The 144,179-nt window shown below is 44.6% G+C and overlaps 2 protein-coding genes across 3 annotated transcripts; one reads left to right on the top strand and one right to left on the bottom strand.

The window, feature by feature from the left end:
- Positions 1-36,964: 36,964 nt before the first annotated feature.
- IGFBP1 (insulin like growth factor binding protein 1) lies at positions 36,965-49,243 on the top strand. Its single transcript, XM_080976028.1, has 4 exons — positions 36,965-37,364; positions 40,645-40,823; positions 44,256-44,384; positions 45,453-49,243. Exons 1-4 carry the CDS (start codon positions 37,022-37,024, stop codon positions 45,582-45,584), a joined length of 783 nt encoding a protein of 260 aa, XP_080832154.1. The 5' UTR covers positions 36,965-37,021; the 3' UTR covers positions 45,585-49,243.
- A 16,556-nt stretch (positions 49,244-65,799) lies between these two features.
- IGFBP3 (insulin like growth factor binding protein 3) lies at positions 65,800-99,022 on the bottom strand. Of its 2 annotated transcripts, XM_080976024.1 has the most exons (4): positions 98,413-98,830; positions 89,653-89,873; positions 83,257-83,376; positions 65,800-66,720 (listed from the first exon to the last, which is right to left on the bottom strand). In XM_080976024.1, exons 1-4 carry the CDS (start codon positions 98,813-98,815, stop codon positions 66,595-66,597), a joined length of 870 nt encoding a protein of 289 aa, XP_080832150.1. In that variant the 5' UTR covers positions 98,816-98,830; the 3' UTR covers positions 65,800-66,594. The 2 variants fall into 2 exon arrangements, with proteins under 2 accessions (XP_080832150.1, XP_080832151.1); XM_080976025.1 differs by lacking the exon at positions 83,257-83,376 and having other exon boundaries at positions 98,413-99,022.
- Between the last annotated feature and the right edge of the window lie 45,157 nt (positions 99,023-144,179).

The raw sequence follows: 144,179 nt of genomic DNA, 5'->3' as shown, positions 1-144,179 counted from the left end.
CTAAAGCAGAATGAAAGCACTACTAATGCACCTGCCACAGAGACACCACCTGGAACAGCCCTTACTTGTGTGAATGCTTCTCTAACCACAGGAGGACCCCTCCTTCTATGGACTGCTTAAATGTACAAGGCAGTGAAGGCAGAACAAAACTTCTGGCTTTGGCAGGAAGCACCAAAACAGACCTTGTCCTTCAGAACAGAGCTCTGTGAGACCTGACTGCTGCAGATGTCCAGACAAGACAGGACAGAGAACAGCTGGCTCAAAATAAGGACAAAGGGGGAAAGGAAACTTTTTAATTTTGCTGAATTAGTAGTGCTTTTACCTCCACCCCACCCACAGCGAAATGTAAAAGCAGAAATTGCATGCCTTTTTGTATTAGTTGTCGAAGAACTAAAGAGAGCAGAGCAAAGATTGCCATGCCAGTTTCCACAGCCCCACCCACAGGTCCCCACAGTGGGAGAACATTTCCATTTTTTTTCTCTACAGGCAGCAAAAAACTGAGCAGGGTTTTTTTGGGGGGGTGTTGAGGGGTTTACCAGAAAAGCTGTGGTGACCAGGGGGGGCAACTTGAATAAAATACACACCCCGCAGGTAAGCTCCGCCCCACATAATGAATCAGATGACATGGCAAACACACACATTTTGAATAGCAATGCCCATCAGCTTGGGGATGGGGCTCAAATATTTTACTGGGAAGCTGAAGGGAGCTCGGTCCCTAGGAGTCAGCTTCTGTGGTGGTGGCTCTTTCTTTTCTTGATTTCTGCCTTTTCCGCAGCTTCTTCAAGTTGCACAAAACTGCTGTGGGCCTCTAGTATAAGAGCACATCATGACTCAGAGCCACTCAAAGCAAGGCGTTGCTGCAGGGGAGAGGGTGCTCCTCAGGTGAATATTTCACATCACTCCTGAAATACATTGGATTAGGCCATACCCTCCAACATTTCTCAGGTGAGGATAGGGACTTCCTGTTCTGTTAGGAAGCTTCAACTGCATTTGATCTCACTGCATGTATATTCATCATATAAGCATCTACTTGGGTCACCTTGAGCCAATTACAACCTCTCCGCTGAACCTACCTCTCACAAGTTTTGTAAAGAAAACATGTGCAAACGGAGGGATCATGTGCAACACCTTCCACAGATAAATGAAATGAAATGAAATCTTGGTGGTAAGCTGCCTTAAGTCCCTGTCAGGGAAAAGTGTGGGAATGCAGCAACAACAGCAGAGGAAACCGTGAGAATGATCAGGAACATACCAGAGAGTAAATCCTATCAAACTCAGTGATCAAAAATGCTAAGGATTGCAGTGAAAGGCTGACCATTCTGTCCCCAGTTACCTGGGAGTAATTCATTGAATACAATGGCACTTACTTCTGAGTAGACAGTGTAAGACTCCATTTACAATAAAGGAGTAAACACTCCATATATTTCCTAAGAAATGGCTGACTGCTGAAGCATTGCAATGAAAGAATTTAAAGTGGATTGGTGACCTTTTCCTTCAAAATTATAGGAAGGGTTTTGTATGCCAGCTTCACCATTTCCTTCATTTGTTTGGTGCAGGAATTTTATTTTCCGTATAAACAGGATTGTGTTTTTGCACCCAAACCACTTTTAATTGTTCTCCAAGACATGGAGGGGAGGAAAAAGGAAAACCAGGACATTGTGGGATTAAATCAGAAACTGGGATAGCTTCTGTAATTCCAGGACTGTCCCTGGAAAATTGGAACCCTTGGGGTGCATGTTAGGGTCAAGGCTCTCGAGTTTCTTTCTGGTCCTCCTTGTCCTGTAGGTCCTGACCAACCACCTGAAAATGGATGTCTAGAAACAGAAGGAAGTGAAGATTTTTCTAATCTGGAACCAAATGCAGCACCGGTGACATTTCTGAGTATCATGCTGCTGTTAGAGGCAGGTGCAGGACCAGTAAAAAAAATCATCACTCAGTAGTAATTGTGGGATACCCAGCCTCCTTTCACCAACATGCTTAACACTAATTAATACTTGAAGGGATTAAGACCATTGAATAAGCTGTTTTGCCAGGCTTAGTTAGGCTGCTCCTCCTCACCTTGGGAGGAAACTCTTTGTTCTCTCACTCTTCCACCATGTGAACCCAATCAGTAAGGAGGTCTAAGCTGATTGCTCCAAACTTAGACCACATGGCTTTAGCAAACCATCTTTGTGTTTCTCTACAAATGATTTAGAAACACTCACCATTTTGAAACTGCCTGGCTTTTTTCTTGCTGCTGTATAGAAAAGTCCATGAATCTGGCCTTCGAAAAGTTGGTAAGCATGTGGCCTCTTTCTATGCTAATGGAAGTGGGTAATTTTGGAAGCAATTTAGAAGACGATATTTTAAAGTAGCCTATACTTCCATGCTTTATTTTCTTGCATGTTTTGTGATGTTAAATCTCTGCTGGAGCTGTCCCACTAAAGAGTACTTGGCCCAAACCTGGATTTAGGCATCCAGGGAATTCTCCTTTCTGTTTTACCAAATACCTAAAACCAACAATAATCCTGTTCCTAGTGAAAATAAAAGCATAATTTCTACTGATTTTAACAGCAAAATTGTAGCCCTTCAGCATGATACAGACATGCTTAGACATGAGTCCCATCATGCGCACTGAGACTTAGTCATGCCCAGAGTATGCATGCTTAGAACTGCAGCCTGGCAACTCAGTCACATCCTTATTTACTTGGATGTAAATGTTCTGAAGGGCTCATTCACACTCACACTTGTCCCATGCCTAAAAAGCATGGGTCTGAGTGGTTTTCTGTTTGAATTGCACCTTCTCAGCATGGTCCAAGGAGTTTTCCCCTTGCTTCGCCCCTTTGCCAGCTGTAAATTGGAACAAGCTTCAGTCTGGGAAAAATGTTTAATGCTCTGATTGAGCACTAAAAAGCAGGCTCCCCCCTTCCCCCCCGAGAAGCAGTGGATCAGGAGGAAGGGTGGACAAGCCCTAAACTAGAGACAAGACAGGCCTCATGGAGGGGCTGCCTGTAGCAACAGTGGGGAGGATTTAAAAAACAAATTCTATTTTTAGTAGGTGGTAGGAGGAGTGCAAAGGGAAAGATTTGTGGGGAAAGCAGCATGATGTCTCTTTATTTTGTTGCATCCCAGTTTGTACAGGAAACCCATGCTGCAGGATTTCCATTCCATTCCATTGCAACAGCCCCAGTTTGTAATGGTAGATCCAGGATTCACTGAGTTATAACAGTTTGTGCTGGAGATAAAGTGGTGTCATCTGTGGCACTGCCCTCTGCAGAAGTCCAGCACTTCCTCCTGGGTTCATAGAATCATAGAATCATAAAGTTGGAAGAGACCACAAGGGCCATCGAGTCCAACCCCCTGCCAAGCAGGAAACACCATCAGAGCACTCCTGACATATGGTTGTCAAGCCTCTGCTTAAAGACCTCCAAATAAGGAGACTCCACCACACTCCTTGGCAGCAAATTCCACTGTCGAACAGCTCTTACTGTCAGGAAGTTCTTCCTAATGTTTAGGTGGAATCTTCTTTCTTGTAGTTTGGATCCATTGCTCCGTGTCCGCTTCTCTGGAGCAGCAGAAAACAACCTTTCTCCCTCCTCTATGTGACATCCTTTTATATATTTGAACATGGCTATCATATCACCCCTTAACCTCCTCTTCTCCAGGCTAAACATGCCCAGCTCTCTTAGCCGTTCCTCATAAGGCATCGTTTCCAGGCCTTTGACCATTTTGGTTGCCCTCCTCTGGACACGTTCCAGTTTGTCAATGTCCTTCTTGAACTGTGGTGCCCAGAACTGGACACAGTACTCCAGGTGAGGTCTGACCAGAGCAGAATACAGTGGCGCTATTACTTCCCTTGATCTAGATGCTATACTCCTATTGATGCAGCCCAGAATTGCATTGGCTTTTTTAGCTGCCGCGTGACACTGTTGGCTCATGTCAAGTTTGTGGTCAACCAAGACTCCTAGATCCTTTTCACATGTACTGCTCTCAAGCCAGGTGTCACCCATCTTGTATTTGTGCCTCTCATTTTTTTGCCCAAGTGCAATACTTTACATTTCTCCCTGTTCAAATTCATCTTGTTTGTTTTGGCCCAGTTCTCTAATCTGTCAAGGTCGTTTTGAAGTGTGATCCTGTCCACTGGGGTGTTAGCCACCCCTCCCAGTTTGGTGTCATCTGCAAATTTGATCAGGATGCCTTTGAGTCCATCATCCAAGTCGTTGATAAAGATGTTGAATAAGACCGGGCCCAAGACAGAACCCTGTGGCACCCCACTAGTCACTCTTCTCCAGGATGAAGAGGAACCATTGATGAGCACCCTTTGGGTTCGGTCAGTCAGCCAGTTACAAATCCACTGAGTGGTAGCATAGTCAAGACCGCATTTTACCAGCTTCTTTACAAGAATATCATGGGGCACCTTGTCGAATGCCTTGCTGAAATCAAGGTAGGCTACATCCACTGCATTCCCTTCATCTACCAGGCTTGTAATTCTGTCAAAAAACGAGATCAGGTTAGTCTGACATGACTTATTTTTCAGAAATCCATGCTGACTATTGGTGATCACAGCATTCCTTTCTAGGTGCTCACAGACTGTTTGCTTAATGATCTGCTCCAGAATCTTCCCTGGTATTGATGTCAGACTGACTGGGCGGTAATTATTTGGGTCCTCTCTTTCCCCCTTTTTGAAAATAGGGACAACATTTGCCCTCCTCCAGTCAGCCGGGACTTCGCCTGTTCTCCAGGAATTCTCAAAGATGACTGCCAGTGGTTCTGAGATCACATCTGCCAGTTCTTTTAATACTCTTGGATGCAGTTCATCTGGTCCTAGAGACTTGAATACATCTAAACTAGCCAAGTATTCTTGTACTATCTCCTTAGTTATTCTGGGCTGTGTTACCTCTGCTGAATCATTTGCTCCAAATTCTTCAGGTCGGGCATTGTTTTCTTTATCGAAGAAGACTGAGGCAAAGAAGGCATTGAGGAGTTCAGCCCTTTCTGTGTCCCCTGTTTGCATTTCACCATCTTCTCCTCTGAGTGACCCCACTGTTTCTTTGTTCTTCCTTTTGCTACGGACATACCCATAAAAGCCTTTTTTGCTGCTTTTAACCTCTCTAGCAAGCCTGAGTTCATTCTGTGCTTTAGCTTTTCTGACTTTGTGTCTACACGTGCTGGCTATTTGTTTGAATTCCTCTTTGGTGGTTTCCCCCCTATTCCATTTTTTGTACACATCCTTTTTTAATCTTAGTTGCCAGGTACTAGGAGGGCACCGCCATCGTGCTGAAAGTGGTGCATGCTGAGAGAGGATTCCAGAGCATGTTCAGGGGATACCATTGTCCTACTCTGCTCATGCTGTGCATCAGCCAGTTCTTTGGGGCTAACCCAATGTATTGGGGCTCATGGCCACGTATTGCAGAGAAACCTCAGTAGTGGTTGGTTTTTTCCTGCCATTTTTGGGGAACCTAGCCCACTAATACCGTCCTCCATACAGGGGGAGGGGGCCCCTCCTAAGGAGCCCCAGGCTTCTGAAGAACACAAAAGATCATTTTCAAGTTAGGTGGCCAAACACAGGGGGGAAGGTGGCTCTGTGGTAGGTGGCTTGATACAAATGTTGCAACAGCATTTTAAATACATGAATAGCTTTAAATCTTGTCTGCAAACAATACTTCTGACAGGTTCCCCAGACTAATTATATTTTCTCCGTAGGTGGCATTTTGTTACAAGGATGTCTGAAGAAAAATGCATTTCCTTAAATGTCAAGAGACTGCCAAGCAATAGCGCCCCTGCAGAGCTGTCAATGCTGCCTCAGAATTCTACACGAAATTTATTTCCTATGTCCAAGAAGTCATTTGAATTTATACCGTCCTTTGAAGAGTTGCCTTGGCAGCCCCAGACTGCCAAATCCTTGGATTTGCTACAGGGGAGGCTGCCTGTCATGTCTTTTCCCAGCAAAGAACCGGGCAACAGCTCCCAGTTTGCTTTTCTTAGAAGAAGACTCTCCACTATAACTGGTTCAGAGGGGTCCCCTGGAGAACTGGACCAAACTGCCATCCTTCCCACATCAGCAGTCGAAAGAACCAGAGACCCTGAAGAGTTGCCTGACAAAAGCAAGGATGCCACTGCAGAACAAGGATGCAAAGTGCAAGATGCAACACCTTTTAAAAAATCAGCCGTGAAAAGGAGAGGAAAAGGAGCCACTGATAACCGACTTGTGGTAAATACCTTTCTCAGACCCTGGGTTTGGGGGGCTGGTTGGTCAGTTGGGTTTGAATCTCTATACAGTGCTTAGAAATGTCAAGCTAGTCAAGTGATAGGCAATAATATCGGCTAACTTAATAACTTTCATAGAGAATATTTGACTTCTGGAATGCCTGCATTACAATTATTCCACATTATGAGTGGGTTATTATGACATAGATCCTACGCAACCTAAAGGAAGGGAAGACTCATCACCACCCAGCAATCTGAGCTACAAGGAGCTGAAACTGGTGGGGAAAGAGTCATGGAGAGGGCAGAAAGTGCAGCTTCCAGGATCCTGCTCTGATCAGTTGATCTGGGAGACACTCTGTAGGTATCTTCAGATGTTACCAGAAGCAGCAACCGTCAGATCCACAAGGCATTGCCATTTGAGTGGTAAAAAAACTGACAGCTTTGGCTGATTGGCTAAATGTTGTCAACTAGCAGTCAAGTATAAAGCATCAATTATTTGTTTAAAGAAATATGAAAGGGAAATTACCGTAATTTAAAAAACAACAACCAAAAAAAAAAACCCTACCAAGAGATCCCAGAAGCTTGGCAGACCACTGTGCCAGGCCACTTTGGTGGCCGATACTTTCACAAATGGGATTAGTTGCAAAACCACAACAAAAATGGCTATGATCAAAATCATGCAGTCATGGCAGATGACCCTCCCCTGCCCCTGCCCCTGCCATGAAGACCTGCTGGAAGAGCTAGGTACCCAATTGTCACAAAAAACTCCTTAGTCAATCATATTATATCCACACATTTTACCAGTGAGGTAGGTTGGACTGAGACAGAATCATAGAATCATAGAGTTGGAAGAGACCACAAGGGCCATCGAGTCCAACCCCCTGCCAAGCAGGAAACACCATCAGAGTACTCCTGACATATGGTTGTCAAGCCTCTGCTTAAAGACCTCCAAAGAAGGAGACTCCACCACACTCCTTGGCAGCAAATTCCACTGTCGAACAGATAAAGTGTGTGGTCCAGGGTGACCCAGGGAGCGTCATGGCAGACTGCGGTTTCAGAGCTTGGATCTCCCCACGCAAACCAAGGCACAACATTAGCTCCCCAGCACCCCTTTCCGTGCAGGTTGAAGTGTCCCCCACAGAGTGCTTTCCTGTGGGATCTGAAATCTTGGTCCTTGCCCTCAGCTAGGACAGCCATGTCCCCACAGACAATCCCTTAGGTCCAGAGTAGCCCTTCCATGTGGAGGAGGGTTCCTTCCCTCCTCAGAAAGAGCTGCCATCTAGTGGAGACCCCTGCTTGTGGGAGCAGCGATGGTTTTCCCCAGCTTTCTCCCCCAGCACCCTGTGCCCCTGCCCCTGTGGTTCTGGAGCCAACCCTCTAAAGCAGAGTTTCAGGGGTCCTTATAGGCTGAAGGGGGAATCCTGGTGGGACTCTCCTCCCCCTTCTGATTTTGGGATCTCTGGACCCGCCTCAGGATGCATGGGCAGTTTGGAGGCTTCTCAACCACATTGGAAAGAGTGAACAGGCTCTGGCAGCTTTTTAGCAGCAGCCTAAACATTAAAGGGACGCAAGTGGCGCTGTGGGTTAAACCACAGAGCCTAGGACTTGCCGATCAAAAGGTCAGTGGTTCGAATCCCTGTGATGGGGTGAGCTCCCGTTGCTTGGTCCCTGCTTTTACCAACCTAGCAGTTCGAAAGCACGTCAAAGTGCAAGTAGATAAATAGGTTACCTTCTCTGGCGGGAAGGTAAACAGTATTTCCATGCGCTGCTCTGGTTCGCCAGAAGCGGCTTAGTCACGCTGGCCACATGACCAGGAAGCTGTATGCCGGCTCCCTTGGCCAATAAAGCGAGATGAGCGCTGCAACCCCAGAGTCGGTCACGACTGGACCTAATGGTCAGGGGTCCCTTAAACATTAAAAGCCCTGATCTCTTGAGTGTAATTTGTCTGAATGGATTTTAATATTGCTTTTTTAAAAAATAGTTGGAACCTGCCCCTGGGCCTCATAGTGAAGGGCAGGTAAGAAATCTAATTAATAGATTACAATAAGAGCAGCAGCAGCAACAATGATACTGGTTGATAGGATCTCTGCCCCAACCCCCAAAAGAGTCTTTTTGGTTTTTTATGAGATGTAACCCCTCCTTTTATCCATTCCTCAAAATGTTTTTTCCCTGAGAGATGTGTTTCCTTAAAAGGTTTGCTGCATATGACCTTTTCTTGCCTAATGCTTGCATGCTGACCCCAAACCCTTTGCACATTTATTTATTTATTTATGAAATTATGGGGAAAAAACCTTCCCTCTCAATTTCAGGAAAATAGAGTAAGAGAGTGGGAATTACGTCAGCTAAAAAACATTGAAGAAGCAACTACCCATGAATTTACGATTGAAGATATTTGAACCTATTACCAGCAACTTCTACAAATGATAGGTGGGAGGGGCCGTGTAACAAGACGATGACAAGATTCACGCATCCTGATTCTGCATGATACTGTAGCCTGTGCATGCAGATAAATGATGAGCCACTGAGTGTCTACCCGCAATGCACTTCACTTGCAGAATCATCAACGGCTGTGACAATTAATGCAAATCCATTGGGCTGCTTGCAAAATAACCTCTCTTGACAAAAATATCTTTATCTATAGAGTAATCACAAATGATGCAATGGGGAATGTTTTTGCTGTTAGCATGGGGAAAGAGCAAGAGGCACCAACAACAGGACAACCTTTGGTGGATTACTAATTAATTGCCTTGTTTGGCTATTGGGTTGTTTTCCATTGAACTTGCCCTGTTTTAAACTTCCTGTCTCCCCATACCTCCCAGTTTGGTGGCTTTCATATATCTACAGTGTGTGACCTTGCAGAGTTACTGGCGACACTGTTTTGACTAAGAGGTGCAGCCTTAGGATCCGTGAGGCCTCGTGACAAGAAGGCAGACATCTGTGTGCCGTAATCTGACCTGGCTAAGGTTCTTCAATATCTTGTTGACTTATAGGAGAAGGAGGTTGTGGAGTCCAAGGTCATAGATCCGAGGGCTTGGGTTGCAGATGTCCCTTGGTGACCAGCTGCCTGGTGGATCTCTGAGGGGACCTAGGAGTTTATAGCTGCACATTAGGATGGATACCCCTAGCCTAGACCATAAGCAAAGCTTATACGACCAAGACAACCATGGCCACTGAACCTCACCTAAAGCAACATTTTGAGATTCCTGCTTGGGATGAACATGTAAGGAATTTGGGGAAGGGAAACAGAAATTTGGGGAAGTGCAAATAGAAATTTATTAAGACTAGCAAATTTTCTCAAGGCGGTTCCACACATCTCTCTTTGGGATACATCCTGTCCTGGGCTAGGTTGGGGTAATATGCTAGAATTTAAAAAGTTTCTGGTGGGATTTCAGAAAAAGTACTTCTGGGAAGCACAGTGATAATTGTGGGAAACTCATGACATGGGGTGAAATGATTCTGTCGTATTTCCTCTCGGTGTTTATCACCACACAAGTGGTGTGGATCAGCAGTCAGATGTGTTCATACATATTTAAGGCTCAGTCTTTTAGTGCCCACAAAATTCTGGCTGGTATTTTCATTAACAAAGCTCAAAGGTCAGTGATTTCATTGCCTCGGGACCATGTGAAAATTGTACTCTTTGGCCCCATGTTTCCATGTTGCAAGATTTCCTGACATATGGTCTGAGCATAATCTTTATTTTAACAAGTTCTTGCTTCACACCCCTGTACTGGTTTATTGAACATGAATTTCTTTTCTGTGGTTCAAAACAGTTCTCCTGGGGGTGAGTCCACTTCATTGCACAGCTTTTCCATTCCATAAGTTAAATGGTGACCTTGACCCAAGTATTATATTTCAGTACATTTTGTAAGCAATCTAAACTGCTAATAGCGACTTAAGCTGTGATTCTGGAGTGAAGATGACTGTGCTTTTTGAGACATAGAGGTGAATTAATTGAAAACAAATAATACCTTCTAAATCTCACGTTAGGATACTGAATAATGGCACACTAAAAATAATGGCACAACTTTCATAAATTTGGAACCCTGTAACATGTGTTTGGGTTTCTTTTGGTGGAGAATGTTATTAAATGGACTTAAGAAGCAATTTAGTAAAATACTGTAGGGCACAATCTGTCCTCCTCCTTGCAAAGCTCTGCCAGTGTGAGGGGGGATTCTCTCTCTCTCTCTCTCTCTCTCTCTCTCTCTCTCTCTCTCTCACACACACACACACACACACACACACACACACATGTCTCTCTTTTTTAGCTGCTCTGGCACTAGGGGAACCTCAGGAGACGCAGTTTCCATTGAATGCAAAAATGGATTGAATTTTCCAGTGGAGCAGCTGTGAAAACAAGAACACCAATAGTGTCCTGTCAGTCCTTATGTTCAGGTCTGACTGGCTGTTACTTCATGGCCCAGTGTGGCCTCTGTGGTTGGGCTTCAGAGTATGAAGAGTTTTTATCCCATTGGTCTCTTCTCCTTTATGTGGACAATACCCCCTTCAGGGATGTGTCTCATGTAGGGCTGTGAGGACCCTTTTGTGGAGGGGCTGGGGAACAACGACCCTGCTTCCCCATAACAGGCACCCCTTGTGGGCCGACAGTTCATGTTTACGGGTTGTGTAGCCCGCGAATTCTGGCCTGGGGCTGCTGCTGGGCCATCCCCTCCACACCCAGTCCAGGACCCGGAAGATGACCCTATCTTTCTTGGAATGGTATGCAACTTCTTGTGCCTCAATGGGGCGGTCGGGAAGCAGCTCCAGGCTCATAACCTCTTGTGCAGGTGCTGGGTCAGGGCCTGTTTCCGGTAGTGGTAGCCTGCTGAGGGCGTCCGTGTGGCCCATCGCCTTCCCAGGGTGGTGAATCAGTGCATACTGGTAGCTGGCAAGGAAAATTGACCACCTGAGGACGCGAGGAGACAGCACTTGGGGGGGGTCTGCTTTTCGGAGGCAAACAAGCCAAGCAACGGCTTGTGGTCAGTCACCACGGTGAAGAGCTGTCCGTACAAGAAATCATGGAATTTTTTTACTCCCTTCATGATTGCCAGACTCTCCTTGTCGATTTGCGAGTAGTTCCGCTCGGTTGCGTTGAGTGTCTGGGAAAAGTATGCCACCGGCACCTCTCTTCCATCCGGGAGTTGGTGTCCCAGGACAGCGCCGATGCCATAGGGCGAGGCATCGCAAGCTAGCACCACCGGCAGCCTCTCGTCGAAGTGTGCCAAGACCAAGTTTGAGACAAGCAAATCCTTGACTGCCTGGAATGCGGCCTCCTGGCGCTGGCCCCACACCCAAGGGGCCCGCTTGTCCAGGAGTCTGTGTAGGGGCTCCGCTACCGCCGCCTTGTGGGGAAGGAAGGAATGGTAAAAGTTCAATAGTCCCAAGAAGGCCTGAAGTTCAGTCTTGCTCTTGGGCGCTGGGGCATCACAAATGGCCTGTACCTTGTCCCCGGTCGGGTGGACCCCTTCTGCGTCCACCATAAATCCCGGAAAGTCCACCTGAGCCACTCCTAGTAGACATTTTTCCCGCTTCACCTTGAGACCCGCCGTCTGGAAATGGTGCAGAACGGTGTGGAGGCAGTCCTCAAACTCCTCTGGTGTGGGCCCAGCAATCAACACATCATCAAAGAAGGGAGTGACGCCAGGAATCCCTTTAAGGAGGGAGTCCATTAGATTCTGGAATATGCCTGGTGCCACGCTGACACCAAATTTCAGCCGCTTTACCCAGAACGCTCCTCTGTGCGTCACAATCGTCTGTGCCTCTGCTGTGGCCTCATCCACCGGCAGCTGTTGATATGCTTGGGCCAAGTCCAGCTTGCCAAAAAATTTTGACCCAGCCAGGGTGGCAAGGACATGGCTCACCACTGGCACTGGGTATGCGTGGGCTGTGAGGGCCTTGTTTATGGTACATTTGTAGTCTGCACAGAAGCGGACCGAACCATTAGGCTTGATGGGTGTGACGATTCGGGTTTCCCAGGGGGCATTAGGCACTGGCTCCAGCACTCCTTGCTCCACGAGCCGGTCCAATTCCTTGTCTATACAGGGTTTCAGAGCGAACGGGACCTGGCGGGCCTTGAGCCTGACAGGTCGTACTGCGGGGTCAAGCTGTAGAGCAATGGGGGGGGGCGTATACTGTCCCAATTTCCCATCGAAAACCCCCGGAAATTCCTTGCATATGGCGTCCACGTCCACTTGTAAGCTAGTGTGGTTCACCCCGGTGACGGCTAGCCCTAGTGGTCCAGTTGCCGCGTCCGCCTTTGATATTGCACCCTGAAGGTCCCCACCCCCTACACCTTACGTTTCTGGAAGTCCCAGAGGGTGAATGGGGCCAGCCTGAGTTTGGGACCCCCAGTAGGACACAGTTCCCTTAAGGTCCTTGCCGAGATTATGGATAGAGTTGAACCCGTGTCAAGCTCCATGTGGCATGGGGGCCCCTCTATCTGTACCTCTACATGAATTTTCTCTACGTTGGGGTGGGGCAACTGGTATACCTGGAAGTCTGTGAGCTCCATCGAGTTGCCTTGGTGCGTTGGGCCCTGGGACCTGGGGCTCTTGGATCGGTCATCTGATGCCTGGCGTCGGGTGGGCCGAGCCCGACACACCCGGGCGATGTGTCCCAATTTTCCGCACTGCCTGCACTCTGCGTTGCGGAAATGGCAGGTCCTCCTCTCGTGACTCCCCCCACAGCTTGCGCAGTTCCCTCCTTCTCGTTGTGGCAGCTGTGGTCTGTGCGCTGCTTGAGTGCGCTGCTGTACTCAGTGCACCTCCTCCGTGTCAGATCCTGAGTCGTCAATGAGGTCTTCGTGGTGGACCCTCGGTTGGGACAGCAGGCTCAGCCATGCGTCGACCTCTCGGCAGCTTCTGTTGCCAGGGCCTCCTCCAGAGCAACCTGGAACGTTAGGTCCTTCTTAGCGTAGAGGTGTCGTTGCAGCTTCTCATCCTTCAGGCCACTGACGAGGCGGTCACGAAGCATGTTCTCCAATTCTGAGAAGTTGCAGAACCGGGCGGCTTGGCAGAGAGAGGTCACCAACCCAGTTATGGTTTCCCCAGGGGCTTGCCGCTTTGCGTAGAAGGCATTTCGACGAGCCACCACTGAGGGCTGCGGTGAAAAGTGCCCCTTCAGCCGTTCCATTATTGTTTTGTATGGAACAGTAGCGACGTCTTCAGGCGCAAGGAGAGCCCAGGCGATTTCAAACGTCTCTTCTCCGCAGACGCTGAAGAATATCGCCCTCCTCGTGGTGTCTACTTCGTCGGTGACCCCTTTGGCTTCTAGGAGGAAGGTGAAATGGGAGGCATACGCTTCCCAGTCTCCAGATGCTGGGTTGAATGGCGAGAAGCTGCTGTTGGCTGCCATTCTGAGTTCCTTGGGTCCCGGAGCTGAAGCCTGGATACACGGTGCGAGGCAGCGGTGCGGCAGGTGGCGGTGCTGCGGTGCTGTGTGTGGCAGTCAGCTCAGCGGGATCCCACCTTCGTCACCAGTGAAATATACTCAGAGTCGAGAGTAGATTTCATGCTCTTTATTCAGCTCATAGTGGTGAGGAGGGAATGAAAGTCCCCTCAAAGTATCTGCTTTATATACATTATTTACACAATGGGCCGCACGTGATTGGCTAATTCTGGAATTCTCCTGTAAGCCAATCAGGTTGTGGATTCACTTCTATCTGGAGCTGGATTGGGTGGCTCCTGCCGACCAATCATACTGCTGCATTGTTCTAGGACCAATCAGACTGCTGCAGTTTGAATCCTATTCAACTCAGTACGTAACAGAAACTCAAAGTGATATATAAAAGCAAACATTAAAAACCAGGATAAAAACCAGGTTAAGCAACCAAAAATGCACAATTAATATATGTAAAAACAGATCAGACTCCACCTCCAAAGGACTGGGTGAATTAAGATTATTTTTGCCTGTCACCTAAAAATAGATAGTAATGGCAGCAGACAGGCAGGCAGGCAAATCTCCCTAGGAAGAGCATGGCATAAATGTGGAGCCACCAGTGAGAAGGCCCTGCTTCTGTCATCACCTTCTCTCCCCCCTCTCAGGGAGCACATGGATGCAGGATCACGGAGCATGGAGGCAAAGACTTACTAAAATATTCCTAATGATTAATCTTTTGCCACCCAAGCAGATGTTGAAGCTGGTGCATCTTTCCTCAGGATTAAGCAGACTCTCAGGAAGGGTCAAGGCCTATGAATGGGCTCCAATTTACAAAATATCTCTGTCATCACAAGTAAATGATTGTTTTAAATATCTAGCCACAGGAGACAAGAGAGATTTATCTTAGTGTGTTCAAAATCCCGAACTTTCTTATAATATAAAGTACAACACTGTTCAGAAAATCTAACCCTGCTGACATGCTTAAAATTAATTGATAATTCAGTTACTTAAAAATGTTCTCCAAACATGAAAGTACAGTCTAAATCTTCAAATTCTACACATTTCGGTATGGGAGGTTGGACAGTCATTTCAGACCACATATATATGACTATTCTTAAAATGTGCCTCATTCAAGAAGTGCCCTTTAGCAATTACTGATAATTGAATAATCGTTTTTCAGTGCTGATGCCATCTAGAAAGAGTTGTTCATAGCTGTTAACTCTGAGATTTACAGGGACATTGATCATATCATGTCAGGAACATTTAAGAAAAGTGGTATATAAATATTGTAAACAAATAAATAGATGTATCCTTCTAAATATTAATGACACAGTGCATTTATAGATTTCCCCGCTATTCATCTGGCTGTTCTTATTTTGTTGGAAACTAAAACAAAACAAAACAAAAACACAACTAAACTGGAAGTCTTCAGGCACTTTGAGCCCATAGCTCCAAATTAAGCAAAAGAATGTGGAAATTATAGCCCCTAACTCATACATTATGATGAAGCAAATAGCAGTTTCGGACCTTGACCTGTAAACACACCTTAAAAAAACACCACAGAAAGGTAGTGATAGAAAGTAGATCTGTGACACATTAATTGGGTTTCACTCAATGGGCTAAAAGGAGGGAACCATTGTGTGTCGGTGAATGGGAATGACCACTAGACAGATAGACTTACATAAATCTGGGTTGTGTTGCTGAGGTGCTTTGCTTGCATTTATCATGCAGGATTTCAATCAGCAGCCTTCAACCACATTTGGCTGAATGGTGCATAAGATGCAATTGCCCAGTAGTAAGGGCAGCGGAGTGGGGAGCATATGGCCGCCCTGGGTAGGAAGAAAGGGGGAGCTCTGTGTATCCACGTCTAATCTTGCCCCTTTCTAACATTTATTTACTGGGTGCGTGTTTTTCTTTTTGTAAATCCACCAAAGAATAAAATAAAATTGGGATTAAGGGGTTTCCTCAGGATGGTGGAGGGCGTGTGTGCTGGGTCCTGTTGGTGTGGTGGTGGGGCACTCACCCCCTTCTGATAGGAGATGCTCTATGGGGGAGGGGCAAAAAGGGGTTCGAGGAGGGTCATTTGGGGGGAGTGAGAAATGTTCCTATTTTCATCTGAGGAATGTTGGAGGGTGTGAAGTTCTCCACATTGTGCAGAGTTAAACTGTGGAACTCCCTCCCGCAGGAGACAGCAATGGCCACCAACTTGGATGGCTTTAGAAGAAGACTAGACAAATTTGTGGAGGGGAGGGCGATCACTGGCTCCTAGCCAAGATGGCTCTGTTCTGCCATCACAGTTGAACACCAGTTGCTGGAAAGCCTGGGAGGGGAGTGCTGCTCTTGTACTCATGTTTTGTTTGCTGGTTTCCACAAGCACCTGGTTGGCCACTGTGAGTAGAGGATGCTGGACCAGGTGGGCCATTGGCCTGATCCAGGAGGCAATTCTTCTGTTCCTATGGAAATGGAACAGGGAGCCCTGAGACGCCAAGAGCGGTGGAGAGGGAGCATCATTTGAGGGGAAATGAGCAGCTGCAGCAAACAGCTGGCAGGTGGCAGGAGGGAGAAAGGGATCACTGTAACTGAGCGCTTGGAACAGGCCCAGTCAAATGGCCGGCAGCCAAAGAGAGAGAAAGACCTGGATCTTGACTCTCAAGACAGCAAAGTGTGAGAGCAGGATTGGTTGCACAGACCATTCACATTAAAAAATAAAAAATCAACAGCAGTGGCATCCATAGAAATACCAGAGTAACCGGGTGCTCCAGGGAATGGACTCCCCGGGCCTCTAGCAGGGTTGCAATGACATCTTCTAGATCAGTAGAAATAACATCCTGACCTAGAGTTGGTCACCCTCTATCTTTCAAAAGAATCTCACACAGATCGCCATGGGCTCAGAAAGTGATAACCTATAAAGTAAATGTTCGTGCGAGGAAAGATATTGGCAAAGGAAGGAATAAGAGGGACCTCACTATAGTCATTTTTGGCAGTTATCTTTGTCGCACCATCTCAGTAAAACCTCTCAGCTCCAGATTGTAGAAGGTGAAAGCAATGTCTCTCGGATGGGACAGGACATGAACGGCGGAGATCGCAGGGACACCCACTCAGCAGATGGGAGTGGGAGGCTAAAGAAGGTCCACAAAACAACTTTTAAAGATGGAGTCAAATCTAAATGGATGTCCTCCTAAACCGAGGGTGCCCAGGAGGGATGATTTGTCTACTTTTGTCCTCATTACAGTTACGACTCTCAAGGGAACTGGGCTGGTTATTGCTAAAATGTGAGGAAGTGGAGAGAGAGCATCACAACGGTAGAGCCATGTGCCAGTTTTGACAGGAAGATCTTTGCCGATCACCTGTCATTTATGATCTAGTTGAGATTCCTGCATTGCAGAGGACAGAACTAGCAATGTGCTACAATATTGGTGAGAGCGGTTGTCTGGGACCAGGAAGCCACTGGGCAGAAGGACCAGCAGGAAGCAATGAACCTAATGAGAGACAGGGAGAGAAACCATCAGCAGAACTATGGTTGTGTGCAACTGGCTGGGAAGTTTGGAAGATGATGGGAAAGTTGTCAAGGTTACAGGTGTGATGCCACAGGAAAATGGTGGATTTTGCACCAGGCTTAGAATGACTGAGGCCCATGGGGAGGAGCGGCATTTGGTTCTGGGAGGAAGGAGGACGAGTTGGGGAGAACACCAGACAGGGGCTGGAGGGCAGCAGAAGGGATGGGGCTTAGGATGGCTTTGTCTGCAAAGATGAGCTGCTGTGGAGAATAATCTGCTTTTTAGATGTCAATGCAATGAGATCTTCACCCCCTTTATCTAAACTCAGGTGCAAATATGTGCAATTAAACCATATATGGTAAAGACACTACATCCTCCGCTTCTCAATGGAGACACAACCCTGGGTGAGTGCCTGGAACCATCTGCAATTCTGTGCCCCCCTCAGCAAAGATGAGGGGGGTGCGCAATCATTGTAACTATGCCTGATCAGCAAACAGGGAGCCCCTGCAAAAAAGACCCACTCTCCTGTTGCTGCCCCACAGACCTCTCATGCTCTAAGACATGTGCTGTAAGCTAGGGAGCAAGGTTACACAGGTTCACCTTGAAGGATTACATGATGCCAGAAGGAGGGAAGGAAGGAAGGAAGGGGAAAGGCTTCACTTCCTCCCTCTCCAGAGCAGGGGTGCTGACTTGCCCCCCACATTGAGGGGGTGTGACCACATGACACGCCTGCTCGTTCCAGCCCCTGCCCAGCTCCTGGGCTCCTACGCTCCCAGGCAGAGGCTGGGATGAGCAAAGATTCCCCTCGCTCTTTGCAGATCCTGCCCAGCTCCGGCTGCTGAGCAGAGACTGGAGCTGGGGCACATGGAGGGCATCTGGTGGCAGCAGGGGTGGTGGCCCCCTCAATATGGGGTGCACAACCCCTTGCCCTGAAATATGGGGGGCTAGCACCCCTTGCACCCCATATACCCAGCACCCCTGCTCCAGAGGAGAGAGGGCATGACCTAGCTGAGTCTATCTAGCAACACAACTCTATGTTCCTTTACCCCTTCTGCTTGCTAGTTGTATTTGACTGCAATCTCCCACAAGATGGAATCTCTATATGACAGCAGCTCCTCTCCCCAACCCTCAAGTCTGGCTTGATGCTGCACCGAGGACCCAGGTGGGCACAACTCCACCCTGCTCACCCACCCAGGTCTCAGTGATGCAGGCCAGATCAGGCTCTTTATCCACAATCAGGGCATGGATGAGGGAGGTCTTACTCTGAGCCGACCTGGAAAAACCAGGGAAGCTGAAAAGTGGCAATATATGGCAGGTGAGCTGCTTCAAGGTAGGCAGATCACAAGCTTTCATTCTGTGTAATGAACTTAGGAAGCTGCTTTCTGCTGAGACAGATCATCGGTCCATCTCGCTTGGTGTTGTCTGCACTGCCTGGAAGCGACTCTTCGGGGTTTTCTCCAGTCCTCTCTGTAGCTGATGGGGATGAAGCCTTGAGCCAAGGATGTGCTCCACCAGTGAGCTGTGGCCCTTCCCCTGGACTGGCAGGCAGCAAGAAGAAGGACTGGGCCAGTTTTTAGATCCTGTCTATGGAACTCCATCTCCTAAGGAGACTGACCAGGATGGCTCCTTTCAGCTATTTGTCAAGTCATAGGGCAGTAAAAAAAAAAGTCATTCTACACATCTGAAGATTGTTAAAGCATGTTTGTGGTGTATTTCCTGTTTTGATAGTGGCTGCTGCAGACCCTCCAAGTGTCCCTATTTTCCAGGGACATTCCTGATTTAGAGAAGCTGTCCCGGTTGTTGTTTTTTATTTGATCCCAGAATGTCACGCTTTTCCTTAGGACGTCCCTATTTTCATTGGAGAAATGTTGGAGGATATGGAGTTATCCAACCCCTGAATTGTCTGAATACACTCCTGTATAAGGAAGTTTTTTGAATGTTGAATGTTTTATTATGTTTTTACAGTGGTACCTCAGCTTACAGACGCTTCATTTACAGATGCTTCAGGTTACAGACTCCACTGACCCAGAAATAGTACCTCAGGTTAAGAACTTTGCTTCAGAATGAGAACAGAAATTGTGCTGCCCCGTTAGCTAAAGTGGTACCTCAGGTTAAGAACAGTTTCAGGTTAAGAACGGACCTCCAGAACGAATTAAGTTCTTAACCCTAGGTTCTTAACCCACTGTATATATGTTGGAAGTCACCCAGAGTATACCGTATTTTTCGTTCTATAGGGCGCACCGGCCCATAGGACGCACCTCGTTTTTTGGGGGGGGAAATGAATAAAAAAAATTATTCCCCCCCCGCCGCGGCTGCCGCCCCAAGCCTCGCGTGCTTCGGGCTGCAGGCTACCGCCCCAAGCCTCACGCGCTCGGCGGGACCTCCTGCCAGGCGCGCAAGGCTTGCAGACACTCGCCCGAAGCCTCGCGCGCTCGGCGGGACCTCCTGCCGGGCGCGCAAGGCTTGCAGACACTCCCCCGAAGCACGGGGAGCCCTCCGGAGGGCTCCCCGTGCTTCGGGCGACAGGCTGCTGCCCCAAGCCTCGCGCGCTCGGCGGGACCTCCTGCCGGGCGCGCAAGGCTTGCGGACACTCGCCGGGGCTGCAGGCTGCTGCCTGCAAGCCTTGTCAGCCCGCGGGAACTCCCACAGGGCTTGCAAGGCTTGCGGATAGCTTCCTGAAGCCTGGAGAGCGAGAGGGGTCGGTGCACACCGATGCCTCTCACTCTCCAGGCTTCAGCGAAAGCCTGCATTCGCTCCATAGGACGCACACACATTTCCCCTTCATTTTTGGAGGGGGAAAAGTGTGTCCTATGGAGCGAAAAATACGGTAAATAGTAAAATTATGAAATGGGATATCCCTATTTTCATTGGAGAAATGTTGGAGGATTTGCTGCTGTTGCCATTATTGTTTAATTATATGTACTGTAGGGCCGGGCCGTCCTTAAGGCGGATTGAGGCAGCCATCTTGGGCAGTGGAGTCCAAGGGGTGGAAAAGCGAGAAAGAGCGGTAGTGGCTTACAGGTTCCTGCAAGATCTCACTCAGCAATGATGAGATCTTGCTGGAGCTTGAAAGTCACATGACCCACCCTGGTAAGCAAGGCTTTGGCGGGATGGGGGGGAGGATGGGGGGCAGCTTCCCATGTTGTCTCAGGTGGTGAAACAAGGTAGGCCACCTCAATATACTGTGCTGCATTATATTATATCTTATATAGTGTGTTTCATGTATATTTGAGACTATATTGAGAGAGCCCTGATAAGGGTGAAAAGGCAGAATATAAACTGAAAAGGGAACTCTTAAAACCTGTATCATCCTATAGTACATATTGAAGGAGTAAGCGAAAGGTTGGGCTATGGAAGTCAAAACCAACATATCACTTAGAGCAGTCAAAATGTAGCAGGAGCATCTGCCCAACAGACTGTAGAAATATTAGTGCTAGCAAGCGAGCTGGTTGTGCACAGTTTCTACATTTAGCAAATCCATTTCATTAATGTGTAATGAAAAGTGGGAGGAAGCAAAAGGTCAAGATAGGAATTTGGAGGGATGTTGTTCAAGATGAAAGCAGATGCCGAAGGCTTACAAACAGCTTGTTTTTCAATACCTGATCCCTCTCTCTTTTGATGATCAAATCAAGGTCGAAAATTCTTGTTATTGGAGAATAACAGTTTTCTGGGCCTGAACATCCCACTGTGATAGCTCAGTCAGTAGAGCGTGAGGCTCTTAATCTGAGAGCCATAGGTTCAAACCCCACGTTGGGCAAAAAGATTCCTGCTTTGCTGTGGGTTGGACTAGGTGACCCTCAGAGTCGCTTCCATCTCTACGATTCTATGATCCACTAACAGGTTTGGAACATTTAACTGTTCAGCATTCTCTGCACTCAAGTAGGTCCCAGCCAAGCTTCAAACCACATTTATTCAGAAGCAGATCTCACTGAGTTCAATGAAACTCACTCCTTTGTAAGTGTGTGTTGTGCTGGAATCCTAGAAGCCAAGACCCAAGTTTGGGGCAAACATCACATAAAGCATGCATCAAATAAAAGTGGAAGTATAGACTATAAATACTTTAAAGTGTTAAAAACTTTAATTTGCAGGGCGCCTCACAGTTACCATCTTCCCAAAGTAAAATAACTGACTTTTTTGTTACATCTTCTGTCTTTAACAGAGAGTCTGCCCCCCCCTCCGTTTTGACTGTTAAAAGAACAACATAGAAGTCCCCAGCTAGCAGTCCTAAGTTGGAACATTGCTGGCTGGAAAAGGAAAAGATTAGATCCCGAATTTCTGTCCTATATAAACTCTTTCCAGATAATCCTTTTGCAAGAAACATGGGAAGAAGATAAAATAGATATAAATGGCTTTGAACTGATATCACTTCCAGCTATCCCCTCCCAGAAAGGTGGCCGGTCCAGAGGCGGTCTTGCAATCGCCATATCGCTTAAAATGAGAGCTAAACTCTCGCTAGTTTATACCTTTCCTCCTTTTGCTTTTACTGGTCTGATTTCAAGTGAAAAATTCTCACTATTAATCACCAATGTTTATCTTCCTCCAGGTGGTCTGATAGCAGACCTTCATTATAGATGGGATTCTCTGGAAGATCATTTATTGGCATGCTATGTTAAGTACCCTAATATTCCATCGATAATGGGTGGTGACTTCAATGCACGTACAGCTGCCAACTGGAATGGGATAATTAAGGCCAAGTGGTGGGTATCTCCCCCCTACCCAAAATCTGATTTAATCTCTTTCACATCAAGAAGATCTAAGGACAACAGAGTGAATGAGGTGGGAGTCCTTCTTTATCAATTGGCCATTCGTATGAATTTGAACATTCTAAATGGCAACTGCCCTCCGGACGTGCCAGGTGAATTCACTCATTTGGGCACAACATCAAATAGTGTCCTAGATTATCTTCTAGTCTCAGAAGACCTATTTTCAAACTTCTTTTATCTCAAAGTAGATAATGTACAATCCAGTGATCACCTACCTCTAGCAGCCAAGCTAACGCTTGACTGGCACCCGGTTAGCGGAACACACCCAATTCATGTAGGTTTAAATGCCACAGCTCAAGTAAGAGGCATTAAATGGTCCATGAAACAGGCCCAAAAATATGCAGAATTCTTCCAGACGAATAGCTCCGAATCCCTTATTGTTTCATTGGCGGAGCTGTCTGAACCAAATAGGATACTGGAGTGGTTCTTCCACTTCTCTGCAGATTTAACTAGCTTCTTTACGATGCCGGCTCACCTGGCTAACCGAGATCAACCCAGGTTCGGTGCACCTTGGTTTGATGCCAAATGTAAGCAAGCTAGACTCTCTCTCTGTTGTATCTACAACAGATATAAAGCCTCTGGAGCTGAAACTCTCCCCCCAGAGTACTTGCAGGCCAAAATTGCTTACAAACAGGCACAGAAGTCAGCCAAGCACGAGTGGCAGCTAAGACGTTGGCAAGCGCTGATTGCTGCCTCTAAGCTTCGCAGCTCTCGCAGTTTTGGGAATTTAATCAACAAAAGATCGAGGAAATACCCATTGACGGTTATCCCAGCCCCGACATGGGAACAATTTCTAAGAAAATATTTCTCCCAGACAGACATCTCTAACATCCAATCTGATACTCTCTCAAGTCACTTGCCCATATGGCCAGATACTGACCCGGAGGAAATAGTAGATTTAATTGCTAAATTGAAAACTGATAAAGCCCCAGGGCCCGATCTGATCCCGGCGGAAGCTATTAAACAACACCCAATATGGTGGGCTAAAATTCTTGCTTCACTGCAACAATGCACACAGATAGGTGAGTGCACAGAGTTTTGGTGGGATGCTGTCTGTGTGGAGCACTGGCATGGGCAAGTGTTCTGAGTTGCTACTATTTGGCCACAAACACATTTGTCTGGGTTTGGGCCTCCTTCTCCTTACACTTGAAGTCCCCAGATTTTTCTCACCCTACTTCTCTCAGAAGGCAAGTCAATAAAATCATGATAGAAGTTTTACTATCTCTATAAAACCGTCTCTATCCCAAAACTAAATGTGTTTTGAGGGACATCTCGAGGGCTGGCCTTTGGATCCTGTGCCCTGATTCTTTGGCACTGTGCTCTGAGTGGACCTGGGTACCTCACACCAGATGAACGGCATGAGCGAGGAGAGATCCAGATGCCAGGCAGGGAGCCAGCCCAGGCAAGAGGAATGACGAGCTCTGAGAGAGGAGGCTGGTGAGATGGAAAAGGAGGTGGTTTGGTGAGGTGTCAAGGGAGAGAAAGAGGGGGCAATGAGGCAACAGGCAGGGCTATTGTTTGTAAAACAAACAATAAAACAACAATTTCTACATATTGTTATGGGTTTGCAAGGGCAACGATCCCCTAAAACTCCTGGGCACCAGGTTCTCCCCATAATGTCTGAAATCAGTATATGTAGGGTTTAAAGTCAAGCCAGCCTCCTCAGGAGCAAAGGCAAGTGATAGCAGAATCATTACCCTGGAATTTTGTTACCACTGGGCAGAGAAAAATAACACAACCCCAGAATCATAGAACTATAGAGTTGGAAGGAAGGAATTAAAAAATCAAGGAGTTTGGGGATAAGGTGCCATCAGTCCAGCACTGGAGAACACTCAGCTCTCTTTCTACATAACATCTGAATCATTTCGTTTCACTTTTAATTTGTAACCTGCGTTTCTATATTACTATACACAAGGTGGATTACAGCAACAACATTTGCAACAAAGAACACACACCTTATAGTAATCTGATCCAATACAAAAAGTCATATTAAAACATCTTTAAAATGGAATGGCTTATATCAAATAAAGAAATATTCAGTAATCTATTAGAATATAATAGTACACAATAAAATTAACTCTCAAACCACCAGCAAATAATAATTAAACAGAAATTCACTCTTAACAATTACAATAATTACTAAACCATGATCAATAAAAATAACTGCAGACTTCCGGGTTAGCGCCTCCGGCAATGGCGGATTTCCTCTGATCGGGAGGAATCCGCTTCATGAGAATTAGGGTCTGGACCGCCACGGCAAGGCGGAGACCCACCAAAAACCACAGGCGGGAGAAGCCTGTGGACGTGGGATTCGGCTGGCACCTTTTGCACCTCCCCTACTCGACGTGGGGTGAATGGCGCGGTGCTTCGAATCAACTGCTCTTTTCACGGAGTGAAGCCGCATTGCTGTTGCCGGAGAGCGCTGACTTTTTCCTGTGGACAATTGGATTTTAAACAACTGCCCGTGAGTAGAACGGAAAATTGGACTATGAAACTTCTTAATTTGGCACCAAAGCGGGCAGGTCTAAACAGGAAGTCCGCCTTCCGCTTTTGTAAATAGATTGAAGCAAAGACATTGCAAACTAGAGTCTGGAAAGTCGTTTGTAAAGGACTAAATTTCCATCAGTTAAAATTACCAAACCCCCCTTGGAAGCAGGAGAAGAGGGGGAAAATCTTAGACTGTTTAAACCTGCAGAAGAGAGAGTAAAGAAAGATAAATTTCCACCATCTTTTTTTTTTAAAATGATATTTATTAAAATTTCAGAGAATACAAGAATTACACAAAAACCAAAAATAAAAATACAAGAAAATACAAAATACAGAAGAAAGAATAAAAGACACTTAAAAAGAAAAAATTTCCACCGTCTTGAACCTGGGAGCGGGGTGTCAGAGACAGACGCTTTGGGGAAGTTCATTGACTTTGGATAAAACGTTTTTTGACAGATAGTTAAAAAAGAGAAACATATTGATTCCAATGTTCCCTTTTGCACTTAAAAGGAACAAAATATCTGAAAAACGAAACGAATTTTGTTGCTGGATCTGCTTTTAAAAAGACGGATACAAACAGAAATTGTTTCCTCTAGAGGGAGCTTGTGAAACTGTTTCTGGAGTCGATCGGGGGAATTCTACAGCTGTAGAGATTAAAGATCGTGAGACCAGACATTGACCTTGAACAAGAATGTGCCCAGAAGAAGCTTTAGTGCTTGCTTTTTGCAAGACAAGCGCTTTACTGGAACAGCTACATGAGAAGATGGATTTGATGACTGTTGCAGTTGGCAATTTTGGACAAACAGTGAATACCTATATAGAAACCACTCAGGAACCAACCCAGGAATGTGCTTTGACAGGGCAAGTTGTGAAGAAGATAAAGGAGGAGGTTGTTGCTGAACCTCAAGTAATAGAAATGGAGAGAGCTGCGGCCTTGCAGGAACATAAGTTGTTGTTTCTGACGACTGAACCTGGAGAAAGTCAGATTTGGAGAGATGGAGTACTGTTTGGTCTGGAGATGGGAAGTTGGATAGATGAAGGGATGTTCTGACTTTTCGGATCTGGTTTTGGGCCAGGGGGAGTTTGGAGTTGTGGGGCCCCTTAACCTTGGAGGGACTTTGAAACATGCTGTCAGGGGTTCAGGAGCAGAGGCAAGGGCAAGGGAGGAAACAGAGAGCGAGGGAGAGGAAGGGCGCCAGGGATCAAGCGCTGGCAGCTCACAACAGGGGGGAGGGCACGAGTCAGGAGTGGCCACACCTCCATCGGGGAGCGAAGAAACGGTCAGACGGAAGGTGGAAGGTTGGGCGCGCGTGCCAAGTTCAAATGCACAGGAAGGTGGCGCAGTAGGCAGCCCGGAAAGGGAGCCAGGTCCTAAAGCCCGCCGAAAGGAGGGAGAAGAGTCAGGGGGGTCAGCGTCAGCGTCAGAGGAATCCCGGAAGGAAGAGACCCCGGGGGGCAGAGGGACCCAGAGAAGAACAGTCAGGCGGAAAAGGTGGAGCAAGGCTAGGATATTAAGTTGGTGTACAAGGGGCGGAGACTCAGATGGAGCTTCGCCGATCTAACCATGAGACGTAGAGTTGCACGCAGCAGCTTGAGAATGGAAACTGTAACTCAATAAAGACTTTTATTTAATGATCGCTGGCTAGCGTGATCCTCTGTGAGCTAGGATCTGGAAGCAGCTCTGACAGTAAGCTCCATCTCATAATTGTGGGCATCTACGTCCTCGCGGAGAGGAGAGAAAGCGGGTGCCTACTAGCGAGCTCACGAACGGCAGACAACATGACGGCCGAACAGCAGATAGCGGAACTCAGAGAAGCAGTGACACGACTGAATGCCGAGGCTCTTGCATCCAGGAAGAGAGAGGAGGACGCAGCTGCCGCCTACAGGGATCTCCAGGTCAGGTTGGAAGTGCTTACGAAGCAAGGGCAACTGACACCCAAACCGGAGGGGATTGGGTTGGGGAGACGAACAGGCGGTCTGGTCTCTCACTTCGATGGGAATTTGCAACAGTACCCCAACTTTAGAGCAGATGTAATGTGTGCACTGCAACTGCTGAACAAAGACTTTAGAGATGAGCAAGAGAAGGTGGGATTCATCATGTCCCATTTGCATGGAGATGCTAAAGCATGGCTGCGCAATTTGTGGAGAGATAAGGATCCGGCGCTCCAAAATGCGGATGCCTTTATTAAAGCGATGGATGGGTGCTTTTTATCAAGCATTGACGTGGATCTTGCTCGGCAGCAGATACATGGACTGAAGCAAGGGAGGGCCAGCGTAAGGCAGTACCATGCCCGCTTTTTCGCTTTGGTCAGTGCCCTGGAATGGGACAGAGATTCGGCTCCTGTAAGAGACCTGTTTTGGGAGGGATTGCACGGCTCGGTTAAAGATGAAATTGCGAGGGGGGAGAGACCCCGGACCACGCAGGAGATCGTTCAGAGGGCGCTGGCGGTGGGGGTGCGGCTGGAAGGACGTCCGTGGAGCAGGGACGAAGGGCGTGGAGGGCGCGAACCAGCCAGGGGCTCCTCCTTCCTTCCCAGAGAAGCAGCGCGTGCGCAATCCACGCCTCCGCCAGGAGGAGGAGCGGAACCTATGGAGGTTGGAGGTGCAAGGGCTCAGTCAGCAGCCAGAGCCCTAGCACCGGCAGCAGTGAAAGCGAAGCCTCCTAGAGGGAACAGGAAGTGTTACATCTGCGATGATCCACAGCATATGGCGAAAGAGTGTCCCCAGAGGCTCCACAAGCACACTGCAGCCTCAGCAATGGTAACTGCAGCAACGCAGCAAGGACAACCACAGCAGGGAAACGACGGAGTCTGGTTGGAGGAAGAGGCACTGGGGCCCAGCCAGACGTGTCAGTGAAGCAGTCCCCAGAGATTTTACAGCCCATGGACCCCCTCCCGCCCAAACCGGTAGTGAGGCTCACCGCGTCGCTCCAGCTGCCCAATGGAATCACCATGGACGTGCCAATCACCATTGACTCCGGAAGCAATGCAGACTTTATAGGGCAGGACTTTGTCGACCGGCACGCTATACAGTTGCTACCTGCCACGCTGCCCCTGCAGGTTGTCACGGTGGATGGCAGGGAGCTGCTAGGGGGGCAAGTGGTGAAGCAGACGCCACCAATGGTGATGCGACTTGGGAATCACAGGGAAATCATCAGCTTCAATGTCACTCAACTATCGGACACGCCCATTGTATTGGGCATGAGTTGGCTGGACAAGCACAGCCCGACGCTGGCTTGGTACCAGAGGCAGCTGACCTTCGGCTCTTCCTTTTGCGCTGAACACTGCATCGTGCCCAGGCAGGAAGGAGGGGAAGAGGAGTCACAGCTGCAGCTAGGCACGCTGCAAGCGGTTCCCCACAAGTACGCAGAATTTTTGGAGGTTTTCTGCGAGAAGGAGGCAGACAGGCTACCCCCCCACAGACCATATGACTGCAAAATTGACCTGCTGCCGGGGGCGGCGCTGCCCAAAGGGAAGCTGTATTCCATGTCTGAGGACGAACTGCAGGAACTCAAAGAGTTCATAGATCATAATTTGGAGCGCGGTTTCATCCGAGAGTCCAAGGCAGCGGGGGGCAGTCCGGTATTCTTTGTTAAGAAGCGGGACACGCCCCAAAAAAGACTTGTAGTGGACTTTCGCATCTTGAACAGTGTGACCAAGCCATCGGACTTCCCCATGCCCCGAATCGACAACCTCCTCACAAAGGTACGGAAGGGCAGAGTGTTCACCAAGTTGGACCTGCGAGGGGCATACAACCTCATTCGCATGCGGGAGGGAGATGAGTGGAAGACAGCCATGTTCACGCCCCTGGGCACCTACGAATATAGAGTTATGCCTTTTGGATTGCAAAATGGCTCCCACGTTTTTCAAGCTTTCATGCATCACGTGTTGGCGGGGCTCCTCTACAAGACGTGCGTCTGTTTCTTGGATGACATCCTGATCTTTTCGGAATCGCAGCAGGAGCATGACAGACACGTCAAGGAAGTGCTGAGCAGGCTACAGCAACATAGGCTTTACGCCAAGCTGGAGAAGTGCCAATTCGACGTGACGGAGGTGGATTTCCTGGGCTACAAGTTGTCTGATAAAGGGCTCGCCATGGACAGCGCCAAGGTCCGAGCAGTGTTGGATTGGAAAAGCCCACGCAACCGGAAGGAGGTCCAACGGTTTGTCGGCTTCGCGAACTTCTATCGCAAGTTTCTCAAAGGCTTTGCGATGCAGACAGCGGCCATCACGGACACGCTCAGCTCCAAGAAAAAGAAGTTCATCTGGACAGAGCAGGCGGAGCAGTCCTTTCAGGCACTCAAGCGTCTCTTCGCGTCGGAAGAGCAGCTGCTTCATGTCAACCCCAGCAGGCCGATGAGGGTGGAGACAGACGCTTCGGACAGAGCCGTGGGAGCAGTCCTGCTGCAGAAAGACCCGCAGGGGGTTTGGAGGCCGGGAGCGTTTTACTCAAGGAAGCTCAGCAAGTCCGAACAGAACTACACCATCTGGGACAGGGAGTTGCTGGCCATTCATGCAGCGTTCAAAGCGTGGAGGCACTTCCTGATCGGCGCCAAGCACACGGTGCAGGTCTGCACGGACCACAAGAATCTAGAGCACTGGCGCACGGCACAGTTCCTGAACCAGAGGCAGATACGTTGGGCTGAGTTCTTTGCGAATTTCGACTTCCGAATAGAGTATGTCCCGGGGGACACCAACATCATGGCGGATGCTCTCTCCCGTAAGCCACAGTATCTGGAGGAGGCAACGCCAGCGGCCGCCATGCACATCTTCGCACCGACAGTGTGGGCGTGCGCGGCGGCAACAGTTGACCTGGATGCGGTGCGACGAGCGTTGCAGGATGACTCCTTCGCGCAAGCAAAGATGGCAGAGGTGCACAGGGGCACGGCAGCGACCGACGAGTTCCAGCTGCGAGATGGTTTGCTCATCCGTAAAGGGGCCATCTACGTGCCGGGAGACGAACTTCGCGCCAAGGTACTGCAGCAGCTGCACGACGCGCCCACTGCCGGGCACTTTGGCAAGGAGAAGACGGTGGAATTAGTAGCCAGAGACTTCTGGTGGCCCGGAATGAGAGGGGAAGTCGCGGACTACGTGGCGAGGTGTGACACCTGCCAGAGGTCCAAACCAGTGCACAGACCGCCGGCCGGACTGCTGGAACCGCTGCAAACTCCGTTCGAGCCATGGGAGAGAGTGGCCCTGGACTTTGTCACGGATCTGCCCAGCTCGAGGGGCAAGACGGCTGTGCTGGTGGTGGTGGATTTGTTCTCCAAGATGGCACATTTCATTCCGTGTGCGAAGGTGGCCACGGCGGAGCAAACCGCCAAACTGTTCATAGACCACGTGTTCAAGGTTCACGGTCTGCCGCGGTCTATTCTGTCCGACCGAGGGCGACAGTTCATCTCAAACTTCTGGCAGAGGCTGATGGGCTTCCTGAACGTCAAGATCAACCTGGCGTCGGCTAGACACCCGCAGACCAACGGGCAAGCGGAGCGGGTCAATGCCATCATGCAGCAGTACCTGAGATGTTATGCGAATCAACAGCCTGCGACGTGGGTGGATTACCTGCCTCTCGCCGAGTTCGCCTACAACAACACGAAGCACGTGTCCACGGGGGTCACGCCGTTCTTCGCCAACAACGGGAGGCACCCTAGAACCTTCCCGGGACTGGAAAGAATGGGGGAGGGGGAGCCGCAGACAGCAGATGCGTTCGCGTCGGAGTTGCAGGAGGTCCACGATCAGCTGCGGCGGCACCTGGAGCTGGCTAAACACGCATACAAGGTACAAGCGGACAAACACAGAAGGGTTGGCGAAGAGATCCATGTGGGAGACTGGGTCTGGTTAGCAGCCCACGCAGTGCCGGCCAGGTCGTTGGCGAAGAAGAAACTAGGGCATAAACAACTGGGGCCCTACCAAGTCGACGAACAGGTCAACCCGGTGGCTTTCAGGCTGGCTCTTCCGGAGGGTTCCAGAATGCATCCGGTGTTCCACAGATCGGTGCTCACTCCCTACAAGGCACCTCACAGGTTTCAGGAACCAGGAACGGCACCGGGTCCGCTCCGAGAGAGAACCGGGCAAGGGGGAGTGGCACAGGAGGAGCGCATCAACGAAGTCACGGAGATTTTGGACTCCAGATGGGGGGAAGAGGGGGTAGAATACCTTCTCGCCAAGGAGGGCACCCCGGCCAGTGCCAACAGCTGGGTGCCGGGCTACGCTTTAGACGAACCTCTGCTCAAAGAAGAGTTTCATGCCCTCTTCCCACATAGGCCAATGCCAGCAGACTTTTTCGACGACTGGCTTTTCACGCCCACGCTTTCAGCCAGCACGTTCCGGGGGTTCGACTCGGACGAGGAACCGACACGAGACGCCCGTTCCCCGGAGGGGTCACCCTCGGGATCTGCTTCAGAACCCTCGTATTGGTGGGATGATCGACCAGAGGAGCAGTTCCGCAGAAGGTGGCTGGAGGGTCCAGGACGAGCAACGTCTCCAGAAGGCAACGAGGGAGAGACGGACATGGACGTTTTCGGGGACGACCCGGGTTTCGAGCACGGCGGCACAGAGATGGAAGCGGAGGTGACCGTCGTCAACGAGAGCAGGGAGGAAGAACCGGAAGACTTCGGATGGCGGCCCGCCACGGGAAGCGAACTGTATCCGACATTCGTCCCCCTGACACGGCAGCACCCAGATCCCGCACCGGAAGGAGGGGAGGGGGGAAGAGGGGGCTTCGAGGGGGGGATGGATGTCAGGGGTTCAGGAGCAGAGGCAAGGGCAAGGGAGGAAACAGAGAGCGAGGGAGAGGAGGCAGAAGAAAAGATGAGTGATGACGACGACCCGAGATCTCCGAGTCTTTCCAGTGAATCAGAAGATTCACAGAAAGGAGCACCAGTGGCCAGGGCAAGGGGGGAGCCTAGGGGGACACCCCAGGAAGATAGAGCCAGAGGGGAATCAGAGGGGAGCAGTTGGAAATCAGGACCAGCGTCACCGCCAGAGAGCAGGGAAGAGGAAGGGCGCCAGGGATCAAGCGCTGGCAGCTCACAACAGGGGGGAGGGCACGAGTCAGGAGTGGCCACACCTCCATCGGGGAGCGAAGAAACGGTCAGACGGAAGGTGGAAGGTTGGGCGCGCGTGCCAAGTTCAAATGCACAGGAAGGTGGCGCAGTAGGCAGCCCGGAAAGGGAGCCAGGTCCTAAAGCCCGCCGAAAGGAGGGAGAAGAGTCAGGGGGGTCAGCGTCAGCGTCAGAGGAATCCCGGAAGGAAGAGACCCCGGGGGGCAGAGGGACCCAGAGAAGAACAGTCAGGCGGAAAAGGTGGAGCAAGGCTAGGATATTAAGTTGGTGTACAAGGGGCGGAGACTCAGATGGAGCTTCGCCGATCTAACCATGAGACGTAGAGTTGCACGCAGCAGCTTGAGAATGGAAACTGTAACTCAATAAAGACTTTTATTTAATGATCGCTGGCTAGCGTGATCCTCTGTGAGCTAGGATCTGGAAGCAGCTCTGACACATGCCTTCAAATATCTTTTGGATTTCAGTGCTGACTATGGAGAATGGGCTGACTTGTTGAGAAGGGATAAAGATATTGTCAAGTTGGAGTGTCCCCGAGAGAAAGGAAGGAAATTAAGAATAAGATCAGCAGAAGATAAAGTAAAGTGCAGGTATAAACATGAAGAAGACCTGCAGAAGGGACATGGAAAAGACTTAAGAGCCTCGGATAGAAGGTCACCAGGTTGAAAGACTAGATGGAAGGGATAGATAGGACTGATAAAACCCGAGACCAGGAAGAAGAGATGATGGATGAAGATTGGAAGAAAGTTTTAAAAATTCATTTAGAAAATCATTGTAAAATTAATGAGTATTAGAAAAATGTTGGAATGAAACTATTTGGCTTTAGTAGAAATGTTAAAAGGAATTATGTATAAATAAGTTTTAAGTTTTAAGCTTTAGGGCTTTTCATGGTAAGATAAGGTTAAAATAAATAAAGGTAATTTAATGACAGAATATAGTGAAAGATGGAAAGGATTTGCTGAGATAATTAATAACTAGAATACAAAAAAGGGAGGTGTGAGGAGGTCGATGAAACAAGTTAACGAAAGATAAAGATTTGGGAATATTGGATTTGTTTTTAATTTTTTTGTTTATTTTTGTTTTTGGTTTTGATGTATTGTGTGTTTTGTTTTGTTTTTTGTTTTTATTGACTTGTATTGTTTAATTTCTCTTTTTGTTTACCTTTTTTCCTTTTCCTTTTTTTTCCTCTGTAATTTTAAATTCTCAATAAATATCATTTTAAAAAATAAAATAAAAATAACTGCAAGTCACAATGCATAAAATACCACAATATATACAAAACCATGTAAAGGCTTTTGAGAAACAAAGACACACAACTTATAAAACTATTCCCCCCCTCCCAGTTCCTCTTCTTCCTTCCCAGCTGCTTCTGCTGTTCTTACAGTCCTGCTCTGGGGGAGGCTACTTGCTCAGCTGGGCTTGGCTGGCAGGGGGTGGGCTCTTTCCTCCTTTTTTCACTTCCTCGTGGAGGAATCAGACTTCTGATGAATTTCTTTAGTGTCTTTCTGTAGGTTTTCTTGTGGGGCGACTTTGCCAAGCAACTTCCAACCAGGAGCCCTGTGGACAGCAGCTTTGAGTTCCTTTCCTCTTTTGGTGAGACAGTTCCTTGTGAAGAATTTGGTGAAGCTAGAGCTGGCGATGCCTCCCAGCTGTTAACCCTTTGCCACAGAGCTAGTCTGAAGATGGGATGTTGGGGTCTCAGCATGAAGATCCTTAATCATCAATCAGGGGAGGTCATACAGTTCCAGAGCCATCTCTTGGGTCAGTGGTGGAAGGGAGGAGGAAAACAAGCTGAGCTTGAATCCTGCCCAGACCTGGTGGGTGACTGTAGGTTAGCAGCCTACCCTGGATGGGGTTGCTTTCCCCCTGAAGGAGCAGGGTCACAGTTGGAGGGCAGGGGGCTTCTGGATCCAGCTCTGTCCCTGGAGGCTCAGGAGGCTCAGTGGCTACAGGGCCTTCAACCAACAGTGTCTGGTTTGATAGCCATGGCCATTCCTGGACCGGGAAAGCCTGGCCACAGTCATTCATGTGGTGGTTACTTCAAGGCTGCAGTACTGCAATGTGCTCTAAGTGGGACTTCCCTCATGCCTGATCCAGAAGCTGCAATTAGTGCAGGATGCTGCAGCACGATTGCTGACAGGAGTGAGCCCTTGACAGCGGATCACACCTGTGCTCAGAGATCTCACACTCTCCAACATTTGGAAGCCAAAAACTGGGATGTGCATCTTCCCAGCCATGCTCCCGTGTGAGTCATGTGACCCATGCGAGAGCATGGAACTCAGAAACATGCACTTTTGAGCTCTTTGATTCCATGTGAGATCGATCTCATGCATGTTTGGGCACCGTGCTGAGAGCATGGAGCCCCAAAACAGGATGTCCTGATTTAATCTCTCAAGACAGATGGCTGCCAACCACAGATTGGGACTAGTTTACCCAGAAGATCACCTTAGCCAATAGACACCCACTAGATCGCTTTCATCAGTCCCATTTTAAGCCATTAATATTAGGAAGCAGCCTTCACTGTAGTCTTTTCAGGGCCTGCTAGAAAACTTTCTTATTTAGACAAGATAAGCCTACCCAGATGCTTAGAAAGTCGATGCACATTTTCATCTGTTTCTAATCTATTGCTATTTTGACTGTTTAAAAGTTTTAAATTATTGTTCTTAATTTTTCTGTCAGGGAACTGCCATCAGCTCAGAGGCGAGAGGTGGAAGGGCAGTTGTGTTATAGGGAACCTCCAAAAATCTTGTGAAGCAGTTCCTCCTCCAGCGAGGAGGAAAGCCTCGCCTCCAGTGGAAAGGAGGTGCAGGGAGCAGGGAATGCCAGGGAGAGCCTCAACACTGAGCCTGAGCAAACAGGAGAGGAGGGAAGTGCCCCTTTGCCAGCACCCATTCTGCGCAGTAGGTTTTAGCGCAGGGAGGGGAGGAGAAGGATGGGGGTCACGTGACTGTTATGCTGGGGGAGGTACAAAGACTGACCACGCCCAGATTCTGCTAGCGATTGAGCCAGACATGAACTTATGACGCTCTTCACTGTAAATAGCTTGCACTAAGAATAAAGCCTGGAAAAGACAGGTCAGAGTCTTGCCTGTTTGCTCTCGAGCAACCACACCAGCATCTGACATTTTCATATAATTTTTGAAAACCACTTTGGGTTTTTTATAATCAAGTGGTGTGTAATTTTTATGAAATAAATAAATAAATCACATGCAGCCAGGCCTTCAAGGAAGACGGTTGCTATCTCATATGGAGTTAAGCATTTTTCACTGGAAATGTAGAACCAAGTTATTTTTAAGTAAACTCTTGAAAATGCAAAGTATCGGATTGTGTTCAATTCAAAGCAAAGCAGCATTAGGAAAGTGACACTAGGACAAATGTTTGTGTAAGTTATTCGGGGCGCTGCCATGGCGTTCCCTCTCACTCGTCAGCCTCGCCATTGCTTTAACAAACAAAAACAGTGTAAATCAGGGCCACTGGGTCAAAATGGTCACAGTGTAAAATGTTCTGACCGGGTAACAGCTGGTTTTCCTAACTGCTATCGACTTCTCTGAGTCATCACAGAACAGCACATGAATCACAGCCGCTGTGCTGTTACTTTTATAAGCCCTCGTTCCCACAGGCTCATGAGCTAAGTTTTCATTCCAGCCTCCGTTTGGGGTTTACAATGACGTCTAATGTTTAGAAGATGTCACTGAAATGGTCCTCGAGGGGCCAGGCTGTGTGCTGGTTACGCACATTTCAAACTCATTGCACCACCTTTCTTGAACTCTATTTAGGTTCAAGTGCTCAGTGATTCCCATTAAGTTCTATGGGACAAAGAACTTTCACGTTATTGATTTAAATGGTCCTAAGTTTGCCTGCTTATTCCCCCCTTTCCTATTCATAGTTCTCCCTTTGCTTTCCTGTTTTCTGCAAACTTGTCAGTCTCAAGTTTGTGATTCCCCAATGTTGATGTATCTTTTTTTATAAAAAAAAATAATGGAGCATTTCTTGCAATGTTTTCTTGGGAGCTTGTGCACATTTGAGCATTATTTAACTGTTCACTTTTTCCTCATTCAGATTAGGATGGAGTAGTTCACACCTGCATGTTTCTGAATCTGTATCTAGGGGGCGACTTCAGCCTTTCCTGGACATACCAGTAGACTTTCCTTGTGGTGTTTGTCCCTGCCTTCTGGTTTCTGGATTATATTATGTACCTGTAGGACAGATAGCTGCTCATGCCCCTTAAAAGGGGGGTGGGGGTGGAAGCCCTGCCCACACAAAAAGTGTGCAATTGAAAATTCCTCCACCAGAAATAGTTAAGAGTGCAGCCAGAAAAGATGTGAAAGCCTTGAAGAAAGGGGAACAGTCGAAAGTGACCATTGATCCACACAGCCCTAAACCCTGAAGCAAATGGTCTGTGCCCCCAAGTGGGATGGTTTGGAACCTAAGTTCCTCAAACTTATTAGCTCTTCACTGTAGCAGGCAGACCCGAATTTAAAGGGGGAAAGCACTGAGAATGGTGGTGTTTGAGGATAGCATCATGCGGAGTATGATGGGGATTAAGTGGGAATAAAAGCAGCCGCATAGAGGCAAACTATATGCTAACAGCTGTTAATGCAGCCAGGTGTCTTTTTAAAAATGTTTCATAATGTTATTCATAGTTAATGCTATCTGGGTTTTTTGCTGTTTTAATGCTTTGAATAGGTTTTGGATTGTTTTATTATTTGCACAATGCCCTCAGGTGTCTTGCAGCCCCTTGACCTCCTTCCCTCCCTTTTACAGAAATCCTACAGAGATGGATTCCAGCCTGGTCAGATTCATGTTTCCATGGAAGGAAATCCCACTTGCTTCCATGGGATTTACTCCCACTTAAGCATGCATAAGATACACCCTTGGTTTATGCTAAACTGTATGCAAGGACAGTCTGCGTTATTCTTAAAGCAGCCCGTAAGGGAGCAGCTGTGCGATGGAGCCTTTGATAAGCACGTAGCCCAGCCTCTTACCCACTGATGCCAGGGACTCACATCTGAGCTCTGCTAAAGCACAAGTGTATCCACAGGAAACCGTCCCAAATAATCCTTTGCAAACACACTGTTGACATTAGCTCCTACGTGCTGCTGCGTTCAGGAGTTACCGGATCTCAGGGGCTTTGATTACCCTCTGGGGGCCTCTCTGGGTATGTCATTGTCCTAATAACCTCCAGCCACATGACAAAAATTAAACAAGAGGCCTTTGAATCTGTTGCTGTGGAAGTATGAAGTCAGCTACGGAGGTTTCAAGGCGTTCGTCTCTCCTCCGTCTTTCTCAACAATAATTTAAATACCAGTAATTGAATTGTCCAAAGTAGCAGGACTTCTGATAAAGAGGGAAAAAAAGAGTTCCCTTTCTGTAGACATATTTAGAACCGTCCTGGAAAGGCTAAGAATGAGTAGAATAGTGATGCATTATTTCATCATTTAAAAAAATAGAGTGGGAGGGGCACAAACTACCAATGAAATGATGCTTTTCTGTCCCTCCTGCTCAGACAATAGTTAACTTGGGGTTAAAGATTAACAGACTGACAAGGAACTGTATAAATGCCCTGTGGTTGGAACACAGGGCTAGCTGAACGTGAGGAAGCGAACGGGTGCTCCTCTCCAGACTCAGCTGCTTTGCTGACTGGTCTCCTTCGCCATGTGTTCCACAGGCCTTCGCGGTGAGCTGCTGCTCCTGCTCCTCTGCCCTGGCCTCATCCTCGGGGCTGCTCTCCAACCCATGCACTGTGCCCCATGCACTGAAGAGGAGCTTGTGCTGTGCCCGCCGGTGCCTGCCAGCTGCCCTGAAACTGCTCATCCGCCAGGCTGTGGCTGCTGCCATACCTGTGCCCTCCAGCTGGGGGAGCCCTGTGGAGTATACACAGCCCGCTGTGGCCGGGGGCTCAGGTGCTCTGTGCCCCCAGAGGAACCCCGGCCCCTGCACGCCCTCCTCCATGGGCAGGGCACCTGCCTTTCCGCCTCTGACACGGCAGAGGCTGCAGGTAAATAATGTGCCTTTCTGTTTTGCATACTGCTTTGCATGTCTAGCAATTAGCGCATGGTTAACTTACTTATTTTATTACATTTATATGCTGCCTTATTCTTCCAAGGAGCTCAAGGTTCTCCTCCTCCCCATTTCATTCTCACAACAGCTTTGTGAGGTAGGTTAGGCAGTGATTGGTCCAAGGTCACCCAGGGAGCTTCATGGCTGAGTGGGGATTTGAACTCCGCTCTCCCAGGTCCTAGCCTGGCACTCTAACCATTACACCACACTGGCTGTGGCAGAATGCCAAGAGTATGTGGCTTTGGCATTAGATCTTCTCCACAGCAAGCAGCCAGTGGCCAAAAAAATGTGGGAAATGTTCCTGCGTGTCAGAAAGCTGAGCTGTAGAAGCCCAGGCTGGGCCCAGTGCCAGGGCAAAGGCTTTGTCCACTGAACATTCCAGGTTTGATCCTGAGCACCGAGGCAGCAAAGGTGGAGCTGAGCTCTGCCTGAGACCTTGGAGATCTGTCCCATAGGAGTCAGATCCACAGTGTGACTCCTGAAGGCACACCTTCACTAAGGGACGTTTTACTTATGGAGAAAGTTGGGGTCTGAGTGCAAAGCCAGGGGTATGTTGCTAAACTCTCAGTCAGAGGAAGAAACCCCCCAAGGGGCCTGCCCCCCCCCTTCACCTGTGGCAGCCATGTTGATGATGTTAATGTGTGTGTGTTGTGGAAGAAAAGGAAGGAAGGAAAATATTTGTTGCCTCTTTTCTGTCCTGCTCCTGTGCCTATTTCTGCTCCTGTGTTTTTGCAGACACCTGACAAGCAATAATTCTCTCTCATTCACATCCACACCATTTAATTTCTACTTCTCAGCCTGTTGTTAAAGGCATAGAGGTTATGGGTAGTTTTAATAGAAATCATAGAATCATAGAATCTTAGAGTTGGAAGGGACCCGAGGGTCATCTAGTCCAGCCCCCTGCAATGCAGGAATCTCAGCTAAAGCATCCAGGACAGATGGCCACCCGACATCTGCTTAAAAACCTCCAAAGAAGGAGAGGAAGGAATCTATTGAAAATAGATTCAATAAATGCTGTTGAAAATAGAATCTCTGCACCACAGTCCCCATCACTGGGATATGCTTTAAATTAATCAGCTCTGGAATACCGTTTCAGATGTCAGTGAAAATATTTATTATCTTTCACAGGACTAGACCTGTCACTACAGCTAGGAGCAAAGCATGTTGTGATCACCTGGGAGCAACCACAGACTCCCATCTGCCTTTAAACTCTCCTGTGCCCAGTTTAGCTTCTGTGGTGCCAATATTTCAGCTGTTGAAAATTACATTAATCAAACAATAGGAAACTTTGTAGAACTGTGGCTTGATCATGAATGGATAGAATTTTGCTTTCCATTAGGATTCAGCCAAGGATTTACAAAATACTTGTGAATTCCTGAACATGTCTCTCCTGCCCCCCATTTTGCTTGTAGTTCAAGAGTCCCTAGTACCGGTAATTCCCATGGCTCAATTTGGACATAAGGATTGCTTAAATGGAAACTGACACTTTGACACTAGCCAAAGTGTTATGATTTGAAGTGTAATGAAAAAAGACTTTTGCCTGCTGCCTCTCCCCCACCCCCCGGCCACATAGTTAGATCCAAGAGGTTTCCATCAAAGTCTTAGATTTCACTGCCACAGTCCCTTATTTATAAATCTCTCTACACCCCACCCTCACAAGGCTTCTATTTGTTACCCCTTCTGTTGCCTCCTTTTTGCTCACCTACAAACTTTTTTGCACATTCAATTAGTACTTTTTATTTGAAAATTGCTTCAAGTGCTCTTCCCACATTGCACATGGGCAAACCTGGGGTTGCCATTTTCAAAAGGAAGCAACTTGCATGATGCAAATGTTTGCAAACGTGTATTTGCCACAGTCAGGCAATATTTTTTCAATGTACATTGTAACCAAAAGCCATAATGGTTCATTTGCTCGTGGTCTTTAATAGTAACACTCTAGCATGATGGAAGTAATTGTTCTAGGAGCAATGTTCAAAGACATCCTGTTTTCATGCTTCAACACACATTAAAGCCACACTAGAGCTTGCTCTAAATGCAATATTGGTAGTCCTGCATTTTGTCTTTCTGACCAGCTGAATGCTTGCTGTCTCCTCTGGACACCTATGAGCAATGTCACACCATTAACAGAAAGAAGCAAAGGGCTGTTGTTTACAGCAGAAGAAGAGTTTGGATTTGATATCCCGCCTTTCACTCCCTTTAAGGAATCTCAAAGCGGCTCACATTCTCCTTTCCCTTCCTCCCCCACAACAAACACTCTGTGAGGTGAGTGGGGCTGAGAGACTTCAAAGAAGTGTGACTGGCCCAAGGTCACCCAGCAGCTGCAGGTGGAGGAGCGGAGACGCGAACCCGGTTCACCAGATTACGAGTCCACCGCTCTGAACCACAACACCACACTGGCTCTTATAACCAGTGCTGGCTTCTGGATCTTTATACTCTGCACTAGAATCATCAAAATTCTGTATCTGTCTAACTCACATTTGTGATGAGAAAAGCAGAATCCTGAAATAAACAAAAATTACTTTTACGTGTACTTGTGATAGTTTTATTCCTCCTTCCTCTAAGAAATGCAGATGACACAAACAGTTCTCACCCCTTGCTCCTTTTTATCCTTACAGCCTTGTGAGGAATCATGGGCTGAGAAAGAGAGATGGGTTCAAAGTTGTCCAGGGAGCTTCATTTGTGGAGCAGAGATTTGAACTTGGGTCTCTCCAGTCTTTGTTCAACACTGCCAGATAGATTCATTCTAAGATGAGATTCATCTTAATTGGCATTATTCTTGTTTTGCATGATTCTACCACTATTAAAAAAAAATCCCATAATTTATACAGCTTCTGTTAGTCACGAAGAAGGAAAAGGTGTTACATAGGTTACTATTGGAAAGCTGCATCTTCTGCCCTTTGAAAATCATAGCAACTCATCTGCACTCTCCCTTGGCACTGCCCTACACTGATTTCACAGCTATATGGGCTAGATATTTTCTTTTACTTTATTTAAGAGATCCAAGATTCTCGGGAAGTTGAATTATTATAGACAATACGGTGTTTTCAAGTTTTCATATAAACCATGGCACACACAGAAGACTCCATATAAATGTCTGTTTTTCCTTGAGGGATGGAGGTTCCAGCCAGGATGTCGTAGCTCTGCTCTTCTAGAGCTGCCATTCATTTCCGCGGAGCTTGTGTGGAGTCATGTTTCCATTTGTGCTTCTCCCCTGCTAGAGTCCCTGGAAGCAGAAGACATGCCCCATGAAGACCGTGACATGACAGCTGATCAGCAGGACAACACCCAGCTGACGTTTGCTGCTGGCCAAGATAAGCCTGTCCCTTGGAATTCGGTCGCTGCCCACGAAAGAGTGAAAGCCAGGAGACTGAATGAACTTAAGAAGTTAAAGAAACAAGTGAGTTCTCTAACATCCATTTTCTGTTGTATCTGCACACTAAATTGAAGCAAAGCAGGCCATCAGTAGAAACATAATTTAGAATGCCATGAAATTAATTCCTTAAGCCATGACAAATTATATGATTCTAATGTGGTATAAATAGCAAGTGTTCTGGGCTTGGCCATGGGGAACTCCAGTTCATATTCCCACCCACTCACCAAACTCGCCACATGGATTTAGGCAAGTTGCCATTTCATAGCCACGAGGCTAAAATGCCACACACGAACTAGTTGGAAAAACAGTGCTGGGATACGTGTCTAGGGTAGGGCCAGTTCAAGACATTTTGCCACTTAGGGCAAATCAGAAAACTCCTCTTCCCTCCCCCCCCCCCAACCACCTGAGGCGACGAGAGGCAGCCTGGGGAAACCACAGCATGCGGAAGCAGCAGGGGATCACAAGGAGGCCGGAGAGGAAATAGGCAGTGGCAGTGATGGAGGGGCAACTCAGGGGGCAACTGGGGTGGTAGCGGCAACTCCTATCTGCAGGGAAGGAGAGAATCCGTTGCACTGCTGAAAGTTCTTCCAGAATCTCCTTTCCTTGTAATGAAGCCATGGGTTCGGGTCCTGCTCTCTGGAGCAGGAGAAAACAAGCTTGCTCCCTCTTCCATGTGACAGCCCTTGAGATATTTGAAGATGGCTATCGGGGAAGAAATGGAGGCAGTGAGAGATTTTACTTTCTTGGGCTCCATGATCACTGCAGATGGTGACAGCAGCCATGAAATTAAAAGACGCCTGCTTCTTGGGAGAAAAGCAATGACAAACCTAGACAGCATCTTAAAAAGTAGAGACATCACCTTGCCAACAAAGCTCCGTATAGTTAAAGCTATGGTTTTCCCAGTAGTGATGTATGGAAGTGAGAGCTGGACCATAAAGAAGGCTGATCACCAAAGAATTGATGCTTTTGAATCATGGTGCTGGAGGAGACTCTTGAGAGTCCCATGGACTGCAAGAAGATCAAACCTATCCATTCTTAAGGAAATCAGCCTTGAGTGCTCACTGGAAGGACAGATCGTGAAGCTGAGGCTCCAATACTTTGGCCACCTCATGAGAAGAGAAGACTCTCTGGAAAAGACCTTGATGTTGAGAAAGATGGAAGGCACAAGGAGAAGGGGACAACAGAGGATGAGATGGTTGGATAGTGTTCTCGAAGCTACCAGCATGAGTTTGACCAAACTGCGGGAGGCAGTGGAAGACAGGAGTGCCTGGCGTGCTCTGGTCCATGGGGTCACAAAGAGTCGGACACGACTAAACGACTAAACAACAACAACAAATCATGTCTCTTCTCAGTTTCCTCTTTTCCAGGCTAAACATACCCAGCTCTCTCCACCATTCCTCATAAGGCTTGGATTACAAACCCTTGATCATCTTGGTTCCCTCTTCTGCACGCATTCCAGCTTGTCAATTTCCTTCTTAAATTGTGGTGCACAGAACTGGACACAGTACTTATGTGGTCTGACCAAGGCAGAATAGAGTGATACAGTGGTACCTCAGGTTAAGTACTTAATTCGTTCCAGAGGTCCGTTCTTAACCTGAAACTGTTCTTAACCTGAAGCACCACTTTAGCTAATGGGGCCTCCCGCTGCTGCCGTGCCGCTGGAGCACGATTTCTGTTCTCATCCTGAAGCAAAGTTCTTAACCTGAAGCACTATTTCTGGGTTAGTGGAGTCTGTAACCTGAAGCGTATGTAATCTGAGGTACTACTGTACTATGGCTTCCCTTGATTGGGACACTATACTTCTGTTGATGCAGCCTAGAATAGCATTAGCTTTTTTTAGCTGCTGCATCACATTGTGGACTCATGTTAAGCTAGATCCTTTTCACATGTACTGCTAGTAAACCAGGTATCCCCCATCCTATATTTGTGTATCTGGTTCTTCCTGCCTAAGTGCAGAACCTGACACTTGTCCCTATTGAATTTTATTCTGTTAGTTTTTGCCCCTTTCTCAAATCTGTTAAGGTAATCTTGTATCCCGATTCTGTATTTTGTGGCATTAGCAACCCCTCCCATTTGTTTTGTTTTTTCAAAAAAAATATATTGGTTTTCTCTTATAACACACAGACAAAAACACAATAGAAAACATTACATTTGACACAACATAAAAACTTAAGAACAATAAAAACACACAAAATAAAATAAGAATTTTTTCTTCTTGTTCCCTGGTGTATTTACATTGCTAAAAGACTTCCTCGACACCCTCCAATCTGTATTTCATCATATCACATATTTAGCAGTTCCCAGTTACATGCAACCCCTTCCATTTGGTGTCTTCTGCAAATTAGATGAGCATCCCCTCAATACCTTCATCCAAGTCATTAGAAGCATCAGAGCCATCACGTACATTACACCCCACAGAGGAAAACAAGGACAAGAAATGTAGGTTCTAGCCTACTCTGAAGTTAGGATACTGGATTTCAGCAGTTTACAGCTGGAAAATACTCCCAGACACTAGGCCCAGCCAGCTGATCTTTCACCATGTTCCATATTTATCCTATGTTCAATGCTCACATATAACAATATACTCACATAGCACTGTAATGCCAATAAACATTTGCATTTGGTATCTCAATTACAAAGTTACTTGTTGTAGGATTATAATACTCTTACAAAGCTGTTGTGAAAGGAATGTAATCAAAACTCTGAAAACTGTAAGGAACTATATTTACTACTGTATTTATTTACTAATAAATAAAGTAATAAGCAGAGAAGCAGTCATAGCAGCAATGTTATGAATTAGGATGGGAGGGTTTGCTGAGTGTCCTGTACCTACAAAGAAGTGCCACTTGAGAGCACCAAAGAACAGAAAGTGAGCTGCTTAAGCGGAACAGCATGGCGTGATGGAGCTCAGTCCATGTGGTTTGTCATAGAATCATAGAGCTGGAAGAGACCATGAGGGTCATGGAGGCCAACCCCCTGGAACGTAGGCATCTTCCACCAATGGGGGCTCAAACCCATTGGCCCTTGATTAAAAGTCTCCTGCTGGCTGAGCTGCCACAGACTTAAGAGCATGAGTATTATGAATACCTTTGACAATGACCCTTGGATGCAGTAGATTCTCTTATTTGTCTGAAACAACAACTTGTGTTGTTAGATAGCAAGAGTCATATAAACATCGTCTGGTTATATAATGCCAAGGTTTCGGGTTCAATCCCCGCATGGGACAGCTGCCTATTCCTGCATTGCAGGGGGTTGGACTAGACAATCCTCAGGGTCCCTTCTAACTCTGTGATTTTGTGCTATCCAGCCACGAGTAAGGCCCTTTGGGTTCAAGGACTACAGACTTTAAAATGCATTAATAAGTAGTTTGCTCCAGATTTCATTATAAAAAGTTGTTTATATATCAGTTCTTATATGTTATTATTTAACACTTCAATATTTACAATATTCTTTCAGGCACCATGTAAAAAAGAGCTCTACAAGGCGCTGGAGAAGTTAACCAAAGATCAACAAAGAACTGGAGGAGAGATATACAGATTCTATTTGCCCAACTGTAATCGGAATGGATTTTACCACAGCAAGCAGGTAATCTTGTTTTGGGGGTAGGGATGGATAACTGCTGGTTTCTCTCAGATACACATTTTTTCTTTCTTTAATTCAGTTTGCATCAGTTTGTGGTTTATTAAATAATTTTAGGGTCCTCATGAGAATCCAGCAATATTTTATTGTGTCTATCTCCTGAGGCATACATGTTGATATTTTCATGCACACTTTTATCTCATGCACACATTTTTGTTACCATGTTGCGGTTGGAGAACAGCATCACAAAATATGGAGAAAGGCCAGTTTTGAAGGATAGCTATGTTTCTGTTCATATGTTGTTTTGAGAAGTGCAAATTAGGTACATTTGCATCCAAACATGAAACAAATTTCTTCCACATCCCTGGAGTCAATAGCTAGAGTCAATTATTCCCATGTCTTTGGAAGAAGGCCTCTGTCTGCAACAAGACAGTTGCACAGCAACTTCCTATGGTAGAAAATGGTTTTCAGTTGTACAGGCTTAGAATAAAAAAGGAAGAGGGGGAGAAAGTGCTTTGGAATTAGCTCTATGCAGACTCCTCATTTTGAGTACAAGTGTGAAGATCCCACTCCATCACAACATTGATATCCATGTGAAAGATATGTATGGGACCTACAGACGCAGCTACTATGGGGGTGATCTGTATGCTGTGCAGTTCATGCCTTCTGCACATTTGGAGGATCAGTCCATGTACAAACGTTCTTCCGTAGGCATGGATATTGGGTGCAGAGAGTGGGAGGCCTTGCTCCCACAACAGCAAATCATTCCATTACATTGTCTGAACAATCTGAAATGTAGGTCCCCAGTCTCCACACATTTTAGTAATATTGCCTCAAAAGAGACACTCCATATCCAACATTATGCATATATAATTGATTGAGCAATGCAAACATATGGCTGAGTGACAATTGCTGTTTGCTTGAATTACTAATTTTATTTCTACCCACATTGAGTAGCCAGCGTCCCTCTGATGTGTTTCAAAATTGAATGACTCCCTCAAATAACCTCATCTCATGAAGCATCTACCCCATTTCAATTACTTTGAAATAAACTTAGTCATTTACCCCAACTAGTGTGAAACTTCACTTGATCGAAGTCCTGCAAAATGCTGGTGTGTCTATCCAAAAGATGGGAGCAGAATTCCTGGATCCATCGAAGTGACCGGCAACCCTGAATGTGAACAGTATTTTGACTCACAAGAATAAGAGCAAATATACAACAAAGTTTATGCAAGTAGACTCCAATTTTTCCACAGTCAAGGAAACCCTCAGGCAGCAGGTCTTTCAGCACAGACTGGTCACACAGCCAAGTCCTAGGCATGATTTCTCAGATGCAAAGCCCCCATGATCCCAGGATGCACTGCCTGTCAGTGCATATAGGACTGTGACCTAGTGTTGCAGGGGAAGTCCCCAATATTGTCTCATCTTGTAATCTTAAAGAATATTGGACAGTGGAGATGCTGGACCTTCACACCTTCAAATGTAGAAATAACAGTAACAGGACTACTTTTGTAGCCTGATCATATTTCATGATTCATAAACAGTGCTGGATTATTTATTTTAAATTTTTTATATATTTTATTTGTCTGCATTATTAACTTATAAATCTGTATTCTTCAACACTTTGATACTTAATATATGATACTTTTAATATTGTTTCTCTGAAAATATGCACTTTTTCTGTTTTCAAAGAGCACTGTAGATCAGTTAATAGAGTGCAAAAATTATGGAGAAAATAGTTTTGTCAATGATTACTTTTGTATCATGTATTTATGCCATTTGAAAGTGTAGTGTAGATATGAGAACGACACCGAGTACAGTTCTAGTATTTATTTAAAAGCCTATTCCATTTTCTTTCTTTCTTTCTTTTTATTATGCTTTATTATAAACACCACCAAAAATCAAAAAGAAAAACCATACATCTATGCCAATTGTTACACCAAATACAAAATAAACAAAAGAATAAAACCATATATTCTGACAGTAGATCTTCTTCAAGTACATCTAACTTCCCGTCTTCTCCATACTTCATTTAATATTTACAAACTTATTGCATAAACCTGTCTGTTCATTTTATAATAAAGTATTATTCTCTTATGATCTTGTTTCTTATTTCGTACAACTGCAGAAGTTATTCAAAGGCAGCGACCTAGTTCATACTGCAACAATTCTTCTTAAGATGTGTTTCGAAAACCTCCCACTTTGCAATAAATACTTGTTTTGACTTATCTTTCATTTTTTTTGACAATTGGGCTAACTCTCCATATTCGGCTACTTTTTGTAACCATTCTGACCTGGAAGGGATTTTATCCCTTTTCCAATTAGTCACTATTAAGATTCTCACTGCGACTGTAGCGTATAAAAAAAACTTATTTTACATTCCTAGGAATGTCTGGCCCTGTTATTCCGAGTTGAAAAGCTTCTGTTTTTTTTAAAAATGAAACCCTAAACATTTTTTTAAGTTCTACATAGATGATGTCCCAGAAGATCTTAATTTTTTTAACATAGCCACCACATGTGGAACATAGTGCCAGTTTCTACACCGCATCTCCAACAAGTACTAGATACATTTTTTTACATTTTGGAAAGCTTCCATGGCGTCAAGTACCAACAATATTGCATTTTTTAGAAGTTTTCCCTCAAAGTATAACACGCTGGCCTTGGCCAATAAAGCGAGATGAGCGCCGCAACCCCAGAGTCGGCCATGACTAGACCTAATGGTTAGGGGTCCCTTTACCTTTACCTTTAAAACATGCTGTGAATTTCCAATTAACTTTCCATAAATTTTCCCATTCTTTCATTTCTATGTTATACCCAAAATCCTGGGCCCATTTAATCATGACAGCTCTCACCTCCTCCTCCTTGACTTCCCAGTCAAGGAGGAGGTGGTACACCTTTGAAAGAGTTTTTATTTTTGAATTAACCAAATCCGCTTCCAATCTGGATATTTCTGGTGCAAACCTGCTTTTTTAATCTGTTTTAAATGTTTCAAACAATTGATAATAATGAAACCAGTCTGCTATTTGCTCTCTTATATCTTCAAAGCTTTTCAGCTTTAGATCATTGATTTCTTCCCTTAATAAAGTTTTATATATTGGCCAATGTCCACCCGTATTTTTCCTCTTTACTGCAGCTGCTTCAGTTGGTGATATCTACCAAGGTGTTTTGGGCTCTAAAAGATCTTTATATTTCTCCCAGACTGTGTATAGGGATTTTCTGACAATGTGATTCAAAAAGTTCTTGTGAATTTTAACTTTCCTGTACCACAGGTACACATGCCACATGTGCCACTGTTGTCGTACCCCTCTAAATCTAACAAGCCTGGGTCCTGAAACGTGCACCACTCTTTTAGCCAGGTGAGGCAGGCGACCTCATTTTAGGTCAGGTTGGGAAAAGCCTCCTCTTTCTTTAATGTCAATTAGGATTTGATGTTTAATTCTAGGTCTCCTCCCCTGCCATATCAATTTCGAGATGTCTTTTTGCCAGGTTTTGAGGCAGCCTGTCCCACCTAGTATCAGGATTGTTTGAAACAGAAAAAGTAATTTAGGAAGCATGGTCATTTTGATGATGGAAATGTTTCCTAAAAATGAGGTTTACCCTGTTCCATATCTCGATGTTTCTTTTTGTTTCATTCCAGACTTTCGTATAGTTATCTTGAAACAAATTTATATTTTGGGTGGTAATCCAAATACCTAGGTATTTTACTTTATTACTAATCTCTAGGCCAGATGTTTTTTCCAAATCTTCCATTTCTTGCACTGTTACATTTTTTACCAACAATTTCGTCTTAGAGGGATTCAATTTAAAGCCTGCTGCTTCTCCAAAAATTTTAATTTACTTGAATGCTCTTATCAAGCTTTCTTTTGGATTTTTGGTCATGCTGAGTAGGTCATCAGCGAATGCTTTAAGTTTGTATGCCTTGTATGCCTTGTCTCCTAGTGTTATTCCTTTGATGCCTTGATCTTCTCGTATTAGATTATTCAGAACTTCCAACACTAAAATGAAGATCAGTGGAGATAATGGACATCCTTGCCGGGTACCTTTACTTATTAAACATTCTTCTGTGATGTTTCCATTTCCATTGATAATTATTTTGGCTCTTTGTTCGGAATAGATGGCATTAATCCCTTTGTAAAATTGTTCACCGAGCCCTATTTTCTACACCAGCTTTTTCATGAATTTCCATGATATGTTATCACTGAGCACAGTTCTAAAGGTAAAGGTACCCCTGCCCATTCGGGCCAGTCTTGCCAGACTCTAGGGTTGTGCGCTCATCTCACTCTATAGGCTGGGAGCCAGCGCTGTCCGCAGACACTTCCGGGTCACGTGGCCAGTGTGACAAGCTGCATCTGGCGAGCCAGCGCAGCACACATTCCATTTTCATAGCATGCTGACATCACTCCTCCATTTCCATGTTCAATTCCATGGAGCAGCTCATCCCCTGGGCATTTGTCCCATGATTCCTAGGCATGGGGCCAAGAGGTCTGTCTTTTATCCCACTGCTTTCCCCAGGAAAACCCACTGATTACCACTGAACTGGAACAACCAGATGGTTCTGATTCAGCAGTAAACAGTGGTTTTCCCCAGGGAAAGCAGTAACTTTCACACATAGACCCTGTAGTTGCTGCTGTCACAGGAAAAGCCTCCCACCCATGTGGCCTGGCAGGGTGGAAGCACAGCTCAACAAAGACAGTTCCTCCTAACTGGGCATCAGTGTGAAGGTCGCCACGCAAGAAAGAACGTCCTCCTGTTATAGTGTCATAAATGAATAAGACTACAATGTATAACATTTAGCATATGTAAAATCTCACAAGTTGACCTTGTGTTATTTAAGATGAATTATGAAATAAACTATTTTCTTTTGACACTCTCTCTTTTGCTTTCATCAAAGTGCTGGCTTGAACACTGAGCTGCAACAAGCACGAATGTTGTTATGAGCCACTAATGGCCAGATATAGCAGGTGGGGAGATACATTTGCACCTGTATTTCAAGATGGATGGGAGTTCATCGTGCATCGCCAGCCACCCCATGGCATGTGGCTGGGTTTGCAGTATTGGAGGGTTTCCACTTGGCAGTGCATCACAATGCAAATGCATATCAAGATATATATCCACCTCCTCTCTTCATGCACAGCTCCCATCTGAACAGGACATCTCCCTTGCTACACTGAAACAACCAGCACTCTTTTAGCCTAAAGTCTGCAGCTTCTCTGTCCTATAGGCTCATTTTGTCACATCAGTCGTGAAGCCCACTGGGTAACCTTGAACCTACCATCACACACAGGTACTCCTGTCAAAGCTTATTATATGAAAAATTCACTCACTATCCACATCAAAACAGCCAGACCTGTGTGTAGTACTCTAAACAAATAAGCGGCCAGGGCTGTCTTAATCATAGGCACCAGGGGTGCAGGGCACCTGGCACTGGGCTCTCAGGGGTGCCAGGCCAAGACTCCGGGGCCCGAGAGTTGGAGTCCGGGGAAGAGCCTGCCGGCTGGTTGGAGTGCTGTGGTGGGCTCTTCTGCTGCGGGCGGCTCTGTGCTGCGAGTTCGGGGGGCAAGTGAGCCAACAAGGCACTGAGGCGGCCAGCCGGCTCTGCCCTCCTGCATGCCTGGGATTGGCGTAGGGCCGTGGAGAGGCCTGCCCAGCACACTCTGCTTACACCATGCAGCAACCGGCTTTGCTCAGTCGCTGACACCGACGCGTGTGGGGGATGGGGAGAAGAGGGAATGAACAAAGGAACGGTTTTACACAGAGGGCTAGAGAAATGCAAGAAAACAGCAAAGTAGCTTGAGGGTGTGTGTGTTCTCTATAAGGAGGGATTCAAAAATAACCTTGAAAGTGAGGAGTATCTTTAGTGTTTCTTTCTCCTTCTACCCCTCCCCACTCTTCTTCTCCACCTCTCCCCCCAGGCAACCCCCTCCTCCTTAACAGTCACCCAGCTTTATGGGGACAGGGAGAATGTTGCAGGTCTGCATGTGTGCCCTGTTTCTCACTTTCCTTCCCTGTAATAACAAAATATTTCTGCTTCTGATCTTAATCTTGTTTTGCCCTCCCCACACTCTCACCCATGTGCACACTAATTTCGGGAAAGGCAGGCTGGAGCTGCCATGTGGAGAGCATCAGCCCAGCAGTGGTATTGCTTAGGCTCCCATTGACAAATGTGCTCCCACTTACATACATGCCAAAAATAGCACAGAAAATGAGCGGGGTGGAAGCAGAATGGGGAAGATCCCACTTAGGGTAAGGAGTCCCCAGTGAAAGTGACTCCCACAGGGGAGCTGCAGAAAGAATGTGGCTGGTCAAGGGAGCCTTGGAGTCAAAAACCACTGCTCTAGTGTTTTGCCTGCACTGAGCAAAGTCCCCTATAACTGTTCTCCTACAAAAAAAACAACAACTACACAGCATGCCCCTGCAAGGATCTCTTGGAGGCAGCAGTGTCTTTGAAGACTTGCTGAGGGAAAAGTGATTTGGGTGAAACAAAAGCCAATGATTTGCAGAAGTGGGTGGGACAGGAGCAGGCCAGTGGGCACACAATGCCTTTCCCCGACAGCCATAGATCTCTTCCCAGTGCACAGACAGCCTGTTCCAAATAGCTCTCCATAAACACGTCCTTTAAGTATTAAGCTCTTGCCATCTAGCAAAATTGCTCAGCACTTTTCATACTTTAAATATAATTTGAATGGCTAATACAGGAATCTCTGTGGAGCCATCCATGGTTACTCAGTTTAAAAAAGGAAAAGGAAAAGTGTGAGCAGAGATACCAAAAATGATTTCCCAAAAGGTTTATAAAAACCATTACTTAATTTTAGGGCTCGGGTCAATAAGGGATTATGCTATGCTAATGTTTCTATGGAATTTAGTCATAAAAAGTTCAGCCTGTACTAAAAACTAATTAATTCTGAGGTTTTGGTATGCATTGAAACTTCCTTCTCCTCATGCACAAATAGCAAACATTGTGCCCTCTGGGCTGTGCTTGCCAGGGAGGTGGAATGTGATATTCCAAGCTCCAAAGACTATTGCACTGTATGCCAGGGGGAAAGGACATTTTCTGAGGGAGCTTGAGAGATAATAGATCTGCTTACAGGCGATGCTAATTTCATTTTCTGTCACTTATGTGGGGATTTATTCAGGTTATTTATTACTCTCCTTAACATACTGACCCAAATATGTAGAGCAACCCAGCAGGCCTCAAGAAAGTTCTTTGGCTGCTTGTGGGGAACTGCCAAGGGGGCAGGGCAAGCACTCGGAGGCTGCAGGGCATTCAGCGCTGGCCCGCCCATGAGGCAAGGTGAGACAGCCACCTTGGGCAGCAGGATCCACAGGGGCAGCAGATCCAAGGAACACATGACTTGCTGCTGCCGCCACCATGCTGGCAGGGCATCTGTGGCATACTCCTGGGAGCGGGAATCGGCTGTCTCTTGGGTAGCCCATCCCAGGCTGCCTCTACAGAGACCCCTTGGCCAAAGTGAGGCACTGCTGGTCTCGCCTCACTGCCTCGGTGCCAAAATGTCTTGGGCTGGCCCTGAATGCCTTGGTGGTCTGCACTGGACCAGCACATTTACCAGCTTTGCAGAATTGGAGCAGAGAAATGCCTGTGATGACAACAGTGCGTCTGGAGGAAAAGCCTGCCTGTCCTCAGGTTCCTAGAAGGGACTGAAGATGCCACACAGTCTGCACACGGAAACACATTTAGTGCCTTGGAGGCAAGGCAGGGCTCTGTTGTGGGGTCTGTTCTTATATTCAATTTAATAATATATATATATATATATATATATATATATATATATATATATCCTGTCCATCTGGCTGGGTTTCCCCAGCCACTCTCCATGGCTTCCAACAAAAGATTAAAAATACATTAAAACATCAGTCATTAAAAACTTCCTTCAACAGGGCTGCCGTCAGATAGTTATTTCCTTGACATCTGGTGGGAGGGCGTTCTATAGGATGGGTGCCACTACTGAGAAGGCCCTCTGCCTGGTTCCCTGTTACCTCACTTCTCGCAGTGATGGACCCGCCAGAAGACCCTTGGAGCTGGACCTCAGTGTCTGGGTTGAACGATGGGGGTGGAGATGCTCCTTCAGGTATATTGCATAATATAAAGGTCAAGGTGACGTGGCAGCTAAAAAAGCCAATGCAATTCTGGGCTGCATCAATAGGAGTATAGCATCTAGATCAAGGGAAGTAATAGTGCCACTTCCGGTCAGCGCCATTAGCTAACGGAGGATTCCCTTTGATCTCAGAGGGAATCGGCTCCGCGAAAATCGGGTCCTGAGCGCTGCGGCGGAGCGGGGACCCTCAGAAATCGCAGGCGGTGAAGCCTGCGAACGTGGGGACTCGGCGGGCACCCTTCAGCGCCCCCCCCAACTCGCGAGGAAGCCTTTTTTTGAGGCTTCGGAGCGGAACGGGGGAGAGGCGCGGTGCTGTGAGTCGACTGCTGCTTTCACGGAGCGAAGCCGCGTTGCCGTTGCTAGAGAGCGCTGATTTCTATCCTGGAACATTCGGATTCAAAGGACTACCCGTGAGTAGGCGGAATTGGACTGCTAAAAGATTGTGAATTGGACTTAACTTTCAAAAAAAAAAAAAAAAAAAGACTGATTGAATTGGAAAGGAAAAATAAGGACTGAATTGGCCACCGCGGCGGGAGGTATATCCAGGAAGCCTGCTTCCCGTCTTGTAGATAGTGTAAAGCATAGAGACTCTGAGCTAAAACGTTGAAATTTAAACTTGAAAAGAGCTGTTTTCCGACCTGAGAACTTTTTCTGAATCTACCCTTCTGAAAGCAGGCAAGGAAGGGGTTTGTTTTGGACTGTGTAAAGCTGTTCAAAGAAAGGGGGAATGATCTGCCAGTGAGACGTCTCAGCTGTCAAAAGCTGTCAAAAGAGATCTGCTGACAGTAAGGTGGATACATTGTGGCCAGCTTTGTCGGAAAAATAACTGGAAGGCAATTTAATTGGAACTGTTTCTTTTTCTCTGACTACAGTTTGTTTTTTGTTACTCTAAGAAGGAAAGTGACTTCTTTGGACTGTTGTAACAGTGTCCACCTAGGGGGACTTTTTGAAATTGCAACAAGGGAATTTTCCACTGGTAAACAGGAATAGCATATCTGAGAGTGATCTTGGTTCTTACATTGTTATGGCAGATGGCAAAGAAAAACTAGACGCGTCAGTTTTGAGGTCTGGGAAAGCCTGGGGGCATCGAAGGCAATCATCTGCTGGTTTGCCTACGACAGCAACACAAGTTAAGTCCAGTGGAATGGCAGAAGAAGTTCTAGCCAATGCTCTGGCCAGGATTAATGAAACTTTATTACAACTTAGTACAAAGGTTGATGAGATGAATAAAAAGGTTGAAGAAACGAATAAGAAAGTTGATACTGCAAATAAAAAAAATTGATTTAAATACAGAAACTTGGGGGAAAAGGTGAACAGCAATACAGAATCCATTCAGAAACTATTGCAGGAGTCGAAGTCAACACAGGAAAAAACGGCTGCTGTGGAATTTAAAGTAGAGCAGCTGGAAACCGAGAAGGTCCCTGGCCTACAGAAGGAAATTGCAGATCATAAGTTGACGCTGTCTATGATCGAATTGAGAGAGAAACAGACCAATCTAAGAATTAGAGCTATTCCTGAGCTGGAGACGGGCACCTTGACAGATTTTCTGACACAAGAATTTGCAGAATTTTGGAAATCGGATTTGAAACAAGAAGATTTCAAGATCGTGAGGGCCTTCAGATTGGGAAAAGGAGGAAAAAAGATTAAAATAAGGGATTGTTTGATTACCCTCCGATCTAAAGAAGAGAGGGATAAAATTTTGGGTTTGCACTACCAGAAACCTTTGATAATTCTGCAATCAAAAGTGGAAATTTTTAAAGACATACCGAAACATCTTTTGGATTTAAGACAAGACTTTGGAGATTTGGTGACCCTGTTGAGAAAAAGTAAGATCCTTTTTAGGTGGGAATTCCCTCAAGGCCTATCTTTTAGCTTCAAAGGAAGAAAGATAAAGATAAGATCAGTGGAGGAAAAAAATAAGTTTCTGAGCACATACGAAGAAGACCTACAGAAAGGACTGGGAAAAGAGCCTGCCGTACTGGACAAGAGTCTACAAAAAAAAGGGAAATCAACGCCACCGACAGATATAGATAAACTTTTGGGGGCTGCTGGGGGAGAAGGAGAGTAAGTACACTATGACACTGCAAGTATTAAGCTGGAATATTAATGGACTGAACTCCCAGGAAAAAAGGGGGAGAGTATTTCATATATTAAAAAAAGAACATTTGGACTTGATTTGTTTACAAGAAATGCATGTGACAAGGCTACATCGGAAAATTTTGATCAACAAAAGACTAGGAGAAGAATTTATTTCATCAGACAATGTGAAAAAAAGAGGAGTAGTACTCTATGCAAAGGAAAGCCTGTCACCAAAATTTTTATTTAAAGATGACCAAGGAAGATTTATTGCAATTGAAATTCAGCTTCATGGCCAGAAGTTTTTGACATTAGGTATTTATGCGCCAAATGAGGGAAAATCAGAATTCTTCAAGAAACTGCATGAAATCCTATTGGACTATCTGGATTACAATATAATTTTGATGGGAGATATGAATGGAGTAGTGTCTACAAACATGGATAAAGCCCAAAGACAAACGGTGACGAAAGATGGCAGACTACCAAAGACATTTTTTGAAATGACTGACAATATGGATCTTATAGATATTTGGAGAACAAAGAACCCCTTGGAAAGAGAAGGAACCTTCTTCTCTGAAGCTAAAATGACATGGACAAGAATAGACCAAATTTGGATAACTAGGGGACTGGCCCCGAAGATAAAAAAAAGTGGTAATTTGTCCTAAAATTTGCTCTGATCATAATCCAGTGAAGATGGAAATGACACTAACGCCAATTGGAGCTTTCAGATGGAGGATGAATGACTCCTTGCTTAGGAATGAGGAAACTATCAAAAAGGCCCAGAAAAACTTGAGAGACTACTTTGAGATAAACATGAACACTACGACCGAGAAAAGAGTGATTTGGGATGCAAGTAAAGCAGTTATGAGAGGGTTCCTGATACAACAAAATGCAATCAGGAAAAGAGTCCAAAATGAGAAGAGGGAAAAAATCTTGGAGAAAATAAAGGATGGAGAAAAGAGACTGAGGACAAAACCGAATTCACAGGAGATTTTAAAAGAGATAAAGTTATATCAAGTACAATATATGAAACTGACGAATCAGGAAATAGAATGGAAGATCAAACAGATGAGACAAAGGACATTTGAATCAGCGAATAAGTGTGGGAAATTGTTGGCATGGCAAATGAAAAAAAGACAAAAGCTTAATACTATTACGAACTTGGTAGTAGAAGGAAAGAGTATACAGAACCCTGTGGAGATTAGAAAGTGTTTTCAGAAGTACTTTAAACAGTTATACATGCAGGAGACTCAGAAAGAAATAGACATTGATCGGTTTTTGAGAACAAATGGATTACAAAAAATCTCTCAAGAGAGTAAATCGATGCTAAACTCTATAATAACTGACCAAGAGGTGGAAGGAGCCATTCAGGACATGAAATTGGGCAAATCTCCAGGGCCAGATGGTTTGACTGCAAAGTATTATAAATCTTTGAAAGAATGGTTAATGCAGCCTCTGAAAGAAGTTTGCAATGAAATATTAGGGGGGGGAAAGGCACCCGAGTCGTGGAAAGAAGCTTATATTACACTCATACCGAAAACAGAAGCGGAAAAGACACAGCTTAAGAACTACCGTCCCATATCCCTACTTAATGTCGATTACAAAATTTTTGCAGAAATTATGGCTAAAAGATTAAAAAACGTATTGGTGAAAGAAATCCATAAGGACCAAGTGGGCTTTCTCCCGGGGAGGCATTTATCAGATAACATGAGGAATATAATTAAGATTTTAGAAAAACTACAAGTTAATATTAATACTAAAGCAGTTCTAATATTTGTGGATGCGGAGAAAGCCTTTGATAATATTTCTTGGAGTTTTATGAAGAAAAATTTACAGGGAATGGGGGTAGGCCAAAGTTTTGAAAACGGTATAGGTGCAATTTATTCGGAACAAAAAGCCAAGTTGATTGTAAAGAATGTAGTTACAGAAGAGTTTAAGATTGAGAAAGGAACAAGACAGGGTTGCCCAATCTCCCCATTGCTTTTTATATCGGTCCTGGAGGTTCTGCTTAATATGATCAGGAAAGACCAATTGGTTAAAGGTATACAACTCGGAGCCAAACAGTATAAATTGAAAGCTTTTGCTGATGATCTGGTTTTGACATTACAGGAGCCAGAATCCAGCACTAAAAGAGTATTGCAATTAATTCAAGAATTTGGGCAAGTAGCAGGATTTAAATTGAATAAGGTGAAAACCAAGGTGTTAGAGAAAAATCTTACAGAGATTGAGAAAGAGAGGTTTCAGAAGGAGACAGGATTAACATTGGTTAAGAAAGTGAAATATCTAGGGGTTCACATGACTGCTAAAAATGTGAATTTATTTAAAGATAATTATGAAAAATGTTGGATGGAAGTGAAAAAGGATTTGGAAATATGGTCAAAATTGAAGTTATCATTGTTGGGCCGAATTGCTGTGATAAAGATGAATGTATTGCCTAGGATGTTGTTTTTGTTTCAAACATTGCAGATTTTGGACAAGATGGACTGTTTCAAGAAATGGCAGAGAGATATTTCGAGATTTGTCTGGCAGGGCAAGAAGCCAAGAATAAAATTTAAGATTTTAACTGATGCTAAAGAAAGAGGTGGATTTGCCCTGCCAGATCTTAAACTTTATTATGAATCAGCCGCATTTTGCTGGCTGAAAGAGTGGCTGCTTCTTGAAAACACGGACATTTTGGACTTAGAAGGTTTTAACAATGTCTTTGGATGGCATGCATACTTATGGTATGACAAGGTTAAAGCACATAAGGCCTTTAAGAACCATATTGTCAGGAAAGCATTGTTTAATGTCTGGGTGAGATATAAGGATTTGTTGGAAAGTAAAACACCAAGGTGGTTGTCACCAATGGAGGCTAAGGCTCTGAAAAAAACTAATATGGAGACAAACTGGCCAAAATACTGTGAAATTTTAGAACAAGATGGAGATAGACTAAAGCTGCAGAGCTTTGACAAATTAAAAACTAAAGTTCGAGACTGGCTTCATTATTATCAAATAAGGGAGGCTTATAATTTAGATAAGAAGATTGGTTTCCAGAAGGAAAAATCAAAATTGGAAACAGAATTGTTAGATCCTAAAACTAAGAATTTATCAAGAATGTATAACTTGCTGTTGAAATGGAATACACAGGATGAAACGGTCAAATCTGTTATGATTAAATGGGCACAAGATTTTGGACATAACATTATGTTTGCTGACTGGGAACAGTTATGGACCACAGGTATGAAATTTACGGCTTGTAATGCCTTAAGAGAAAATATAATGAAAATGATTTACAGGTGGTACTTAACCCCAGTCAAGCTAGCAAAAATCTATCATTTGCCAGATAGTAAATGTTGGAAATGTAAAGAGACGGAGGGTACATTTTTTCACCTTTGGTGGACATGCCCAAGGATTAAGGCTTTCTGGGAAATGATATATAATGAACTGAAAAAGGTATTTAAATATACCTTTCTGAAGAAACCAGAGGCCTTTCTTTTGGGCATGGTCGGCCAGTTGGTGCGAAGGGAGGATAGAACTTTCTTTATGTATGCTACAACAGCAGCAAGAATACTCATCGGGAAGTACTGGAAGACACAAGAATTGCCTACCCGAGAAGAATGGCAGATGAAAGTGATGGACTACATGGAACTGGCTGAGATGACCGGCAGAATTCGAGACCAGGGAGAAGGGTCGATGGAAGAAGATTGGAAAAAATTCAAAATATATCTTCAAAAGTATTGCAATATAAAAGAATGTTAGAAGGAGGTTGGAAAAAGAATATTAGGTCGTTCTGGTAGATATGATATAATGGAATAAGCAAAAATGAGTTGATGAAATTGATGAAATAGAGGAGGTTTAATTACATTATCTGAATTTTAAAATACGTAAATGAAAATAAGGTTAGAAGGATTTCCTGGAAACACGATCTGAACTAGAATACAAAATTGGGAGGTGAGAGGAGGTCATGGAAATAAGTAAAGGGAAAAGGTTATGTAAAGGTTTAATCTGCTTTTGTTTAATTTCAACTTAATGTATTTTTATATTTTTTGTTAAGTTTTCTTTTTTATTCTATCTTATTGTTCTTTTTACTTGTTTATCTTTTGCTCTGTTATGGCTAAAGTTTTCTTTGTATTTTGTATGGTTTTTCTTTTTCTTTTTTGTAACTTTAAATTTGGAATAAATATCATTTAAAAAAAAAAATGGTGCCACTGTATTCTGCTCTGGTCAGACCTCACCTGGAGTACTGTGTCCAGTTCTGGGCACCACAGTTCAAGAAGGACACTGACAAACTGGAACGTGTCCAGAGGAGGGCAACCAAAATGGTCAAAGGCCTGGAAACGATGCCTTATGAGGAACGGCTAAGGGAGCTGGGCATGTTAAGCCTGGAGAAGAGGAGGTTAAGGGGTGATATGATAGCCATGTTCAAATATATAAAAGGATGTCACATAGAGGAGGGAGAAAGGTTGTTTTCTACTGCTCCAGAGAAGCGGACACGGAGCAATGGATCCAAACTACAAGAAAGAAGATTCCACCTAAACATTAGGAAGAACTTCCTGACAGTAAGAGCTGTTGGACAGTGGAATTTGCTGCCAAGGAGTGTGGTGGAGTCTCCTTCTTTGGAGGTCTTTAAGCAGAGGCTTGACAACCATATGTCAGGAGTGCTCTGGTGGTGTTTCCTGCTTGGCAGGGGGTTGGACTCGATGGCCCTTGTGGTCTCTTCCAACTCTATGATTCTATGATTCTATGATTCTAAGGTAAAGGTACCCCTGACTGTTAGGTCCAGTCGTGGACAACTCTTTTTTTTTATTTAAATGATATTTATTAAAATTTCAGAGAAAAAAAGAATTACACAGAAACAAAAAGTAAAAATACAAGAAAAATACAAAATACAGAATAAAAGAATAAAAAACACTTAAAAAGAAAAAAAGAAAAATGGATCAATCTTTCCATAGCTTACATTCATATCCTTGTTTCCCTGACCTCCTCATACCTCCCTTTTTTGTATTCCAGTTCAATTAGTTAAGTCAGCAATTTCTTTCCCTCTTTGTTTTCTCATGATCCTTTAACTTAATATACTATAACTTTAAATTTTCATCTGTTATCATATCTGCAGTCGTGGACAACTCTGGGGTTGCGGCGCTCATCTCGCTCTATAGGCCGAGGGAGCCGGTGTTTGTCCACAGACAGCTTCTGGGTCATGTGGCCAGCATGACTAAGCCGCTTCTGGCGAACCAGAGCAGCGCACAGAAACGCCATTTACTTTCCTACCTATTTATCTACTTGCACTTGACGTGCTTTCGAACTGCTAGATGGGCAGGAGCTGGGACCAAGCAATGGGTGCTCACCCCATCACAGGGATTCAAACAACCAACATTCTGATCAGCAAGCCCTAGGCTCAGTGGTTTAGACCACAGTGCCACCCACGTCCCTAGAAGTGAATAATATAGGAAAGAGCAAAAAGGTAAGTTCTCAGATCCAATGAGTGTGGGGGTTATAACTGACCCCAGCAGTGATGTGCAGTCGGTGGACTAGGGGTACTAGGCTAGTCTCCTAAATGTTCCTGGTGAATTAGAGTATTAAAGCCTGTTGCCAAAGCTCAAAAGGCTCCTGCCCGGCTTAGAGAGGTGCAAAGTTCCCCTATGAAAAATTTCAGCACACACTACAGGTCCCCAGCAATGTCCCTGTCAGGGTGAGAGTCAAGGTTTGCTCCGTCTAAACCGTCTTGGGACTCAAACGTCTTGGGATTCAATCTATTTGCTTTCCTTCTATAGAATTCAATGGGATCTGAACATCTCTTAGAATACCCCAGTCCTGTTTGTTAGGCCTGGCCTGCTATCCTGGCTTTCTGCTTGCAGAGACTTAGGTTTTTAAAAAACGTACACAGTCACTGGGTAAGTATGGAAAGAAGCATTTGGCAATGTGATTCCCAGTGCTATTTTTCTAGAAAAAGAGCTGCCAGAACTCACCACAAACGCCTTCCTTGTACTCTTATCATGGCAGCGGCTGAGAGGCGCTGAAACTAAGTTCTGGCAAGTTCTGACTGAAGAAAGCCCTGCTGATTCCACCATTTTCTTAAGCCACATGTTCCAAAATGACAGCTGTATCTCACAAAGAGACAAGGGCACAACATGGTGCACCCCCCAATCATGCGCTGTGTGTTTGTGAGGGCACCCTTTGCAGATTCCACAGCAGCTACTGGCAGGCTGAAGGGTCAGGCTGGTGAGCCCTGTTTTAGTCTACCTGCCTTCACCACCTTGTTCTGTGTACATGTGTCTCACATCCAGGCCATGTGATGTGAAAAATGCTACATGCAGATTTGTATGCCCTTTGTTCTTAACATATGCTTTCCATGGTTTATGTGAAAGTGATTAGCAATAATCAGGTGTAATACTGAAGTTTGTTTTATTGTGTTTTCATTGGGATCCTAAATTACAAGTGAAGTGTTTGCTTATTAAAATATTGAGCTGAGAACTGAATTTTTAAAAAAGACCAATGAAAGCACAAAAAGAGGCATTAATTCACTTTTACACCATTCAGTTCTGTGTGGGCCAAAAATAACAGAGCTAATTCCACACATGTTACTGAATTATGCCCCACACTAATTACAGCTGGCACCTAGGAGGACTAGGTTTTTAACTTTTTGGGTGGCATGAAAAACTTCCCTAAGCTCATCTTGATCATCCTATATGTATACAGTGGTACCTCTAGATGCGAACGGGATGTGTTCCGGAGCCCCGTTCACATCTAGAAGCAAACATAACCAGCGACGGCATGTCTGCGCACGCGCACGCCGCTTTTCGCCACTTCTGTGCATGCGCATGATGTAATTTTGAGCATCTGCGCATGCGCAAGCATCGAAACCCGGAAGTAACACACTGTATTTGCGTTGCCTGACCTTGTCCACATTGTTGGAAGTCAGATGGATCCCACAAATATTTCAGGTATAAACTGGAAAATCATTAGGCAGTTTGGCTTCTGAACAGGATTTCTGGGGACAGGGTGGGGGGATATTGGATGCTCATGTCATGTCTTTTTGAAAATTAAATACTTGCCTTAATTTAAAACACTGTAATTTAAAACACTGTAACATATTGAAGTAGAAAATATGGAGAAAATTCTGTGACCTTAACTTTGTGATAGCAAAGTTATACTGTAGATATACTGTATTCCGACCCAATGCCATTTGATAGGCTATCTGCTTTTTAAGGCAATGACTGTTTTTCTGCTTGCTCTGTCCACATAGAGCAGGCTTGCGGAGCAGCTCCATTAGAACCTTCATTAGGCCACATTAGGAATCCTACAATTTAAACCAATGCTAATCCTCACCTGAAAACAGAGTGAGACTTCGGCCCAGCTTTTCTGGACTGCTCTCCTCTGAAAGAGGTGTGTTCTGCACATCACTAAGAGAGGAGCAGAGACTTTGCCATGAAAGTGAATTATTGATCCCATTTTATAAACAAACAAACAAACAAACAAACAAACAAACAAACAAACAAACAAACACAGTGGTATATTTATTGAATCTCTCAAAGCAGTTTTCATAAAGGACTCCTTAAGTTCTGTGTGATTCTGGAGTCTCCTTTCATGAATCAGGAAGCATGTTCTGAGTCATTCAAGAACTTTGCCAACACTGGAAAAGTAGCTCAGAGCACTTAAGCTCAGGGAGATCAACGAGTTTTAAAGTGCCCAACTTAACTTCTTGCTCATGGCCCCAAGATTCAGGAGCAGGAATCTATCACCCTTTGTAGAAATCAAAAGATACTTTCTTCTTGGAGAACCATCGTGTTTTATTTATATTTTTTATATATTTTTATTGCTGTCCCCCACAAACCTTCAAATAATGACAAGCCAACTAGAAACATTGCTCCAGGCTGTGAGGCCTTTCAGAACATTTTTCCTAGGACAGAGGCAGAATGTTGCTGGCTTCTGCCTGCAATCTCCTCTCTTGATCATTGCCTAGTCCACATCTTCAGCAGATCAGAAATAAGGGCCAATATGCATGGCAACATGGTGCTCTTCCCTGTGCGAGGGCCCTCAGCCCCTTGTTCAACATCTTTATAAGTGGCTTGGACAAAGGAATTGAGGGGATGCTCATCAGATGAGCAGATTTTTGCAAAAATAAGATAGGTGGTGTACAAAAAGTTGTCATCCTTTTTCTTTGGCTATGTGCTTCCCTGGGGTCAAATGTTTTAATAATAGGCTCTACAACTTGAGAGTTACAGGCTGTGTCCAGTGGCAGCCTTGTCTCACAAACAGTAATCAAATCAGCTCTCTTCACACTGTTTATTCAGACCTCTCAAAGAGTCTCCTGTAGTAATGGAGAGATCTGGAAGAGAGACACACTTGCCTCTTATTTGCTCTTCTCCTGGAGACACCTAGTTTGGCTGTCCTAGGGGATTTTAACATCCATGCTGACACGACCTTACAAGGAGCCGCTCAGGACTTCATGGAAAGCATGGCCTCCATGGGCTGTCCCTAAATAAGTCGGGCCCAACTCATAGCCGCAGACATGCCTTGGACCTGCTGTTCACCTCTATGGATGTTGGTAAGCTGACACTAAGCAAAAGTGAAACTAAACAAGTGCCATGGTCAGATCACTTCCTGGTGCAACTGGACTTCTCCATGACCCTTCCCCTCTGCAGAGAGGTGGGACCTATTCGGATGGTCCACCCCTGCCACTTAATGGATCCAAATGGTTTCCAGAGAGTGGTAGGGGATGCCATGTTGATGGCCATTCAGCTGATTCCCTGGTGGCCCGCTGGAATGTTGAGTTAACCAGGGCTATTGGCTGTTTGGCACCAAAGCGCCCTCTCCGATTGCATGGAGCCTGGACAGCCCCGTGGTTCTCCATGGATCTGAGGGCAATGAAACAATCGCTGAGACGGCTAGAGAGCTGGTGGCGAATAACTCATTCTGAATCTGACCGGACACAGGTTAGAGCTCAATGTCGAGCCTTACCAAGTGGTGATAGCGACAGCGAAGAAAACCTTCTTCACCGCCTCTATTGCATCTGCAGAAAACAGCAGCAGGAGACTCTTTCAGGTGGTTTGCAATTTAGCAGAACCACCTGCTCCACCGGGGTCCAGTATGGACCAAATGATCTCCTGCAATGATTTTGCAAAGTTTTTTGCAGATAAAGTCACTCAGATTCGGGAAGAGGTAGACTCCACCGTGGGAGCAGGGCTGGGGCGGGAGAGTGCTAGAGTCCTGTCCTGTTGTGTGGGATCAATTCCAATCTGTTACCCCCGAGGATGTGGACAGGCTGCTTGGACGAGTGCAACCAACCACTTGTCTCCTTGATCCTTGCCCATCCTGGCTTATAAACGCTAGCCGGGAAGGACTGGGCAATGGGCTTCGTGGGATGGTGAATGCTTCTCTCTGTAAGGGAGCCTTCCCAGACCCGCTGAAAGAGGCGGTTATTAAACCGCTTCTTAAAAAACCATCTTTAGATGCAGCCACGATGGTCAACTATCGCCCAGTCTCAAATCTTCCATCCTTTGGCAAGGTGATTGAGCGAGTGGTTGCTGAACAACTCCAGGCACGCCTGGGAGAAGCGGACTATTTGGATCCCTTCCAGTCGGGATTCATGCCTCATCATGGGACTGAAACTGCCTTGGTCGCACTGGTTGATGATCTCCGGCAGGCTAGGGACAAAGGTGAGAGCTGTTTCCTAGTTCTGCTCGATATCTCAGCGGCGTTCGATACCATTGACCATAACATCCTTCTGGACCGTCTTGAGGGGCTGGGAGCTGGGGGCACTGTCATACAGTGGTTCCACTCCTTCCTCCTGGGCCGTGTTCAGAAAGTGGTGGGGAGGGAGGGATGAGTGTTCAGACCCCTGGGCTCTCACTTGTGGGGTGCCTCAGGGTTCTGTCCTCTCCCCCATGCTTTTCAACATTTACATGCAGCCGCTGGGAGAGATCATCACGGGGTTTGGGCTGGGTGTTCATCAGTATGCGGATGATACCCATCAGAACCAGTGAAGGCGGTGAAGGTCCTGTGTGAGTGTCTGGAGGCGGTTGGAGGATGGATGGTGGCTAACAGGTTGAGGTTGAATCCTGACAAGAAAGACGTACTGCTTTTGGGGGGACAGGAGGTGGGTGAGTCTGGAGGACTCCCTGGTCTGGAATGGGGTAACTGTGTCCCTGAAGGACCAGGTGCGCAGCCTGGGAGTCATTTTGGACTCACAGCTGTCCATGAAGGTGCAGGTCAATTCTGTGTCCAGGGCAGCTGTCTACCAGCTCCATCTGGCACACCAGCTGAGAACCTACCTGCCCATAGACTGTCTCGCCAGAGTGGTGCATGCTCTGGTTATCTCCTGCTTGGACTACTGCAATGCGCTCTACGTGGGGCTACCTTTGAAGGTGACCTGGAAACTAGAACTAATCCAGAACTCAGCAGCTAGACTGGTGACTAGGAACGGCCACCGAGACCTACACTGGCTCTCAGTACGTTTCCAAGCACAATTCAAAGTGTTGGTGTTGACCTTTAAAGCCCTAAACGGCCTTGGCCCAGTATAGCTGAAGGAGCGTCTCCACCCCCATCGTTCTGCCTGGACACTGAGGTCCAGCATCAAGGGCCTTCTGGCGGTTCCCTCATTGCGAGAAGCAGAGTTACAGGGAACCACACAGAGGGCCTTCTCAGTAGTGGCACCCGCCCTGTGGAACGCCCTCCCACCAGTTGTCAAAGAGAAAAACTACCAGACTTTTAGAAGACATCTGAAGGCAGCCCTGTTTGAGGAAGCTTTTGATCTTTAATAGACTATTGTATTTTAATATTCTGTTGGAAGCCGCCCAGTAAAGCAAGATGAGCGCCGCAACTCCAGAGTCGTCCACGACTGGACATAACTGTCAGGGGGCCCTTTACCTTTTTACATGTATTTTCATCTCTGTCTCTGAGGTAACTAAAATCCTCCTTTTTCAATCCGCCTAGTTAATGGCTTAATCAATCTTATAAACTCTTTGGATAGAGCTGATCAGACTAGCCCAGATAAGGTTAATTTAGGAGTGAACACCTTTCCTGAACTGTAGTTAGACATATAGAGCACTTAATGCAAAATAATATTCTTAGTATGGCAAATATAACTCTCATCTTAAAATAAGCTTCCCTGCTTGCTTTTCAAAACCCCTGCCATTTTTTGCTCCATGGACTTATGACATATCGAAACGGTGAATACTACACTTATCTTGGAGATATAGATGCAGGCTTTGGAAAGTATTCTGGGGAAGAGAATTTGAAAGCATATGCTATAATGATTGTATAACATTTATGTTATATTTAAATAGTTTATTAAAAAAACAATTATATTAAATACAGACTAACAGAATATTCATAATACAGCATATTTTACAGAAAAAATAGCCAAGTAGAAACATGTTTCTTTAAAAAAAAGTTCGAGCTTTCTTTTTAATAAAATATTTTACCCGTGAAGATAAAAGTTTCTCGTCAGACCTGTATAAAGACAAAATAAAAATGCTTTTACTTTGAAACCTTGGGTGTGCTCCACTCCACACTATATTACTTATAAGTAATTTCACTGGAATAAAAATGAGCTCATGCTTAACTCCCCAACTGAAATCCAGGCAACTTAAAAAGTGCTTAGCTTGGATTGGGTCTTATCCAGTATGTTTAATATCTTTACAAAGCTTACAGTCTATAAATTCTTCAACACAGAAGGAGAGTTATCTTTCGGGATCAAATTGGTCACAGGCTGTTAATTAAAAAACACACAAAAAAACACAAAGTCAGTGGAGACTCCCTGAATCCATTCTGAAGTGCCTTTTAGCCCTCTAAATTTTTTCTGGGTATCCATAGTGCAGATTTAGTTGGGATTTCAGAACTCTTTGTGTGGCAAGATGGAAAGCCAGAAGTGTGTCAGTGGCAGGCTGCAGCTGCAGAGACCACAGAGACTGACTCCCTGCAGTATAAGAAGGGACAAAACTCTGAGCTCCCAAGTCTAGCGCAGTCTATGCTGCAGCCCAGTCATTCCAAGGCTTCTGATAGTTAAAATGCCACACGCAGATTCCACAGAAGGTGGTGGATATCCCTCATTTGCTTTCTAGATTGTAGCAATGGACATCTCCTTTCCCCTTCCCATCATATCCAGGGAGTCGCTGCCCATATTTATCCACACACCAGCAGTATCCTCTTTTTCGGCCTCTGGATGGACGACACTGCAAGACAAAAGATGAGATTTGATTAGTGGCAACAATCAAGCCAAATGTTTTTGGTGGCATTATGCCTGACGTATAGCATGGAAGGCAGATTGAGAGTACATGGATCAAAACTGTAGGAGGGAAACAGCAGTGACCTTACTGTGGGAGTCTGCCATAGATCGCCAAGCCAGACTGCAGACTTGGATGATGCCTTCCGAGAGCAGATTACCAAACATTCAAAAGGGAGGCTTCAACTTCCCTGATCTGTTGAAACTCAAACTCTGCCAAGAATGTAAGGTCCAACAAATTCATCCATTGCCTCACTTCATTTCCCAGAAGGTGGAAGAACCAAGAAGTCCTCAACAATGGGGGGGGGGGGGACTGAAAGATGAAGCGGAAGTACCTGGAAACTTGGGATGAAGTTTCATGATACAGAGGCAAGGGAAAGCTGAGATTAGTCAGACATGCACTCTGGACTTTAAGGCGGCCAATTTCAAAAAGCTGAAGCAGTTACTGGGTGAGGGGCACCTTGGGCTCCTACCCAAGCTCTGCTTTTCCCCAGTTCAGTTAACCCACACACAAAAACCTTGAAAAACTCTTTGGTGTTTTCCCTAAGTCAGAAAAATGTGCATGCATCTGGAGGGCATCAGCAATATCTAACTACTTCCAGCACTCTTTCCTTCACTCTTAAGCATAGCTGTCAACTTTTCCATTTTCTTGTGAGGAATCCTATTTGGAATAAGGGAATTTCCCTTAAAAAAACGGGAAATGTTGGCAGCTATGCTCTTAAGACTTGTCCCACTTGCAAAATCTGCTCATAAAGCAGGATGTACAGAGAACTGTTAGTGGTGTGCTGGCATAAACACATTTCCCATAAGAGGAGCCATTTATCTGGGCACCTTAATGATGAAGGCACAATTCAGACAAGTCTATGCACTTTTAAATCCCACTGATCTCTGTAGGAAAGGTCTGTGATAGTCATCAATGCTCCATTTGAATTCAGCAAAACTTAAATGTGTTATAACTTTGGGTGGATATTGCCCTGAGGACATTGCATGAGGATGAAGGATCCCTGGGGCCACAGGCACAGTCAGGCATTTTAAGACTGAGCTGTAGGGTTTGAATCCTCAAGCTCAAAGGAAGTCAGAGAATTTCCCCTGAGCATGTGGTTTGAGACTCAAAGCCTGTGTTGTACACTGTCATCTTATCAGCACTGCCAGTGCTGGGAATTAGTGGAATTTTGATGATCCACATAGAAGGCATACAATCAAAGTTTACTTCCAATGCCAAATGACTGTTAAGGTTCTAATTATCGCACCATAAAAGCTATTCATAGCAGCCCCAAAATGTGAAGAAGCCTTATAAATCACATTAGTGTGTAACATTACACACTACAGCTGTCCACTGCCATGGAGCTGCATCAACCTTTAATGAGTCTATGGTAACCTCATGAGTAAGGGAGTTGCATATAGACCCTTTATTTGGGAAAGAAAGGCACTCGATTTTTTTATAGGCCACAAAGGGAGCACATGCCTGGCCAAGACACTGTGGCAACAGAAGCCACTCTAGTTGCATCTGCTTGCCAGAGGAATTCCAGGCTTGCAGCTGACATTTATGAGCAGATACATAATCCCCTGCAACTGAGCTATCACTTCATATTGAAGGCCTACATGCCTCTTTCCTAATATACAGGGCTGTCTTTGTAAATAAATAAAAATAATTTCTAGAGAAAGCATTATTCCCTGACATGATTTATCCAAACAGCAAAAGCAGAGGATTGCTCAGAAATAATAATTTAGTAAAGATGGTGGGCAAGAAAGACTATTTTCCTGAACTCTCCTTTACAAGTTAAAAATAGCAAAGGTTATGTTTGGAGCACACATATTAGGAAGCATCTCAGGTGGGGATAGAAAGCTCTCTCTTTAATATCTGTGAACTGTCATATCGTGTGTTGCTTGGCAAACCTCCTTCTGCCAAATTGTAGAAGTTGTTGTCCACATGTTAACTGATTATTATCATTATTATTGTTTTATTTATACCCTGCCCATCTGGCTGTGTTGAATGTTGATAAGGTTTTATGGCATAGGATTCAGAGAGCACCTTACTGCCAAAAAAAATTTTTTTTTAGCATTGACATAGTTAGTTTGTTCAGGAGCGTTATATTTAGAGAGCATGGCATGAATTTTGCCAGTCTTCACCTGGGAACACAGGAAGCTGCATTAGATGACGTTAGACCACCGGTCCCCCTTATTCCACACTGGGGAACGCTGACGGACTCTGACAGGCCAGCCTAAAGTGGACATCTTCGGCCTGCGCTACCTGCCCTCTGGCAGACACGTTGCACTAGAAGGAAGCTGCCCTTGAGGGAACAGAAGCCACAGGACCTAACAATCCTCTCTCTTTTTCTCTTCTAAAGAAAACAAAAAGGAAGGAAATAATGGAAGAAAAAATAATGGATTATCTAGGACAAAATTATTCTTTTAGGCAACTTTAATGGAGTTACCCAACCGGATTAGGACAGAAGAAAAAAAAAAACCATAGCAAACGAAATAAATTACCAAACACTTTCTTCCAATTAATAGATTTAATTTGTCTGAATGATGCATGGAAGTTTAAACACCCAATGGAAAAGGAGTTCACCCACTTTTCTGATCCTAACAACTCAGCAGGAAGAACTGATGGAATCTGGATTACTAAGAACATGTTGAGTGAAGTCAAAAAAAGCTGAAATTCATCCCAGAACCATCTCAGATCACAGTTTGGTGGAAATTTTGTTAAAAGGAAAAGAGAGGAAATTAAGGAGGTGGCGCATGAATGAAAAGCTTATTAAAAGATGAAAAGATTTTACAGAAAGCCAAGCAAACATCAAAAGAGTATTTTGAAATGAATTTAAGGAACCGATCAAGGAACCAATGTGAAAATTGTCTGGGAAGCAAGCAAAGCAGTGTTTAGGGGTTTTTTCATCCAACAGAATGCATACAAAAGAAAAATGAAGGAAAAAAACCTGAAGTATGGGAGAAACTGAAGAAAAAAGAAAGAGAATTATTTAAGCATCAAGATGATGAAAATATCAGACAAAATATCAAAATTCTTCAAACCCAATTCTCAATGCTGATAAATGAAGAGCTAGAATGGAAAATTAAATGGTTGAATCACAAACATTTCGAATTTGGGAATAAGTCTGGAAAACTTTTGGTTTGGCAGCTAGAGAAAGAATAATCAACAAAATCAAAATAGAAGACAAATGGATAGACGACCAAAATGAAATTAATAATAAATTTGTTAAATATTATAAAGAATTATACAAAGAAGGTCTAGAAGGAATAGATAAAATTAAAAATTACCTAGAAGAAAGCAAATTATCATTGATCCCAGAGGATAAAATTACTTCATTGAATTCACCAATCATGTCCCTAGAGGTTCAACAAGCAATACAAAGATCAAAAATAGGGGAAACTCCTGACCCAGATAGGCTCCCAGCAATTTATTATAAAAAAATGGAATAAATTTTATTCCTTCCCCTAAAATATTTAATGAATGATATATTGATGAATGGAACTTTCCCAAACACGTGGAAGAAAGTTAAAGGTAAAGCTAAAGGGACCCCTGACCATTAGGTCCAGTCGTGACCGACTCTGGGGTTGCGGTGCTCATCTCGCTTTATTGGCCGAGGGAGCTGGCGTACAGCTTCCAGGTCATGTGGCCAGCATGACTAAGCCGCTTCTGGCAAACCAGAGCAGCACACAGAAACGCCATTTACCTTCCCGCCGGAGCGGTACCTATTTATCTACTTGCACTTTCGAACTGCTAGGTTGGCAGGAGCTCGGACCGAGGAATGGGAGCTCACCCTGTCGCAGGGATTCGAACCGCCGACCTTCTGATCGGCAAGTCCTAGGCTCTGTGGTTTAACCCACAGCACCACCCGCGTCCCTGGAAGAAAGTTACATTATGCTTATACCAAAACAAGTTGATTTAACAAACATAGCTAATTATAGACCGATCATATTGCACTTCTAAACAATGACTACAAAATGTTTGCAGACGTCTTAGCCTCCAGGGTCAAAACAACTCTCCAAGAATTGATACTTAGAGATCAGACTGGATTTCTACCTGGACGTCACATGCAGGGAAATCTTAGATGTGTTATTCATGTGTTGGGATACTTGGACTTTAAAATAGATAAACCTTCTGTGATTATGTTAGTTGATGCTGAAAAAGTGTTTGATAATATCTCGTGGAAATTCATGAAAGAATTATTGAAAGAAATGAGGTTTGGAGAATTTTTTTGTAGAGGAACAAGTGCTATATATGCTGAACAGTGAGCTAAAATAATCATTAATGGCAATATCATGAAGGAATGCCAAATTAACAAAGGTACATGCCAAGGCTGCCCTTTATCTCCTCTAATATTTATTTTGGTATTGGAAATCTTAAATAAAAAAATATAAGAAGTCAAATTAAAGGGATAACCTTAGGGAACCGGGCTTATAAAATAAAGGCTTTCACTGATGACTTGCTCAAAATGACGGAAAATCCAAAAGAGAGTCTATCAAAAATAATTGAAATAATACAAGAATTTGGTGAAGTAGCAGGCTTTAAATTGAACAAAACAAAAACAAAATTATTGGTTAAAAATATATCAGTTCAAGAAAAAGAAGAATTGGAAAAAACATTTGGCCTGAAAATTTGCCAAAAAGCAAAGTGCCTGGGTATTTGGCTAACCCCAAAGAAGAGCAACCTGTTTCAGGATAATTATGTAAAAACTTGGGAGGAGATCAAAAGAAACTTGGATATTTGGACTCAAGTTATCTTTTACAGGAAGAATTTCAGTTATAAAAGTGAGTGTACTACCTAAATTACTTTTTCTATTTCAATCGATTCCTGTGCTGGGTGGGACGGGCTGCCTCAAGGAATGGCAAATATCTATTTCAAGGTTCATCTGGCAGGGGAAGAGGCCCAGAATCAAATATCAGATTTTAATTGACATTAAAGATAGAGGGGGCCTTTCCCTGCCAGATTTAAGACTGTATTACGAGGCGGACTGTCTTACGTGGCTAAAAGAATGGTGTACACTCAAAAATCCAGAACTGCTTGATTTAGAGGGATACAACAATAGGTACGGCTGGCACGCATACCTAGCATATGAGAAAGTAAAAGTACACCAAAACTTCCTGAATCACATTATTAGGAAATCACTGTACAAGATCTGGGAAAAATATAAAGATCTCTTAGAACTTAAAGTGCCTTGGTGGATATCTCCAACTGAGGTACTAGCAGTAAAAAGAAAAAATACAGAGGGAAATTGGCTGACATACCAAGTTCTATTGAAAGAAGAGGAGAACCAGTTAAAATTGAAGAAATTTGAAGAAGTGAGAGAATACATTGCTGACTGGTTCCAATATTTCCAATTATTTGAGAGATTTAAAGTTGACAAAGGAAAAGGCTTCGCTGTAGAAAACTCAAGATTTGAAATACATTTAATCAAGACCAAAACCAAAGTTCTCTCGAAAACATGCCGACTCCTCCTTGACTGGGAAGTCAAGGAGAAGGAGGTTAAACCAACTATGATTAGATGGGCCCAAGATTTTGGCCACAATATAGAGATACCACAAGGGAAAACCTCCAAAAGATGTTCTATCGCTGGCATATGACACCTTGCAAACTAGCTAAGATGTATAAAAACCTTGGAAACAATTGCTGGAGATGTGGAGAGCCTGATGGAACTACATTGCATTATGTGGTAGACATGCAAAAAGATTAAACCATTCTGGAATGATATTTATCTTGAACTTAAAAGAATATTGAAAGTGAATATCCCGAAAAAACCAGAATCATTTTTACTGGGCATTACTGGTTTGGAAATTCCAAAAAAGATATTATTAATAATAATAATTATTATTATTATTATTTATACTCCGCCCTCCCCAGCCCAGCCCAGGCTCAGGGCAGCTAACACTGAATATAAATACAGTAAAAAAATATATATAAAAAACAAAAAACAAAAAAAACACAGTTGATTAAAGTATAAGTTAGAAAAAGGAAAATCTTTTTGTATGCTGCCACGGCTGCGAGGGTTATAATATCTACACCTCGGAAAAGTGGATACATGCCCACCAGATTTGACTGGACATTGAAACTGACAGAATATGTGAAGTTAGATTATTTATCAGAAAGAATTAAATATAAATCCAAGCAGGAGTTTGTTTCAAATTGGAAATGTTTTAAGGAATATTTAAAAAGTAGTTGCTCCAATCTGAAAACAGTAGCGGCCTTTGAGTAATTTCTGTAGATAATAAATATCAAAAGGAAAACACATAGAAACAGCAATATCTTAAATAATAAGAAAATAGATAAATATAGGCAATAAGTTTACTAGCACAAAATGGAAAGGGACGGGAAGTCATTTATTTATGAATAATATGATTTTAAAAATTGCATCTTTCCTTCTTTTTATGCGTGTGTATGTAACATTTGATGATTTAGGGTTAGAACCATAGAATCATAGAGCTGGAAGAGACCACAAGGGCCATCGAGTCCAACCCCCTGCCAAGCAAGGAAACACCATCAGAGCACTCCTGACATATGGTTGTCAAGCCTCTGCTTAAAGACCTCCAAAGAAGGAGACTCCACCACATTCCTTGGCAGCAAATTCCACTGTCGAACAGCTCTTACTGTCAGGAAGTTCTTCCTAATGTTTAGGTGGAATCTTCTTTCTTGTAGTTTGGATCCATTGCTCCGTGTCCGCTTCTCTGGAGCAGCAGAAAACAACCTTTCTCCCTCCTCTATGTGACATCCTTTTATATATTTGAACATGGCTATCATATCACCCCTTAACCTCCTCTTCTCCAGGCTAAACATGCCCAGCTCCCTTAGCCGTTCCTCATAAGGCATCGTTTCCAGGCCTTTGACCATTTTGGTTGCCCTCCTCTGGACACGTTCCAGTTTGTCAGTGTCCTTCTTGAACTGTGGTGCCCAGAACTGGACACAGTACTCCAGGTGAGGTCTGACCAGAGCAGAATACAGTGGCACTATTACTTCCCTTGATCTAGATGCTATACTCCTATTGATGCAGCCCAGAATTGCATTGGCTTTTTTAGCTGCCGCGTCACACTGTTGGCTCATGTCAAGTTTGTGGTCAACCAAGACTCCTAGATCCTTTTCACATGTACTGCTCTCAAGCCAGGTGTCCCCCATCTTGTATTTGTGCCTCTCATTTTTTTTGCCCAAGTGCAATACTTTACATTTCTCCCTGTTAAAATTCATCTTGTTTGTTTTTGCCCAGTTCTCTAATCTGTCAAGGTCGTTTTGAAGTGTGATCCTGTCCTCTGGGGTGTTAGCCATTGATGATAATAATGAATATAAATATACTTTGGAAACAGATGTAAAGTTATGGTGTAAAGATACAATTGTGAGCAATAAAGCAGAAAAGATTTTTAAAAATTAAAGAAATAAAAATGAAGAAAACAAAAAGGTGTTTGCAAAGAAGGATTATCTTAAGAAAAAGAAAACCTATCCATCACCAAGGACTATGGCTTCCGCCAAGCCCACCATGATGGTCGTTGAGAGCCAGATGAGATGTTCCAGTTTTTGCATGTCTCCTATTGGCCCTCTACAGGTGCACAGGAATCTGAAGCCGAGTGTCTGCTCAGAGCCTCCCTTTCTTCCTCACAGATGTCAGTCACACTTTCAGCGCTGGCAGTCAAGGGGTAGGTAAACCAACCATTTCGCCAGTTGTATTACGGTGCCTGGGAAGAAGCAAGGAGGTAGGCCGTCTCTTGCTCAGGGGCCCCGCTAGGTGCTTAAAGGACTCGGGATGGAGGTTCATGACACAAATTTGCACAGCCTAATTTATCTGTAGAGATACCTCTAGGCAAGGCAAGTGTTGGGGTCTTACCAGCAGTGCACTTTAAGCCAAGTGACTACATGTACTTTTCTAAAAAAGGGAAGGAAAAGGTCCACGCAGAAATCCAATGAGGCCACAGATGGAGCATAGTGAGGAAAGTCCCTGGGTGTCTCCTAGCAACTGAATGACAAGGAGACCAAACTAACTGATGCTTTTAAAAATATGCTGGTGTCCCAAATTAGTGATGCATTTCACAAATGAGACCAGCTTCCCTGCAGGGACTGCTGCCCTGCCCCCCCCCCCCGAGTTGTGAGGCAAGACTCAAGCATCATCCACATGAACTATGACAACTGCAAGAAGTCCTGAAGATACTCACAAAACAAGAGGTTTATTTGCATGCTGAGCTCTTTGGGCTATTTAACCCCTACTTTCTGCTAGGTCTACAATCCCTCAGCGAGGACAGTTTGGGAACAGCGGGTCCCTCTTTCCCTTCTCTGGCTGCAGCCTCCTGTCATGGAGCCAGCATTACCCACAACCTTCCAAGGTTTGTGTTCATCAAAAAGCTGCACATTGTGCTGGGCAGACTCCTCTGCCTCCCAAATGTTTGCTTTATCCATGTTTATATCATTACAGTATATGAACTAACACAGCTTTATTCTAGCAGAAAAATAAAGGGTGTATTCTCTTAAACCTTCAGGCAGGAAAAGCAAACATCATGCCACATGCTAGAATAGCACAATGCTGGCTGTCCTACAGAGAGATCCTCAAGGGGTTGGCCGGCTGGCACTCTGTGCATGCAACAATCCTATGTGCTGAAATGGAGCCCTGCCCCAGAACGAGAGGAAAACCTGTGGCAGAGTTAACAATTGGCTGAGTGCCGGTGGGGAGAAGATGTCACCATTTTTCTTCATTTGTCCCTTTGCTACATAGGTGAATTTTGGATCAAGTGGGTTTAAATACAACTTCTTCAATAACTCTTGTCATTTGTGAGTGTTTTGTGAGGGGTGTGTGGGAGCAACTGATATCCTAATGGACCATAGTGGATCACTGGCATGCAAAGCCACTACATGGCACCAAAATAAGGACAGGGACATTGTCAGGGTGGGACAGAGCAGTGGCGTAGCGTGGGGGGTGCAGGGGGGGCCGGCCGCACCGGGCGCAACATCGGGGGGACGCTCGCACTCGCAGCTCTCTGCCCCTACTAAAATCCACGGGTTAGGGGGCGCAAATTACTTGCCTTGCCCCGGGTGCTGACAACCCACGCTACGCCACTGGGACAGAGCACAGAAGAAACCACTTGCGTACATCAGCTCAAAAGGCTTTCTGCAATCTTCCAGCCACCTACATATAATCACAATATTATGTTGCTGTGGATGTGCATCTCATAGGGCAACACAGCAGAAAGGAAACTATGTGATCTCGAAGAGCAAACTAGAGAGCCTGTTTTTCTGCCACCAGAGAATGAGTAGCTAGGGCAGAGGGTTAGGGCAGAGAGTGTCTAAAGCAAGCAAGATTAACAAGTATTCATTGCTTGAATACTTAAATTTTCGGCAGATTCACCAACAAAGAATCACAAAACTGTAGAGCTGGAAGGGACCCCTGCAATGCAAGAATCTCCACTAAGGCATCCATGACAGATGGCCATCCAACCTCTGCTTAAAAACCTCCAAGGAAGGAGAGTTTGCAACCTCCCAAGGGAGACCTTTCCACTGCAAAACAGCTCTTCCTCTCAGAAAGTTCTTCCTGATGTTTAGTCGGAATCTCCTCTCTTTCAGAGTCTCCTCAAACTGCAACGGTGCCTCTTGCTCGCCTGGGAGATGTGCCTATAGAAACCTCTGACTGCTGTGTGGCTGCCCTGAAGGCCAGTGTCCTGCTGCTCACACTCCAAGCTCAAGTGGCGACCGACTCCAGGGGGTTGTTCCCTTGGAACGTAGCTCAGCGGAGCCAGTGGTGTCTTTAGGGTATGTGGTTTTCTTTGCACCTTTTTAGCACTTCAGTGGGTCTTGCTTCTCCATTAGATTTCTAGGGAAGCCCCCAATTCAGCTTTGTGTCCAGCACAGAGCAAGTCATGTCCCTTGGTCTTTGACTTCCAGCATTAACCAAAACTCCTTGGCTCATTGCTCCCCATCCTAGAGGGACCTGGCATCTAGCCAGGTGAAGGGTGGGCCGGTGAGGAAATGCCTACCTCCTTCTGGGAGAGCAGCATCCCTTCGTTGCCACGACAGCCACACGGCTCACTCTGGGAGATGCTGATGAGAACACTGAAGGGGCCAAGCAAGGCCAGTCAATGCCTTATAAAGAAGCCAGCCAACTGGTTCAGCATCCTCACACAGATTCTCACAATCCTACATTCACAGGTTCCCTGGTCTGGAAGGGACCCCCAAGCCTGTAACAATATAATTCAACTTCCTGCACACAGGAAACTAGCATGTCAGGGAGAAGGGTTCTACCTTTGCCCTTTACCTGACAGTTTTTGTCATGTGAAGTGTTGGCGGGAGATGAAGGAATGTAAGCATACAAATCCCTACTTGCAGTCTGAAGTGGGACATCCCAGGAACAGGTTGAGCGAGAACAAAGCCTTCTAAGCTGGTTTGCTTTACATGCTGCATCATTTTCCTACCTGCCGCTTTTTCCCCACAGCTCACCTTTTGAAATGCTTTTCTACCCCTGACTTTGGCAGAGCTACAGATGTACACTCCCCCCTGACATGAAGCAACACACAGTACAACGCTTGCTCCAGAGGAATTATGAACTGAAATTGGGGGGAGGGGTGGCCAAGCTGGCAGTGGAGAGGACTGTGCAAAAAAAAATTAAAATGCTCTGTGTCTGACAGGACAGAGCCCCAAGGGGACATCTGAACATATCCATAGTGCTGGAGTGCAAACAGTCCTCCTGGAGCAGCACAGCTGCTGGAATTTCAATGCCCACCCCCATGAAATAAATCCAAGGTTCAAACTAATAAGGAGCGAGGCATCAGCTGCTGCTGCATGGAGCCTGCGTCTGAAGTTACTGCAAACGATAGCTGTGAGAGACAGCGAGCACCAATTTCCAGGAACATGTACTCAGTTATTGTTCTTGGTAATAAATCAGGCAACAGCCCAAAGTGGCAAAAGCTATGCTTACTGTTGATTAATTTGATCAACTTTTCTTAATTTATTATGCCTTGGTTGTGGCAGTGGGCAAAAAGATTGTTAATAATGCTGTTATCTTTTAGGAGGTTGTATTTTAGAGGGTGAGAAGTGTAGACAGCATAGAGGCCAGGAATACCATCTGATATATATGCACTTTAAACACACTGAACTCACTTCTGAGTAGACGCAGATGAACTTACTGTTTCTTAAAAGAAACATGCATAGGATTGCACTGTAAAGAGTGTATCTGCCTCTTTTTGAAAGGACTTTCCCTGGAAAAATATGTTTTGCAATGCAACAATTGTCACCCTGATCTCCATTTTCTGCCTTGCTTTCCAGTCTCCTGCCCATGCTTTAAGGGGACGAGGGAAGGTGGATGGGTGTCACCCTCTGGGTGTCAGTCAGTCAGTCAGCACCTGGGCACCTGGGGCTCCTACTGCATCTGGACACAGCTCGTAGCCCATGAGCTTTACCATCAACAGGTAACTGCATGCCTGCATAGTGTTAAGTTGTTGTATCTGGCCACCAATCCAGAAATATTTCTTGGGTGGCTTACAAACAAGACCAAAGCAATATTAAAAATATAATGTATAAAAATTTAAAAACTATTTTTTAAACAAAAATTTCCTAGCAACCACATAAACTGCATAGTTTACAGCCCAGATTAAAATTATAACAGTCAAATGTTAGTTTAAAATGCAACTAAAAAGGTCTCTGCTTGTGAGCTGTGGAAGCTCTTCCGCAGCATCAGTTACCACTGCAGAAAAGGGCCCGTTTGCTTGGTAAGCCCCCACCTCCCATCCCTTGGCAAAGAATCTGGAGCATCTTCAAGTTCACTTGCATGTGGCTTCGAAAGCTCCTTGCCAACCTCTCCAGTCCCCTCTGCCCCGAAGAGAGCGAGCCCCTTGCCTATCTAGCAGGAATCCCATCCCTGCTTCTTCATTTCTGGATAAAAAGAAGCTAAATGCACAATTCCAAACTGCTAAAAGCCAGAAAGAAGACCCTGCAAAATGATATCATGACCATTGTAAAGAATTAGAAGACAATGTGGACTATCTGAAAATATGGTTCTAATTTCTTACATCTGGTCCATGGGGTCACAAAGAGTCGGACATGACTAAACGACTAAACAGCAACAACAAATTTTTTACAAGGACCAACAAAAATTCACAAAGTAGCACAAACACTTTTAATTTAAAGAAAACTCTTCTTCAGGATGGACATGAAACAAAAAAAAGGGAGGGGGGAGATTAAGATGTTTTAAGTGGAAGCCCAGACTTCTCTTCCCAGAGTGATTAAGGCAGATTGTGCCTGGTAATAAAGACTGCTTTCTCAGAAAATCTAAAAGTCAGCAGTTATTAGAATCCGTTTCTGGCCCTAATATTGGTCTACTGTAAGAAGATAGCAGAGCTAGGGGAGAACATGGTTACTGTAAAAGGAACAAGATATAGATTAAGTACTTGAAACCTGAACTACAGCCCCAAATATAAATGGAGGAAAATCCTCAGCTGTTCAAGATAAGCTGTAGGGGTAAATATAAAGCAAGTGTTGAACTCCTTCTACTTGGACAATGAAGAAAAGTGAAATCAAGGCCCCACAAATGCATTTATGCCTTGGGCGATTGAAACTGCCTTTAAAGATGTCACACACAGAGAGAAAGTCAATACAGAGCCATATGAGCAACATATGGGGAAGCAGTTCTTTAACATAGAAGTCTGTGTACTCTTTGGAAGGTACAGAAGGTTGGCTGGTCGCTTGATGTTGACTTTCTTCATTTCCAACTCCCAAACCACATAAAAGGCCAACTAAAACATACAGAGAATGCTTTACTAATAATATTTTCTAATGAAAGCACAGCAGACATCGCACATTTGCATCATTGCTGCAAAATGGCAACTGGAAGCAGGAGGTGTGGCCTGGGAAACCATTCATGGGAAAGACGGCGGTTCATGTGGCAAAACTATCTTTTAAAATGCAATGCGTCATGCAAAATAGCAAGGAAGCCTCGTGCAATATCAGCTTTAAGCACTTACATTTCTAAAAACAGGAGGTATTAGGAATCACCTGTCATGAAGCCATGTCTCCTAACTTGGAAATCATGATATAAAATTCTCATTCTCTAATGGTTGCCTGACACATTTCAGAACTGACCTTGACACTGAAAACAGGTTAGGGATTTGGGACATCACTGTGTCACACATCACAAAGTACCATATTTTTCCATCTATAAGATGCCCCCTATTTTGGGGGACTCAGATTTAAGAAAATGGGGGGAGATGGCCCCATGTATAAGACGCCCCCTAATTTTTGACATTATTTTTTAGGGGAAAGACCTAGTCTGCTGGAGAAGAATAGCTTGACCACAATGGTCCAAGCATTGGTAACTTCAAGACTGAATTACTGCAACCCTTCAGCTTGGTCCAGAATGCTGCAGCACGACAACAGGGGAACACCTGGTACTGGGGATAATGGTTTCACTGATGTACCGGAAACTGAGATCATCCTACAGAAACCTGCAGAAAACCACAAGAAGCTAGCAGTTGGAGGGAATAACTTGTGCTTTCAGTTATTTCTATACTAATGCACAGTGTAAAGGAAACAAGCAGGACAAATTTGAGCTCTTAATACAGGATGATGAATATGACCTAATAGGCATTACTGAAATCTGGTATGAGAGTCATGACTGGAATGTAGAAATTGAGTGGTTTAACCTATTCAAAAAGGATTTACCAAACAGGAAGGAAGGAGTAGCATTATATACAAATGATGTATACAACTTGTGAAGAGATCTATGACTTGGAGCATGGAAGACAGATTGAGAGTATCTGGGTAAAAAACTATAGGAAAGGGAAACAACAGTGACCTTACTGTGTGTGCCTGCCATAGACCTTGAAGCCAGACTGAAAACTTGGACGATGTCTTCCTAGATCAGATCATCAAACATTCAAATAGGAGAGATATATTAGTCATGACAGACTTCAGCTGTTCCAATATTTAAAGGGTACTAAAGGAGCTTGCGGATATAATCTCAGAGCTTCTGTCTAATATTTGAGAATTCTTGGAGAACAGGTGAGGTCCCTGTGGAATGAAGGTGGGCAAATGTTGTCTCCATCTCCAAATCCGGGTGGGGGGGGGAGAGACCTAGACTGGTCAGCTTGATATCAATACCAGAAAAGGGCAGATTATTAAACGAAAGCGCCTACAAAAGGATGCTGTGATTACCAAGACCCAGCATGGGTTTCTCAAAAATAAATCAAGCCACGTGAACCTCTTTTCTTTTTTTGAAGGATTTACAAGCTTGATGGATCAGGAGCAGGCAGTGGATGTAGTGTATTTTATTTCAGTAAGGCTTTTGACAAAGTTCCCCATGATGCACTTTCAGAGAAGTTGGTAACGTGAGCTGGAAGAGATAACCATTAGGTGGATTTGCAGCTGGCTGGCAGACCAAACCCAAAGAGTGCTTACTAATGTTTCCTCACCATCCTGGAAAAAAGTGACAAGTGGAGTGCTGAAGGGTTATGTCCATAGCTGCTCAACATCTTTATAAATGACTTGGATGAAGAAATTGAGAAGGTGCTCATCCAATTTGCAAACGACACCAAACTGGGAGGGGTAGCTTAATGCCACAGAAAACAAAATTGAGATTGAAGATACTTTAACAGATTGAACAAAATGAATTTTAATAGGGATAAATTTAAGGTTCTACACTTAGGAAGGAATAACCAGTTGCACAGATATAAGATTGGGGACAACTAGGCTACAGCAACAGAAGTCTTGTATCCAGATTGAGGGAAATCACAGTCCTGCTATATTCTGCCTTGATCAGACCACACCTGGAATACTGTGTCCAGTTCTGGGCACCACTATTTAAGAAGGTTATTGGCAAGCTGGAACATGTGCAAAGGAAGGGTGACCAAGATGATCAAGGGTCTAGAAACTAAGTCTTATGAGGAATGGTTAAGGGAGTTGGGTATGTTTAGCATGGAAGAGGAGACTGAGAGGAGATAGTATAGCCATTTTCAAATATCTTAAGGGCTATCACATGGAAGAGGGAGCATGCTTGTTTTCTCCTGCTCTGGATAGTAGGATGCAATTTACAAGAAAAGAGATTTCTACTAAACATTTGGGAAAACTTTCTGACAGTAAGAGCTGTTCGGCAGTGGAACAAACTCCCATGAGAGGTGGTAGATTCTCCTTCCTTGGATGTTTGTAAGCAGAGGTTTGATGGCCACCTGTCATGGATATTTTAGCTGAGATTCATACATTGCAGGGGGTTGGACTGGATGACCCCCAATGCGGATTTAATGATTCTGTGATTGCCGACAGAATTAAAATTCAGTATATTACACTCCTCCTCAAAGATCCTCAATAGCTTCAGTTTGTTATTGGGTCAAATTCAAGGTACAGTGGTACCTCGGGTTACATACGCTTCAGATTACAGACGCTTCAGGTTACAGACTCCGCTAACCCAGAAATAGTACCTCGGATTAAGAACTTTGCTTCAGGATGAGAACAGAAATTGTGCAGCAGCGGCGCAGGAGGCCCCATTAGCAAAAGTGGTGCTTCAGGTTAAGAACCGTTTCAGGTTAAGAATGGACCTCCAGAATGAATTCAGTTCTTAAACCAAGGTACCACTGTAAAACCCTCAATAGTTTGGTGCCAGTATAAATGAAGGGTAGCTTTACTCTGTGTGCAGTCACTCAAGCACTTCAATCTGCAGAAGTCAAGAGAGCCTCTCAGGCGGATCTTAACAAATAGGTATGTTAATACGGGACAAAAAGCACCTGCAAGTATTGCAACACAGTTCTGATTAAATGAAAATTCTGCACTATCCTAATTCAAGTAAGTGAGGGTCAGCATGCATACAGAGAAAAAGAGGCAAAAGTGCAAAACTGAAAGAGAAAACAAGACACAAAGTCTGCAAGGTGGGCTCTTTGGTGGTGCATGTTTATGTCTGAACTAACCAAGGTGTGGGTAGGTCTGGTGGTCTGCAACTGCCAAGAAAGGTCATAATCTCATGAGGCAGGTGCCCAAAATCCAGACTGCCTGAGATGCCAGCATTACTTAGAAGTAAATGTTCTGAGTGCATATCACTTTCTTGATCACATGACCTAGATTTTGGAAGCAATCCTCAGCAGCATGTAAAGGATACATATGTAAAGCTGCTCAGGTTGTTGTCTGTAACATGACCCAACTCAATTTTTCTAGGAACCCTCAAGCAGCTAATTACTATTCAAAGCATTGATCTATTACAGCCATATGCTCATTTTGCTGTCCATCCCCTTCTTTTTCAGAGAGCTGCTTCTTTTTTTCAACGAAAGGTACTGGAAACTAGGGCCAGCGTCAAGCTCATCTGTGACTTGGCAGAGGTTTCTCCAATTTGATCTGTTGTTATTGACATCAATTGCATCTGACAAGAAGCATTGGAGTCATGCCAGCAGGTGCCCCAAACTGCTGTATTTGATAAAAATGGCATGGGTTGAAGATTAATTATTTGTTGTTCAGTGATATTTTACTGGAATTACTGACTATAACAGATGAAGGAAGGAAAAACATAAATGGCTGAGAAATTTCACTCACCTGTTTTTTCTTGTAGAATCCCTTCTTGTCACAATTCGGAATATGCAATCCTCTCGGGCTTAAGACATTCAGAATCTTTAGGTTGTTTAATGTGTCTTCCATTTCTCTGCGACAAGGACCCTGACAATTATAATGATCGCTTATTTATTCTTACAAATCAGAAAATCCTTATATGCCAATACTCTTAGCGTTCTATTTGACACTATGGTAAACACTGGTATTAAGTGTTGTATTAAGATGGAGAATGAAATTTTGACTAAAATAGCAAAAGAACACTAAAGGGTTAAGGAAGGACATTTCCTTAGCCCTGGGTGAAGCCTCCAGAGGGGTGTCACTGTGGGTTTTTGACCCGGGTGAAATAAAGCCTAGTTCCACTCCATCTTAGCTGAAGGTTTCTAGAATATTAGAGAGCCAACTTTGTCTTCGCATAAAGGCAGCTGGACTCACACATCTGCCTATCAAGAATTTGGCTGCTTTAACTACTATTTTACACAGCAGATTGTAATTAGGCTTGTATTAAAAAAAATTTTAAATGCTCCCAAGCTAACTGTACCCACATAGAGAACTGCGTTTAGGGATCAAATAAACTGCCACTTTACTGTGAAGACATTTAGTGGGGAGAAGGGGACATCTAAATCCAGCTTCCGCCCCCTTCAGAGTAGCTGATTAAAACCTGATCCACTCTCACCTATTGCACCACACCACACTACACCTAAACTGAACAAATGTTCTACACATTTAGGGCAATTGCTTGGATCCTAAGATTACCATATTTTTCACTCTATAAGCTGCACTTTCCCCCTCCTAAAAAGTAAGGGGAAATGTGTGTGCATCTTATGGAGCGGATGCAGGCAGGAGGCTCTGCTCAGCGCTCCCTTTAAAGAGCCGCATGGAGCGTGGGGCTTTTTCCCGAGGAGGGAGAAGGGCCGCACACTCCACGCGCTCTTTAAAGGGAGTGCGGCTCTTGGGGGAGCCTTAGCCGCAGGCAGCCTCTCCCAGGCAGGGGGATGAAGGCTCCCCTTGCCCAGGAGAGGCTGCGAGTGGCTATCCCATAATGCACACAAAAGCTTAGTTGGTCTCTAGGGTGCTACTGGACAATTTTTTAATTTGGGGCTGTTATTCACTTTTTGGTGTTTCTTTTTTATTTTACATGTGTTTATTGTTTTATCATACACAACTGCAAATATTTTAAAGATGTTTAGCATGATTCTAATTGCAGTGTAATATATGTTTGCCTATTGCCAGGCTGCCAGAAAAGCCCTTCCGTCTGTAAGCAGAAACAGGCATGGCTTCACAGTACAGTGGTACCTCAGTTTTCGAACGTCTCCGTTGACAAATATTTCGGTTTTTGCATGCCATAAACCCAGAAGTAAATGCTTCGGTTTTCGAACATGCCTCAGAAATCAAACACGCCACGCGGCTTCCGTATTGAGTTTTCGGTTTTTGAACGTTTCAGAACTCAAACGGTATTCCAGAACTGATTACATTTGAAAACCGAGGTACCACTGTAATTAACTTTTTTGCCCAGTAACCAAGGAGACACAGCACATCCATCAGCTAAGCAAGTCAGTTGCAGAAGCTAAAGTTCCGTCCTCTCTTCCCCCTTATTTATACCTCCCTCCGTGCTTCTTCACTGTGACTCGGTTTTCTTAATTGTTCTAAACTTTTCTTGACTCTTCTTTCCTGCACTGAGAATGGGGAGGAGAAGGAGCTGAATCAGGACTGTATTGCAGGCAGGAGAAACCTCCCCTGCTCCTTCTCTTTCAGTGTCTGTGGCTCCCTCAAGCCTCTCCCCTTCCTCCTCCCTCTATTCCTCCCTGGCTCAAAGTCCCCTTCCCCTCAGGTGCCTCCTGGACCACCGGCTGCCACCCAGCCAGTCCCTGACACCCATTAAGTTCACTGAGCCAAGATTCAAAATACCACATCATGGTTGAAACTTAAGATCAAGTTGCCCTGGGATTTTGCAGCGCGGTTTCACCGCATGCTAGTTTAACAACACACAAAAGGCATCTTCTTTTTTCTTTAGTGGGGGCACAAAAACACCTTTGTTTGCTCTTTGGGGCTTCTTCATTTTAGGAAAAATATTTGTGTAAAATGCAGATTAAACACAGATTATTTCCAGTGCCTTTGGATGTGCATAGGGCTTCAGATACATTGTCTCAATGATCGTTATATCAACCCTGCAAAATCCCCTGGGAGGTAGATCTCCTGCAGGCGGGCTCTGTGTGTGCTGAGCTTAAGGCTGCCTCATGAGCTCGAGGCTGACAGATCTGAACAAGAGACTATCTGGTTCAGAACTACAACTATAACTTCATCCAGAACTACAACTTTAACTTCATCCAGGTTGATAGACTTTTCTGAACAAGGAATACATGCTCAGGTGAAAACTTTCTCACTTTGGTATAGTGTTACATGGAAGCAGGCCAAACTACGGCTTAGTGAGGATAAGCAAGTGCACAGGTACCTGGAGGCAAAATCTCAGCTGCTTCACTCTCCCATCCTGTTGCTGCCACACTCCCAAGAGCTAAGCCGTGATGGAGCAGAGGGTCATGTAGGAACCTGGGGCTGTGGTCGTCTCACTCCCAACAAACCACAAGCTGCTGTGAGTCTGTTCTTCATTAACAGCTCACTGCTTGTTCAGGGGAGAAAAAGCCCAACCCTGGACTCAGACACAACACTAAACCAAACCAAACCAAACCAAACCAAACCAAACCAAACCAAACCAAACCACACCACAGCTTCACTTTGGGCAGCGCAGAGGAAGAAGAAGAGGAGGAGGAGGAGTTTGGACTTGATATCCCGCTTTATCACTCCCCTTAAAGAGTCTCAAAGCGGCTCACAATCTCCTTTCCCTTCCTCCCCCACAACAAACACTCTGTGAGGTGAGTGGGGCTGAGAGACTTCACAGAAGTGTGACTAGCCCAAGGTCACCCAGCAGCTGCAGGTGGAGGAGCGGAGATGCGAATCCAGTTCACCAGATTACGAGTCCACTGCTCTTAACCACTACACCACACTGGCTCTCAAGGACTGGAAGACGAGCAAAGAGGCTCTCAGATTTGCTCTAGGCACCACGTTGTGGGCAAAGGAGACCACTGGCTTTGAAAGAAATCACTGCTCCCTCCCCCTTTATTGTAGCCATGTTTGAATAAAAAAGAATGGCAGGCACAAACCCTCTGCCTCTCTCCCAAGCCCTGTATCTTGCCACTCCTGAAGCAGTTGGGGAAAGGTAACAAAGGAGGCAAAACTGCAAGAGACTCCTGGATTTTCACACTTTCTCCACCCTGCAGCACAAGCCAAGCCCTGGTCTCTTATGGAAGCCTCTGAACATGCTGCAAGGAGTGGTGGGAGTGGTGGCAAGGAGAGCCACATTGATATTTGCAACCCGCAGATAGCTCTAACCTCCAGAGCAGCTTTAGGAGATTATGAGACAGAATCCCTTTTTAAGCTAAGGTGAGCAGGCAGGGCTTGGGCTATGACTATCAATTAAACAGCTATACTGGGAGACCAAAGAGAACATCTCCCAAGGAATCCAATGCTTCTGGCTATATTCCAAAAAATTACAGCAAGCCTGCAACTTACACGGGGTCAGTGACAGAACTTGGGGTCTCAACCCCAAGGAGATGGGGCCCCCCATCTCCTACCCGAGTCAGCACGCTTGCCAGAACTCCAAGCACATCTGAGGCTATTTAGCAGCATATTTAGGGTCCTTCTGACCAGGACACCCCCTCAACTATGTGGGACCTGCAACAGCCTAGTTGTCTCATGCCACGGAGAAGATAATATCAAATGCCTGAGTTTTGTAGGAAGTGTTCCCAATGGGACCGTTTCCCAGGAATGGGGAACTCATGGCTCTCCAGAGGCTGCCCGACTCCAACTGCCATCAGCCCCAGGCAACACAGCAAAAGGTCGACTATCACAAAGCCATAGGCCAACAACATCAGGAGGATCCCAGGTTCTACACCCTGACTTACAGCATCATCCTAGTTCCTGCCCTGCTAGGATGAGGTCAGAAAGGGCCCCTATTCACAAAAGATCCATTGTGGAGCAATAAGATTGCTAAAAAGTTGTGACATACTTCGTTAGTACATTTTGTAGCACAGTGCAGTAAACTTTCAATGAAGATTTTCTCATTAATGCTCAGGAGAAGTAGTGAAATGATGGCAAAGCAGTTGCCAGCAGAAAGCGCATTGAGAGGTTCGTGCTCCAGCAGATCTCACTTGGGCTTTCACTTGGCAGCTTAACGGATCAATCAACTGATCAATCAACTCTTTTAACATTTCTCACAAATTAGCCTCCAAGAGGCAATTGGCCCAACTTTGAATGTTTTTAAAATTCTTTACATCATCTATTCCTTACAAATAAAGAATTCAGGGGCATTGACTGTAGGTCACATTACAAGCTGTTTACAGGTAACTTGTTTCTGAGGTAAAATGCATGAAAAAATTATTTTTAAATGGTCAAAATTAGTTGCTTTATTAATTAAATATTCCAATTTCTCAATTAATCTGAATTTAACCACATAGTAAGGCACAGGAGTTTCTAAATCTTCAAGCCCTTTTCCTTCTGGTCACATAGCTGGACTGCAGAGCTGTACAGCAGACAGCAGGAGCTGTTACTGGGAAGCAGCCATCACAAATGAGATCTTGCTTTTGTAATCACCACTTTCCTCTTTTCTCACCCACTGTCTGGATGGACTATATCCTACTGGCCAAGTTTTTGAAATCCTGGCTGTCATCTCTCAATGAAACCAGGTCTGTTCATTGACATACTGTCAACAATATTTCTGCTGCTTCCACTATTGCTGTTTCCCTTTTTATTTTAAAGAAAAATGCTCAGAAGATGGCCTTTGTGCCGTTTGCACTCAGAATAGATTGCAAAATTAAATCAGCATCTCTAAATATGAGTTATTGCAATGTCAGAACTTGAAGTTCCCCAGTTTCAGAATTGGTCAGAAGGGGATAGCATGGAAATAAAGTCAACCTGTCTATTACCCTGTGAACACAAACCTTTGTGTTTCCTTCCTCCTTGTGGAAGAGAAGCAGCGCTCTCCGAAAAGCCAGGCACCCTTGGGCTCCCACTGGAACATTTCTACATTTTGTGACAAATGAACCAGGCAAGGCCACTTTTCACTTTCATCAGACTCTCTACATTTTCCATTTATGTAGGTTTTTGGAGTGGTCCCTCTCTATTTTTTTTTCCTTTTCAACAGCACAAAGTTGTGTCTGGATCAGCCATGAGTGTTTTGATGCACAGCCAAGAAAAACACAGCAACATTTTGTGTGCTGTTGGCATGGGGATCTGCCGCTTGCCTGCCAAGAGCAGTACATGAACCAGAGTATTCTCTGCTCCCGTTTCCTCCAGTCCGGCAGGTCTGCAGACTTTGTTCATATCCTACACATAAGGAACAAGAAACAGTGACCACTTCATCCTCCATGTGTGGGTTTTTTTCACCCAGAGGCATTTTCAGCATGGCAGAGCAATCACTAGCAAAGCTAGACCCTGCTTTGTGTGCAGAAGAAAACTTCTGATAGCCAGCCAAAAGTTGATACTGAGTCCTGCATTCACAGCACTTGCTATGACTGGCTGCTTGGGATTATAGGCTCGCAGACATAGACAGAAAAGCAAGGAATTTTTATTTATTAGCCAATCTGTTGTGTATGTAAGGGGAACAGGACATTGCCACCATAAAATCTTGTCCAGCCAGGCAGCTTAAGTATGGAGTGGTGTGGAGAATCCTCTTTGAAATGTCACTTGTCTTCCTCAAACTTTTCCTTCCTTCAGGATGACTCAGATGTTTCGGCTAATCACAAACCTCATTTACCTTAATGTTTTGTGTTAGGAATGAGACAAGCCATGATTTACACCAGCTTTGCTTACTGGGCAGAGATATCCTCCGCCAGCCGTGGCTTCCCAACAGAACCCTCAGCTGCTGATGAGAGAGATGGAGGAAGATCCTCAGCATCACATGACTAACAACCTCCAGGAATATTTGTTGTGGGATATTTAGAACTCCCTTGGGAAACCAACCAATGAAATTCACTTTTCTGCTCTCAAAATCCCTCTGATATTTCTCTCAAACAAGAAGCTTCCACATCTGCCTCAAAATTTCATTCGAGGCAAAACCTGATGTCACCTCTGGTTCGGAGCTGTATGCAATGATCAAAAGAGGCACAGGGACTCTAAGCTGCCTGTGAAGTGACTGCTGGTTGACAGATTAAATGTGATTGCAATGGTTCTGTATAATTCAGAAATCTTGCAGCTGTCAGGATCAGTTCTAGTAATTCTGGCAACAACACAAGCTCAGACAACTAACAATATCTAGAGTCTGCATCCATTTAAAGTGATATTTACGGAACACATGTATGTTGCTTTTTCTGTTAAATAAAAATTACTTACATATTCAGTCTCCTGCTTGGACTCAGAAGAGAAATTCAGTGTGTCTGTGCTTTGTGAATCGTATTTGTAGCGTTGGGTATTTTTGGCGTGCTCTTTCCTAATGACATCTATTTTGGTGTGGTGAGCATGTGACTTGGGTTCCAACAGTCTCTGTGTGTTGGAGACAGACTGATTCTCTGTGCTGCTGATGTTCTGGTCTTCTTCCGAATTGCTGGCATTCCCTTTAAACAAAAACAAATGTTCAAAAGTTAGCCCATCGTTTATTAATTGTAGCGGAAGAACTTCCACATGATAATGTCTCTGAAGGTTATTATCACGGTACATTAGGATGGTGCACGGAGCATTCAGGATAGCAAAAATAAGAAACTGCAACCTACTTTTTTACAATGGGGGAGACAAAACAGGGGAGGGCAAACAATAGGAAAAAGGGGGTGAAAGTGAACGGACGAAGCTGCGCTTATGGAGGCTTTCATAAACATAAAAAGGTTTCAGCTACTCAGGCCACAATGCTTAAAAACCAGGCACTTATCCAGGAGGGCTCCACTGAAGTCAGTGGAGCTATTTTGGAGTAAGTGGTTTGAAGACAGCAGCCTCAATATCATAGAGACGGCAGAATCTATTTCCTGAACAGAAAGAGTTCAGTATTTTCATGACTGAAGGAACCTAGTGACTTTGCAACCAATCATGCCAATGTTATTATTGGGCTGCAGGAGTTGTGTGTCTTTCATTTATATTTAGATGTTTGAAACCTGTCCTATAAGCTCTAAATTGATTTGTTTTCACAGTCATAATTTTTAAACCACTAACATCTAGCAAATCACCTTGCCTGAATTTGAAGCATTTCCACTTCTTACCAGGAGAGGGCGTATTTTGTCATGACTTGATCATTTCTTAAGTCTGGACCCCAATGAGAAGTTTGTCAGCAACTTACGCCCCTGCAAGGCATGCAAATATCTATACAGGTAATTTGTCAAATTTGCATGCCTTGCAGGCATATATTCATGGTGCATAAAATGCACTGTGAGAGTGCTTATATTTATGATTAACATGAAAAACAATGTGTTTTCCTCTGAATGAGGAGGAAACTAATAACGAAAGGTGACCCACCATCTATGACAAATGGGTTGTGTCAGGGAACTGACATCGGAGCTAGAGGCGGAGGGAAGGCTCCCAAATGATGCTGGAGAAGGGCCCAGCAGGGAGAGAGGCAGCTCCGCAGATGGGGAAGCAAATCAGCGCAACACCAAGGATAAAGGGGGGCTGATGGGGGAATCGGCGAGAGGGCTCCAGGACTCTTCACTGGACACCAGCGGGGAGAGCACGGGTCCTCCTCTACCCACGCCCTCCCTGCGCAGAAGACTTCCGCGCAGAGAGAGTAGGAGGAGACTGGGTGTCAAACAACTTTTATGTTGGAAGACATTTAAGAAACGCCTACTGACGGATTCTGCTAGCGACTGAGGCAGCCACGAAGTGAAGGGCTGCCCAGACTGAAAGGTTTAGCAAGGCAACAAAGCCAGGAGAGGCGGCAACATACGCACGAGCAACCCATACTCATTACAGGTTGATATTTATTTAAATGGATATTCTGACCAATTGCTTATACAGCTGCTGTCATTGGGCTTTATTCCATGTTCTAAATTATTTCATATTTAATTCTCTTTAAATAAATCTAGAATCTACAGTGGTACCTTGGGTTAAGAACTTAATTCGTTCCGGAGGTCCGTTCTTAACCTGAAACTGTTCTTAACCTGAGGTACCACTTTAACTAATAGGGCCTCCTGCTGCTGCCGCACGATTTCTGTTCTCATCCTGAAACAAAGTTCTTAACATGAGGTACTATTTCTGGGTTAGTGGAGTCTGTAACCTGAAGCGTCTGTAACCTGGAGCATCTGTAACCCGAGGTACCACTGTATTTGAAAGCTGTGAACATTGTTCTGCTATGATCCTTAGACATTATGCTGATTTGGCTTTTGCTAAGCATTACAAAGAATTGCTTTCAAATATGGGACAGACACAATGCTTCCAGGTCTGCACAATATTTCGTCTTTGTGTGACTGCAGCGGGTTGCATTTGGTCTTGGATGTTTTTAAAGGGAGCATCTCTCAAGCTTGCTTCAGGCTTCCATTTCAGCTGTCACCTGTGGCAATTACACTGAGAATGCACAACTATTAAATGAAGAGCAGAGAACTGCCTGGCTTTAGAATTGACCACAGCAAATGTGTACTGACATCTTTATTCAAAATGACACAAGGCAAGAAGTTCTGCAGTGGAGCTGAAGGCCTGAGCAGCAGAAAATGTGGCCGGTTGGCAAAAGGGGGGCCAAGGCATCACCTTCTGGCAGGTGGTTTTGGCACAGCTACTACTGACACTCGGCACACACAAAACATAAACGTTTAAGAAACCGGATTTGAGGAAACAGAGTATTCTGTTTTCTATGGGTTTTATTCAAAGCCTCAGCAATGTTTAAACTTCACACTGGGGTTTGTTAATTTGGGTATTTTGCACAATTCAATTTAAAACATACACACAGAAAGTATGTTAATAAAGTCTGCACAAATTTTCTGTTGAAAAACCTTATTTTTGTTTTTAGATTTTTTTTCAAGCATTCCATGTTACTTTATCATTTCCCATCTGCATATATATATATATATATATATATATATATCTTTAGAAAATAGTTTGCATATCTATTACCGGATCATGACTAACTTATTTATGTGATCTGGCAATGAACTATTCATAAAAATAGCAACCTGATTTCCCCTCCCCCTTTGAACTTTGAGCATAGTTAGAAATAATTATGTCCCACTGCCCAGGCATATATAGGCCTTTCCAAAGTTTGGAAGAGACTGAATGAGAAAAGACCCTGTTATTTTACACAACGGTTGCCAAGTTAGCTTCATCTCCTTTTATAGTTGCCTCAAAATCACTCTGGAAAGGAAAAATGGGGTTGTCTAAGCAACGTAGCCTTTTATTTGGGGGTGGGGTGGAGATGTTTCGCCCTGTCTTTGGAATCTCTGAATGCCAGAAGGCTCTGGCCAAGGCAATGGAAGAGGGCAATTGTGCCACCTACATCATTTCCAAAATATGAATACGTCACACAGCAAGCAGGTCTGTGAATAATAATAATAATAATAATAATAATTTATTTTTTGTACCCCGCCCATCTGGCTGGGTTTCCCCAGCCACTCTGGGAGGCTTCCAACAAAGATTAAAAATACATTAAAAGGTCACTTCCCTAAACAGGGCTGCCTTCAGATGACTATCTTGCTTTGCTAAACATCCACCCATGAAACCCCCAGTTGTGATGGAGGAATGCTTCCCCTTCGACAGGCACAACACTGGTCTGTAGTTTTTTGCTGAGCATGTTACCATACAATCCTAGAACTGCAGAGCTGGAAGGGACCCCCTGCAATGCTGGACTCTCAACTGAAGCCCCCACGGCAGATGGCCCTCAGAAGAGGAGAGCCCCCCCCCCCCGGAGGGAGCCAGGCTTTCCTTTTTGGACTCCTGGCTCCCTTGAGATGGAAGCTCCGCTAGGGACTTGCCGAGGGGCTGAGCTGATTGGTTTGCCCAGGTTCTCCCATAGCAAATCCCCCAAAAATATATCCATATATTTATACAATGATTTATTTGCTTTTTGGAGTTTGGACGGATGGTTTTGCTGTTTTGGAGTTAGTTAAATAGATCTGATGGTTCTTAGAGCTTGTGTTTTGTTTTGTTTATACTCTGTACTCTGCTTCAGGGGGTTTATGCTGTGAAGCCATCTCTAAATTTGTTTAATTTTTATGCTTCCTCTCTCCCCACTCGTCTCTAGAAAAGGAGGATGCAGCTTTCTTGTCCTAGTGCAGCCGTTTCAAACTTCCTGCTTTCAGGGAATGGTCTGTCAAAGACCCCCAGCAGCAGGGATGGGCTGTCCTGTGGGGCCACCTGAGGTGAAATAATAACGTGCAGCCCCACTTCTGCCACTGGTGGAATGCACCACCATGTGCCAAATTAGGAGAGGGGGCAGTGTCCTGCCAGGCTGTGCCACTTACCAGAATGCCAGCCTTGCAGAAAGTCGGTCAGAGGAGGGTGCTCTGGCAGCCAAAGCGGTGGGGTGGGCAGGGGGCCCCCTCTTGCACTTCTGCCACCTGAGGCAAATGCTACCCCCCCACCTCACTAGCCAGCTCTGCCCAGCATATGCCAGCATGTGTCAAAGAGTCTGCAGCACATTCCAAGCTGCGCACAGTTTATGTGGCACAAGGGCAAGTCTTGCGGAGCCACACCGCTGCCCCATGCTACTAGCCAGTGTGACCCAAGACAACAATGGTACATGAGCTCCATTTGGGGAGTCCACATGTCTGTTAAGAACACGTACACTGTGAAATCCACATTGTGATGGAAGACAATAAAAGAAGCCCCCACCACACACTCTTTAAAAAAATAAGCAAACAGCATCTAGCACAATGCATTGCAAACTGAAAACAGTATTAAAGTGATCCACCCAGACCCTCTATGCTTTTCAAGTGCTCTGGGGGGTGGGGGAGTTTAGGAACCCCAGACCTAGAAGATAATGCATACTCTCTTAAGCTGAACATTGCAGTGGGAAATTGGCACCGTGAGAGACCTGCCTGTCATTATGGATCCTTTACAGGGAGGAAGCTCTGAGAAGCTTCCAAGGAACCCCAGGGGTTCTGGAACAGTGAGGGTCCTATTTACTTTAGGCAAATCTCAGCTTGATTGCTGATTTTTTAATTTAAAAAAATGGTTCAGTGCTGCATTTTTCTTTCATTTCAGTAAGTATTTTCATTTCTTAGTATTTTATTACAAAGATATCTCATAGCAGTTCAAAAAGATAAAACCATTTTTTTAAAAGTCATACATATTGCAGCACACATAGGCCAGAACAACTCAGCGACAGGGGTTCAGGAAAGTCCAAGCAAACAGGTAAGTTTTCGCTAAGTATCAGAAACCACCCCCCTTTGCTTAGTGCTTCCTGAATAAAGGGGGGGGGATTCCATTCCTGAGAGTCAGTCTGCTTCTGCAGGGACCACCATGGCAGCCCCCAATAAGCCCCATTGAGAAGGAAGGCTGCACATCACATCAGCTGCACTTATTGAGCTGAATCTTTCCACTCGCTTCTGGCCACTGAAACTGCAATCCCACATATATGAAGTCCCATGTCTGTAGCACTGCACTGTGAGAGTCCTCTATGCCCCACTGCAGAGAGACGGGGTCTTGCTTTTATTCACCGTTAGGGAAATCAAAGGGGAAAGAATCAGGGCAAGTAGTATCCCTAACGTGGAAAAAGGAGCCAGCCCGGCCTGCTCATTCCCACGGCTGATATATGAGGCCACAAAAGCCACCTTTTCCTCTTCTTAACCGACAAATAGGCTCAGGTTTGATTTGTACATCTGATTAAATAATAGCTGCCTATTATTCTGAGTGGACTCCAAGAAATGAAAGAAACTGATGTAGCGCAATGCTGTTTACAAGCGTGGCATATTTAAAGATTTTCCTCATTCAATTGTCACAAGGTGAGAGTCAGAAATGTGCAATTGTTAATGGGTCATGTTGAATTCCAAAATCCACATTGGAGTGATACCTTCCTCAGGCCCAATCAGAACGCATGGCCTGCTTTAGAGTTCTCCAGAACTCTTCATATCAGGTGAGATGTTCAAAAGGACGAGCAAGGGGGATGGAAGTAGAGTACAAAAACTGGGCTGATACTTGTAAGCCATGAGGTTTGCTTGTAAGTTCAGTTCCAGGGTAGATATTGCAAGCTAAACAAATCCGTGGCAGGTGCTAGAGGCATCAGGTTACACACCTAGATCCTGGGATAAAGAAGCAATTTCTACTCATCATCTGTGAGAAATTAAAGTCTGGTAGTAATCCAAATCTTAAATAACAACAACAATAATTTATGGTATTATTTATACTCTGCCCATCTGGCTGGGTTTCCCCAGCCCCTCTGAGCAGCTTACAACAAAATTTTAAAAGCACAACAAAACGTCAAACATTAAAAAAATCCCTAAACAGGGCTGCCTTCAGATGTCTTCTAAAAGTCAAATAGACACAGGTTCCTGGGAGTTGAAGTAAAGAGAAGCATGACAGTCTTTATTTATTTCTTTATTTATTAAATAAACGAATTTGCATGTCATCCTTGCACAGGGGCCATGCTAATCTTCTCTGTATCGTTCCAATTTTAGTATATGTGCTGCCAAAGCGAGCACATGACAGTCTTTATTTGAGGAAAGGCAGGAATGAACGTTGGGTGGCATACCAAGTTTTAAAAAGTCAATCGAAACAACTGATTGGAAGATATATAACCCTCAAAGTGCAACGCCCATCTCTGGATGGTGAAAAATTATCTTTCTCGGTTGTAGATTCTGCCTTGAATGGGTTGTTTTGGATAAGAAGCAGCCACTGATTCTTTATCCCAGAATCCTAGATATGTAATCTCTGCTGCACTTGGGAATGCTGTCATCTCAACCTTGGAACTGAGGATACAAGATGACCTCTTGGCTGTTAACACCCACTCTAATTTTTGTTTATTTTTGTTAATTTTTCCTGACCCCATCCCTTGCTTTGTGTAACATCTCACCTGATGAAGGGCTCTAAAGCTTGCCACACTTTCATGATATTTTGGCCCAGCTGTGGACTCGGGATTTTTTTTTCTAATGGACTTTTGTTTTTATGGCCCAGTCTGCAATGTGATGCTTAGCCAAACCGTGAACCATGACAATACCACAAATGGGCAGGTATGCACAGTAAAATTAATATATATATATATATATATATATATATATATATATTTTAATGGCCACTTTGCTCCTCCCTGGTCATCCTGCTGTCACCCTACCCAGAGCTAAACCATGTGATGTCCAAACCCAGCCTTGTGGTTTTCCTCTCCCAGACAAACCATATGCAGTAAGCCAAGAATGAGCCTTGGCTAGGTCTTCGGGTTTGAAAGGCCACCTGTGGATGCAACACAAAGGCCTTAACTCCAAGTAGGGCAGCCCCACAGGAGCAAAGCAGCCTTGATTTCTATAGTGAGTGCCCACACATTCCCACTTAGCTATGGTTTGGCCTAAAGTCCTTCCTTGCATGCAAGGCTAAGACACTCTGGGGACTTAGTCAACTCAAGTGTAGACAGAAAAACAGCTTCTTAATTTAGGAAAGGTCAGCCAAAAACGATCTGCTATCAAGCAACAAATCCTCAAATGATCTTCATCATCAGCAAACCAGTCTCTTATAATGCTTTTTTTTTTTAAGCCTATGCAACTTTTCCAATCCTGAATTCCAACCTTGTGTTCTGAGAAAAACTGTGTATGACTTGACCACCTGTGCTCAGTTATAGGCACCACTGTAATTGGAGTCACTGGTTTTCTTCTGCAAGTTTTTCTGGCAATTTACAGCTGTTTTGTTAAAAAACAAAACAACTGTAAATTGAGAATCCTCCTTTTTTGACCCCTTAGGAAGTCACTGGAAGCCCCCAAATTTAGTTTGAAAATGACAATTTACACCATCATTTGTATCATACATTATTACTATAGCAAATCCGAAACCCGCTGAGAGTATGTCTCACTGAAAACAATGGAACTTATTTCTGACAGGAAACACGTAGGACTGAACTGAAGAGTTGCAATTCTAGGCAAACTCACAAGGGCACAAGTCTCTGTTGAGCATTAAGCTGCACTTCCAAGTGAATATGAACAGGGTTGCACAGCACAGTTTTTGCTCCAGGCAGCGCTTCCCTCCTCCCCTCCACTTTCTAGGAAGGCTGCAAATAAGACACTTGACTATGCTTGTTTTAGTCTCCTGAGGTTGATGAGACTGACCATTCATTCGTTCATTTGGGAATTGGGAAGGCTCTTATGCAGTCCATCAGTGTCCCCTCCCTCCATCTTTTGCGTGTGCAAAGAATGGTTTTGAGACATAGATAACTTTTTAAAAAGATAGATATATATATATATATATATATTACTGAACTGAGCCAGAGCTGACACATTTTTGCAACAGAATACAGTCACAATTGTGACCAGAATATAGAGCAATTCAACACCTAAACTTTTTTCTCATTTGGGAGCTAAGTGTTCGCAAAGGAAAAAATGTGTCAAGTGAGAAGGTCAAAGGTCATATTACATCATCATGCCCTTTTCTGTCTTAAAGTCAAGCATTTTGGTCACAGGTGATACATCAGAAACTGAGCTGTTGTGGACACAAGCACAAATCAAACGCCAGGGGGCGATACAGCAAAGCAAACTTCACTTGCTCTCCCAACAGCCGAGCCGAAATTGCGCAGAAAATGGTCCGCACAAAATTCGCCCAGCCAAGCGCCAACTCCGCTCCCAGCGAGCAGTTTCCGCACCCGGAGCGGGGCAGGCCGGACGCCGGGGCATTTCAAAATGCGACTGAAGGAGAGCGGGCTTGATTTATAGTATTTGTATGCCACCCGGTAACATGAAGGTCTCCGGCTGGCTTACAATGAATAAGGAAAGGTCGTTTACAGCCCAAGACCAGACGCGAAGTCCGAAGCGCCAGAAAGAGCGCTGGAAACCAGCAGAATCTGAGAAGGCAGATTTCTAAGGAAATGACCCGCGGCGAGAAGCTGCGCACAGCCCGAACTGACGGCACGAGGAGGGACCGGAGCGGCGCACGGGACCTTCCATTCCTGCGCCGCGGGAAGCTGCCCCGGGGGAAGCGCCCGCCCGTCCCGCCAGCCGCGCTGAGGGCGGGCTGGCGGGCGGCTCCTCCCTCCCTCCTTCGCTCGCTCACCTGGCCCGCGGGTCCCTCGCAGCAGCAAGGCTCGCACTTCGCCGCCGCCGGCTCCGGGCGCGGGCTCCGGGGGGGCGCCGCTGACGTTGGTGCAGAGCCCCTTGCCGTCGAGCAGCGCGTGGAGGGGCTTCTGCTCGCCCCGGCGCGGCCGGCAGCGCAGCCCGGCGCCGCACAGCTCCGTGTAGACGCCGCACGGGCGGCCCTCGGGCAGCGCGCACGTCTGGCAGCAGCCGCAGCCCGGCTCGGGCACCAGCTCGGCGCACGGCGCCGCCGGCGCCTGGCACTGCGCCCGCGCCCGGGAGTCGCACGGCTCGCAGCGCACCACCGGGCCCGGAGGAGCCCCCGACGCCGCCGCCAGAGCCCACAGCGGCGCCCACAGCAGCGCGCACAGGCGGCGCACCATCGCCGTCCCACGGACCGCGGGACCCGGCGCGGCGGGCGGGCGGAGGACGCGGGGAGCGAGGCTCTCCGGCGCCCGGGCCCCGCAAGGCTCCCTCTCGGGCGGCCCACCCGTCAGGCGCGGCCGGAGCTGGACGGAAGGAGCGCCGAGGCAGCGCGAGAGGCAGCCAGGCGCGCCCGGAGAGAGCTCCCTGCCGCCGGACTGCGCGGCTCGTCCATCTGCCGCCCGCCCGCCTCCGGCGCCGCCTATATAGCGCCCTCGCGGGACCCGCCCGCCCGCCCGCCAGCCCGAGGGGCGGGGCTGGGGGCAGCGCGGCGGCCGAGGAAGCGCCCGCTCGCCGGACCCTTTGGGATTGCCCCCGGCTTCCTATTCAGCACCCGCCGTAACTTAATCAAAAATAAGTATACTTTTTTGGGGGGGGGGGAGTTGCTAACCTGTACAGTATTCTTAAATCTAGCAATGTGTGTTGTCTGCCTTATGGAAAGATACCCACCTGCTTGGGCAGAGCTTTCATTAAGGCGTTATTCGCAGTCTTGCCGTCTATATCCATAATGCAGTTGCACCGAAACTATTATTCAGGAAGCAAGTGTATTATCCTATTAATATGCAACAAGACTCCCGTTTCAATCACTTGAATGGCAGTGCCGTTCAAACTGCGGGCAAGCGCCGCGTCTCGTCATCAATTATGCGGGGCGGGGCTTACCTGTGCCCCCCCCCCCCAATATTTTATTTAGGTTGATACCTCTGTATCTCAGAATCCCAAGCAAAATTGAGATCTAATATCATCATATATCATCATCATATAAAAGAACAGGGCAAGGAGGCTTCCGTTTATTGAAGCTTTAAGCGATGGGAAATTATTTGTCTCTGTGTTTTAATCATCTGATGTCTCTCCCTTCCCTTTCTTTGTCTCTCCCTTCATCCTAAAAACACACCAGCAGAGGTCGCTGGGTGCCCAGTATTGAGTTGAGGGATTGAATAAATGAGCAGATTTGCAAAGAAGGGACTGGGTACTGACTCCAAATGGAGAAAGAAAGTTTTCTGTTCTGTTTTAAAACCCTCATAGCCTTTTTGGGGTCTGAAAAGCTTTGGGATGATTATGTAGATTGTGTCCAGGATCCAATGGCAAAATAAAGAGCATTTGAGCCATTGATGTCTGCATCTTCCTTCCATTGTAACTGGGACTGATTTTTATTGCACCTTTTCTGTTCCATTGCAAAATAAGGAGTTCATCATTTTTTTAAATTTGCAAGTGCCAAGTTTACACCCAGTTAAATAAATATTTAAGTTCTACCACAATCCCATGTAAGCCACCAATCTGCGTATTCAATCTAGCTCTCTCTAGTATAGATTGCCATATGCCACTCATTTGAAAGTACACTTTGAGTAAGAGCCATACAGTGGATCTTCTCCTTCCCTCTGAACCTCTCAGCCAGACTTCTCTGTGACCCTTCCCCTCCACTGGAGGTGGGACCAGTTTGCTTTGGCCCAACAATAGCTGTCCAGGTATCAGCTGCCTTGGGGCAACAGGCAGCCCTCATGCCTGCTGGGCGTTGACACGCTTCTCCACTCTTGGCCTCTTGTAGTTGGGCTTGGCTGCCATAAACAAGTCTTTGCGCTCACCATTGTTATGGAGATCCTTTTGATATTTTAAAAGCTGCTACTATGGTTGCCCTTAGTATGTTTTCTATACAAACTCGTTCAGTCCTCCATACCAGATATGTATCTTGGTTGCTCTCTTTAGAACCCTCACCAGTTAGATTTCACTGATAGTAAGTGGAAGACAGAAGTGCCTGGCGTGCTCTGGTCCATGGGGTCACGAAGAGTCGGACATGACTAGACGACTAAACAACAACAAAGGCAGTCAAAAGCACACCATACCCTAGAGAAGGCACATCCTGTTGAGAGTGTACATCCGGGCTTTGTAAACCAGCTGGGCTTCCAATATCAAGATCCGATACACGAGGGGAATTTGTGGTTCTCCTTGTCAGTGATGGTCAGGGTTGCTGAGAGCTGCAAGTCAGCAACATCTAGAAGACCATAGATTTCCCATCCCTGCTATACTTAGACCACTTACTTTGCCCCTTAGTGCAGGTGAGATTCATCCTAGGCCTCTAAATATCTCTGAGTACTTCTGACAATACTTCTGGTAATACAATCTTATGCAGGATTGTTGTTGTTTGTTGTTGTTTTATTAAAATTATTTAGTTTTTCAGATTTTAAAATTTTACATTCAATTATCCAACCACCATCATAAAAACAAGATTTTAAAGAACCTCCTGAACTTCCCTCCTCCCCTTTGTGGGTCCTTTTGTTAATCATTTCCTCCTGCATCTTTTATATTGATCCAAATCTTTAACATCTCCATTATATCCAAAATTCCAACATTAAACTACAAGTGTTATTCCAATCCTGCTAATGATTTTAGTTGTTTACAATGCTTTTTAAGGTAAATTATGTATTTCCCCCATTCTTTATTAACATTTTGGTCTTCCTGATTTCTAATTCTTCTGGTCATTTTTGCCATTTCAGCATAATCCATCAACTTCATCTGCCATTCTTCTCTGGTAGAGACTTTGTCTTCTTTCCATCTCTGGACCATTAACATCTGGGCAGCTGTGGTTGCATACATAAATAGTCTTTTCTGCTCTGTTGGGATTTTGGCACCTAGAATTCCTAAAAGAAAAGCTTCAGGTTTTTTAGAAAAGGCAACCGTATTTTAAACATTATTTTTTTCTAATTCATTGTATATCAATCTTATACAGGATTATTGACTCATCTTCAGATTTTGCTCCAGGGTTGTAAACTCCTTCACATAATATTTTATGTTTCAGCTAACATTATTTAACCTCAATTAACATTAAACTATTTGTTTATTAATTGCCTCAATCTTCCCTACAAAAATAACCAAGAAGCATGCCACAGGCAGTTTAAATGCTTTCTTTTTATTGGATTTTAAAAGATGTGACCTGTGTAACAGTTTTACAATCTCAAGAACTTATCTGTAAGTTGGATAAGTGCTTCCTCTAAAAGTATGAATCAATTTTTCCATCTATGGCAATGTACATAAAGAGCCTATGTTTCATGGGCAAGTGTCAAACTTACAGCAATGTTTAATTTGGAACTCTGCAAAAAAAAATTCTGGCCAATGAACCATTAATGGTTCTGTCAGTCAACCAGCTACAAATCCACCTAACAGTTACTGTTGAAGTCAGAGTAGCAAAATTGCAGCAAAAAGCTCAAATCATATATAGGACTGACGCCCTTCTTTGGAAATTAAATCAATGTCCAGACTTTAACATTCAAAAACTTTACTCACAGAAACTTATAGACGAATTAAAACGCAATATTTATCGCCACATGCTTATAGATGCATGGGCTTGCAGTGTCCTATTATATTTTCCTCTCTTTCCAGAGCTCAGCACTCAGCCTTCTGTGTCTCCATTAGGCCATGCCTTGCAGCTGCTAGGAGAGATTTCCACTTTCACCTTTTCCTGCAGCTTTGCTCTTTCTTTCAAGCAGAGAAAAGCACTCCAAAACTCTATTCAACCTTGCAGTGTTCACAGTGGATTCACACAACCATCTTGCTTACATAAGATGGAGTCTCAGCTTCACTAGATACCTCCCATATGACCAAAGTTAGCCAATCACATGAGAACCACTAGAGAACTCTATAGAATCCAGTTACCAACCAATCATATTTAAATACATAGTGATGCATACAAGCATTTATAATTTCAGTGAATTAAATTACTATACTTAACATTTACCTCACTTAGCCAATATTTTACTAGCCTCCTTACAATAATATCATGGGGGATTTTGTCAAAAGCCTTACTGAAATCAATATATGGTATGTCCACGGTATTCCCCTGATTCATCAAGCTTGTACTTTACTCCATCCGGGAAAAAATTGAAATTTGTCTGGCATGACTTATTTTTGAGGAACCCATGCTGGGTCTTAGTAATCATAGCATCCTTTTCTAAGTGCTCACAGACCAACTGTTGAATTCTCTGTTCTAGCACCTTTCCTGAAATTGATGTCCAGTTCACCTGTTGGCAGTTACCTGGGTCTTAGCCCCCCCCCCCTTTTGAAGATGGGGACAACATTTGCCCACCTCCGCTCTGCAGGGATCTCACCTGTTCTCCAAGAATTCACAAAGAGCAGAGACAGAGGTTCTGAGGTTACATCTGCAAACTCCTTTAGTACCCTTGGATGCAGCTCACCAGACCCTGGAGATTTGAATTCATTTCAAGTAGCCAGGTGTTCCCTTACTACCTCTTTTTATATCTTGGGCTTCAGCTCCCTCCTTACATCATTTATTCTGTTATAACCAGGTTGGGCATCACTTTCCTTATGGGTGAAGACAGAGGCAAAGTAGGTGTTGAGCAGTTCTGCCTTTTCTCTGTAACCCAATAGCATTTCTCTGTCCATCTTCTCCATGCAGAGGACCAGCCACTTGCTTTTTCTTCTTGTTGTTTTGAACATTGCCAAATAAACATTTATTATTATTTTTAGGCTCTCTTGCAAGCCTGAGCTCATTCTGAGCTTTGAGCTGCCTGACATTCTCCTTGCAACTGTTGGCTACTCATGTATACTCCTTCTTTGGCATTTCCCATTTCTTCCATTTCTTATAAATGCCCTTCTTACATCTCAGCTCATCTGTAAGCTCCTTATGCAGCCACACCGGTTTCCCTAGATGCCTTCCACTTTTCTTTGTGCTGGAATTGTGTGCATTTGGGCCTTCAATATTCCACCTTCAAGAAACTCCCATCCATCTTGGGTTCCATGAGAATGCAACCGGAATGCATGTCCAACTACAGTCCACTTTCCCTTGCCTCTGTATCATGAAACAACAACAAGAACCCCCACATCAGTCTAAAGGTCATCAATATTATTTTTAAAGTGCACATTTTATATGCACAAAATAAAATGGGATGGGTGGAGGATGGTGGCAGCACCAGGTTTAGGGCGGTGCAGGCAGCTCCCCGCACAGGACACTAACCCAAGGGGACACAAAATAATAATTATAAAATAATAAGGAATAAATAAGGAATTATTGTAAAAATAAGAAATGGGGGCGGGGGCAGATTTTGTCCTCTCTGAGGGCTGCACATTACCAAAATCCATCCCTGATAGTGGCAAGACTCCCAGGTCAAAGGGAATTTGTCACAGCAGCAAGCTCACCCTACCTGGGTTCCTTTGCACCCTGGGAAGGGGGTGTATCTGCCGCCACTCCAAATATCACTTGACTGCAATGGCTGCTTTAGAAATTGTTACGTTTCACATGTCCCACATACTCAAAACACTGTCAAGCTTCATAGACTGGAGCAGAGGCTGGGTCCTTTGCTAAATGAACTATTTTGGGGTGCAGTTTGTTTATTTTTAAAAAGCAAATGTTCCAGTGAGTGTCAGTCCAAAATGCTTGCACAGTAACAGCCCTTGCACACCCCATTCGAGATATTGGGCATGTTGTTGCTATACATATGAGGTAAAGGCAAGAGAAGGGAGGGGACTGTGCTGCCAGGAGGGGGCTCCCTGTGCCCCTTGGCTCCTCACGGGAGCTGCTCCCTGCTGGCTCTTGGGCAAGGCGCTTCCTGGTCCCCTTGGCAGGCATTACCCCCAGAGTGGGGAGCACAAGCCCTTCTAGGAAGCTGCCATTTACTGAGTCAGGGCTTGGGTCCATCTAGCTCACCATTGTCGGCACTGACCAGCAGCAAAGGAGCCTCTCCCAGCTCTGCCTGGAGATGCTGCCAGTGGGGACTGAACCAGAGACCTTCTGCTGGCCAGGCAGACACACCACTGCTGTACTTGCTCAAGCCTTTGCAGAGCAACATTAGCAGCAAAAGACAAAGTCAAGGGAGAGAGGAAAAGAAAGGAAATGCACAAATGTATGTACAACTGACTACAGGAAGAACGTGGGTGGCAGCAAGGAGAACAGCTGGCAAAACTCATGAACTTACTCAGATGTTGGCCATGAGAAGACACAAATGGAGTGAGGCAAGAGCTGCAGAGGGTGTCCACAGACCAACACTGTTTTGCTGGCAGGTTTCAAGTGTATATTGGAAATCTGGGCTTATGCAATGAAAGTGGCTTAGAATTCTGTTGCGCTGGCACAACAAATACACTTTTTAAAAAGTTTTATGCGGTTAGAAAAGTGGCAGGGAAATGACTGAGAAGGGTACAGGCATGGCCAAACTTTGCCCTCCAGCTGTTTTGGGACTAGAACTCCCATCATCCCTAGCTAACTGGACCAGTGGTCAGGGATGGTGGGAATTGTAGTTCCAAAACAGCTGGAGGGCCAAGTTTGACCATGCCTGGGTCACTAACAGGAAGAGGTATAAAACCACAGAAACAAATCAGGAGGGATTCAGAATGAATGCTCATTGTAGAATAATCACCCCATAAAGAAACCAAAACGAATGTGCCTTAAAGACAGGACATAGTCTAACCACTGCATAAGCTCTGTGCAATTGGCATGCATAAGGATGAATGCTCAATAAAGTGGTCTCAATGAGCATTTCCTTACAGGACTTTGGAATGTTCTACATTTCCCAGATGTGTGAGAAATGGCCTGAAACCAGAAATGTGATATTGGATAGTCAGACCTCAAGCTGAAGTGCTAAAAGTTTTATATATTGAGGTAAAAAGGTAAAGGATGCAGCAAGTTTATTTAGTATTGTGAACTGAATGGCAAAATGCACAAAAGTTAATCATGCAGATAATTTCATAAGGCTAAAACAACAACAACAACTAGTGCCCTATTTACACCAGCTTGTGTATGGGGATAACAGACCACATATGTAGAGGGAATCTCAGATAGTGCTCTTATGGAAGCCATATAAGCCTCCTTCTTTACACATGGGCTCATATCACCCCATTTCATTGAATAACTTTGATGCCAAGTTGTTTACCTTTGCTTTTGCTAAAAGACTAAACATCTTTATTGGAATGTCAGAAATTCAGGGTTCATTGCCAGAAGACATATTTCTGACTCCATTATTATATTTCATGCTATTACATGGTATTTCAAACATATGTTACCTTAGGTCTCTCTTATCAATAAAGAGACTTGAGAAGGCTGCCAGGGTGTTTGTGCATCCTTGCAAATTTGTCAGGATGTTACAGGGGGGGAAAACACCACTTTTAAGCAAGATAATGCAATGACCTTGGTGTTTCAGGTAAAACTGTACTCACCTGGAGTGACCCAAATAGTGCCTGTCAAACAAGTTTTGGAGAGAATGGAAACCCTTTAACCACACCATCTCTCTCTCATAAACAGCAAAATTACAGAGCAATGAAGAAATAAAACTGGGAGGAAGGACATGTCAGAGAGATATTGTCAGGCTTCAGTGTGGGGAAAAAAACCACCTCTGAGGTCTCACGGGTACCCTTGACCTATATTGTTCTTGGGAAAACTAGAAGACTCTGAGAAAGGGAGTTTTGTCCCAAGGTGAAGAAAGAGTTCCCAGAGAACAAACAGAGATTGTAAGAGGAGTCACATTAAAACTGCAGCACGAAAGCCACAGCAAAAGTGCAATTTCCTTCCATGCGACAATGAATTCACTTTTCTCTCAATTGAATGAAGGCGAGTTGTGTATCCCACTGGGTCCAGAACCAAAAGTTGCACTACAAAATTTAAGATGCAAACATGAGAGGGAGCAAATATGTTAATTTCCATTTTGTTTACATGTAGATTTTTCATTTGGAAAAACTCTAGTCATGTTCCATATGAACCTGGGTTATTTAGCTCAGTGCTGACAGCAGCTCTAAAAAGACAGGTAGAGAGATGGGCCTGCTTCTGAAAGCCATTTAATTGGATTTGCCAAAGACTAGACTGCATATTGTTGTTTAGATCTGGAGGGTAGGCTAGAATATTATTTATCATTCCTCTTACTTGTGTGAGTTTAACATTTAGTTAGCAGAATTTAAAATTGCCATCCCTTTGCAGCATAAAGTGTGGAAACATCTGCAACAAGGTTTCTTAACCTGATTAAGAAATCCAGGATGCTTTAGCCAATTGGATCTTCTTGTTTCTTTTATCCTTCTAAACAAAGGAACCACACTGAAGTATGTAATGTAACAATAAAAATTGTAATATAACAAGACCAGATTATACCAGAAAGCAGCAGTGAAAATAAGATGGTGAGAATCTACTTTTAGATTACAAAATCTTATATTTTTAGATTACAAAAGTCATCTGAAACACAAACCTAAACACTTACAAGATTACAGCAAAGAGAAAGAAGACACTTGACACCTCCAGAGGTGAGACATTTCACTGGGATTCTGAAGCGAAGTCACCTTCATGAGTGTGGACATCTGCTTTTATACTTTTCTAAACTGTCTTAGGCCAGCCCCCCATTCACAATGCCCATCTTTTAGGGATCATGACTGGGCATCCAGTCCATCTAAAACAGCCACCAAATAGGCTGACTGAAACTCACAACCCTCTGATTAGATTCTACACACAAGCAAAGTTGTTACTGGCCTTGGCAAGTTTCCAGACTCAGCACTTCCTCATGTCTTATGAACATCTGCAATTACCTCATACTGTTAAGAGTACTTCTGAAATGTTAGCTCATAATAGTCTCGGTACTCTTCCACCATTGAGGCTGATGCCCTGTCACCTAGTTATATCATCAGGCAGTACCAAGATTGACTCATCCCAGTTTGTTGATCCTCAGGAAACATCTGGTTTCATTTCTGTTGGCAATTCAGCCTGTTTGCAACTTCTAAGCAGCTTGATGGTAAAATTAATCTTTTCCTTTGCAACAACTTAAAGCTGTAAGCATTTGAAGTAATCTAACAATCCTTAAATAGTCATTGGTCAAATTCCCCCCTCTTTGTGACTCCCCCAGGTATGTGGTATATAATGTCTTCTACCACCTCTGTAAGCCGGCTATCCTGCATGCTGGGCACAACAGATCCATGTCTGCCCAAGGATGCCGCATTCCTCCTACAAGACCCAGCAATAGTCCTGGATTCCAAGCTGTCCCGAAAGGCTCAAGGATGAGGCATGCGTATTTCTAGCTGCAACTGGTATTGGGCTAATATATCGTAGCTGCAATTATCCATGCCCTGAGGGTCCATAATACTTAACACAGCAGTGAGATTGATATACAGGTTTCTGAGACTGAAAAATGGAATCATGCTTCTGCCTATACACTAGAAGGGCCAAGTTAAAAATTATTACTGTATATAAAGCCCTCAACAGCTCAGCCTCTCTCCAATATGCCTCTCAACCCATGCTATGAGCTCAGCAGAAGAGGCGAGTGAGCAACATTCCACAGCTGTGCAGGAAAGGGTCTTCGCTTTAGTGGTGCCCTGACTATGGAATGTCGTATTCTGACAGTTATTATTTCTAGTATATATTTATTTATACAGTACTCTGCCTTTTCCCCTGATGGTGACTCAAGACAGCTTACTGTCTGTTCATTCACACACACACACACACACACACACACACACACACACACAATGACTTTTAAAGTGACTTTTATCAAAAGCGGATTTAGGGGAACATGGCCGGCTTGGTCGCTCTGGGTGAGGAACCATAGAGACACTGCGGGAGGCGCCACAACTATTAAGTAGGATGGATTGAGAGAGGCTGGGGAAGCCCCAAATTTTGGTGTTGCACAGGGTGCCACTGAAATTGGAGACCCCAAGATCTGCCGCTGCTTTTATCCACACAGCTTTGGGGCAGAGCTGACAATGGGAGGTTTGCTTGATATTGTCCCTGAGGCCTTCTGCTGTGTATGTCATTTTAATATTAGTTTTAGATTTTGTTGCTATTCAGTTTATTTTTATTCTGATTGGATGAAGGGCAGGATAGGAAAAATAATACCAAAAAATAGATAAAACAAATGCTGGGAACTCTTTAAGAAATGCTGCACACCAAGATTCTGTTACCAGGCTTATTTCTAGCCAAGGAGTCTTTGTTGTGTCAGAAGGCATGATGCCTCTCTGCTCCAAAGAATACTACTTTGGGATGGAAAAGAGAAGCCAGTTGCCTCATTCCAAAGAACAGGGAGGCTGTAAGGACATTGGCATTTGCAGCAGGATATTCCTTGTGGGGCCAGCTGGCTCAACAAGTTCCTGCTGTGGCAAGGCAGGATGTCCGATGTGGTGACATCAGGCTTGGAGGTTTGCCCAGGTTACATGTGTGGCTGTTAGGCTGCACAGATTCTGGGAAGCGGCAACACATACTATGCCGAGAGAATGATGGAGAAGGATTGTGAGAGAAGGCGGTGCTCCTTTTTCCTTGTTCGCTTAAGTCAGGGCTTCCCAAAAGGTGCGGTGTGCCCCCCCCCCCCCGGTGGGGCAGGAGAGGGTGGCAAGTGTAGCGGGAAGATTCAAGAGCAAACATTTGAACATTTCAGTGCAGTATAGTATAGTATTGGGTTTTTTGTAATTTGCAGATTATTAATAGATATTCTCTTTTCAAAATGAGAGCCAGAGCATCAAGTGATACTGAGAACAATCCTGGTTGTGATTCAGAATCACCATTCAAACAGAGCACTGGCTTTTCTTCTATAGTTCCCCTTGACTTCTTGTTGTGAATGGGGATTGTCTACTCTGACAAATGTGAAAGATCATCAAAGAGAAAGGACTCAGCTATACAGCTACAAATAAATGTTTTAAGTGTGTTGTAAAGTGCAATATACAAATGTGACACTAGATGGTGATGTTGAGCTATGGTAAATTCAATATATTTTTCAAAACTTTTTTTAAAAAGCATTTTCACAGCTTTTTTTTATACGTATGTAAATTCCACCAAAGTCTTATTTGTGTTCACGAGGAAATGAGAGTTTGTTTGCCTCAGATTAGACCTAATAATTGGCAAAAGCAAGCTCACACCTCTCACTGAGTTTGTATACATCCTTAAGGTACATATGTAAGAGGCTCATTTATAATTATATTTTGGGAATGAATCATGTTCTTATGTAGCTGAATTATTTTATACTTTCTAGATACCCCACGATCATATTATAAAATACAGTGGTACCTTGGGTTACAGACGCTTCAGGTTTTAGACTCCGCTTACCCAGAAATAGTACCTCGGGTTAAGAACTTTGCTTCAGGATGAGAACAGAAATCGTGCAGCAGCAGTGCAGCGGCAGCAGGAGGCCCCATTAGCTAAAGTTAAGGTTAAGAACAGTTTCAGGTTAAGAACAGTTTCAGGTTAAGAATGGACCTCCAGAACAAATTAAGTTCTTAACCCGAGGTACCACTGTAGTCGTGTTTTGTGTTATAAATCAAGCACTGCTGGGAGTTTTTTCTTTTTGTTTTCCAGCATATTTCTTATCAATAAAAATTTTAGTGTGGCACAGGAAAAATTTTATTCTGAAAGTGTGGCCCAGAGAAAAAAGTTTGAGAACCGTTGCTTTAACACCACAATGGTCAATGATTCTCTTTCTGGCCCTTTTTTTTCAGTCAGATATTTGTACATTCGTACCTTGGAAGTCAAACAGCTTAGTTTCTGAACATTTTGACTCCCAAACCTGGAAGTGACTCTTCCAATTTGCAAACTATTTTTGGAAGCTGAATGTCCGACGGGGCTTCCAATTGGCTGTAAGAGCTTCCTGCAGTCAAGCCATGCTTTGGTTTTCAAACATTCTGGAAGTTGAACGGACTTCCGGAATGGATTCCGTTCAACTTCCAAGGTATGACTGTATTTGAATTGCACCTCTGTGTGCAGACAATCACATGTTCAGATCGGTGGGGCTTGGGTGCTACTGCCATGTTCCTTCACATCTACAGCACATATCAACTGGTTTGCATCAGGCTTCCTTTCTGTGCTGCAAGGCTTTCTGTTGTGTTTGCATGGTGGATTCTGCATCAGCTGCGACCATGGACCTCCCGTTTCAACCAGGTCCAGTGCCAATGCAGAGGGGCCAGTTTGTTCAACTGGTGCTTCCATACTGATGGTGAAAATGTTCTGGAAGGCCTGCAAACACAATCTTGGTAGTCAATATAACCCTGGGACTAATTGTTACTTGCTGCAATAATGAGTTCATATATGCATATCTGCTGGCTTTGGAGTTTTGAAGCCTTAGTTTTGGTTTAGCTAGTTGGGAAAGGGGAGGTTTCTCATGGTGACGTCTCCAACTGTGGGGCAAACCTCCTGCTTACCTGAGCGCTTCCATGCCTTAGTTGTAAATGGGGAAGAGCTCTGACCTGAAGCTCATAACTGTCACAATGTTAGGTAGCTTCTCTGCTGGCCCTGAGAGCTTCCAGGAAGATAAGAAGCTTTGGGTAGCTGGTATTTTGGGATCACTGGCCTTACTTGCTTGGCTGGTCTGAGTCTGACGAGGCATATCTGGGATTTAAAGATACGATTCTCTGTGAGATCTTCACTGAATTTAGTTGTGCTTCCTATGAAGGGGGCTGTCATACCATAGCAAAACTGTCATTGAACACTGCTTGTCATACAGCAAAAATATCAGAAGTTTCAGTTTTCAGATACCATGAACACCTATTGTATTCTACTTTGCACTGAAAATTCAGATTTTGACCAAAAACCTGAGAAAAGGAAATATTTTTGTTATTAATCAGCTAATCAGGGAAAACAATTCCCTAACAATTCTGGAGGAAGAATAGAGGGAATTTGGTCCACCAAAGATCTACTAGGTGAAGTGAAGAAAGCTGAAATTCTTCCTAGAACAATTGCAGATCATAATCCAGTGGAAGTCTGGTTAGAAAAAAAAGAGAAAAAATCCTGTAGATGGCGTATGAAAGAGAGTTTGTTGAAGCATGAAAAGATTATACAAAAGGCAAAACAGATGCTGTAAGACTACTTCGAATTGAATCTGAATCAAGGAACAGACATAAAGATGGTTTGGGAAGCAAGCAAAGCTGTACTCGGAGGGTTTTTTTAATAAAAGAAAATGCTTATCAAAGGAAAATGAAAGAAAGGGGGTGATGGAAATATGGGAGGAAATATGAAGGCATGAAAAAGAATTATTTAACAAACCAGATCATGAAAATATTAAACAAAATATTAAAATCCTTCAAACACAATACTCAGTGGTAATAAATGAAGATCTTTCCTATTTTTGCTCTCTGAATTGCTTGTTGTACCTCAGCAAGGCTTACTGAGCATGGGCCGGATCACTCCCGCGGAGAACCTCCATGGGCCGGGCTGGCTCAGTGTGATGCTGGAAAGCACGTCTGCGCATGTCCGCGGTGCCGGAAATTGCTTCTGTGCATGCCCAGATGCTGAAAATTGCACCTGCACAAAAGTGATTTTCGGCATCTGGGCATGCGCAGACGTGATTTCCAGCATCGTGCTGCGCCAGTCCAACCCATATGCATAGAGCTCAAAATAATGTTAAATGCAACCTTTCTAAAAAACATCATCCCCAAAATCATTTCTATTGGGTATTACAGGTTCAGATAATGGTAGAAAAGAAAAGTTTTTCTGTGTGATAAAATACCCACTAGATCAGAATGGTTATTAAAGCTGGTAGAATATGCGGAATTAGACAGTCTCTTGGAAAAGATAAAAGGCAAAACAGGAGTTTATTTCAAACTGGGAACCTCTAAGGAGGTATATAAAGAATAACTGTTGCAATCTGAATTCGGTTGCAGCCCTTGAGTAATCTCTGTGAATAATCGAGGTTAAAGGGGATATATACATATGAATATTATTGTTTTATTGTTTTATTATATAGTGATAAGTTGAGACACCCCTTCATGGATCACTGCCTTGCTGTGGTGAAGGGGCTTGAATAACTCAGAGAAGCTATGAACTATGCCAAGCAGGGCACCCAAGATGAACAGGTCATAGTGGAGAGTTTTGACCAAATGTGATCCACCTGGGGGAGGAACCGGCAAGCCACTCCAGTATCCTTGCCAATAAAACTCCATGGACAAAGACAACAGGCATATAAAAGTTATGACGCTGGAAGATGAGCCCCTCAGGTCGGAAGGCATCCAACATGCTACTGGGGAAGAGCAGAGGACAAGTACAAGTAGATTCAGAGCTGATGAAGCAGCTGGGCCAAAGCCGAAAGGACGCTCAGTTGCGGATATGCCTGGAAGCGAACGGAAAGTCCAATGCTGTAAAGAAAAATATTGCATAGGAACCTGGAATGTAAGAACCATGAACCTTGGTAAATTGGATGTGGTAAAAAATGAGATGGCAAGAATAAATATTGACATCCTTGGCATCAGTGAACTAAAATGGACAGGAATGGGCAAATTCAGTTCGGATGACCATCATATCTACTACTGTGGGCAAGAATCCCGTAAAAGAAATGGAGTGGCCCTCATAGTCAACAAAAGAGTGGCGAGAGCTGTACTGGGATGCAATCTCAAAAATGATAGAATGATCTCAATACGAATCCAGGGCAGACCTTTTAACATCACAGTAATCCAAGTTTATGCACCAACTACTGGTGCTGAAAAAACTGAAATTGACCAATTCTATGAAGACTTACAACACCTTATAGAAGTGACACCAAAGAAGGATGCTCTTTTCATCATAGGGGATTGGAATGCTAAAGTAGGGAATCAAGAGATAAAAGGAACAACTGGCAAGTTTGGCCTTGGAGATCAAAACGAAGCAGGGCAAAGGCTAATAGAGTTCTGTCAAGAGAACAAGCTGGTCATCACAAACACTCTTTTCCAACAACACAAGAAACGACTCTACACATGGACATCACCAGATGGGCAGCATCAAAATCAGATTGATTATATTCTCTGCAGCCAAAAATGGAGAAGCTCTATACAGTCAGCAAAAACAAGACCTGGAGCTGACTGTGGCTCAGATCATCAGCATCTTATAGCAAAATTCAGGCTTAAACTGAAGAAAGTACGAAAAACCACTGGGCCGGTAAGATACAATCTAAATCAAATCCCTTATGAATACACAGTGGAAGTGAGGAACAGGTTTAAGGATTTAGATTTGCTGGACAGAGTGCCTGAAGATGGAGGCTCGCAACATTATACAGGAGGCAGCAATGAAAACCATCCCAATGAAAAGGAAATGCAAGAAAGCAAAGTGGCTGTCCAACGAGGCCTTACAAAAAGGGGGGGAGAGAAGGCAAGAAAAATGCAAGATGGTGAAAGATACAGGAAATTGAATGCAGATTTCCAAAAAAAGCAAGGAGAGACAAAAAGGCCTTCTTAAACGAGCAATGCAAAGAAATAGAGGAAAACAACAGAATGGGAAGAACCAGAGATCTGTTCAAGAAAATTGGAGATATGAAAGGAACATTTCGTACAAAGATTACCATAATAAAGGACAAAAGTGGTTAGGACCTAACAGAAGCAGAAGACATCAAGAAGAGGTGGCAAGAATACACAGAGGAATTATACCAGAAAGATATGGATGGGTCGTGGTTGCTGACCTTGAGCCAGACATCCTGGAGAGTGAAGTCAAATGGGCCTTAGAAAGCACTGCAAATAACAAGGCCAGTGGAAGTGATGGTATTCCAGCTGAACTATTTAAAATTTCAAAAGATGATGCTGTTAAGATGCTACACTCAATATACCAGCAAGTTTGGAAAACTCAGCAGTGGCCAGAGGATTGGATAAGATCAATCTACGTCCCAATCCCAAAGAAGGGCAGTACCAAAGAATGCTCCAACTACCGCACAATTGCACTCATTTCACATGCTAGCAAGGTTATGCTTAAAATTCTACAAGGCAGGCTTAAGCAGTATGTGGACCGAGAACTCTCAGAAGTGCAAGCTGGTTTTCGAAGGGGCAGAGGAACCAGAGACCAAATTGCAAACATGCGCTGGATTATGGAGAAAGCTAGAGAGTTCCAGAAAGACATCTACTTCTGCTTCATTGACTATGCAAAAGCCTTTGACTGTGTCGACCACAGCAAACTATGGCAAGTTCTTAAAGAAATGGGAGTGCCTGATCACTTCATCTGTCTCCTGAGAAAGCTCTATGTGGGACAAGAAGCTACAGTTAGTATTGGATATGGAACAACTGATTGGTTCAAAATTGGGAAAGGAGTACGACAAGGCTGTATATTGTCTCCCTGCTTATTTAACTTATATGCAGAATTCATCATGCGAAAGGCTGGGCTGGATGAATCCCAAGCCGGAATTAAAATTGCCGGAAGAAATATCAACAACCTCAGATATGCAGATGGCACAACCTTGATGGCAGAAAGTGAGAAGGAATTAAAGAACCTTTTAATGAGGGTGAAAGAGGAGAGAGCAAAATATGGTTTGAAGCTCAACATCAAAAAAACGAAGATCATGGCCACTGGTCCCTTCACCTCCTGGCAAATAGAAGGAGAAGAAATGGAGGCAGTGAGAGATTTTACTTTCTTGGGCTCCATGATCACCGCAGATGGTGACAGCAGCCACGAAATTAAAAGACGCCTGCTTCTTGGGAGAAAAGCAATGACAAACCTAGACAGCATCTTAAAAAACAGAGACACCACCTTGCCAAGAAAGGTCCATATAGTTAAAGCTATGGTTATCCCTGTAGTGATGTATGGAAGTGAATTGATGTTTTTGAATTATGGTGCTGGAGGAGACTCTTGAGAGTCCCATGGACTGCAAGAAGATCAAACTTATCCATTCTTAAGGAAATCAGCCCTGAGTGCTCACTGGAAGGACAGATCCTGAAGCTGAAACTCCAAGACTTTGGCCACCTCATGTGAAGAGAAGACTCCCTGGAAAAGACCTTGATGTTGGGAAAGATGTTGGCACAAGGAGAAGGGGACGACAGAGGATGAGATGGTTGGACAGTGTTCTCAAAGCTACCAGCATGAGCTTGACTAAATTGTGGGAAGCAGTGGAAGACAGAAGTGCCTGGTGTGCTCTGGTCCATGGAGTCATGAAGAGTTGGACACGACTAAACGACTAAACAACAACAAAATTGAGGCAATAGGTTTATTAGCGTGGAAAAAGTTAGAAAGGACGGGAAGTCAAATTTATGTACCAAATGTATTGTAGGAAGACTTATTTATTTTTTATTTTTTTACAAAATTGAATTATGTAAAATAAGGAAGATACATCTTTGATGTACTGATGCAATTATGGATAATTAAGCATAAAAAAAGAGAAAATAGTTATGTTAAGACAAAATGGAAGACAGAAGGTTTTAACATGATTTCATGGAAGATGAGCTTAGCACTAGCAGATAACAATGCAGCCTGCTTTCTCCCTCAGAGTGTGGGAATTGAACACTCTGAAGTAGAAAGTTGTCATTGGCAGCACCCTCCTGGAAATCAGAAAATCCATAAAAAGGAAAATGAACAAAACACCAGATGTCTTTGTGTTACAGCCAAAAGGAAAAAAGTTTCAATGGCATGAACATTTAAACAGGAACAACTTGACGGTGAGTTGACGTGTAAATGCGAATGTGCATAAATAATGCTCAGTTTGTATGCCTGCACTATATAATAAAATAAATCCTTAAATGACCCCCTGCTGTCAATTGAAATAACAGCACAAGTCATAATCTGTGAAAACTGTGTCTGCTAGAGTCATTTGCCAGATGCATACATGTGTTGTGCAAGAAGTAGATAGACCTTTCAGTTGATTTTACCTCACATGTTCCAATAATGTGGGAACTTCAGAGCAGGCAGGACCTGTCATACAGCACTATATATCTATATCTATATCTATATCTATATCTATATCTATATCTATATCTATATCTATATCTATATCTATAGCTATATCTATATCTATATCTATATCTATATCTATATCTATATCTATATCTATATCTATATCTATAATTTAAAAAGCTTGCATAGCTAGGAAAGACTCTTGCTTGAGACTCTGACCAGGAGTTTCTGGTTGGAGCAGACAAAACATGCCTTGGTGTGCCAGTTGCACCACCAAATGGCAACTTGGTGTTTTAAATCCAGAGTGCCTAATCTTTTATGACCCAAGGCTGCAGGAAGGTTTGGTCAGCCCTCCAAGGACCCTCTGCCCGCCATGGGTGTGGCCAAAGTGGAACTGGCCAGCAATACTAGTCAATTTTGCTATATGAGCCCATTCACCTCCTCTCACTGTCCAATGTAATATAGGAAAAGTCCCCCACCCACCCAGTCCTAGCATACTGCTATATGACCAGCTGTAAAAGGAGAAAGTAACTAAATAAAATTATGAATAGTTCTAATGGTAAGTCATCCTATTATAGGTTCACTAACTAGCTATAGTTCTCCAAAAAACATTATTTAATAACATGAGAAAATGATGTGAAGGGCATCGGCAGCCTGTGTCCCACTCTCTAGATGCCCATCTAACAATGAAGGTGCTAAGTACCAACAAAAAGGTTAGCTTACAGCAACATCATTTTAAATGGGAGCATGGTCTGTTGAGAGATATGTTGCCAGTTTAATTCCCATACTCGTTCCAGGATGTTTTGTCTTAAGTCTTTGTCCCAGTTATTTTGAGATGTATTTCTAGTTACTGGCTTCTCAAGGTTTTGGCTAAGTTCAAGTGAAATTATATTTTTATGGGCTAGTTTTTACATTTAGCCTAGGGCTTGCCGATCAGAAGTTCGGCGGTTCGAATTCCAGCGACGGGGTGAGCTCCCGTTGCTCGGTCCCAGCTCCTGCCAACCTAGCAGTTCGAAAGCACATCAAAGTGCAAGTAGATAAATAGGTACCACTCTGGCGGGAAGGTAAACGCCTTTTCTGTGCGCTGTTCTGGTTCGCCAGAAGTGGCTTAGTCATGCTGACCACATGACCCGGAAGCTGTCTGCAGACAAACGCCGGCTCCCTCGGCCAGTAGAGCAAGACGAACACCGCAACCCCAGAGTCGTCCGTCACTGGACGTAACAGTCAGGAATACCTTTACCTTTAACATGGTCTTTCAGATGATCTGCAGACAATCTGTTTGGCATTAAAAATCAGGAATTATTGTGAATTGCTCCACATTCCTTCCTATGGTAGAAGGTAGGAAGTCAAATAAATTAATTGGATATATAGACATATAAATACATACGCATTGTGGAATCAGACATCTAAAATCTGTTGGGAAAATCTATTTCTAATAACATCAGGCTAATTGCTAATTTCCTCGCATGATATAGCATGTAGTAGCTGGTAAAATATGGGCTTGGTTGAAGTTAGGTGGATTTGTAGCTGGATGACCAGCTGTGCCCACTCATAATCTTTGGGGAAAAGAACAAGTGGGGTTCTATCCTGGGCCTGTCAGAAAGTTATTCCTGGTGTTCAGTTGGAATCTCTTTTCTTGTAACTTGAATCCATTGGCTGGGGTACAAATAAATTGTTGTTATTATTATTACCCTCCATAACAGGAGAAAACAAGAGGGACTTCCATGTGACAGCCCTTGAGATATTTGAAGATGGCTCTCATATCTCCTTTCAGTCTCCTCTTTTCCAGGCTAAACATACCCAGCTCCTGCAACTATTCCTCATAAGGCTTGGTTTCTGGACCCTTGATCATCAACCTCATCTGCACACCTTCCAGCTTATCAGTATCCTTAAATTATGGCACCCAGAACTTTACAGAGTATTCCAGGTGGGGTCTGACCAAGGCAGAGTAGAGCGGAATTATTACTCCCCTTGATCTGGACATTAGACTTCTGTTGATACAGCCTACAAGAGCACTAGCTTTTTTTTGCTGCTGCATCACCCTGTGGACTCATGTTCAGCTTGTGGTCTACTACCTACCCCTCCCAGTTTGGTGTCTGCAAACTGGATGAGCATCCCCTCAGTTCCTTCATCCAAGTAATTTATAATAATGATGAACAAACATAGGTAACCACAAAATTTTGGCAACAAAGTGTTATATAGAATTTTATCCACACAACAACCCTTTAAAGTACAACCTACTGCGGTTTTAGCCAAAGAACCAAGAGCACTAGCACCTTTATTACAGCACAAGCTCTTTCTTGGGCCAGAGTCACCTTCATCAGATACCCTACAGCTGGAGACAGCAATTCTTCTGCATACCAGTTGCTGGAATTCACAGGAGGGGAGAGGGCTCTTGCACTCGGGTCCCACCCTCCTGCCCCCTCTCCCCAAAACCCGCCTCATCACAGTCCAGGTGTGTCAACACAGCTGGAGCCCCAGCTGGCCATTGCGGAAGAGGCAGTAGCCCCAGCCTCCAAGGAGTGGCTGCCGCTGCTCTGCCACCCCTGGGAATGCTGCCGCCTGAGGCAGCCACCTCACTTGGTCTTTCGGCTAATCAGTAAAGGCAGACCAAGCCAGCTGGACCAACAGATGGACGAATTACAAGCCTGGCAAGTCTTGGCAACTCGAGTGCACAAGGGCACTGCACGCCCTAAAATATTTCTTAAAAACAAAGCATAGACAACACTATACCTGACCAATGATAAATCTTCTTCTCTTGGAACCATTGACTATCTCTCTCAAAAGACTCCTCAGAAATATTTCCAAATCATAGATATAATGGTTGTGCTGTTAGGAATTCAAAAATTTCCTTATGACACATGTATTTGTGAAACATTATTTTGCTCCTTCAGAAAGTCCCACTCGCATACTGTGAGATTTAAATTATGCCAAGAATCCAGTTCAGGACTGAGTATCAGTTCTAGCTAACACACAATGAAATTCAGCATATAACCAAGGAGGTTATATTTCATGCTAAAATATTGTTTACCAAAAGGTCTCCAGTCTCCAGTGTCTAATCCATACGATGTCCTACACTGAACCCCTAGGTTAATCTGTTAATCCCTTCATTGCATATTTGTATACTGAAGGCTCCAATCAGTCTTGCCTCTGTTTGTTAAAATAATAACCTGCTGGCTGGCTAGCAAACTGGAGTTAGCTGTGTTTACATAACAATTTTACATAAGTAAGCAATTCGTCTCACCGCCACCCCAGAATGCATTGAGTTCAGCAGGAGATCAGACTGCATGGCATGGCTCTAAGATGCAGCTTGCTCTTGCCATAGCCATGCATCTTCAAATATAGGCTACCCTAATTTTCAGAGAGAAAGACTGTGTAGGTGTGTGCTTTTGAAATAGCCGTCCAACATTTACTTCCAGTTATTTAAACAGCTTTGTCTTCCTTCATGGCCTTTGCAAACATCTTTTAAGAACTTTCCCTTGATGGATTAAACCAGTCACAGCCAGTCTAGTGCCTCTAGCCTCACTAGTTGTGTATGAAAGTAACTGCTTTCTCCCATCGCTAAGGTTGGCAGTTCGAATCCACTCGACAGAATGAGCTCCTGTTGCTCTGTCACGGTGTGACATTACGCCAGAAGCAGTTTAGTCATGCTGGCCACATGATCCGGAAAGCTGTCTGCAGTCAAACACCAGCTTCCTTCGCCTGAAGCAAGATTAGCACCACACCTCATAGTCATCTTTGACTGGTCTTAACTGTCCAGGGGTCCTTTACCTTTACCTTTTACTACTCAAAACTTGGGATAATGTCTCACCCTACATGAAGGCTGAATTTGGCAGTCATGGCCAACTGCTATTTGCAGACCATATTCACATAATTTTACAATATAATGCCTATTTAAATAACATTTAAATACAGTGGTACCTCGGGTTAAGTACTTAATTCGTTCCGGAGGTCCGTTCTTAACCTGAAACTGGTCTTAACCTGAAGCACCACTTTAGCTAATGGGGCCTCCCACTGCTGCCGCACTGCCGGAGCACGATTTCTGTTCTCATCCTGAAGCAAAGTTCTTAACCTGAGGCACTATTTCTGGGTTAGCGGAGTCTGTAACCTGAAGCATATATAACCTGAAGCGTATGTAACCCAAGGTACCACTGTAGTAGTGGCTGTTACTACGTTTAACAAATGTGCATTATATTAGTTTATGTGTTGTGTACTTTCATTTGTCCTGAACCTACTGCCAGTCCATTTCATGGGTTCCACTATTAGAGGAAAGATTCCCTGCTGCCCAGATCCCAACCCAGAGATGTATAGTTTCAGAATGATGACTTTGAGCATGGAGATGCAGTTTGATTTCTGCAAAGTGTAGGATCTCTTCTCACAGTGAGGAAAGCTTGTAAATATACTCTGGTGTTCTCATTTGATTCAGTGGGTTTTGTAAGCAACTTGGCAAATAAAAATCACTTTGGGGGGATCTTAAAAATGTGCATTTAGAAGTCATGGAATCATAGAACTGACAGACGGCCATGCAACCTCTGCTTGAAAACTTCCAGGGAAGGAGAGACCACCACCTCCCAAGGGAGACCACTCCACTATCCAACCGCTCTTCCAGTCGCCATCTCCTTTCTTGGAACTGGTTCCGGTTCTGCTTCCTGTGGTCTACCTACCACACCTTTGTGTCTTCTGCTGCAGAAGAAGGTGGCTGCTGCTGTTGCTGTGTGGGCACTATGGGGCTGCCAATGGGTCCTGAGGTCAGGGACCCTTGGCTAGAGGTTTGACTTGCTTTACCAACATGTCCTTTCAGATTATTCCCTGCAATGCAATTTGTAAGGACAGAGTATAGATTTATGGGATGGAGTATTTTCCCAACATACTTATCTGTGTGAGTGTCAGAGGAGGAAAGAAAGAGATAATCTATACAGTGAGACCCACAAGGGCAGAATAAAGCAAACCTTTTATCCAAGGGTTTTCAATTTATTCCACGGCTGGTGAAACATCACAGTTTATGTGATCGTTATCCAGTCCCTACATGTGGTACAAATCACACACAAAAACAAAAGCCACCCACACAGAGAGAGAAGAATCAGTTTGGAAACCAAATAAGTCCTGACCTTTTCCATGAAAAATGCCAAAAGATGTTCCATCCTGTGGGAGATGGAATTTTAAATTCCAGGACTTACACGCCTTGCCACATAAGTTCTCACCAAGCTAAAGTTTGAGACAATTAAATAATAGCTTAAATATGGATGGATGAATATGAATAGGGATGATTCACACAATATACTTTTCATTCCTGCAAATAGGCCTGTCACTTCCTGCTGCTGGCAGGCAATGCAAGGAGCAAACCATGCAACCAGGAGCCAAGCAGAACCACTTAGGCGACTGCTGGAGGCTGCCCTTGAAGGGTCTCTTGGGGAGCTCTGGGTTCTTCTGTAAGGCTGAAGTCCAATGCTCTCTTCACAACATTTTTGATTTCATTCCTTTATATATCCCTCTGTAGGCCAGGGAAGATCAGGGCTCTTTATGTTGTTGGGGGTGGGGGGATGTATAAAACTGAAGGTGCTCCTTTGCATTATAGGGGGAGAACAGTGGCTCAGGCAGAGAACACTTCTTGTGCCCTCATTAAATATATGACTTACTGAAAGAAAAATATGCACATGGTTGTAAGTCAATTTTCCATAGTCACCTTTCAAGGGCTACTGAATAATAATAATAATAATAATAATAATAATAATAATAATAATAATAATAATTTATTATTTATACCCCGCCCATCTGGCTGGGCTTCCCCAGCCACTCTGGGCGGCTTCCAAAAAAAAAATTAAAATACCGTAATACATCAAACATTAAAAGCTTCCCTAAATAGGGCTACCTTCAGATGTCTTCTAAAAGACTGGTAGTTGTTGTTCTCTTTGACATCTGGTGGGAGGGCGTTCCACAGGGAGGGTGCCACTACCAAGAAGGCCCTCTGCCTGGTTCCCTGTAACTTGGCTTCTCGCAGTGAGGAAACCGCCAGAAGGCCCTCGGTGCTGGACCTCAGTGTCCGGGCAGAACGATGGGGATGGAGACGCTCCTTCAGATATACTGGACCGAGGCCATTTAGGGCTTTAAAGGTCAGCACCAACACTTTGAATTGTGCTCGGAAACATACTAGGAGCCAGTGTAGGTCTTTCAAGACCGGTGTTATACGGTCTCGGCGGCCGCTCCCAGTCACCAGTCTAGCTGCCGCGTTCTGGATTAGTTGTAGTTTCCAGATCACCTTCAAAGGTAGCCCCAAGTAGAGCGCATTGCAGTAGTCCAAGCAGGAGATAACCAGAGCATGCACCACTCTGGTGAGTCAGTCCGCAGGCAGATAGGGTCTCAGCCTGCGTACCAGATGGAGCTGGTAAACAGCTGCCCTGGACACAGATTTGACCTGTGCCTCCACGGACAGCTGTGAGTCCAAAATGACTCCCAGGCTGCGCACCTGGTTCTTCAGAGGCACAGTTACCCCATTCAGGGCCAGGGAATCCTCCACACCTGCCCACCTCCTGTCCCCCAAAAGCAGTACTTCTTTCTTGTCAGGATTCAACCTCAACCTGTTAGCCACCATCCATCCTCCAACCACCTCCAGACACTCACACAGGACCTTCACCGCCTTCACTGGTTCTGATGGGTATCATCCGCATACTGATGAACACTCAGCCCAAACCCCGTGATGATCTCTCCCAGCGGCTGCATGTAAATGTTGAAAAGCATGGGGGAGAGGACAGAACCCTGAGGCACCCCACAAGTGAGAGCCCACAAGTGAGAGGGAGGGATGAACACTCATCCCTCCCTCCCCACCACTTTCTGAACACGGCCCAGGAGGAAGGAGTGGAACCACTGTATGACAGTGCCCCCAGCTCCCAGCCCCTCAAGACGGTCCAGAAGGATGTTATGGTCGATGGTATCGAACGCCGCTGAGATATCAAGCAGAACTAGGAAACAGCTCTCACCTTTGTCCCTAGCCTGCCGGAGATCATCAACCAGTGCGACCAAGGCAGTTTCAGTCCCATGATGAGGCATGAATCCCGACTGGAAGGGATCCAAATAGTCCGCTTCTCCCAGGTGTGCCTGGAGTTGTTCAGCAACCACTTGCTCAATCACCTTGCCAAAGGATGGAAGATTTGAGACTGGGCGATAGTTGACCATCGTGGCTGCATCTAAAGATGGTTTTCTTTAAGAAGCGGTTTAATAACCGCCTCTTTTAGCGGGTCTGGGAAGGCTCCCTTACAGAGAGAAGCATTCACCATCCCATGAAGCCCATCACCCAGCCCTTCCCGGCTAGCGTTTATAAGCCAGGATGGGCAAGGATCAAGGAGACAAGTGGTTGGTTTCACTCGTCCAAGCAGCCTGTCCACATCCTCGGGGGTAACAGATTGGAATTGATCCCACACAACTTGACTAGACAGGATTCTAGCACTCTCCCGCCCTGGCCCTGCTCCCCTCCCACAGTGGAGTCTACCTCTTCTCGAATCTGAGCGACTTTATCTGCAAAAAAAACTTTGCAAAATCATTGCAGGAGGTCATGTGGCCCGTACTAGACCCCAGTGGAGCAGGTGATTCCACTAAATTGCGAACCACCTGAAAAAGTCTCCTGCTGCTGTTTTCTGCAGATGCAATAGAGGCGGTGAAGAAAGTCTTCTTCGCCGTCCCTATCACTACTTGGTAGGCTTGACATTGAGCTCTAACCTGTGTCCGGTCAGATTCAGAATGGGTTATCCGCCCATTAGAACGCTCTAAAGCAGTCTTGGCTTACCTGGCATCTTCTGGCTTGGGAGCACAACTCCCCTCAAACCCAGCAGATGGGAGTTGTCCTCCAGAGCATCTGGAGGGCAGCAGATTGGCAAAGGCTAAAGTGCTTTTAAAAAGAAGGAGCAGGATGTGGTCAATGCTACATGCCAACCCTTGTCTTGCTCCCGGGAACCACATACCTGCTTCCCGCTCTTGAATTCCTTCTGCTCCAGACTGGGTTGCTAGCTTTACCAGCCTAGGCTAACAAGTCACTCCTGCCGGATTTGTGCAGTCATATTTCTCATATGAAAAGAGTCATACAAGTGAGAGTGGGGTAACATACTGGCTCATTTTTTTCTTGCAGTGGCCTTGCATAAACTCGGTTTGTTTTGGTCCAGAGCTCTTAAAATGCATGTCGGCTTGGCCCATTCGCATATTTTGCAAAAATGACTTACCGTATTTTTCGCTCTATAACACGCACCTGACCATAACACGCACGTAGTTTTTAGAGGAGGAAAACAAGAAAAAAATATTCTAAATGAAACAGTGAAAGTATGTTTTTTGTGGTTCATGCTGTGGCCACATACATGTGATCTGACGGTGAGTTTGGGGTGACCCAGTGCAAAAATCCTGAGGATCCATGTGGATCTGTGCTTTGTAACCACGTTTTAAGTGGGGAGGGAAGGAAAAGCACTCAAGGGACAAGGAGCATGAGTGGGGGGTGTGGAGAAGGATGCTGCTAATAATGCAGAAGAGGCTCCTCTCCGGCTTTGCTCCTTTAAAACAAGCAGGCTTTGCTTCTCTCCCTCCTCCCCGGCAAGGAAACCACGATAGTAACCACTCTGAGACAAATCAAGAAAAATTGCGACCAACACTCTCCCCCAACAAGCGCAGTGAGGTCAAAACACACACACACACACAGAGAGAGAACTGGCCCTAAAGTCGCAGGGGCGCTGGGGGAGTGAACGGGAAGCAAGAGAAGGAGAAGGAGCCCTCTCTCACACACAGACACACAGAGTGTCAATTCTAAAGTCGCAGGAGCGCTGGGAGAGTGAAGGGGAAGCAGCAGGAGGAGAACGATAGCTCAAGCACACACAGCCCCTACAGTGGCTAATCCAAAATCGGACAGCAAAAAACTGCAGGCAGGGACAGAGAGCAGGGGTTATTTTAAAGCAGCCAACTCCCGCTCTGCTTCTCTCCCTCCTCCCCGGCTCCGCTAGCTGACAGGAGCCGCTTACACCCGCTTTGCTGTTTCAAAGCGAGCCACGGACTGCTCACGACTGCAGCAGATTCCCCCGCCATCTGTAGGCATTCGCTCCATAACACGCACAGACATTTCCCCTTACTTTCTAGGAGGAAAAAACTGCGTGTTATGGAGCGAAATTTACGGTAATAGACTTGGATTCTCCAGGATGTGTTGTGAGAACTCTTTCACAATGGATGTTGCTGTTTGCAGTTCTGCTACTGATCATCCTTTTCCACCATCACCAATAATCCATTTGCACACCCCCAAGGGTGCTGTGATTAGTTCGCCTTTTGATGTCTTTGTTCTCATCTTGGCTGCTACTGCTCTGCTAGTGAGTCTTGGGGAGGACCGCTCCCCCTTGAAGCCCATTTTCCACCTTGGGCCTGGGGGAGGCCCCATACTCACCACCACAGCTTATAAGACTCCAAGGAGGCCTCGGGTGTGGGGGGTGGGATGGATGTTTAGTTGGGTTTGGGAATTTGTTTAATTTTGGTGTGTTTGTAACTTTTATTGTGTTTTTTTTATATAGGTTTTAATTAGATTTTAAGGGCAGGGGTCAGGGCTGCCTGGGAGTGGGTCCCAGCCAACAAAATGGCTGGGGCAGGTTCCACAGGGGGGATACACTGGGACAACCAATCTCAGTGATCATGGGTAGGAGGAGGAGTTATGCTAAGACCATACCATGTCACTACCGAGGAGGCAGGTTTAGTTGTTGTTTGAGCACTATCCCTACCTCCGGGTCTGGTCTTAGCGTAACTCCTGTTACACATGCCAGGTCAATGATTCATAAGACCACTGCCATCCATGACTTGATCGTGGATGGAGGACTTGACCTGGCATGTGTAACAGAGACTTGATTAGATGAAGCAGATGGGCCTGTTCTTGCAGCTGCTTGTCCACCAGGTTTCTCTTACACACAGCAACCCAGGTCATATGGGCGGGGAGGGGGGGTTGCAGTGATTTTTAGGAAGTCATTAGTTTGCACCAGGCATCCTATTGGGATGACCCAGTTTTCCAGTTTGCACCAGGCGTCCTATTGGGATGACCCAGTTTTCTGAGTGCATGTTCTGGAAGTTGGGCAATAGAGGCAGTACAGGATTCCTTTTGGTGTACCGACCTCCCCAAGGATTCTCTGCCCGAGCTGCTTCAGGTCGTAGTGGATGTTCTCCTGGAGACACCTAGTTTGGTTGTCCTAGGGGATTTTAACATCCATGCTGACACGACCTTACAAGGGGCCGCCTGGTTCTTTTTGGAAAGCATGGCCTCCATGGGGCTGTCCCTGAATAAGTTTGGCCCAACTCATAGCCGCGGATATGCCTTAGACCTGGTGTTCACCTCTATGGATGTTAGCGAACTAACACTAAGTAAAAGCGAAACTAAAGAAGCACCATGGTCAGATCACTTCCTGGTGCAATTGGACTTCTCTGTGACCCTTCCCCTCTGCAGGGAGGTGGGACCAATTCGGATGGCCCACCCCCGCCACTTAATGGATCCAAATGGTTTCCAGAGAGTGGAAGGGGATGATTTATCCCACACTGATGGCCTTTCAGCTGATTCCCTGGTGGTCCGTGGAATGTGGAGTTAACCAGGGCTATTGGCTGTTTGGCACCGAAGCACCCTCTCCGATTGCATGCAACCTGGACAGCCCCGTGGTTCTCCACAGATCTGAGGGCAATGAAACAATCGCTGAGATGGCTAGAGCGCCGGTGGCGGATAATTCATTCTGAATGTAACCGGACACGGGTTAGAACTCAATGTCGAGCCTACCATGTGGCGATAGCAACGGCGAAGAAGACCTTCTTCACCGCTGCTATTGTATCTGCAGAAAACAGCAGCAGGAGACTCTTTCAAGTGGTTCGCAATTTAGTGGAATCACCTGCTCCACTGGGGTCTAGTACGGGCCACATGATCTCCTGCAATGATTTTGCAAAGTTTTTTGCAGATAAAGTCGCTCAGATTCGAGAAGAGGTAGACTCCACTGTGGGAAGGAAGAAGGGCTGGGGCGGGAGAGTGCTAGAGTCCTGTCTAGTCAAGTTGCATGGAATCGATTCCAATCTGTTTCCTGCAAGGATGTGGACAGGCTGCTTGGACGGGTGAAACTGACCACCTGTGTCCTTGATCCTTGCCCATCCTGGCTTATAGAAGCTAGCCGGGAAGTGCTGGGTGATGGGCTTCACGGGGTGGTGAATGCTTTTCTCTGTGAGGGAGCCTTCCCAGACCCGCTGAAAGAGGCGGTTATCAAACCACTTCTTAAAAAACCATCTTTAGATGCAGCCACGATGGTCAACTATCGCCCAGTCTCAAATCTTCCATCCTTTGGCAAGGTGATTGAGCGAGTGGTTGCTGAACAACTCCAGGCACGCCTGGGAGAAGCGGACTATTTGGATCCCTTCCAGTCGGGATTCATGCCTCATCATGGGACTGAAACTGCCTTGGTCGCACTGGTTGATGATCTCCGGCAGGCTAGGGACAAAGGTGAGAGCTGTTTCCTAGTTCTGCTCGATATCTCAGCGGCGTTCGATACCATCGACCATAACATCCTTCTGGACCGTCTTGAGGAGCTGGGAGCTGGGGGCACTGTCATACAGTTGCCCAGTCTCAAATCATCCATTCTTGGGCAAGGTGATTGAGCAAGTGGTTGCTGAACAACTCCAGGCACGCCTGGAAGAAGTGGACCATTTGGATTCCTTCCAGTCAGGATTCAGGGTGGCGTTTGATACCATCAACAGGATTCTCAGCGGCGTTCGATACCATCAACCATAACATCCTTCTGGACCGTCTGGAGGGGCTGGGAGCTGGGGGCACTGTTATACAGTGGTTCCGCTCCTTCATCCTGGGCCGTGTACAGAAAGTGGTGGTGGGGGATGAGTGTTCAGACCCCTGGTTGCGTTTTTTTGGGTTACGGACCACTGAAACCCGGAAGTACTGGAACGGGTTACTTCCGGGTTTCGGTGGTCACGCATGCGCAGAAGTACTAAATCGTGCTTTGCGCATGCAGAGAAGTGCCGAATCGCAACCCGCGCATGTGCAGAAGCCCCACTGCGGGTTGCAAACGTGCATCCAGCAAAGATCACGTTCGCCACCTGAGCATCAACTGTAGTGGCACCCGCCCTGTGGAACGCCCTCCTACCAGATGTCAAAGAGAACAACAACTACCAGACTTTTAGAAGACATCTGAAGGCAGCCCTGTTTAGGGAAGCTTTTAATGTTTGACAGACTATTGCACTTTAATATTTTGTTGGAAACTGCCCAGAGTGGCTGGGGAAGCCCAGCCAGATGGGCGTGGTACAAATTATTATTATTATTATTATTATTATTATTATTATTATTATGCAATACCAGTGGGGGTGAACGGTCCTGTCCCTTTTAAATTACATCTGCAAATAGGTTTTTTTCCCCCTTTTAAATTTGGTCTGCAGGCAAGCAATGCACAGAACAATTCAGAGTGGCTGAATTTTTCTGTGATACTTAGTAGTAGTATAAAAGCACAACACAGTAAGCGTGGACCCTAACCTGATATACTTGGAAGTAAGCACTATTGATTTAAACAAGACTTCCGGACTTCCGGAGGTGGCGCCAGCGGTTAATGGCGGATTTCCTCGATCGGAGGAAATCTCGCCACGAAAAACAGGGTCGGATCCCGCTTCGGCGCAGCGGGGGACCCCTGAAAATCACAGGCGGGGGAAGCCTGTGAACTTGGGACCCAGCGGGCACATTTGGCACCCCCCCAACCCGGTAAAAAGCCCGGCAACGGGCTCGGAATCGGAGCAGGGGAAGGAGCGCTGTGCTGCGGGCTGTCTGCTTCTTTCGTGGAGTGAAGCCGCAAGCTGTTAACCGGAGAGCGCTGCCTTTTTTCCTTGGAATTTTGACCTGAAAATCAACGATCCGTGAGTAGGATAAACGTAATTGGAACTGTATAAATTGTGAATTTGGCCGAAAGCGGAGAGGCATAAAAAGGAAGTCTGCCTCTTCCTATTTGTAGATACAACAAAGCATTGAACTTGAAAGCGGAAGCTTAGGAAAAGACGTATTAACGGACTTTAACCCAAGCATCTAACCTGGATTTCCCCCCCTTAAATTGAGGGAAAAGGGGGGAGAACTGTGGATGTGATTTCTTCATAAAGAAGTGGAAATAAAAGGGACTAAACCATCGCTCAACTCCTTGGGAACGGATTCCCAGAGGCAATTTAAAAACGGATGAGAGGTACTGTCTTGAAATATACTTCGACAGCTAGTCCTGCACAGGAAATATAATTTGGATATAATATGTGGACATACATCTCCTGGTCTTAAAGTAATTGTTCTAGATAGATTGTTATCTTCCTGATAAACTGGGGGGACTTAAAAAAGGAAGTAAAGTATCCAAGAACTTTTTTGACTGTTACAGTGTCCCCCTAGTGGAACTTGGAATTGTTACAATTAGTTATAACTGAAACTGTAGCTGGCTTGAGGAATTCTCACACAGCTTTGATGGAAATTTCCACTGTTTGAACTTAACTGCGTGACTGACCTTGAGCTTTATCTAAAGGAATGGTAGATGGTAAAGAGAAAACAGAAGCGTCACAGGCTACAAGGTCGGGCAGGGTTTATCGAACAGAAGAAGGATTACAAAGGAGATTTTTGACCTCTGGTGCCTCTGGAATCCCAACAACAGGCCCATCGGCACAACCAAAAGTAAAAGGTATGGCAAGTGATGATGCCTTTGCTCAAGTTTTGGCTAAGGTCAATGAATCTTTAAATAGAATAAGTCAACAAGTAGCAGAGGCATGTGACAAGATTGACCAAAATACAATAAGTATCAACCAGAATACAGCAAGTATAAATAATTTGGGCCAGAAAGTAAACACTAATACAGAGACCATTCAAAAATTACTAGAGGAATCGGCTTCAGTGTGCCAGATTGCCGAGGAGGCCAAGGAAATTGCTACAACTTCTGCCACAGAGGTTAAAGAGGTTCAAGAGACAATACCATCATTACACAAACAATTGGAAGACCATAAATTGACCCTGTCTATGATTGAATTGAAGGAAAAACAAGTGAATCTACGGGTCAGATCGGTACCTGAAGTGGAAAAGGACAATCTAGCTGAATTTCTCATGCAGGAATTTTCTGACTTTTGGGATCCAGAATTGGTAAAAGACAGTTTTAAAATAGTAAATGCTTTTAGACTTGGGAAAAGAGGAGAGAAGAAGGTGAGAGACTGTTTGATCACTTTTCGAACAAAAGAAGAGAGGGATAAGATTCTGGGTTTGCATTTCCAGAAGACACTGGAAATTCAACAGACAAGAGTCGAAATATTTAAAGACATTCCGAAACACCTTCTGGATCTCAGATCAAACTACAAAGATTTGGTTACTCTGCTGAGAAGTAACAGTATTAACTTTAGGTGGGAATTTCCTCAAGGCCTATCTTTTAGCTACAAAGGAAAGAAGAGGAAAATAAGATCGGAAGACGACAAAGACAAATTTTGGAGAGACCACGGAGAAGACCTACAAAAAGGACTATCTCCGGAACCAAAAGACCGTTCGAAAAAAGGGATACCACTGACAGAAGAGGAACAGGCACTAGGTGCAGTAGGAGGAGTATTAAAACAATAACATCATGGCTCTGCAACTATTAACCTGGAACTGTCACGGTCTAAATTCCCCTCAGAAAAGGAAATCAGTATTTCATATATTAAAAAAGGAACAATTGGACTTAATTTGTTTACAAGAAACACATATAACAAGATTACACAGGAAATTGTTGATAAATAAAAGACTTGGTCAAGAGTTTATTTCATCGGATAAAGTTAAAAAAAAGAGGGGTTGTGATTTATGCAAAGGACAGATTATCACCGAAATTCGTATTTAAAGATGACCAAGGAAGATTTGTGGCAATCGAAATTCAAACACAAGGAGAAAAATTTCTGATAGTAGGAATCTATGCACCAAATGACGGGAAATCTGAATTCTTTAAGAAGTTGCACGAGATCCTGATGGACCATATGGATTATAACATGATTTTGATGGGAGATATGAATGGAGTGGTATCCACATATATGGACAAGGCACAAAGACAGGTAGTCACCAAGGATGGTAGACTACCGAAAACTTTTTTTGACATGACAGACAACTTGGACTTAGTTGATATTTGGAGAATAAGAAATCCCATGGCTAAAGAGGGAACCTTCTTCTCTGAAGCCAAAATGACATGGACAAGAATTGACCAAATTTGGATTACTAGAGGAATGGCACCAAAGACAAGAAAGGTGGAAATCTGCCCAAAAACTTGCTCCGACCATAATGCTGTTAAGATGGAAATGAGACTAACACCAACTGGCTCCTTCAGATGGAAGATGAATGACACCTTATTTAGAGATGATGAACTACTTAAGAAGGCCCAAAAAACTTTGAGAGATTATTTCGAGATAAATCTCAGTACCAACGTGGAGAAAAGAGTAATCTGGGACGCTAGTAAAGCGGTTATGAGAGGGTTCTTAATACAACAGAATGCAATAAAGAAAAGAAACCAAAATGAGAAGGATAAGATAATGGATAAAATAAAGGAATGTGAAAAAAGACTGAGAGTAAACCCCAAATCTCAAGAGATTTTGCGAGAGTTAAAGTTATACCAAGTACAATATATGAAAATGATGAATCAGGAAATAGAATGGAAAATTAAACAAATGAGACAAAAGACTTTTGAGTCGGCCAATAAATGTGGTAAACTGTTGGCATGGCAAATGAAAAAGAGACAAAAATTAAATACAATTACGAACTTAGAAGTGGAAGGAAGAAACATACAGAACCCTGCAGAGATCAGAAGTTGTTTCCAGAGGTACTTTAAACGATTATACACTCAAGGGCCGTTGAAAGAAACAGACTTAGACCAATTTTTGAAAACAAATGGATTACAAAAAATATCTCAAGAAAACAAATTAATTTTGACTCATAGAATAACTGTACAGGAAATAGAAGGTGCCATTCAAAACATGCAACTGGGTAAATCTCCAGGACCAGACAGCTTGACCTCTAGATACTACAGATCTTTAAAAGAATGGTTAATTCAACCTTTGAAAGAGGTCTGCAACGAAATAATGGAGGGGAAAAGAGCACCAGAGTCGTGGAAAGAAGCATATATTACACTTGTACCAAAAACAGAGACCGAAAAGACACAGCTTAAGAACTACCGCCCTATATCGTTATTGAATGTGGATTACAAAATTTTTGCAGATATTTTGGCTAAGAGATTTTAAAAAGTGTTGATGGAAGAGATTCATAAAGACCAAGCGGGCTTTCTCCCAGGAAGACATTTGTCTGACAATTTGAGGAATATAATTGATATTTTGGAAAAACTAGAAGTGAATATAAACACTAAAGCAGTTTTGATATTTGTAGACGCGGAGAAAGCCTTTGACAATATTTCTTGGAATTTTATGAAGAAGAATCTCCAGGGTATGGGGGTAGGCCAAGGTTTTGAGAATGGTATAGGTGCAATTTATTCAGAACAAAAGGCTAAACTAATTGTAAATAATGTTGTGATGGAAGAACTTAAAATTGAAAAAGGGACACGACAAGGTTGCCCAATTTCCCCACTTCTTTTTATTTCGGTCCTGGAGGTTCTGCTGAATATGATTAGAAGGGACCACTTGGTTAAAGCTATACAGGTCGGAACCAAACAGTACAAATTGAGAGCATTTGCAGATGACTTATGTGATGAGTATGAGTTACTCGTGCGTAAACTGGTGCCTCTCTAGGCTAATTTGCCTTGTTAAACCTTTCTGACTGCACAGCCCTTTCTAATCATGACTGCCTCAGTCACTGGCAGAATCCGTCAGTGGGCGTTTCTTGAATCTCTTCCAACATAAGAGTTGTTTGACACCCAGTCTCCTCCTCCTCTCACTGCGCGGGAGCCTTCTGCGCAGGGAGGGCGTAGGTAGCGGAGGACCTGTCCCCTCCTCACTGAGTTCCAGTGAAGAGTCCGGGAGCCCTCTCTCCGATTCCCCCATCTGCCCACCTTTGTTCCTGGTGTTGCGCTTAAATGCTTCCCCCTCCACTGAGCTGCTTCTCCCCCTGCTGCTGGGTCCTTCTCCAGCATCATCTAGGAGCCTCCCCTTCGCCTCCCGCTCCGATGTCAGTTCCCTGACAACTTAGTATTGACGTTACAGGAGCCAGAATCTAGTACAAAAAGGGTTTTAGAACTGATTCAAGAATTTGGTCAAGTGGCAGGATTTAAATTGAACAAGTCAAAAACCAAGGTTTTAGAGAAAAATTTAACACCGTTTGAAAAAGAGAGGTTTCAGAATGAGACAGGTTTAACAGTGGTTAAGAAAGTTAAATACCTTGGGATTAACATGACAGCAAAAAATGGTAATTTATTTAAAGATAATTATGAAAAATGTTGGTCTGAAGTGAAAAAAGATTTAGAAATTTGGTCAAATTTGAAGCTTTCACTGCTAAGCCGTATTGCTGCGATAAAAATGAATGTATTGCCTAGAATGTTGTTTTTGTTTCAAACTTTGCAGATTGTTGACAAAATGGATTGTTTCAAGAGGTGGCAGAAAGATATTTCTAAATTTGTCTGGCAGGGCAAGAAGCCCAGAATAAAATTTAAAATACTAACGGATGCAAAGGAAAGAGGCGGATTTGCCCTGCCAGACTTCAAACTTTACTATGAATCAGCAGCTTTTTGCTGGCTGAAAGAATGGCTACTTCTTGAAAACACTGACATTTTGGACCTAGAAGGTTTTAACAATGTATTTGGATGGCATGCATATTTATGGTACGATAAGGTCAAAGCACATAAAGCATTTAGAAACCACATTGTCAGGAAAGCGCTATTTAATGTTTGGATAAGATATAAGGACTTGTTAGAAAACAAAACCCCAAGGTGGCTGTCACCAATGGAAGCGAAAGCCTTGAGAAAGGTCAATATGGAGGTCAAATGGCCGAAATATTGGGAAATTTTGGAACAAGACGGAGATAGACTGAAATTGCAGAGTTTTGAAAAGTTAAAAAACAAAGTGCGAGACTGGCTTCATTATTTTCAGATAATGGAGGCATTTAAATTGGACAAGAAAATTGGCTTCCAGGTGGAAAGATCCAAATTAGAAACAGAACTGTTAGAACCCAAAACTAAGAATTTGTCAAGAATGTATAAATTGCTGCTGAAATGGAATACTCAGGATGAAACGGTAAAATCGGCTATGATTAAATGGGCACAGGACATTGGACATAACATTATGTTTGCTGACTGGGAACAGTTGTGGACCACAGGTATGAAATTTACGGCATGCAATGCCTTAAGAGAGAATATTATGAAAATGATATACAGGTGGTACATAACCCCAGTCAAGCTTGCAAAAATTTATCATTTGCCCGATAACAAATGTTGGAAATGTAAAGAAATTGAAGGTACATTTTTTCACCTTTGGTGGACGTGCCCAAAGATTAAGGCTTTCTGGGAAATGATATATAATGAATTAAAAAAGGTATTTAAGTATACCTTCCCTAAGAAACCAGAGGCCTTTCTCCTGGGCATAGTCGGCCAAATGGTGTTAAAAAAGGATAGAACTTTCTTTATGTATGCAACAACAGCAGCAAGAATACTAATCGCAAAGTATTGGAAGACACAAGAACTTCCCACGCTGGAGGAATGGCAGATGAAACTTATGGACTAGGCACCCACCCAGCCTCTGGTACTTAAAGATCTGCTGCCAGGACCCAATAACTGCTTTGCTTCATTAAAGGGAGGCAGTAGCATCTTTACAATCACCTAAGGCTTATTTGCATATTGACTGGTAGAATCCGTGACCAAGGAGAAGAGTCGGTGGAGGAAGATTGGAAGAAATTCAAAGACTATCTTCAGAAACATTGCAAAATTAAAGAATGTTAGAGTGATGTTGGACTGAAAATAAGCGGTTTCCAGCTGTACAGGTTAAAGTTAATGATAGATTAAGATTAAAGATTAGGATTAAAGATATTTAAGGAAATGGAAATTTGACATAAGAGGTAAAATTTTAATGCTATATTACATTAAGATCAAGATTAGGTTTAAAGAAGTGGAAGTTATATATTATATTAAAATTAAAGATTGGGATTAAAAAAGTGGAAAAGAAATTGCTGGATAAACAATTTGGATTGGAATACAAAAGAGGGAGGTATGAGGAAGTCCAGAAAATAAGTAAATTTAAAAACGGAAATGGAAAAGAGATATTGTTTTTTAAATTGTTATGTTTCCTTTTATTGTTGATTCTTGCTTTTTGTGTTTCTTTTTAACTTTTTTTTTAATTATTTTTTTGAGATTTGTATTGTGTACTTGTGTATCTTTTTTATGTTTTTCTTCTTTTTTTCCCCTCTGTTGTTTTAATTTTTGATTGAAACCTTAATAAAAATTATTTAAAAAATAAAAATAAACAAGACTTACTGCAGAGTAGACATGGTTAGGAATCGATTTCTGGCTAACCTGGCAATGTATATAAATTGTATTATTTTTGTATGGCATCGTGAACTGTGTGTTTGCCTGAGTGTACAAGACTTAAAAATAATAATCAAGCTGCTCAGTTAGTGCAGACCACAACCTAGTACCATTTTAGCAAAACAACAAAGCAAACAGCAACAGCACTGTCAACAAATCTGTTACAGCAGAAGCTGCCTTTGATTAGAGTCCACTTCACTGATGCAACTTTCTTGGTAATCCATGAAAACATTTGCAACAATACATTTGCTAGCCTTTTCAGTGATAGTGACTATTGATTCATTTCTGCTGAAAGCCATGGCTAGTTATCTATCCCTTTGACTGAAAGTAATGTGGTCAGTGGCAGAGAGGAGGATTTTTAAATTACGCCTCTGGTGATCTGTTTTGTACGTTGCAGACTTGCTAATGATCCAGGAGTGTACACAATAATTTCTAAAGGGCATTCAGTTATTTCCAGATTAGTATGTAGATTTGATTTATATATTCTCCTATGACTGCATACACATACATACACCAGGCATCATAAGGCATCAAAGCTGTGCTTGAAAAATGGGTGAGTAAAAATGTTAATTTGATTATAACACACTTTGGCAGTCTTAAGGCTACAGATGTCTGCTACACTGGGCATTTTCCAACACAAATTTGTAGCAATTGTTTTGATAGTATTTTACATGATGCAACTGCTCCAATGATAACCAGATGTTTTTCTGATAGGATGGAAAATTGCAAACAGAACATGTGCAGTACAAAGTCTGCTAATAAGGACAGATATGCCATAGGAAGCTGTCACTGTCTGATCAGTGGTTGCGTGCGATCCTCTGAATATAGGGAGAGCTATCTGAGAAGCCATATCACTTCATTGGTGACTATAGTGCCTATTGCCAGTTCTTATATAAATATTATTAAGCAATTAAATCAGTGGAAAACATTCTGCATGATTACAGAACAATCTTTTATGGCCGTCCCTGAGACAAAATGCTGTATGTCAGCCAGCTCTGCTAGTCAGTCCAATGTCAGTCCATGGCTTGATCATTGTTCTCAGCCTTATCCACACCATTTGTTTTTGAAAGGCAAACTGAATGAGCTAAGAAGGGTGCACTGGTGATCCCGACAGCATAATTTCTAGTGATTTGTGCATCAAGTGGCAAACATTTATACAGAAACTTTGGTAGCCACTGCTCAGGTCTTGGCACCAGCCTGAGTCACTCACTTGTGCTCCTTTTCTTAACCTGTTCTTAACCTGAAACTGTTCTTAACCTGAAGCACCACTTTAGCTAATGGGGCTTCCTGCTGCCACTGCGCAGCCGCTGCACGATTTCTGTTCTCATCCTGAAGCAAAGTTCTTAACCCGAGGTAATATTTCTGGGTTAGCGGAGTCTGTAACCTGAAGCGTCTGTAACCTGAAGTGTATGTAACCCAAGGTACCACTGTCTTTTCACCTAATTTTACAATATGGTGTGCCTACACTATTTCCAAGGAATAACACAGGAGTAATTTCCTCAAAATCTCCTTTGGGCTAGGGCATTCTAACATTCTGATTAATAGCTCTGATTGAGTTCTTGGGAGTACATGTCATGCAGCAAAATAAGTAAAGGGCCTGGGAATAAGCTGTTGTGGGGTGAAAATAACTGATATTCAAAATAGGACAGAGCTGTAAAGAAGAACCTGAAACTCAACCAATACAAATCTGAAATATTCCACGCATGTACCCAAGAAGCATAATAATTAACTGAAAAAGCATTAGCATGTTTAAGGGGTGAGAATTACAAGTGGTTAGAAAGGGGGGAGAATTATCAGTTGCATTATGACAAAGGCCATATTGAGCTCCATTGTAATAACTGCATCAATCAAAATAATGGCATCTCCTTCCAATCAGAAGTGATAAAATTTTAATACAGGCATGACTATAGCAATTATGTTGTAGGGAGATATATCAGCAAGCAAGTGAAAAAACCCCAAGCACCTTCCTAATACACGAGCATCTGGGCCAAGCAGGGCGAGCCTGCGGCAATTCTAGTGCAGTTGGACTACAATTCCCCTCATCCCCGATCATGGTGACTAGGCCTCCTCATCACGGATTTGGATCATATCCTCACACAGGAAGAACTAGGAGAAAGGGCCAAATGCAGAAGAGAGCATCTGAACATACTGTTCTTTCTAATGGGTTTCAGTTTAAATAAACCAGATTTAAATTCAACATTTAGAAATATTAGAGTGATGAAACATATTTCCAGGAAAGTTGCTATGTTATCTTTATTAGGAACAAATCATAATAAGCAAAGCTATATTGTGGTAGTGGGTTTCTTTTCATGCTCAGGATCTGACCGCCATGATTGGTGTTGGGAAGGAATGTCCCATCAGGTCAGGTTGGCCAATAGTCAGAGAGAAATTTTCCTTTCCTTGTAGCTGAGCCATCTGGATTGTTTTATTCAGCTATTTGTTACCAGCAGGACACATTGAATACTGTGTACATTTCTGAGCACCTCACCTCCAAAAGGACATTGCAGAGCTGGAAAAGCTTCAGAAAAGGGCAGACAAAATGCTCAAGGGGACAGAGCAATTCCCCAATGAGGAACGGTTGCAGCACTCGAGGCTAAATAGTTTGAATACAAGGTAAGTAAGAAGAGATATATTGATGTGTAGAAAATATTGGATGTTGTGGAACAAGAGGATAGAAGAAATGTCACCCTCCCCTTGAAATATTAGAACTCATGCCATCAAATGAAGCTGAATGTTGAGGATGTGGGGCAAACAAAAAGCAGGTTCTGCTTCACATAATGCATAGTTAAACTGGAATTCTCTTTCCCGTGAAGTAGTGATGGGCCACCAACATAGATGGCTGTCAAAGAGGATTAGACATGATGGCTGTACTCTGCCTCCACAGTCAGAGGCAGTATGCATCTGAATGCCAGTTGCTGGGAATCCCCCATGGCAAAAGAGCTGCTATGCTCAGGTCCTGCTCTGGGGCTTCCCAGAGGCATCAGATGGGCCACCATGAGAACAGGATGTGGACTAGATGAGCTGCTAGCTTGGTCCAAATGGTAAGTGATAATTAATCCTAGATACCCACATGTGTGGGCAAACAGCAAAGGAATCAGCCTACTGCCTATATTCAAAGCACAGGGTGGAGGAGAGGCCCTAGCAAAGTTATGCAGCTTAGTGAAGCATAGGAAGATAGACCATTACACCTTCTTTATCCCATTTCAGCTGTGTGTGGCAGCTGACCTCTTTCTACCCCACTCTGCAATGAACAGACCACACACTGCTAAGTAAGTTTAAAAATTATTTACTTAAAATTTCTAGAACTCAATCATGCATTGTCTTACACAGCAATAATAGATAATGCAGGCAAAATATTCTTGGGCAGAAATACAGAAAGGTAGCTTCAGATACATGGCTGGAACTGGGAGCTAGTGTGAAACACATTCTCCCTCCATGGCTTACATCATGAAGAAGAGAGTGAGGCAAAAAAGAGAAGAAACACATCACTTCCTCCCTTACCAGGGGCGAGGGGCATGACTTCACTGAGCCTACACTAGCAATTAGAACCCGGGGTTGTTAGTTATGTTTGACTACAAATCTCTCACACTTTTCTCATGCACTTAATTGCTGTAGCTTCTGCTGGAAGTCAGCTGATCCCATACATTTTCAATTCTCTCTCTCTCTCTCTCTCTCTCTCTCTCTGTCTCTCTCTAGTAGCTGTGTACAGTAGCCTTTCAAAATTCTCCACCCTATTTGCAGGGAGAAAAAACCGGGGAGACAATTTAATGAAATTTCTCCAGGAAAAGATATTTAGGGGTATAGCTTGCCATTAGCAGCAGCAGAGCTTCCTTCCTTCTTACTGTAAGGGTCGGCAGCAGCAATGGAGTTGGCAGCCAGGCCACCATTTTGCATCCTCAAAAATGCTGTGTACAAAACATCTTTCTGTGTAACACTGTGGGAGAGAATGGTGACTGCCACCCAAAAAATTAAAATGTTGGAGAAGATTTGGAGAAGATTATGCAAAGTGAACTCCTTTTTCAGCAGGAGGGTAGGGAGAAAAAGGAAGCTCTCTGACATCTGAGAATTTTTGGCTGAGCCCTAGCTTAAATTCCCATGAGCCATGTTCATCCAGGGCTAACCTTTTGCTTTTTATTGTGCAGTAGGGCATATCCAGATAAAGGTAAGTCTAATTGATTCCAATTGAATAGATATTTGTTTATCTATTTTATAACAAGGTCACCATCTAACTTGCTGCAGGTGACAGAGACAGAGGTGGGAGCAACTGCTGACATGCCTCCCTCTAGGTTCCTCTCATGTGATTTATCAACCTGGGAAGCAAAACCCTGGAAGTGGGCTTTGGCTGCACTTTGCTGCTGGAAAATGAAATGTGGGCTTTGAGAAGCGATTTGGAGGAAGGAAAGAGGGATGTGGAGGAGGAGAAGCCTCGAAAACATTTGGTAATATGAGAATTTTATTTTGAAGGTTTAGACATTTCATTCATTTTTTGTAACATTGCATAGTTGCACCTGTACATAGGCAATACATGCTTGTGCACAATTCAAAAATACTCAAGAATAGGATTCCTGCATATGTGAAGCACTTAAGGAAAGGAAAGCAAAGGAAATGGCTCTAATGCATTGACTCGTTGAACAGAGTCTGTTAGATGTTTCTATCATTTGAAAAAGCCGATGGTGTCCTCTTGGAGAGAATGGAAAAACTGCTTTCCATCCAAATGTCTGAGTCTTTTGGCTACTGCCATAATTATAGAAACCCAAATACCACAGGGAACAGCATTTTTGTGGAGTTTCAAATGGAAATATTGCCAGAGAGCGCTTTGTTGTGGCTTTTTTTTCTTTTCACTGAAGACAAGTTGGTAGTTAATGCATTTTCCCTGCAGAGCATAATAAAGTTGTTCTGGTTTTGTTTTCAAGTTCTCTAAATAAATGATGGGTCTGGTGACAATCATGTCAAAAGCAATCAGCAATGACAGTCCAGATTCACGAGAGTTAAAATTTACCCTAAATGATAATTTCTTATTTTTTATGGAGGGGAAATGTCTTCATTTTAAAAATCCAAATGGGGATTGATACACCGCACCACAAAAAACCCCGTCTCAATTTTGCCGGTTATGGAACATTTGCTTTCGCAGGGGCTGGGTGTAGTGGGGGAGCCAGGGACCTTCTGTCAGGCTCTGCCCCACTGGTGTGGGTGGCATGAAGTGCAATAGCAATGAATATCCCAGACTAAAAAAGCTGTAGCATGTGGATGCCAGCCACTAATTGTAGGAATTATATTGAAAAAAACAAATTCTAGCCTGAGAATAAAACCTTAATTACTTTAAATTCTGTGCTTGGTGAATTTTTGGTGGCAGCTCTTGTCACTGTCTGAAAGGGTTGAAGACTAGGATTAGCCCTGCCAAACTGCAAACAGGTATATTGGATGGGGGGGGGATCCTTAAAAAAATATTCAAAAATGCCACAGCAATAAAACACTATGTTGAAATTAATAACTGATTACTAAAAACAATAAGAAACTAATAAGAGACAGGGAAGAGACAGCACAAACATATACACACGTTAAAGAATGGACTGCGTTGGATTGGGAAGAATCAAAAAGAATTGAGAGAAAGCAAACAAGTAGAAAGACTGGCTTAGATACACAAAAGAGTAGATTAATCAAAATACTACCAACAAACTCCATGTAACATTCAGAAAAATAGCCAAAGAGTAAGGAAAAATAGTGGGGGGAAGATTATATAGAATCAACTTCCATCCCCACTTGGCCCACTTGGAGTGGGGGCTAGCCTTGGGGAGGCCTCACCTCACTCCAAATACACCCTCATTGTTTGGTATTTTGGGTTCTGACAAAACAGTTCTATGTGCATCTATATCTTAGTATATAATAAAACTGGAAGGATGTTGTCATACCATAGTTCATGTGGCTGCCAGGCAGGCAGGCAGAGCAAGCAAGCAGAATGAGTGAGCGGCACAGGTGCCACATGACCCCCAGTGGGCTACTGAGGCAGGAAGGGACAGCTTCCCAGCAACCATCATCATGGCTGGTGGTGGAGAGCAGAATGTGAGGGGAAGGGGGTTTGGTCCAGGTGCAAAGGAAAGCAGAGGGGTTTTTTTTAATGAGGTATAAAGGAAGGGGATTTGGCAAAGGGTGGCATCAGCATGACATGAACACAGGAGCACCCCTTACACACACACACACACACACACACACACATGCACATTCTTATGTACTGAGTTGAATAGGATCCAAACTGCAGCAGTCTGATTGGTCCTAGAACAATGCAGCAGTCTGATTGGTCGGCAGGAGCCACCCAATCCAGCTCCAGGTGGAAGTGAATCCACATCCTGATTGGCCTACAGGAGAATCCCAGAATTAGCCAATCACGTGCAGCCCATTGTGTAAATAATGTATATAAAGCAGATACTTTGAGGGGACTTTCATTCCCTCCTCACCACTATGAGCTGAATAAAGAGAATAAAATCCACTCTCGACTCTTGAGTATATTTCACTGGCGACGAAGGTGGGATCCCGCTGAGCTGACTGCCACACACAGCACCGCAGCACCGCCACCTGCTGCACCGCTGCCTCGCACCGTGTATCCAGGCTTCAGCTCCGGGACCCAAGGAACTCAGAATGGCAACCGACAGCAGCTGCTCGCCGTTCAACCCAGCACCCGGAGACTGGGAAGCGTGCGCCTCCCATTTCACCTTCCTCCTAGAAGCCAAAGGGGTCACCGACGAAGAAGATGCCAAGAAGAGGGAGATATTCTTCAGCGTCTGCGGAGAAGAGACGTTTGAAATCGCCCGGGCAATCTTTGCGCCTGAAGATGTCGCTACTGTTCCATACAAAACAATAATGGAATGGCTGAAGGGGCACTTTTCGCCGCAGCCCTCAGTGGTGGCTCGTCGAAATGCCTTCTACGCAAAGCGGCAAGCCCCTGGGGAAACCGTAACTGGGTTTTTGACCTCTCTCCGCCAAGCCACCCGGTTCTGCAACTTCTCAGAGCTGGAGAACATGCTTCGTGACCGCCTCGTCGGTGGCCTGAAGGATGAGAAGCTGCAACGACGCCTCTAAGCTAAGAAAGACCTAACGTTCCAGGTCACTCTGGAGGAGGCCCTGGCAATGGAAGCTGCCGAGAGGTCAACGCAAGAGGCACGGCCGAGCCTGCTGTCCCAACCGAGGGTCCACCATGAAGACCACAGCGACGACTCAGGATCTGACAGGGAGGAGGTGCACCGAGTACAGCAGCGCACTCAAGCAGCGCACAGACCACAACTGACTCGACGAGAAGGAGGGAACTGCGCAAGCTGCGGGGAGAGTCACGAGAGGAGCACCTGCCGTTTCTGCAACGCAGAGTGCAGGCAGTGCGGAAAATTGGGACACATCGCCCGGGTGTGTCGGGCTCGGCCCACCCGATGCCAGGCATCAGATGACCAATCCAAGAGCCCCAGGTCCCAAGGCCCAACGCACCAAGGCAACTCGATGGAGCTCACAGACTTCCAGGTATACCAGTTGCCCCACCCCCACATAAAAAAAAATTATGTTGAGGTACAGATAGAGGGAGCTTGACACGGGTTCAACTCTATCCATAATCTCGGCAAGCACCTTAAGGAAACTGTGTCCTAGTGGAGGTCCCAAACTCAGGCCGGCCCCATTCACCCTCTGGGACTTCCAGAAACGTAAGGTGTAGGGGGTGGGGACCTTCAGGGCGGAGGCGGCAACTGGACTTGCTTGTGGTCAAGGGCCCCTACATTAGCTTACTTGGATTGGCATGGTTTGGACCACTGGGGCTAGCCGTCACCAGGGTGAACCGCATTAGCTTACAAGTGGACGTGGATGCCATATGCAAGGAATTTCCGGGGGTTTTCGATGGGAAATTGGGACAGTATACGCCCCCCCCATAGCTCTACAGCTTGACCCCGCAGTACGACCTGTCAGGCTCAAGGCCCGCCAGGTCCCATTCGCCCTGAAACCCCGTATAGACGAGGAATTGGACCGGCTCGTGGAGCAAGGAGTGCTGGAGCCAGTACCTAATGCCCCCTGGGAAACCCCAATCGTCACACCCGTCAAGCCTAATGGTTTGGTCCGCATCTGCACAGACTACAAATGTACCATAAACAAGGCCCTCACGGCCCACGCATACCCAGTGCCAGTGGTCAGCCATGTCCTTGCCACCCTGGCTGGGTCAAATGGTTTTGGCAAGCTGGACTTGGCCCAAGCATATCAACAGCTGCCAGTAGATGAGGCCACAGCAGAGGCACAGACGACTGTGATGCACAGAGGAGCATTCAGGGTAAAGCGGCTGCAATTCGGTGTCAGTGTGGCACCAGGCATATTCCAGAATCTAATGGACTCGCTCCT

The sequence above is a fragment of the Podarcis pityusensis genome (genome assembly GCF_964106645.2).
Source record: "Podarcis pityusensis genome assembly, chromosome: 12".
Lineage (NCBI taxonomy): Eukaryota > Metazoa > Chordata > Lepidosauria > Squamata > Lacertidae > Podarcis > Podarcis pityusensis.
Note: the sequence above shows the minus strand (reverse complement) of the source record. Positions and strands in the feature narration are given on the sequence as shown.

What these genes read in the sequence shown, in the direction of transcription:
- IGFBP1 (XM_080976028.1), top strand. Translation starts at nt 37,022, where the DNA reads ATGTGTTCCACAGGCCTTCGCGGTGAGCTGCTGCTCCTGCTCCTCTGC. An exon ending in TTAAGAAGTTAAAGAAACAA is followed by an intron (nt 40,824 to 44,255) that starts GTGAGTTCTCTA and finishes ATATTCTTTCAG; the next exon opens with GCACCATGTAAAAAAGAGCT. An exon ending in GATTTTACCACAGCAAGCAG is followed by an intron (nt 44,385 to 45,452) that starts GTAATCTTGTTT and finishes TACCCCAACTAG; the next exon opens with TGTGAAACTTCACTTGATCG.
- IGFBP3 (XM_080976024.1), bottom strand. Translation starts at nt 98,815, where the DNA reads ATGGTGCGCCGCCTGTGCGCGCTGCTGTGGGCGCCGCTGTGGGCTCTG. An exon ending in CCAAGCAGGAGACTGAATAT is followed by an intron (nt 83,377 to 89,652) that starts GTAAGTAATTTT and finishes TATAATTGTCAG; the next exon opens with GGTCCTTGTCGCAGAGAAAT. An exon ending in GATTCTACAAGAAAAAACAG is followed by an intron (nt 66,721 to 83,256) that starts GTGAGTGAAATT and finishes TTTGTCTTGCAG; the next exon opens with TGTCGTCCATCCAGAGGCCG.